The 144,179-nt window shown below is 44.3% G+C and overlaps 1 protein-coding gene across 4 annotated transcripts; it reads right to left on the bottom strand.

Moving 5' to 3' along the window:
- Nucleotides 1-12,687: 12,687 nt before the first annotated feature.
- C6H10orf143 (chromosome 6 C10orf143 homolog) lies at nt 12,688-96,953 on the bottom strand. Of its 4 annotated transcripts, none has more exons than XM_069239735.1 (6): nt 96,794-96,951; nt 84,758-84,834; nt 77,326-77,443; nt 47,194-47,361; nt 47,007-47,072; nt 12,688-13,616 (listed from the first exon to the last, which is right to left on the bottom strand). In XM_069239735.1, exons 3-6 carry the CDS (start codon nt 77,398-77,400, stop codon nt 13,587-13,589), a joined length of 339 nt encoding a protein of 112 aa, XP_069095836.1. In that variant the 5' UTR covers nt 77,401-77,443; nt 84,758-84,834; nt 96,794-96,951; the 3' UTR covers nt 12,688-13,586. The 4 variants fall into 4 exon arrangements, with proteins under 4 accessions (XP_069095836.1, XP_069095833.1, XP_069095834.1 ...); XM_069239732.1 differs by lacking the exon at nt 12,688-13,616 and adding an exon at nt 42,019-42,967 and having other exon boundaries at nt 96,794-96,952; XM_069239734.1 differs by lacking the exon at nt 12,688-13,616 and adding an exon at nt 46,770-46,859 and having other exon boundaries at nt 96,794-96,952.
- Between the last annotated feature and the right edge of the window lie 47,226 nt (nt 96,954-144,179).

Genomic DNA, 144,179 nt, shown 5'->3' on the forward strand with positions numbered 1-144,179 from the left:
CTGCGAGTATTAGAAAACAACAAAAGTAAGTAATAGAACCCACCCCAGAACCCAGCAAAGCAGGAGCATCTTTCCTAGAACACACAAGAACACGAGAAAGAAGATATTTCAAGAACCAGAAGAGACTGCAAAACACCATTGATGGATTCCTGCACCTGAATACGTGTGAAAGAAGGGGACCAAGTCCAAGAAGCACTGAAGAGTCCAGGGAGAACAGGAGCTCCTGCTAACCCAGATGAAGGTGCAAAAGAAGAACCACCGGTCAAGGACAGCAGTCAGTACTGCACCCAAGAAGATGGATGCGGGTTCCTGATTGGTGCAGCTGATGTCCCACGCCAGATGGATGAGTGCAGTCTGGTTTGTGTGGCAGGATTCCACCAACAAGCCTTGAAATACGCAAAGATTGCGGTTAGCGAAAATGGCGCTGCCCGGGACCAGGAGGGACCTGGTGGACCCTACTCAGGAGGAGGAGTCAGAGGGGGCTTTCAGCAACACAGAGAGCCCTCTGAAGAACCAGCAGCACGCACAGGAGTCCCACGGCAGGGGGACAAAGAAGGTGCAAAAGGAGGCCCATGCAGCACTACAACAAAAGGTCCCACGCCGCCGGAGAACCACACAGGGAGCTGTGCGTCGCAGGAAGGAATGCTGGGGGCCGAAGTTGCACGGTGCACAAAGAACTTCGTGGAAGGATGCCAACAAGCCTTGGCAACTGCAAAACACGCGGTGCACGGGCGTACTGTCTTGCGCGGGGAGGCAAGCTCATACCTCCACCAAAGTTGGACGTCAGGACCATCTGGACCACTTTAGTCCACCACCCTTGATGCTGGATCCACGCAACTCGTCAGGAGAGGGTACCCATGACACTAGTCATTGCTGCAGAGGGGTGCCTGCTGAAGCATAGGAGTGACTCCTTCGTTCTTTTGGTACAGGCTGAAGACAGGCTGTCCTCAGAGGATGCACGACCTAGAAACAGTTGCAGTTGCTGGTAGGCGCTGAAGATACAATGTTGCAGAAGTCGTCTTTGCTTCTTTGTTGCAGTTTGTAGAGTTCCAGGAGGGTCCAGATGCAGTTTCTTCAGCAAGAAGGTGAAGTAAAGGATGCAGAGGATTCCTGCTGGAGCCTTGCAATACGAATCTTAAGAACCACCTAAGAGAGAGACCGGAAATAGCCCTGAAAGGGGGATTGGTCAGCTACACAGGTAAGCACCTATCAGGGGAGGCCTCTAACGTCACCTGCTGGCACTGGCCACTCAGATGGCAAAACCCAGGGACCCTCTGGAGGAGCTCTGAGCACCACCCCTTGGGTGGTGATGGATAGGGGAGTGGTCACTCCCCTTTCCTTTGTCCAGTTTCATGCCAGAGCAGGAACTGGGAGTTCCTGAACCGGTGTAGACTGGAGTATGCAAGGAGGACACCAAATGTGCCCTTCAAAGCATTTCCAGTGGTTTGGGGGGGCTACCCCTCCCAAGCCTGTAACACCTATTTCCAAAGGGAGAGGGTGGAACACCCCTCTCCCAAAGGAAATCCTTTGTTTTGCCTTCCTGGGCTTGAGGTGCTCATGCAAAAGGACTGGGAGGGCAGAAACCTGTCAGAGATGGCAGCAGCTGGGGGTGCCTGGAAAACCTCAGAAGGCTGGAATTGCAATACTGAGGGTCCTCTGAGGAGCCCCCAGAGTGCATGGAATCATGCAACCAATGCTTGAAAAAGCATTGGGGTACGATTCCAACATGTTTGATACCAAACATGCCTGTGGTCGGAGTTACCATTATTTAGCTAGACATAGGTAGTGACCTATGTCCAGTACAAGTTTAAAATGGTGTCCCCGCAGTCACGAAGTCTGGGGAAATGGTCCTGGAGGCCATCACACACAGGTAGTCTGCACCCTGCCCTCAGGGCTGAAGGGTCTGCTAGAGGGGTGACTTATAAGTGACCTGGTGCAGTGTAAATGGCAGTGAAAGGGTGCATGCACCTTTTCACACAGGCTGCAATGGCAGTCCTGCAGAAGCCTTTGCATGGACTCCCTATGGGTGGCAAAAGAAATGCTGCAGCCAATAGGGATCCTCTAGAACCCCAATGCCCTGGGTACTTAGGTACCATATACTAGGGACTTATAAGGGGGCACCAGTATGCAAATTTTGGGTGAGATACTGGATTACCAGTATGCAGTTACAAAATTGAGAGCATAATCACTGGGGTCCTGGTTAGCAGGATCCCAGTGAACACAGTCAAGCACACTGACATCAGGCAGAAAATGGGGGTAACCATGGCAAAAAGAGGGTACTTTCCTACAAAAGTCTGATCACAAAGACCTCTGTTGTATTTGTCTTTCTCTAGATCTGGGAGCGAACGTCTATTCAAAATATATGCTTACTTGCAGACTTTTTTCACAAAGCTCTTTCCCAAGGAGTAAATGTGTCTTTTTTACTGAAATGTTATGCTTAGTTACCATTTAGGAATGAAATAAGACCAATGTAGTCACAAAAAAGCTGTAGGAGAAGATATGGGAGGATGCTGTGGTGGACAAGGTTAAAACATGGGCCACTTAGACAAATTAGGCATCCAGCACCTCTCTTATGGACAGAGAATGCTTGCTCCTAGGTGAAACCGAGGTTATGCTACCTAAGACTTGTAATTAATCGTCACAGTAACTAAAGTTCATCAGTACTGGCCCATTCTAGTGGCTTGCCAAGATATGAGATATTAAGTGAGTCAGCAGGGTCCAAGACAGGCTTAAGAAATGAGTGTGTCAATATGGTTGTTTAAATCAACAAGAGACTGTATCAGTAATTCATAACAGGTCTTCTAAAAATCCCTTTCACTTTAATGATTTTACCACAGTACAGAGGTTGACCCTTCAAGATGCTGCAGAGAACCAACAGAGGTTTTAGTAATAATAATGAGATTTACAGAGTGCCTGGTTACTCCATACGATGTGTCCCCACACTAGGAGATCAACCACCAGAGTCCAAACAGAGAAGAGCTAATTCATTTGTCTAAAAAGGCAGGTTTTTGCCAGGAAAAAAAAAAAACAGTTCTGAACATTATTGCCTCAGATCTAGTGGAAGAGTATTCCAGAGTTTTTAAGCCAAGAGGCTAAAAGAACCCATACAAGCTCTTTTCATGCTTGGGACTGCCGTGAGCCCAACTCAAGTGGATATGAGACACCTACTAGGTTGTTAAGGTTTAATCAAGACATGAAGGTAGCGAGGGCCTTTGTTGTTCAGGATCTTATGACGAAAGCAAAGAGGTTTAAAAGATACTGTCTTGCTAATTGGGAGCCAATGAAGCTTAGCAAGAGCTGTGCCCATAGAAGAGCATCTAGGGAAATTCGGCAGCAGAAGTACTGCCGCATTCTGTACCCTTTGGGGCATCCTTAGCCTACCTCGAGTGGCACCAAGATAAAGTACATTACAATAATCAAATTTAGAAACTAGTAGCGCCTGAATCACTGTCTTCCTAGTGGCTTCTGGAAGGAAGCCTACAACTCTGCACAACGTTTTCAAGATGCCAAAACAAACTGCCATGAGGTTTAATATCTGTCTCTCAAACATGAGATTGTTGTCAAACCAGATCCGAGGCTCTTGACTTTCTGATTTGGGATGGGTACTGGCCCTAAGGTATCCGGCCACCAGGCAGTGGACCAGATCAAAGGCTGTTTCTCGAAGATAAGAACCTCCATTTTCCCGGCATTCAGCTTCAGGCAACTGCGGTCCATCCATTCTGCTAAATCGAACAAGCAGGTTTGAAAGCAGACTGCTGAGGTGCCATCATCCTGTGTGAAGGTGACAATTTGAGTGTCACTGGCATAAGATACCATTTTTATGTCATCACGTTCAATCACATCAGCCAGGGGGTGCACATACAGACTAAATAGAGTTGAGCTCAATGCTGATCCCTTTGGTAGACCTCAGACAAGCAAGACTTCTGGACACCCTGGAAGGTACGATTTTGGAGGAAACAAGTCAGTAATTTTTGAGCTAGGTCAACAACACCTTAACACCATAATCGTTCAGCCAGAAGGCCATGGGATAGTGTTAAACGCTGCGGTCACATCTAGCATTATCAATACTGCGGTCTTACCGTGGGCAGCAATGAATCTAAGAGACTCAGTTGCTAGCAGCAGTGCATATTTGTTAATGTACTGGGGACAAAACCCTGATTGAGTCTCATGCAGAAGGTCATAAGGCTCAATATACCTCATGAGCTGCTGCGTTACATGTTTTTCTGTCACTTTGGAGAAAAATGGATGCAAAGTGATAGGCCTGAAATGTTCTGGTTTGGCTGGATTCAGAGTAGGTTTTTTCATTAGGAGTACTACTGTCATGTGTTCCCACTTCTAGGGAAGCAAGTCAGTCCTAAAAGATCACACAAACTAGGTAGCATCTCCTCCATTCAATGCTCCAACATCGAGGGCGAGACTGGATCAAGCGGCGAGCTCTCTAACTTTGGGTACTAGAGCATGCAGCTCTTTCATAGACTGTTAGTACTAAGCAACCCTTTTATTCAATTAAATGGCACAGGCCAAGTTTCAGGACAAAAGGTCGCTCTAGCTTCCTTGGGAAATGTTGAATAAATCTTAGCAACTTTTTCTGAAAAATATTGGGCGATCAAATCACAGTTTTTCACCGATTAAGTGATATGGGGGGGGGGAACATGCTCCAGAGAAGACAAATATTTCACTAAAAGGAAGAGTTTGCGGGAAGAATTTTGAGCATGACCACAGTACTGACTCTGCGTGAGCCTGATCTGTTTATGATATATCTTCTGCTCTCTATCATAGTTTTTCTTTTTTCTACAATGCTATAATTCCTACACCACTGGCAGTCTAGGCATTTGCAAGCCTTTAGTAGCAGAAGTTCATCATTAAACGATTCCGCAGATGGTTTGGAGCAGGTAGCTGTGCGAGTTGTCAAAGGTGTAATGCAGTTTAATGCTTCACTAATCCAATTTTCCACTTGCATGTTTGCTGTGTATATGCAGTCTCTGAGAATCGGACAGTTGGCACTCAAAGCTACCATATAGGCAGCTGGGGTAACTGTAGACCACTTTTGCACTTGGCAATGCCAGCCACCTGGTGGCATAGACGTTGGAGCAGCTATAGCAATCTGAAAAGGAAGAACAGAATGGTCTGATCATACCACATGTGTAGGAGGAGCCACACTCACACAAAAGGAATTGGCAAATATGGGGTCCAAGATATGCCCTTGCTTGTGTGTAGGAGCATAAATCAGTTGAGTAAAATGGAATGCTTCTAAGTTATCAATGAAAGAAATTACCGAGTGACATGTGGCATCCTCAAAATGAAGATTGTGGTTGCCCAAAAATCGTATTGCATAGGGAGGCAGAATACCAGCCAACGTGATGATAAACTGTGAGGCGGGACCAGGTGGGCGGTAAATCAAGAACCCAGCTAGCGTACAGTTACTAGACAAAGTCACCGAAAACACAGCCACCTCACAACCAGCAAATCTGAAGTTCAGAGAAGGAACAAGGTACAGTTTGTTTACAGATTAGTGCAATCCCACCTCCTCTTTGCGTTTGTCTATCCAACCCCATGATAGCATAGTATTGTGGGACAGTATCCAGGGGGCTGAATCCACTGTCAGCCAGGTTTCAGAGAGAAAGAGCACATCTGGCTGGTAGTCTGTCAGTAAATTATGAATCTCAACCCTATGTTTGGGTAAGGAGCGGCAGTTCAAATAATAACACTGCCGTTTGAGAGTTGAGACCAACTCTGTTTCCCTCAAGTGTCTCGGAAATACCATTTAAGAGGGTAAATTCACACTTGCCACAGCTAACTTCACTCCTGGAGACATCCGTTGAGTACCAGCATTCCCCAGAGATGACAGGGCATGTTGCAGAGTAAAAAAATGTCTAGCTTACGCTTCAAGAATTATCAATTCTATTAAGGACATGGAGGCGAGGATTATGCTATCTCTTTCTTTCCTGACCCAAAAAAGCAGCCAATCAAAATACATATAAACAAAAAACTATACATCCCATGATGCTTCACATATAGTCACATGGTCCAATCACCAACCATGACCTTAGTCCATAAATGTCTTGACCCTCGACGTCACTTCCTCTTTCTTTGGTCAACTCAGGTACAGTTCAAATTGAAATCGAAACTTCTTACATAAACTTGAAATCTGGAGTCAGGAACATCCACTCCCACCGAATACCAAGAACTCCAAGAGCCCAACTCGAAGGGTAAACCAGTCCCAGGAAAAATAACAGACAGGAGAAGCCTCATGAAGCAACGGAAATTAAAGAATTCTTCTGATCAGAACCTATAAGTAATAAAACAGATAGGTAATATCCAGAATACATTGACCAAAATTTTGATAAAGCTAATATTCATATAAATAACATTAAAATGGGTGGGTAATACATAACAAAGGACCATCATGTTCAACAGATAATTCTTTATTCATTAAACAATTGTTTCGAAGGGCGGGATAATCCTCGCCTCCGTGTCCTTAATAGAATTGAAAATTCTTGACACGTAAGCTAGAATTTTTTTTATTCTATGTCAGGACCGGAGGCTCCGATTGTGCTAGTTTAAAGCTTCTCCATTACTACGGTGGCTACATCCAACACAGGCTTGTGATAAAACTTACGAAAAAAGTATTTTCTGAAGACCAATCCACAGCCTTCATAATGTCTTCCAAGCGGGAACCCAAAGCATATGATTTGGAAGCCATAGGTCCTCTAGCAGAATGAGCTCCAAAATGTTTGGTATCAATACCCGCTTCATTCATTAACCATCTCATCCATCTAGCTATAGTGACTGAAGTAACTGGTTTAAAAGGCTTTTGCAAGGAAATTAACAATTGACCTTTAACATCATGTCTAAACTCTTCTGTAACAGCTTCATACTCCTTTAAAGATTGAACTACACATAACTTAGAATTGTCAGGATATACTGGATATGATACTGACCTGTAATTCGTTTTAGTCCTTCTTGACACCGTAAAGGTAACCCCATCCTGGGAGTATACCATACCAGCTAGGCCTAGTGCTCTGACATCAGACACTCTCATACAAGAAATGAGACATAATAACATGGTCAATTTTGCTGAAAGCTGTTTGCGGGACAAATATCTATTGGTAGGCCAGGAATCCAAGAATTTTAAAATAATATTAACTTCCCATAAAACTGAATATTTAGCTTGAGGCGGTTTAGAGAGACTGATACCCCTTTACAGTTTACAAATTAAAGGATGCTCTCCAACAGGTTTACCCTCAAAATGGAGATGTCCCGCTGAAATGGCTGATCTGAAATTATTGATAGTCCTATATGCTAAACCTGAACTTGCTAATTCCGCTAGAAAGTTAACGATCAACTCAATATGTGCTTCCACTGGATTGGCACCTCTTCTATCACTCCAACTACTCCATCTGCGCCAGGCTGAGGCATATCTTTTATGGGTACTACCGGCCCAAGCCTGTTTAATGTAGTCCGCAGCTTGTTGCGAAATGCCTGGGGTACTCAATCTTGACATGAAATCAACCAAACTAACAGAGTCAACTTCCCTGACGAGATCAGTGGATGTTGAAGGCCCTCCGGATTCAAAACAAGATTCCGACGGGGAGGGATGAGAAGAGGAGAGGCACAAGCTAATTGCAGAGCTATAGGGAACCAAGGTTGAGCTCTCCAGAAAGGTGTCACCAGAACAATCTCTGTCTTCTGTCTCAGTACCTGAGACAGCACCATGGCAATCATCAGAAAAGGAGGAAAGGCATATCCCCGAAACTGAGACCAATCTTGGAGAAATGCATCAGTCTTCATTGCACAAGGATCTGGGCGCCAACTGTAAAATTTTGGTATCTGAAAGTTGAGCCGAGAGGCAAACAAATCCACTTCGCAAAGTCCCCATTCCTTGATTATCTGAGAGAAAATCATTGGATCCAGTTTCCAGTCGCTGGAATCTGTCAGGAACCTGGAATTCCAGTCTGCTATAAGGTCCTGGTCTCCCCCAAGGTATTCCGCTATAACCACTAGACGCTGTGTCAGACAATAGTGCCAAAAATCCTTGGCAATCGCTGCCAAAATTTTGGATTTCGCCCCCCCCCCCCCAGTTTGTTGACATACTTCACTGGTGAGACATTGTCCATCCGCAATAGAATGCAACAATCTGTCTTCTGTGGGGAAAGACTCTTTATGGCAAAGGAACCCGCTAGACGTTCCAGGCAATTGATATGGAAGGTTTGTTCCCATTCCGACCATCTGCCTCCTGTCAGTAGAGAATTGCAATGGGCTCCCCATCACCAGTGGCTGGCATCGGATTCGATCACCACCTCTGGGTGAGACCCGAAAATCGATCTACCGTTCCAGGCTTCCATATGATGAAGCCACCATTGAATCTCTGATCTTACCTCGACAGTCCATGGAATCTGTTCCGAGTAACTCAGACCCTGTTGAAGATGTCTGATTTTGAGCCTCTGTAGAGCACGGTAATGTAAGGGGGCTGGGAAGATCGCCTGAATAGATGAGACTAACAATCCCACTACCCTGGCTATGTTCCTTAAAGAAACGGTCGGGCTGGCTAGGACAGACCTCAATTCCCTCTTGATGTTGCGAATTTTTTGAGAGGGAAGAATAAGTTGACATATGACTGAGTCTATCCGAAAACCCAGGAAATCTATCACTTGAGTCGGTTTCAACAATGACTTCTGCACATTGATAAGGAAACCTAAATCTTGCAGAAGACTGATGGTCCAGTTCAAATGAGACTTAAGGATCTGGGGAGACTGAGCCATCAGCAAAATATCGTCCAGGTAAATGATCAATCGGACTCCCTTCGCTCTTAGCCATTCCATCACAGGCCTCAGTAGCTTCGTGAAGCACCAAGGGGCTGATGAAAGCCCGAACAGGAGATCAAGAAACTCCAGGCATTGACCTTTCCACAGGAATTGAAGAAATCTCCTGTGAGGAGGGAAAATTGGAATCGACAGGAAAGCATCTTTTAGGTCCAGGCGGACCATCTAATCTCCTTCTAATAGAATCTCTCTCAACATGTGAATGCCCTCCATCTTGAAATGCCTGTACAGAATCCAATGATTGAAATCCTTTAGATTCAAGACTAGGCGGTGTCCTCCCCCTTTTTTGTCTACTACAAAAATAGGGCTGAGAAAACCGGAAGGGTGAGGAGAGGAAAACTGTACGGCACCTTTTTTCTAATAAGGCCTGAACCTCTTTGTCTAAAAAAATGTGATTTGCTAGGGGAAAACACATCTGGAGAGGAGGAGTGTGTTGCTTGGGAGTACTGATAAACTCCAGTTGATTACCCAGCTCTTCTGTGTAATATTCTTCTTCTTGGTCATCCCACTGAGCCATGATATAAAGTATCTATGGACAATATATCAATAATATATAGGTAATATAGAGAAACAAATAACTTTTTAAATATCTTTTAATATCTTTTTTAAAAGACAGGTGGGGGTGCAAAAACCCCAAATCAGGCAAAACAACTAATGCCCAATATAAAGTGTGGCGGGAGCTGCCTGATAGCACTCTAGGCAGAAGCCTTGCTAAGATTTTGCAACTCACGCTATTAACTTTATAGCGGGGCGTCTGAGAGCTCGGGGAATAAAAGGGTGGTGTGTCCTGGCACATGCGCGCTTTAAAACGACGAGCCGATCACTCAGAAATGAAAACTGAGGATCGGCTAGTCTCCGATGCACGCGCACGAGCACAATAAAACTGGAAAAGAGACTGCGTGGAGCACACGCATCCCGGCTCCCACTCCACCAAAAACAGGCATACAATAAGTTGGTAGAAAGCCGATAAAACAAAACACAGCGTGAGACGCGCTTAAATAAACAATGAAAGCACGCTAAATCGCAATGCTTGTATATAAAAATACAACATTTAAAGACATTGAAAACAATCAAAATATAATGAGGAGCTAAATTTGAAGTACTTACCTGCTGAGCAGTAGAATAGAAAAAAGGAAGTGACGTCGAAGGTCAAGACATTTATGGACTAAGGTCATGGTTGGTGATTGGACCATGTGACTATATGTGAAGCATCATGGGATGTATAGTTTTTTGTTTATATGTATTTTGATTGGCTGCTGTTTTGGGTCAGTAAAGAAAGAGATAGCATAATCAGAGCCTCTGGTCCTGACACAGAATCTCCTTATCCCTATCGCATTTAATGGCCAGCTTCTCACAGGTAGGGGTCCTGACCCCTGGCACCGCCCAGGGGCGGACAGGCACAGATGGGTTTGCTTTAGACAGGCCTGCTGCACGTCAGCGCAGCTATCATGTTTTAATTGCCCTCCTAGAAGATGGCAAGGAAGGCTTGTCAGATGCCAGAAACGAGGAGGTCAAAGTAAAACAAACTGGAGCCCAGCAGCTCTGCTCCTACCTGTCAGGCTGCCCTCCCAGATGGAGTTACTGAAAACAAACTATGCAGTTAAAATAAACACACAAAGAAATAGTGCAAAAGAAACAAACTGAATTTGAAAACCGGCCCCTGTGCCTAGTGCGCTACAAGAAAAACAAAAGCAAACTGCAGATGCAGAATAAAGGAATAGCAGTACACCTTGCGGGGTGAAATTCTAATGGCACTGGTTTTCCACCATTTTCCTAAAGCACAAAGCAATTTTTTTAAGGTAGGTAGATTCTAGAACTTATGTAACTAGACATGTTTCGACAAATCCAAGTCCGGGACCAGTTCAGTCTAAACTGATGAAGGCAGGTTTACTAACAAGACAGTTTGTATGAATTTATCACATACATCAAGGATTTGACAGTTATTTGGCTCAGCAAATTGTAAAATAAGCCACAGTTGGGGGGACTGAAATTGTTTTCAATAGCCAACTATCTAAGCTGAAGCCATTAAACTGAACTTTTATTGCACAATGTACTGGGAAAAGGGTCACAAATTGAGGTGGGTCATACAATGCGCACACATTATTTGTGACCTGTCTGCTTTTGTGATCTTATTTATGTACTATTAACTCAATCACAAAATCTCCAGGAGGGCTTAAAGGGGGTAGAAGGTTACAGAATTACCTGCCTTGTGAATATTATTTGTTATTCGTTTATTTTACACACTCTGTGATTTTCTATAAACACAGCAAAAGCGGCCTCCAAAGAAAAGCAGACCACCACTCCTGCGTTTGTACTGCCTAAAAGTAAAGCAGTCCGTGCTCCTTAAAGAAACCAGTGCTGCTTTATAAAAATACATAAATAGAAAGTTACTGTTTCAGAAAACATCAGGGGGAGAAGTCAAGGGTCCCATAGACCTCTGCAGACCTCCCATCTCTTGTGCTACTGATATGTTTCACAAAGGGGAAGGAGTACCAAGGGGATTGAGAACTAATTCATCGGTTGCAAAATTATACATATAATTCTATTAGAATCGGAATTATGAGGGGCACTCACCTTCCTATTTGTGATTTGCAAAGGATTGCAAAAAACATTTTACGAGTGTTAAGGAATTTTCAAACTCATAACAATGGCCTGAACATTACGCCACCACAGACAGGGACAGTCTTCATGTACCCACAATCCCACTCTTTTGCCTTGCGGCATCAGGGAAGGACAAGCCTACCCACATTTGACTGTGCTCAGCTCCTGGCTAGGAGCAAATGGGGCCACTCCACTTCACTGTTCGAGGGCCTCTGATGTCCGAGGAAAAAACAAGAGCAGGACATGGCAAACTGTGGTTCCCTCGCTCTAATTCAGTTTTACAAGGGAGCATATTACACAAGAATGCATAGTTCTCCAGAACAGTGTTCCCACTTACTTCTGAATCCTCCTATTTCTTAGATAGTCTTTCTTTCTTGGATTCTAAAGTCCGGTACATGTTTCACTATGGCATTTGTGCCCTCAGTTGAATTACTTTCCCGTCTTCATACCATTCATACTTCAAAATAGATCTAATCAGAACTTGCTGTATATCGCAGCATTGACTGAAGTCTCTTCAGTTCGTTGAACCTTCTGCACGCCATTGGCAGGTGCATGCTCTCTCTCTCTCCTCACTGTCTCTTTTCAAGATACTTTGATTTAACACAGACTTAACACTTGACTAGGGTTCTTTCAGATATGAACATTTTTGCTCTGGGAGGCACAACATTACTTTCTAGTAGTTGATTCACCTTTCTCACAGATGTTCCCTGTACCCATCTAGTACTTCAGGGTTGCAGAAGGCAACCTTAGTTTCAACATAAGATGACCCAGTGTGTGAGCACAGCATAATACACACAACACTCTGAGATCAGTAATTTATCATTTTAACTTAGCGACAAATTCCATAACAACTAATTTTGCTTCCTATCTGAATTGTCTAATATTTTGCATAGTAATTATATGCATGGCTTGAGAGAGTTAGTTTGCAGAGTAACCCCGCTCAGATAAAGGAATAAAGGATCGCAAGAAAAGCATTACTAAAGGACTGCTAGATAGATAATATTGTTGCAGTACAATACGCTGGTATATAAATATAATTTGGATCCCTTTCTCCCCGCCCAAAGAAGGACTTAACATTTCCCCTGCAGCTCCCTCAGACGCAGATTCCTGTCTGAGAAAGTCTATGAGGTGTGATGCGGCAAGGAGAATGCAAACTGTCATATTTAGTAGATTTCATGCTTTTAGAATACGCTGTGGTATTTATTCTCCAAATATATTTTAAAATATTCTTACAGTATCAGTCAGTAGTCCTATATAAACCAGCTGAATAAAAGTTGTTTTATTAAAATCGATATTGTGTAGCTCAGATTTGGGTTCAAAGGAAAGAGAAAGACAGACATGTAGTAGAAATCTTTATACTATATAACATGACGAAAGCATTTTCTATTTTTTTTTACATTATTTCACAATCCAACAAAAAAAATCAAGTAGGAATGTGCACAGTACAAAGCACACATCTAGGAACCGCCTTTTTTATCAGGTAAGAAAAGCTGCATACAAAAAACATACTTTAACTGGCCCGTTTTAGTCAAAACATGAGACTGAGTTCTGCAATACGTTTTAGAGTCTTCAAATAAAAACAACACGTAAACGATAAGATTTATTTTACACGTGCGTTAAAAACAGAATGTTAAACAATTTTAGAAATGTTTAGAAGAAATAGAACATAAAAATAGATACTTTAGTAAATGAAATATAAAAACGATTATGTGCAACAATGTAATCAAAAGTAAATAGGAGCATCCTTAGAAATTATATATACAGGTTTAGCAGTGCAGTATAAAACTATTATTTTAACATTCCATGTGTTTTAAGGCAGGTACTACTGAAGTAGCCCAAATGTGACTTCTTGGAATTATCCCTATACAGTAGGCTGCAAAGAAAGCATGTGCAGTGACCACTATGTAATCACTTCCATTTCTCAGCCTCAACACTTCCATTATAAGGCATTTTACTTGGATGGAGGTAGTATACCACTACTAACGCACCGGTAGAAATTTTTGTCTAATTGAGAAATGGTTAGGTAGCAGAAGCTTTAGTTCTGTCACGTAGACTTTACACAGACTACTTTAAATCAGGCTTCTTATAACTTAATTTCGTAATGCCAATAATCTGTGTGTCAAAGACACAATGCATGATGTTCCTGATGCCGATTCCAATGCTCTACAGCCCCAGGATGTGGTTAATGTGACCCTGAAAAGACAAAGTTTCACATGCTAAATTTATATAAAGACTAAACAGGTTCAACACAACTTCTGTTAACATACAGAACGGTCACATTTTAAACAGAGTTTCATTCACCAGTGTACTGTGCGGAGTATGCAATCTCCTTGGTAGCACGTAGATACAGGCACCCAAACTCAAACTAAAAACTGATTGGGCTCCTCCTATAGTCTTACACATCCCAAAATGGTGTAGTGCTGACTGGTCCATTTCTAGTGCCTACCACGTCTCAAAATAGTTTATTGAATCACGAACACAGACTTTCAGAAGTTTCGAATTAGCTCCATTTATTTAATATAAACATTTAGACTGCAGATTTAGTGTAAATTCATAGTAATAAACTTAATGAACCACAAAATGCTAACACAAAGGGGAAAAAATTAGAGGGAACACAATGCAGAAAGTGCCACTGTAACCGAGAAATGGGCTGGGGAAACATTTTCAGGGGTGTACTAATTTAAATTATGTAACCGCCCAATACACTGGGAATCTCCCTTTACTTATGTGCTATTGGACATACTTTGTGTATAATTTCCACACAGAGAACCGGACAAGCATAATTTAAAAATATTTTGGGGAGATGAGATGCCTGACGCGTGGAATAAAATTACACAAGTTTCAACCGTTCCTACCTAGAAACAACATGAGATAGTGAGCACAACGCAATGTGTATGAAGAATTTCGTGTCCCAACGGGAAGATTTCTCTTGCTCCCAAACAATGAAGGTATACCCACTAGTTGTGTAGAGTGGACAAAGGATGTCCCAAACGCCTTCCTATACATCACACCGGAGGAAAGGCACGTTTTGAGATATACAATCAGTGCTGCCAGACACTATACAGGAGAGTTTGCATGCTTCAAAAGTCCCACACACACAAAGCATACAGTTTGTATAATATTACACAATAATCTGGTAAATAATACACGCAGCAAAAATTTAGCAGTGATCATGAATATATCAGCAACACTGAGTACAGAATGAAGAACACAAGCATGCTATAAAAGCCTATATATATGTATGTTTTACACAGTGGTGGTTGCTACTGTGTAGTTCTAGTTGGGTCCGAGTTTCAATTGGAACAGCATTTTTTGTTTTGCTAATTTTCTAATTACATTGGCACCGTTTGATGACTCTTTCGCAAAAACGGTTCATCCACCTCAGCTCACTGTAAAGTTTTGGGTGATCCATCAAGTGGGAGCCCAGAAAAAGGGAGATCCCAGAATGTGTTTTTCTCAATTTCCCTCTGTAGGCCAAATGCGTTGTTAATTATACTTTCGAAGAAAACTGTGTCACTACTGTGAATCATGAGTGGACTTTTATTGGGATTTATTTGCAGGCTGACCCGCTCTGTCAGCTTCATGATCCACCTCCCTTCTGCCAGGGCCTTGTTTAGAGCGCTGTTGAGATGTTATTGGATTCACTGTGCTGGCCGCTGGACTGTCAATTCTCTCCACTGGATTTGAATAACCGATGCTGTAATGACACTACTGTCATATCGTCAGAGGCGGTGTGACCGACTGGAAGACAGAGTACAAGTCCGTCTGGACAGTCAGACGGTGAGCAGAGGTGAGGAGTGCCTGGATCTTGGCTTGCGTGCGTGGGTATGAAAGCAACAGAAGATTCGCAACACCATCTTGCTGAGGTGAGGGATTGGGTGGCCTCGAGTCCCTACAGCCCCACCAGGGCAACTCGGTTTTACTTGGACCTGATCTATAGACTGAACATGGACCTATGGATCTGGACCTGATCCATATGTTCTGGTGGCAATACATCTCCTGTTACTGGAAATATGGCAAGCAGCAGAGGGAACCTGGTATTAACCAGGTGGATCTGCAATGGTGGCCATAGTTACAAATTACTAACTGCAAGCAATTCTATGTGACTATAGAGTTTATTGGAGCTTGAAGTTTATATATATATATATATATATATATATATATATATATATATATATATATATGGAAATTGTCACTTACCCAGTGTACATCTGTTCATGGCATGTAGTGCTGCAGATTCACATGCTATGCATAGCTCTTCCAACATCTAGTGTTGGGCTCGGAGTGTTACAAGTAGTTTTTCTTCGAAGAAGTCTTTTCGGAGTCACAGGATCGAGTGACTCCTCCTCGGTTACAGTGCACATGGGCATCGACTTCATTGTTAGATTGTTTTACCGCAAAGGGTGAAGGAAGGAGTGATAGAGTATAAGATTATAAAGAGATGTCCATGTAAATGTATCTACATATGTACAAATGATAAACCTAAACGACTACAGGCTTTTGGAGAGGAGGGAGGGTGCATGTGAATCTGCAGCACTACATGCCACTAACAGATGTACACTGGGTAAGTGACATTTTACATTCAATGACATGTGAAGCTGCAGATACACATGCTATGCATAGACTACAAAGCAATTAGTCCTCCCAAAAAATTGAGGTGGCTAGCCTGTAGGAGTTGAAGTTGTTTGAAATAGTGATTTGAAGACAGCTTGGCCTACAGTGGCCTGTTGTTGTGAGAAAACATCAACATAATAGTGTTTTGTAAAGGTATGAGGAGTAGACCATGTGGCAGCTTTACATACATCAGCCATTGGTATGTTTCCTAAAAATGCCATTGACGCACCTTTCTTTCTTGTAGAATGTGCTCTTGGAGTGATCAAAAGTTGTCATTTTGCTTTGATGTAGCATGTTTGTATGCATCTAACAATCCATCTTGCTAAGCCTTGTTTAGATATAGGATTGCCTTTATGTAGTTGTTGAAAAGAAACAAAAAGTTGTTTTGTTTTCCTAAAATCTTTAGTTCTATCTATAAAGTACATAAGAGCTGTTTTGAGATCTAGAGTATGAAGAGCTCTTTCTGCAACTGAGTCTGGCTGTGGAAAGAATACTGGCAATTCAACTGTTTGGTTGATGTGAAAAGAAGATACTACTTTTGGTCCAAATATTGGATTTCTCCTAAGTACGACTTTATGTTTGTGTACTTGGAAAAAAGGTTCTTCAATAGTGAACGCATGTATTTCACTAACTCTTCGTAATGAAGTAATAGCTACAAGGAAGGCAACCGTTCATGTTAAAAATTGAATTTGACAAGAGTGTGTGGATTTAAAAGGTGGGCTCATGAGTCTGGTAAGTATCCAATAAGGAACAGGTGGTGTCCTAGGTGGAATAATGCGTTTTAATCCTTCCATGAAAGCTTTATTAACAGGGAATCTGAATACAGAAGTGTGTTGAATAGTTTGTAAGTATGCAGATATTGCAGTAAGGTGAATTTTGATGGATGAGAAAGCTAGATTTTATTTTTGCAAATGAAGTAGGTGGCATACATTATTCTTGTCTAGATGCTGTAAGTGGATCAGTATTTATAGATTGACAGTAGTAAACAAATCTTTTCCATTTGTTAGCATAACATTGTCTGCTAGTAGGTTTACATGCCTGTTTAAGCACTTCCATAACATTCTTATGGAAGTTTTAGGTAACCAAATTTTATGACTTCAGGAGCCAAATTGTTAAATTGAGAGGATTGTGGTTTTGGTGCCTGATTTGACCTTTGTTCTGTGTTAACAAATCTGGTCAGTTTGAGAGTTTGGAATGAGGTACTACAGACAGGTCTAAGAGTGTTGTGTACCAATGATGACGTGCCCATGTTGGGGCTATGAGTATCATGGTAAGAGATGTCTGACGTAGTTTACTTACCAAAAAGGGAAGGCGTGAGAGAGGGCAAAAAGAGTAAGCAAATATCCCTGACCAATTGATCCATAGAGAAGCCCTTGGATAGAGGATGTGGGTGTCTGGATGCGAAGTTTTGGCATTTCGCGTATTCGCTTGTTGCGAATAGGTCTATTTCTGGTGTTCCCCACTTTTGAAAGTACTTTTGAAGTACTTTGGTGTGAATCTCCCATTCATGAGTTTGTTGGTGATTCCTGCTTAGGAGATCCGCTAACTGATTGTCTATTCCTGGAATGTATTCTGCTAATAGATGAATGTGATTGTGAATTGCCCATTTCCATATTGTCTGGGCTAGCAGAGACAGTTGGGATGAATGTGTCCCTCCCTGTTTTTTGAGGTAATACATGGTGGTCATGTTGTCTGTTTTTATCAGACAGTCTTCTGTTTGAGAAGGGGTTGAAACACTTTTAGGGCAAGAAACACCGCTAATAATTCTAGGTGGCTTATGTGAAATTGTTTCTGTTTGGGATCCCATTTCCCTTGAATGCTATGATTGTTGAGATGAGCTCCCCAACCTATCATTGATGCATCTGTTATTATGGTCTGAGGTATAGGGTCTTGAAATGACCGCCCGTTCATTAGATTGCTGAAAATCTACCACTGAAAGGATGTGTCCGTTTGGCGGTCTATCAACACTAGAACTTGAAGCTGACCGTGTGCCTGAGACCATTGTTGTGAGAGGCATTGTTTAGTCTTGCATGTGGAACTAGGCTATGCAAGATGCCATCATCCCTAGAATTTTCCTGATAAATCCTACAGTGTATTGTTGATTTGGTTGGATCTGTGGGGTATGAGATTTTGGAAAGCCTGTATCCTTTGTGCATTTGAATATACTAGGGCTTTTTGAGTATTTAGAATAGCACCTAGGTAAGGTTGTATCTGTATTGGTTGAAGGTGTGATTTCTGATGATTTAGAGTGAACCCTAGTGTATGCAGGGTTTCTTTTACATATTGATTGTGTATAATTGCTTGATTTTATTACCTTCGGTAACGACTTTTCTGGTGGATACATTAGCTACCTGTGTATTCCTCACCTAATGAATACTCCCATGGTGCCAGCATTCGACGGAAATCTTCTTCCTAGTCTCCACGTCGACGAGGACGTCACTCTAGCCCACGCGACGCCGTCTGACGTCATACAGGCAATAAGAGGTCCTCGACGACGTGCCGACGTCAGTACCAACATTTTTTACGTGCATGAGAACAACCACCCAATGCAATGAAAGATCAAGGCAACATCCCATAACCTTGTAAAATACACAATATTGCAATGAATAGCTGTAAATTTAATATAACGAACAAATATATGCAAATCATGTATGTACACAAAGATATATATATATATATATATATATATATACAGATAAATATACACAAGTATCCATATATACAACGTCTATTGCAACCTTGAAGACCAAGAGGAGCGCACTCAAGGATTACTTGGTAAGACCAGAAAGGCAACGGGGAGGCGGTTGGGACTGTGAGGAATCCACAGGTAGCTAATGTATCCACCGGAAAAGTCGTTACCGAAGGTAAGTAACTCGTTCTTCTGATGGATACAACTACCTGTGGATTCCTCACCAAATGAATAGAGTCCCAAAGCAGTACCACGCCCGGTGGCGGGTGCCTAAATGGTCAAACCAAGAAATCCTGCAGCACTGACCGTGCAAAATGGCCGTCCCTTCTGACCTCAGAGTCCAAACAGTAATGTTTCGCAAAAGTGTGAAAGGACGACCAAGTTGCGGCCTTGCAGATGTCAACCACAGGAACACCTCTGGCCAAGGCCGAAGTGGCCGACTTAGCTCTGGTGGAATGAGCTCTAATGCCCTCAGGAGGGTCCTTCTTTGCCAAAGAGTAACAGATTTTAATGCAAAGAACCACCCACCTGGAGAGTGTTCTCTTGTGGACTGCCTTTCCTCTCCTCTTGCCCACGTACCCGATGAACAGCTGATCCTCCAGCCTGAAATCCTTTGTTCTATCAATAAAGAAGCTCAACTCTTTCGGTCCAGACGGTGCAGTCTTTCTTCCTCTTTAGAAGGATGAGGCGGAGGATAGAACGTGGACAAAGTAATTGTCTGAGCCAAATGGAAGGGTGAAACAACCTTCGGGAGGAAAGCAGCCTTGGTCCTCAACACCACCTTATCCCCATAAAAAGTTGTATAAGGGGGCTTTACCGATAAGGCCTGCAACTCACTCACTCTCCTTGCAGATGTTATAGCTACCAGGAAAACTGTTTTTATAACCAAATACCTTAAGGGGCAAGAATGCATAGGCTCAAAAGGGGACCCCATAAGGAAAGTCAGGACCAAGGACAAATCCCATTGCGGCATAACGAATGGTTTTGGAGGATATTTATTTAGAAGACCTTTCAAGAATCTGATAACAATAGGGGATTTAAATAACGATGGTTGGTCTGGAAGACAAATGAAGGCTGACAAGGCCGACAAATAACCCTTAATGGTAGCCACTGCACAACCTTTCTGCGCTAGAGACAGAGCAAAAGACAAAACGTCCGATAGATGAGCATGTAAGGGATCAATCTGCCTCTCTCCACACCACGCAACAAATTTAGACCACCTATTAGCGTAGATAGATTTAGTGGAGTGTCGCCTGGCCGCTAATATAACATCCACTACATCAGACGGGAGAGAGAAGGAACTCAGGTTGCCCCGTTCAATCTCCAGGCATGTAGGTGCAGACTCTGGAGGTTGGGGTGTAAAACCTGCCCCTGCGACTGCGAGAGGAGGTCTGCCCTGAAAGGGAGACGGAGCGGAGGGCACTTTGAGAGTTGGAGAAGGTCAGAGTACCACACCCTCCTTGGCCAATCCGGAGCTATTAAGATGACTAGCGCCCGGTCTTGGCGAATCTTCCTCAATACTCGAGGAATCAAGGGTATGGGAGGAAACGCGTAAAGCAACTGGCCGCACCAGGTTATTTGAAACGCGTCCCCCAACGCTCCCTGCATCGGATACTGGAGGCTGCAGAATAACGGACAATGCGCGTTCTCCAGAGTGGCAAACAGATCTACCCGAGGAAACCCCCACCTTTGGAAGATCAAACGGGCTTGATCTGGATGGAGACGCCACTCGTGGTCTGCCGAGAATTGGCGACTGAGACCGTCCGCACGTACACTCAAGACCCCAGCCAGATGATTTGCTACCAAGCAAATCTGATGGTCCTTTGCCCAGGACCATAGTCGAAGAGCTTCTCTGCAGAGAAGGTACAACCCTACTCCTCCCTGTTTGTTTATGTACCACATCGTGGTAGTATTGTCCCTCAGGACCTGTACCGACTGACCACGAAGGGAAGGGAGGAAGGCCTTGAGAGCCAGACGTACAGCCCGTAACTCTAACAGATTGATATGAAACATCTGCTCCTCTGGAGACCAAAGGCCTTTGATCTCCAGATCCCCCAGATGAGCTCCCCACCCTAGAGTGGAAGCATCCGTTATGACCGTGGCCACTGGTGGCGACTGTGCGAACAGCTTTCCTTGTGAAAGATTGTTGCTCGCAATCCACCACTTCAAGTCCACAGCAGCATCTCTGGAGATCTTGACAGCACCTTCTAGATCTCCTTTGTGTTGAGACCACTGCCTTCGGAGGCACCACTGAAGAGCCCTCATGTGCCAGCGAGCATGCGTGACCAACAGAATGCATGAGGCAAACAGACCGAGCAGACGAAGGACCTTGAGGACTGGAACTACCGCTCCATTTCGAAACATTGGAACCAATTCCTGAATATCTTGAATCCGCTGAGGCGGAGGAAAGGCTCGACTCAATGTTGTATCCAGTACTGCCCCTATGAACAGGAGGCGCTGAGAGGGCTCCAGGTGAGATTTGGGCTCGTTCACCGAAAAACCCAGGTCGAACAACAACAGAGTCGTTGACTGCAGATGATGCGACACAAGCTCCGGCGACTTTGCTTTGATCAACCAGTCGTCCAAGTAAGGGAATACTGCTATCCCTTTCCTTCTGAGCTCTGCCGCAACCACCGACATCACCTTCGTGAAGACTCGAGGTGCTGAAGTAAGACCAAACGGAAGGACCGCAAACTGATAGTGCTGCGATCCCACCATAAACCGGAGATACTTCCTGTGTGACTTGAGTATCGGGATATGAAAGTAAGCATCCTGCAAGTCGACAGACACCATCCAATCTTCCTTGTTCAACGCCAAAAGCACCTGAGCTAGGGTCAGCATCTTGAACTTTTCCTGTTTGAGGAACCAATTCAAGATCCTCAGGTCCAGGATTGGTCTCAACCGACCATCCTTCTTGGGAATCAGGAAATACATTGAGTAACAACCTCGACCCCTTTCCTGCTCTGGGACCAACTCTACCGCGCCCTTTGAAAGGAGGACTTGCACCTCCTGTTCTATCAACAGGAGGTGTTCTTCTGAACAATAAGATGGGCGGGGCGGGATGAGGGGCGGGAACTCCCGAAAAGGAAGGGTGTAGCCTTTTCCCACAATACTGAGAACCCAAGTGTCCGTTGTAATAGTCTTCCACTTGCGGAGAAAATGCTGTAATCTTCCCCCTACAGGAGAGGAGTGAGCGGGAAATGGTGGAAGCCTAAGGCTGCTTTCCCTGCTGCACCCCTCCAGAGGACGAGGAAGAGGCAGAGTGCTGCTGAGAGGCTCCTCTGGTGCGGGCCCTCCCTCTCCCTCTGAAAGATCTATAGGGATGGGAAGAGGCAGGTTGCTGGAATCTCCCCCGAAAGGAAGAGGAGGAAGAGCCACGCCCAAATCCCCGAAACCTCCTGAAAATCCTGGAAGAGGCAGAGGAAGAAGGAGCTTGGAGTCCTAGCGATTTGGCTGTGGCCCTGCTCTCCTTAAAACATTCCAAGGCCGAACCTGCCTTGGCGCCAAACAGCTTGTCCCCATCAAAAGGGAGATCCAATAGGGTTTACTGCACATCTGCAGAAAACCCCGAATTACGGAGCCTGGGGAAGCTCCGTAAATGATGAGAAAATGTCATCCATAAGAGCATGAATATATCTCCCCAGGATACAAGTTGCGTTGGTGGCCTTCAACGGCAGACTGCAGGACGAAAAGATTTTCTTGGACTGCGCATCCAGTTTCTTCGAGTCCCTGTCCCCAGGCACCGTCGGGAAAGAACCAGGCGCTGATTTGGATGAACAGGAGGCCTGCACCACCAAGCTCTCCGGTGTAGGGTGCCTAGAAAGAAAGCCAGGGTCAGTTGGTGCAGATCGATACCTCCTGGCTACGGCTCTATGAACCGCTGGGGAAGATACTGGTCTCTTCCACACCTCTAGCACCAGATCCAGCAAAGCGTCATGAAACGGCAATAGAGGCTCTGCCGCAGCTGAGGCCGGATGAAGCACCTCTGTCAGAAGGTTCTGTTTTGTCTCTGCCACCGGCAAAGGCAGGTCCAGAAAACTAGCTGCCTTCCGTACCACTGCGTGAAAGGAAGCAGCCTCCTCCGTGTATTCCCCTGGAGACGAAAGATCCCACTCAGGGGAAGTGTCCAGCCCACTGGCTGTATCTAGACCATGCAGTCCATCACCCGAGTCCTCTAGTTCTCCTTCTTCCAGGACTCGTTGGTACTCCTGCTCCTCTAATAAACGGAGAGCACGTCTCCTCGAATGAAGCCTCTGCTCGATACGCGGAGTCGACAAAGCCTCCGCCGAAGCCGAAGATCGGCGCCGATCTTCAGAAGCAACCGACGCCGCGTCCGGCGCCACAGGTAGCTTCGGCGCCGATGAAAGAGCACTTGGAGCGGATGGACCCACCGGAGTCAGGACGAAATCCGGACGACGGAATGGAAATCTCCGGGACCAATCCCTCCGAAGTCACCGGAGCGGCCACCGGCGCCGACACCGGCGCTGAGCCCACGTTCCCAAAAGGGAGAAAGGGCATAAAGGGTGCCGGCCGTAGAGGCGCAGGATCACCCAATGAAAAGGCCAAAGGGCCAGCCGGAGCACCCCCTGGAGCCATCTGTTGGAAGATGGTATACATCGCATTTAGGAATGCGGTACTATCGGCTCCAGGGGTGGGAAAAGCCGGATACTGGGGTGCCTGTATCGAAGGCGACCCCGACGCCGGCCTCGACGTCTGCGACGCCGGAGACAACACCAGAGGCTGCACCACTTCAATCACCGACGCCTGTCCAGGTGAAGTCGGTGACGCCGGAGAGGGCAACAGCGTCGATGGATGCGGCGTGACCGTGGGACTGACCTCCCAAGTCCTCCGGCGCCGATCCGAAGACCTGGAACGAGTCTCCTTGCTTGAATGGCGCCGTGCTTCTCTACGGCGCCGGGAGTCTCGATGACGCCAATGCCTTGGCGAAGAAGACTTCTTATGATGTTTTTCTTTCTTCGACTTCGCCATAAACAACTTCGCCTGACGTTCCTTGAGAGCCTTTGGATTCATGTGCTGGCATGAATCGCAAGTCGAGACGTCGTGGTCGGAGCTTAAACACCAAAGGCAGTCGGAGTGAGGATCCGTAACTGACATCTTGCCCCCACACTCACGACAAGGCTTAAAACCCGACTTTCTCTGCGACATTATTACTGCAGCGAAGGACTACGCAGCAAAAAATACACTGTAACCACGAAAGTAACAGTTGCTCCCTCGAAGATAACCGTTTCGAATGCACGGAAAAAAGGGAACTGACGTCGGCACGTCGTCGAGGACCTCTTATTGCCTGTATGACGTCAGACGGCATCGCGTGGGCTAGAGTGACGTCCTCGTCGACGTGCAGAGACTAGGAAGAAGATTTCTGTCGAATGCTGGCGCCATGGGAGTATTCATTAGGTGAGGAATCCACAGGTAGTTGTATCCATCAGAAATGGAAAGACGTGAATGTGTTGTCTTTTTAAATAGGCTGCTTCTACTGCTAGACATTTTGTGAACACTCTTGGAGTTGTTGTTATGCCGAATGGCAAAACTTTGAAATGGTAATGTTTTCCTGCTATGACAAACCTGAGGTATTTTCTGTGAGCTGGATGGATGGGTAAATGGCAATACGCATCTTTGAGGTCTAAAGCAGTCATGTAATCTTGTTTTTGTAGTAGTGGAATGACATCCTGCAGAGTTACCATGTGAAAATGTTCTGACAGGATGTATAGATTCAGAGGCTTGAGGTCTAGGATAGGCCTTAGAGTGCCATCTTTTTGGGGAATGAGGAAGCATAGTGAGTATACTCCTGTTTCAAATGTGGGACCAATTCTATTGCTTGTTTTAGTAGTAGGGATTGTACCTCCCTGTTGTAACAGAACATTGTGTTCTGGGGGCAATTTGTGTTAACGTAGTGGACTATTGTGTGGAGGTGAAAAAGAAAACTGTGGACAATAAGGAGGAGAAGTAGGGAGAGGTGCTGGTTTCTCCTTTTGTTTTTAAACCTTTGCTGGTGGTTGAGCAGAGTCTAATTCCTCTTGAAAGGCCAGCTTTCTTTTAGTCTTTCATCCATAATGTCCAATATTGGCTGAATCTCAGTGTCCTCATGAGAAGGATTGTTAGATTCTGGCATCGGCTTCGAGATTTGTTTAAGCTTACTCGAAAATCTTTGTTCCTCTGTGTATGAGGCTTTTTTCGGTTCTGAAGTCTGAATCTTTTTCGGTCCTGAAAATGAAGTCGGCTGTTTCGGCTCCAAAGCAGGGCGGCAAATCTTTGATTCCGAGGAGTGAGGACGCTTACCGGAGTCCGAGGTGGAACTTTTGACCGATTTGCTCAACTCCAAAGTGGACGGAGGAGTTGACTTTTTCAGCGCCGAACCCGAAGGTCGGTCGCCTACTGTCTTTTTTCGGCACAAACCATGGCCTTCTGGCAGTGGTGTACCCAGGGCCTAAGGTAATTTTTTATGTATGGGCGGAGGGGCAGACGTACTCACATGCTGGCCAGCCGTGATGGGTTTATCTTCTTCCGATTCTTGCTCGGAGTCGGTACCTCGGATGGAGACTGCTGTCTGCGCCTGCTCTTCTTCCATGACGTCGAGATGTTCTATACTTTGACGCCATTTCTAATCTTCGGGCTCTACGATCTCTTAATGTATTCTTAGATAGGAATGATAGACAGGCCTTGCAATCTTCTTCTCGATGGTCAGGAGAAAGGCACAAATTACAAACCAGATGTTGGTCTGTATATGAGAACTTATTGTGGCATGAGGGCAGAATCGAAATGGAGTCTGATCCATCAGGCTTCCACGTGGTAGGCCCGAACAGGCCTGAATCAGGCGCACACGCCCATAATGATGAAATTTAGATTCCGACGGTACTATCAGTTTGATGCTAGATGGAAACGATTGAAACAATACCAAAGATTAAAGAGGTTTTCAGATTCAAAATCTTGGAGTGAGAGGAAACACGTCTGAACTCAACAGCGGAAAGAAAACAATCTAACAATGGAGTCAATGCCCATGCACACTGTAACCAAGAGGAGGTGTCACTCGATCCAGTGACTCCAAAAAGACTTCTTTGAAGAAAACCAACTTCTAACACTCGAAGCCCAACACTAGATGTTGGAAGAACTATGCATAGCATGTGTATCTGCAGCTACACATGTCATTGAACATATATTATATATATATATATATATTTTTTTTTGTTTTGCACTTTGGTTCATTATTTCGTTTGGCTCCAGCAACCCACTTGGGGCAAAATGAAAAAATTGCAGGACTACCACAACCAGCATGCACTGCTCACTTGAGAGGCCCACTGGGGCGGACTGGTATTTAAAGAGACTAATCAGGTGCCTGTAATTAGACAAGCTGAAGCCATGCCGGTCTTTTCAGTAAGAAAAAATGCCTGGAACACTTCCAGCACTGGCTGCACCTATGAGGGTGAAACACTTTTATATTTTTCTCTGCTGAAGAAAGGATTGACCTAGAAACACGTGTCCAGAGATGATTTTATAACTTGAGGCCTGGAATAATGAAACTGCTTAAAGAATTCACTGTGAGTTGCTGGCTTTGCTTTTTTTTCCCGTTTATATAACCTGTTGGGAGTGCGCTTTAACATGAGGACAACTTTGTTTTTTGATATTTAACCGGCCTGTCGAGTCGGGAAAGCAGCACCACTGCACATCGTAGCAGGTCTGTGTGACTAAAAATGGATTGTCACATAAGAGCAGTCAGGTTGGGATACTCACAGCAAATCTGACAATTTTACTTTGGATTCGCCTACAAAGGTTTTGCACTTTGGTTCATTATTTCGTTTGGCTCCAGCAACCCACTTGGGGCAAAATGAAAAAATTGCAGGACCACCACAACCAGCATGCACTGCTCACTTGAGAGGCCCACTGGGGCGGACTGGTATTTAAAGAGACTAATCAGGTGCCTGTAATTAGACAAGCTGAAGCCATGCCGGTCATTTCAGTAAGAAAAAATGCCTGGAACACTTCCAGCACTGGCTGCACCTATGAGGGTGAAACACTTTTATATTTTTCTCTGCTGAAGAAAGGATTGACCTAGAAACACGTGTCCAGAGATGATTTTATAACTTAAGGCCTGGAATAATGAAACTGCTTAAAGAATTCACTGTGAGTTGCTGGCTTTGCTTTTTTTTTTCCCGTTTATATAACCTGTTGGGAGTGCGCTTTCACATGAGGACAACTTCGTTTTTTGATATTTAACCGGCCTGTCCAGTCAGGAAAGCAGCACCACTGCACATCGTAGCAGGTCTGTGTGACTAAAAATGGATTTTCACATAAGAGCAGTCAGGTTGGGATACTCACAGCAAATCTGACAATTTTACTTTGGATTCGCCTACAAAGGTTTTGCACTTTGGTTCATTATTTCGTTTGGCTCCAGCAACCCACTTGGGGCAAAATGAAAAAATTGCAGGACCACCACAACCAGCATGCACTGCTCACTTGAGAGGCCCACTGGGGCGGACTGGTATTTAAAGAGACTAATCAGGTGCCTGTAATTAGACAAGCTGAAGCCATGCCGGTCTTTTCAGTAAGAAAAAATGCCTGGAACACTTCCAGCACTGGCTGCACCTATGAGGGTGAAACACTTTTATATTTTTCTCTGCTGAAGAAAGGATTGACCTAGAAACACGTGTCCAGAGATGATTTTATAACTTAAGGCCTGGAATAATGAAACTGCTTAAAGAATTCACTGTGAGTTGCTGGCTTTGCTTTTTTTTTCCCGTTTATATAACCTGTTGGGAGTGCGCTTTCACATGAGGACAACTTTGTTTTTTGATATTTAACCGGCCTGTCCAGTCAGGAAAGCAGCACCACTGCACATCGTAGCAGGTCTGTGTGACTAAAAATGGATTGTCACATAAGAGCAGTCAGGTTGGGATACTCACAGCAAATCTGACAATTTTACTTTGGATTCGCCTACAAAGGTTTTGCACTTTGGTTCATTATTTCGTAGGCAGGTCAATTCACCCTCAACAGGCAGGGAGTGTGTGGACTCTCCCCACAGGCCTTTTCCAGGCCGCTGGTAACCCATTCCTTGGGGCCTTCCATTAAATTAAAACAGGGGGGCATGCATCCCTCCTCCCTAAGCCATTTCCATTTACAAGTCTCGGGACCCCATCTCTGGGGGATGGCTAAGTGACGCGTCCCTGGGTGCCCGGGGAACTGGTGTTCCAAGTTTTCAAGAGCGCAGGTGGGGGGCGGGGTCTTCTGTGCTTCCACCTGGCAGGAGCAGAAAGGTTTCCACCAGGTGAGAGCATGAAACACAGAATTGTTACCACCCAGCTAGAGCAGAAAGAAAAGCTGATCACAACGGGTGGGAGAAATGCTGGCTTCCCGTGCACCCAGGATGGGTGCTGGCAGGGGAGCCAGCGGGGCTGCTGAGGCTTTAATCGTGGCCCCTAACATGAGAAACGCTGTTGGGTGCCCCAGGAGCATTGTTAATTACCTCACTTATTACATCACTCATGACATGTTCTAGGACATCATTGATAACGTCATTGCAAAATCTGGCATCACCGCTGATGACCAGAATGCAAGGTGGGGTGTTATTTACTGTTAATTGAGATAACAATAACAGGTATTTTTGACTGACATTTTCATCCAATTATGACAACCCTTTACCTTTGGCTTTTATCAGTGTGTGTGTGTATGTATATGTATGTGTGTGTATGTATGTATATATATATATATACACACACACACACACACAAAATATAACTTCCATTGAAAAGCTGTTTTTTGTTTTGTTTGATGATCCATCACAAGAGGAGCACAAAAGTATTAAACACAATGAACACTGGCAAATACGTAATGTGTAACTGCAGATTATCACTCTAGAGTATTGTACTTTGTAAGTTAAGCAACTAGGAAACGGAGTGAGCACCTACCCAAGCAAGAGGAATCTGGCTACACAACTGTAGGAAGCTGGCTCTGTATATACTATATGAAAATGAGAGCTGGTGTGCACAGAGTCCAGGGGTTCCCCAAGAGCTTGACAGAGGCAATAATAAATAATACTAATGCTCTATTTCTGGTGGTGTGGTCGAGCAGTTAGGCTTATCAAAGGATAGTGTTAAGCATTTGTTACACACACACGCACACACACACAATGACTTAACTCCAGACCAATAGGTCTTTATATAGAAAAATATTATTTTGTTAATTTATTTTAGAACCACAAGACTCAGTTCAGAAATAATTACTGTTGCAGGTAAATACTCAACACAGATAACATGTAACTTTGTTTTACTTTAGCAAAGAAAACAGTTTTTAAGTAAACAGAGAATATCTATTTCAAAAGGGGACACAGTGCATTTTTCAGAACAGGTCCTGGGGGAAGAAAATAAAGTAGAGGTTTAGAGGTAAGTACACAACTTATCGTTCCCGTCTCTGGGTTATAGGTACTCCACCATTGGGGGTTGAAGTCAACCCCAAACGCCCACTGTAGGAAGTTGGCCCTCTTTATACTATCTCAAAATGAGAGAGAGTGTGCACAGAGTCCAAGGGTTCCCCTTAGAGGTTGATAGTGGCAAAATTAGATAATACTGATGCTCTAGTTAGTGGTAGCGTGGTCGAGCAGTAGGCTTATCAGAGGGTAGTGTTAAGCATTTGTTGTACACACAGAGGCAATAAATGAGAACACACACTCAAAGACTTAACTCCAGGCCAATAGGTTTTTATATAGAAAAATATGATTTTCTTAATTTATTTTAGAACCACAAGATTTAGAATTACGTAAATTGTAAGGTACTTGGCATAGATAAATATTGAACTTTGAATTAAAACAGTAATGTACACAGTTTTGGCAAAAATGGCAATAAGCTATTTTATAAGTGGACACTGAAAAAAATCAACAGTTCCTGGGGGAGGTAAGTATCTGTTAGTTTTTCAGGTAAGTAAAGCACTTACAAGTTCAGTCTCTGGGGCACAGGCAGCCCACCGTTGGGGATTCAAGCCAACCCCAAACACCCAGCACCAGCAACACAGGGCCGGTCAGGTGCAGAGGTCAAAGTAGGGCCCAAACAGCATAGGCGCCTATGGAAACAGGGGGTACTCCGGTTCCAGTCTGTTGGCAGGTAAGTACCTGCGTCCTCGGGGAGCAGACCAGGGGGTGTTTGTAGAGCACAGGGGGGGATCACAAACAGGCACACAAAATACACCCTCAGCAGCACAGGGGCGGCCGGGTGCAGTGTGTGAAGTAGGTGCCGGGTTTTAGGTAGAAATCAATGGAGGGACCCAGGGGTCACTCTGGCGATGCAGGCAGGGTACAGTGGGGCTTCTCGGGTCAGCCACAGATTGGGAAAGGATGAGGGCCGCCTGCTGGTCACTCCTGCACCGGTAATTTGTTTCTCTCGGGCCTGGGGCTGCGGGTGCAGTGCTTCTTCCAGGTGTCGGGTTCTTTGTTACCGGGCAGTCGCGGTCAGGGGGATTCTCTCTGCAGGCATCGGTGTGAGGCTGCAGGGATGTCGTCTTAGGGTGTCCACGTTGTAGGAGTCACCTGGGGGTCCCCTCTGCAGTGTTGGTTCTCCTGGACACAAGCCGAGGGCGTCGGGTGTAGAGTGGTTAGGACTCATGTTTCTGGAGCGAGGTGGGAGTCCTTTAGAAGAGGTTTCCTCTTCTGTTAGTCTTTGGACAGGGCTGCTGTCCACATTAGTTCTTGATCCTGTGTGATGCAGGCAGTCCTCTGGAGATTTTTCAGAGGTTGCTGGACCTGCAGGACGTGTCACCTTTCTTCTGCAGGTTCTTTGAAGCAGGAGACAGGCCGGTAGGGCTGGGGCCAGGTCAGTTGTTGTCTCCTTTCCTTCTCTCCTGGGGCTTCAGCTAAGCAGTCCTTCTTCTTCTTGTGAGGTGATCAGGAATATGATTATCTGGGTTCAGGGACACCCCTAAATACTAAATGTAGGGTTGTGTTAGGGTCAGGGGGCAGTAGCCAATGGCTCCTGTCCATGAGGGTGGCTACACCCTTCTTGTGCCCACTCCCTTTGGCAAGGGGGGCATATCCTTAACCCTATTGGTCCTAATCATCCAAAGCCAGATGGAGGATTTCTCAAGGAGGAGGTCCCTTCAGCTCTGGTCACCTTAGGGATGGACCTGGCTGGAGGGGTGACTCCTCCTTGTTTTTCTCATTATCCCTCAGGACTTGCCGCCAAAAGTGGGGGCTCCTTCGGGGGGGTGGTGGGCATCTCCACTGGCTGGAGTGCCCTGGGAGGCATTGTAACAGCAGGCCTAAGCCTTTGAGGCTCACCGCCAGGTGTTACAGGTCCTGCAGGGGGGAGGTGTGAAGCACCTCCACCCAGTGCAGGCTTTGTTTCTGGCCCCAGAGAGCACAAAGGCTCTCACCCTAGGAGGTCAGAAATTAGTCTCTCAGTAGTAGGCTGGCACAGACCAGTCAGTCCTGCACTGAAGAATTGAGTAAAATATAGGGGGCATTTCTAAGATGCCCTCTGTGTGTATTTTTTAATAAATCCAACACTGGCATCAGTGTGGGTTTATTATTCTGAGAAGTTTGATACCAAACATCCCAGTATTTAGTGTATCCATTATGGAACTGTGGAGTTCGTTTTGAAAAACTCCCAGACCATATACTTAATATGGCCACACTGTACTTACGATGTCTAAGAATGGACTTAGACACTGTAGGGGCATATTACTCATGCAGCTATGCCCTCACCTGTGGTATAGTGCACCCTGCCTCAGGGCTTTAAGGTCTGATAGAGTGGTGACTTACCTATCCTACAGGCAGTGTTTTGTGTGCATGGCACCCTTAGGGGGATGCCATGTCGACTTTGCCTTTTTCTCCCCACCAACACACTATCTGCAATGGCAGTGTGCATGTGTTAGGTGAGGGGTCCCTTTGGGTGGTACAACACATGCTGCAGCCCTTAGGGACCTTCCCTGGTCACAGGGCCCTTGGTACCACTGTTACCTTTTACAAGGGACTTATCTGTGTGCCAGGGGTGTGCCAATTGTGGAAACAATGGTAATTTTTTTGTAAAAGAACACTGGTGCTGGGGCCTGCTTAGCAGGGTCCCAGCACACTCTGTCAAGTCAGCATCAATATCAGGCAAAAAGAGGGGGTGGGGAGGTGGAGGGTAACTGCAACAAGGGTCATTTTCCTACAACAACTGAATTACAATGATGGCTATGTCTCCATGGCAATCGCTTCTGCTCCCACAAATGCTCCTGACTACTATGGAAACAGGTCTTGCTTCCAGAGAGAACAGAGCACATAAACAGATTTAAAAAAAATCTGAGAATACAAGGTTACAGGAGAGAAGTGCTGTTCTACTAGTGCTTTACAGTGCACCTTAGTTACCCGTGACATCCAGCTTGGCCTTGATTGTGATCCTTAAGTCCAAACGTTTTACTCAAAGAATCCCTAGCAGGACTACTGTTGTTTCTGAAATAACTTCCCTACTTTTTATATACTCTGTAGTAGACACTAAAACAGCTTCCACAGGTCAACCAAATTTGTAAAGCTGGCAGCAGGTTTAATAAAGGGGGAAATCATCTGCCAGTCTGTCAGCAGAACCTTTTACCTCATGTGGCGACTTCCCTTTTTCCACTCCCTCAGCGACATATTCAACAATTGTATGAAGGCAGCAACGGGTGAACAGTGAGCTACAAAAGGCACTGTCACCATCCGTCAGAACACAAAGTTGAAATCCCGCCAAGGCAAACGCAGCCTTCCATGCAAGTCGATATATTATGTAAAAAATAGCAGTAATAGCAATTTCTGATATTTGCAACCTACAGAAGCAGTCTATAAAGATGAAGGACCTGATTTAATGTTTAACTGATGGTACATTCTGTCAGGGTGGATGGGGGTTTAATGTGAGTGGGTGTGTGTGGTTTTGTTTGTCTCTCAATGGCAGGTTTTTCCTGGCAGTAACGGAGAGGGAAAAAAAAAGCAAAGCAAAAAAAAAAAGCATATCCACACTAAATAGGGTTGTTGGTCCAATGTGTTTTCTCCAGTAGCCTATCCACCAGCCGAGAATGTTTAACGTTGACAGAGACAACAGGGTCTGTCGACAAAAAACTTAAGGCAATTATGACTCTAAATGATGGCGGACCAAGGGTTTAACGGACAATGTACTCCATCAAGTTTGCGACAAGGTACACTGTCCATCAAACTCAGAATAGGTTTAGAAGTTATTTTAACTGCAATGTGTGAAAGGTAATGCACAATGAGCACATAAAAGTGGTATAAAGATATTGGACTGCCCCACTGTTCAAGTTAAAAGCCCTATTGAAAAAGTCCCTTTCAAAGTTAGCACAGTTGTGCACATTTTTTGCAGTTCTGAAGCTGCCAACTGAGGTGTCTTTGAAAGTGTCTTTTTCACGAATGCTGCAAATTACTCAAATTTACGCAAAGTTGTTCCTTAGTCTGGGTTCATGATTCTGGATGTGGTGGAAATGCCTGTACATAGACAGTTGTTCATATCTACAGATTGGGGTATCTTACAAGCTGAATCTCAGAAAGATTTACTGCGTTTATGCTCTTGGCGTTCCGTACCCAAACCATTTCTGTGGTATACTAGGGACTTATAAGTCAACTTTTGCCAATTGGGGGTAGCCAAGTCAACATACATTTTGTGATGGGTAGGAACACTGGTACCGAGGTCTGGTTGGCAGGCCCCCTTCCCTTTCTTTTACTTCCCAAGCTCTTTCCCTCCCACCCTTGCCATTCTTTGGCCACCCCCATACTTTGTATTGTTACAGCAGATAGGCAGTAGTGTCTGGAAATATGTCTGTTTAAGCATCATGCCGTCCCAAAGGATGTTGAAGCACCTGACAACTCCTTCCTCACACAAAAAACACAGATATATAGTTTTGTGTCGGGCACGGATGTCATTACAAGCTGATGCTGGTGCACACTAAGCAGTTGCTGGCTGAAAGCACTAAGTACCAGTTAACAGTTATCGGGCACTTAATGGTCACAAGAACGAAGCATAGATGTGGTCAATAAAACACCTATTAGTTTTGGTGATTATTATTAGGCGTACACATAGTTTGACTAGGCGCTTTATTGCTCCAAAGTATTTTATTAGTTGCATTGTATTATTGTGATAATATGGAAACAATAAACATAATTAAGACATATGGCCTTAAACCAGAAATGTCATTAGTAATGGTAGTTGGTGTGGCACTCTATCTTACACTGCAGGTAATCATGTGAAGAAATGAATTATGTAATAACGAAATCCCTAATGGTTTGGAAGAGGGGTGACAGCAGGCAATTGGGGACAGGTAGAAGGATACAAATGGCACTATAAGTGCCGATCCGTCATAGATTAGGAGGCTGGCTCAGTGATCTGAATGAACGGGATGACTAGATTCAGATGTATTAGGGCAACAACAATGGGATTCCCAGCAAGGGAGACTCACTGTTCCATGTACATCAGAAAACTGAGTATAAGTAACATCCATTAATGACACAACTGGGTACAAAGGAAAAGTGTTTCTGATTATATGCTTTCTCTCCCTTCCCCCTGTTCCCTAGATCTTCAGCAAATCGAAGAGGGGACCAGATAGCTTCAGTGTGGCTGAGACATTATTGCTCCACAATACTCAAGGTGTGTTCCTGTCTACAATTACCCTCCTGATCTGCCTGGCTCTTCTGCTGAAGCAACAAGTCCATGTTCTTCATCACAACTCTATGTTTTTGAAACTCTCAGTCTGGAAAAAGAAGGGAAGGGACACGCGAGACAGGATAACATGGGGTGGGGGTGTTGTGACGTTGGCTTAACATCTTACACACTACACAGTTAATATGTTCCAGTGCTCTTAAACAGCTGTTTCACGTTTGCTTCTATTTAACAACGTTAAGACTGACGGTTTGTCCCCAATTACCGGATTGCTGCTTCATTTATTAAGGAACGACACAGTCTTTTTCAAAAGGGATTTTGTATAGCAGTAGGACACTGCCTGAAAAGGTAGTTTGCTGACTCTATTGAAGTGTTAATACACATTGCACACACCTTTCTCAATTCGATTATGTGTCAAAGTAAATTAACATTGTACCTGCCTTCTTAATTGAAATATAAAATCAACTTTTTAGGGCATACCAATATGAATTTATTATCATCCACCCCATGTTTATGGGTTATACATATACCAATAACAGAGCCCTGAGCAGAATTATATTTTGCTGTCACCAGGTGCGTTTGAATGTTTACGCCCAAAGCCTGCGGTTATTGCTGTGCGTCATGTGAAAATGGCGCATGTGTACTTGTTCTAGTTTGTTTGAAGAAAGTGATGCTTTTTCCACAGAAAACATTACTGCACTTTTCCATGTTTGTAACATACTGGGTAGGTGGTTTGCATAGACTGCCCTGGTCTGTGCAAACAGCGTGATTCTTGCTAATTTGTTCTTTGTGCCTGTATGTGTACTTTTACCTTTAATAACATTTTGGGCCAGATCTACAAGAAAGTGGTGCATCAGTCCTGGTGCGCCTCTTTTCTTGTGCCATCCCTGTCCAACATAATGACACCATGTTTGCTTCATATTTACAATACGGCACACCGTTGCGCTCGTTTCCATAATAGCGTCATCATTTATGATGCTATTGTTACGTTTTGCTGGATTAGCACCATAAATTAGGACGCTAGTGCAGCAAAGCACTAGGGAGGCCCATAGGTTTCTATGGGCCCATCACTTTAACGCCTGTGTCGAGCAAGCATTAAAAATGACAGAAAAAAAATGTTGTAGTGAAATCTTGATTTCACTGCAACATTTTTTGCTGCCTCCCTGTGTGGGAACCCCCCCTCCCTGCACATATTATACCTGGCGTAGGTATAATGTGGGAAAAGGGCTTTGTAAATATGGTGCGGGGAAATGGCTTCCTTAACGCCACATTAGCATCCTCTGATTTGTCGTCAGTAATTCTTCAGTTTGACGTCTTCCAAAGTTTCAAATATAGGATTTATTCTAATAAAGAAGAAAGGACACAGCATGTGGTGATTTCTTACTTGAAATGTTTGTCTTGCTATGTTTTCCCTTCATATACCTTGAGTGTGAATTGGAAAAGCACTACTACAAATCAGCTCTGTCTTTATTAGTTATAAAGTGTGTACTGGAGTCACATAAAACTCTTTAACTTGCTTGAATTATTTGATAATATTAAGACAAACATGTCAATATGCTTGCCATATTGGTTTGTGAGAACATAAGATATATCAGAGGACACAGAAAAATGACAGTGTCTCAATACAACATGGCAATTTGACATACAACATTCACATAACTGACAAACTGGACACCATGTGTATAAGGAGACCTAGTATTAGGTAAGTACACTAAGAGCAACCAAAACATTTATGAGTTAGGATTTTCCATCAGACCTGGTTATTTGTCCATTTGTGCACATCTTTAAGCCAACCATTTTCTCTGGGTGCCCTAGGCACCATCGAGAAGATCACAACACGCCTCCTAGAGAGCAGATGAGTAAGTTGCAAAAAACACTTCTTCGTTTTGATTTAGATCTCTTAGAGCTGGTACCAAGTAGGCAGACCTCAGATGCATATATGAATGTCCATTCTAAACCATCCCTTATTGCAGTATTAACCTGTTGGGTGCGGGCGTCGGCACACACCCTCCCTGGTGCGGGTCACGACCAGTGGCCGACACCAGGAAGGGTATTAATAAATCCTCGGGTGCATTGCACCCGAGGCTTTTTTTTTTTTTTTTTAAAACCTTCCCCCGGGAGACACGGAAGCTTCCGTGTCTCCACCCCGCCCCCCACCCGCCCCTTTGTGACTGTTTTCCCCATCAAAGCAGGAAGCAGCCTTGCGGCCGCTTCCTGCTTTGATGGGTAAAACGGCCTTTCCCACGTTCGGGAAGGCCTCGTAAGAAAGGGGAGAGTCTCCCCTTTCTTACGAGGCCTTCCTGAAAGTGTTTCCTGGCCCCCGGTCGCGATCGGGGGCCAGGAAACACTTTCAGGTTTCCTGGCCCCCCGATCGCAGCACAGCTGCGATCGGGGGGCCAGGAAACACCACTAGACGCCAGGGATTTCACTTTGGGGGGGCGGCCCCCTCAGAAAACGGGCCGCCCCCCCCCGGCATAATTGTTATTTTAAAAAAAAAGGTAGGTGCGCCCTGGGGGTGGGGGGGGGGGGGGGGCGATCGCGCCCCCCCCCCCCAGGGGATATATATATATTTTTTTTAAATAAATAAATAAAATAAAATGACAGGGGGTCGCCCGTGGGCAGGGTGACCCCCTGTGGGGGCAATATTTTTTTTTAGATGTTGTAGGGTTTCCCTGGGGGCCATTTTGGCCCCCAAGGAAACCATACAACAACTAAAAAAAATATATATATATATAGATCTATATATATCTATGTAGAGATATATATATATATCTAGGTACATGGATATATCTATATATATATATATATATAGGTAGATCTATATCAATCAGAGAGATTTATAAAGCGGGCTACTCACCCGTGAGGGTCTCAAGGCGCTGGGGGGGCGGGGGAGGGAAAGGAGCTGGGAGGTTCACTGTTAGAAAAGCCAGGTTTTGAGGCTCTTCCTAAAAAGAAGTAGGCTTTGGGTCTTGCGAAGGTGGGTTGTGAGGGCGTTCCAGGTTTTGGGTGCAAGGTAGGAGAAGGATCTGCCCCCGGTGGTGGTGTGTTTGATGCGGGGGACAGAGGCGAGAGAGAGGTCAGCTGAGCGGACGTTTTGTGTGGGGGTGTGGAAGGTGACTCTCGTTGAGGTAGGCAGGGCCTGTGTTGTGGAGTGATTTGTGTGAGAGGATGAGGATCTTGAAGGTGATCCTTTTGTCAATGGGGAGCCAGTGAAGGGATTTGAGGTGTGGAGAGATGTGTTCGTGTCGGCGGAGGTCGAGGATGAGTCGTGCTGCTGAGTTCTGGATGCGTGTAGTTTGCGCTTGAGTTTTAGAGTGGTGCCAGCGTAGAGGGCATTTCCGTAATCAAGCCTGCTGCTGAGGAGTGTGTGAGTGACAGTTTTTCTGGTCTCTGTGGGGATCCATTTGAATGTTTTTCAGTATACGGAGTGTGTTGAAGCATGAGGAGGTGAGAGCGTTGATTTGTTGGGTCATCGAGAGGGAGGAGTCTAGGATGATGCTGAGGTTGCGTGCGTGGTTGGCGGGGGTGGGTGCAGGGCCTAACGTGGTGGTCCACCATGAGGGGTCCAAGGTGTTTTTGTGTGGGCCAAAGAGGATTATTTCGGTTTTGCTTGAGTTGAGTTTCAGGTGGTTGGCTGTCATATATATATCACTTTGTCAATATGTGTGTGGTTTCCCTGGGGGGAAAAGGGTCCGACTTGTTTAGTGGCAGTTTTAGTGCCATAAAGAAGCGCAGAAGGTTTATATGCCTACTGCAAAGAGCAAATCTGTATTTTATGTAAATAGCCGAGTACATTAGTAAAGTCTATGGAGAGATAAAGGGCACTTTTGCTGGGTGGTAATGAGGGAATCCGAGGAGGAGGGAGTGGGAGCACCAATAATGATTGTTGGACTGGGCGCAGGAGGTGCTAAAGACTGTGACGAATGGTATTTGACAAGGTGTTTTTTGAGTGTCTTGAAAGTACGTGCTGATTGAGGGAAGAAGCGCAGGTAAGGTGGCCTCTATTGTTGCACGTATCTCACACACCATCGATTTTGTGACTGTCTACGTAGGCTAGTGTTTTAGAGCAACAGTTTAGCCAATAGCAGAGATGGCATCTTGATGGATGACTGCTGCCTGCACTCGGGTTATAGAGGACCGCTCTGACATAGGATCAGAGACTGAGACATCAGATACTGAGACAGCATCTGAGGGATAGGACAATGGCGCAGACTCTGGGAGTGATTTTTCAGTCAGAGGAGTCCCATTCGATAACTCCTCTTCCAGTACATTATGAGGGAGGTGATGAGGACAGTCCTGCTGTCCCTTCGCAAGCTGTTTGTGCAACTGGGTAATAGTGGGTTAGGCCAACCCAGAGAGCAGGTGAATGCGGCGGCAAGCAGAGAGAGAGTGCTCTCTTGGTAGCTCCCCAATTTAGTTCAGCCCCAAATTCCACCACCCAAATCATATTGTGGAGACATCAAAATTATCTATGGCAAAACAAACTGGTTTTGTAAGGCAGGCACCTGTGTTTTTGGTCCTGGATTCGGCGGTCATATAGAGAAACACACTAAACCCAAACATTTCTGAAAACTAGACATTCGGGGGAGTCCACAGAGGTGTGACTTGTGTGGATTACCCAGAATACCCTGCAAAGCTGAAATGTTGAAAAAAAAACTTAATTTTTCTCGCATTTCTGTCACACAAACTACAGGAATATGCTGGGATCCACAACATTCCTACCACCCAGTGACTCCTCACCTGTCCTGATAAAAACACTACCCCACTTGAGTGCCTACACCTAGTGCCTGTGTCAGGAATGGATCACCCCAGGGTCAACAGCTGCCTCATGTAAGGACCAACATTGACCGTTGTGTGATCAATTCCTGTCGCAGGCACCAGGCCTCACCACACAAGTGAGGTATCATATTTATCGGGAGACTTGGGGGAACGCTGGGTGGAAGGAAATTTGTGGCTCCTCTCAGATTCCAGAACTTTCTGTCACCGAAATGTGAGGAAAACGTGTTATTTTAGCCACATTTTGAGGTTTGCAAAGGATTCTGGGTAACAGAACCTGGTCCGAGCCCCACAAGTCACCTCATCTTGGATTCCCCTGGGTTTCTAGTTTTCAAAAATGTGCTGGTTTGCTAGGTTTCCCCAGGTGCCGGCTGAGCAAGAGGCCAAAATCCACAGGTAGGCACTTTGGAAAAAACAGCTGAGTTTTCTATAAAAAAAATAGGATGTGTCCATGTTGTGTTTTGGGGCATTTCCTGTCGCGGGCACTAGGCCTACCCACACAAGTGAGGTATCATTTTTATCGGGAGACTTGGGGGAACATAGAATAGCAAAACAAGTGTTATTGCCCCTTATCTTTCTCCACATTTTTTCCTTCCAAATATAAGAGAGTGTGTAAAAAAGACGTCTATTTGAGAAATGCCCTGCAATTCGCATGCTAGTATGGGCACCTCGGAATTCAGCGATGTGCAAATAACCACTGCTCCTCAAAACCTTATCTTGATCACATTTTGGAAATGCAAAGGTTTTCTTGATACCTCTTTTTCACTCTTCATATTTCAGAAAATGAATTGCTGCATACCCAGTATAGAATGAAAACCAACTGCAGGGTGCAGCTCATTTATTGGCTCTGGGTACCTAGGGTTCTTGATGAACCTACAAGCCCTTTATATCCCCGCAACCAGAAGAGTCCAGCAGACAAAACGGTATATTGCTTTCAGAAATCTGACATCGCAGGAAAAAGTTACAGAGTAAAACATAAAGAAAAATGGCTGTTGTTTTCAGCTCAATTACAATATTTTTTTATTTCAGCTGTTATTTTCTGTAAGAAAACCTTGTAGGATCTACACAAATGACCCCTTGCTGAATTCAGAATTTTGTCTAGTTTTCAGAAATGTTTAGCATTCCGGGATCCAGCATTGGTTTCACACCCATTCCTGTCACTAACTGGAAGGAGGCTGAAAGCACCAAATATAGTAAAAATGGGGTATGTCCCAGTAAAATGCCAAATTTGTGTTGAAAAATGTGGTTTTCTGATTCAAGTCTGCCCGTTCCTGAAAGGTGGGAAGATAGTCATTTCAGCACCAGAAACCTTTTTTTCAGGGAAAAAACCACAAGCCTTCTTCGGCAGCCCTTTTTTCCCATTTTTTGGGAAAAAACTAAATTTTCACTGTATTTTGGCTATTTTCTTGGTCTCCTCCAGGGGAAACCACAAACTCTGGGTACCATTAGAATCCCTAGGATGTTGGAAAAAAAGGACGCAAATTTGGCGTGGTTAGCTTATGTGGACGAAAAGTTATGAAGCCCTAAGCGCGAACTAACCCAAATAGCCAAAAAAGGGCTCAGCACTGGGGGGGGGAAAAGGCCCAGCAGCTAAGGGGTTAATAAAAAAATATATATATTTTTTTTTTAAAAGGGCAGCGTGTTGACCCATCATTTTGTAAGCACACATGCATGCATCATGATGCGTGTGTGACGTAGCCATTTATTTTTTATTTTACTCAGATGGCGTAGGGGATCAGCAACAATTTACTGCCTGGCCCTCCCAAAAATGGTTAAAAGTTAAAAATAAAAATATGTAATTAGAGAACAGTACGGGGGGGAAACAACAAAGGAGCGGTGGGCAGGAAGCAACAGGGACTGGATGGAGAGAAAGAAACAGCACATGGGGAAGAGCAACAGTGTGAATGGGGAAACACTCAAGCGAGAGACAGCATCATGGAGCACACAGGGAAGAGAAGCACACAGGCGATCGAGAGAAACAATGGATGAGGGAGGGACAGGAGTGCCAGGAGTGGACAGAAGCACATGAGAGAGACAAATGGAAAAGACATGCACTCTTATGGAGTGCTTAAGCAAAAAGTACTTCCCTAAAAGTGAGCAGTAAAACAAAAGTAAAGAGGGTATGATCAAGGGGAGGGACAACGCAAGTAAGAAGCAGGTAATTGAGAGTGGCAATAAAGCCAACGAGTGTTAAGCAATAGGTTGGCTTTAAGTCATTAAAGCTCGCTGTGCAGTATGGTAGACTTGACCTAAAAAAGCAGCCCCTATGTTCACATTTTGGGAAAGTAGTTTTTGTAAAATCTAATTTGCCTAGGTGGCATATGTTTTATGCACCTCACTGAAGTGGTCAAGTTAGAATTTTACATTGCTCGATACCCGGTGTAACAACAACAGTACATCCCACCAGTTAGTTTCAGTAAACTCAGTTCCACAGCCTAGTTTCCATTTATGCTGCACCAACAGTTGGTGCTTGGGAGTGTTGAACCAGGTAGTTGCATAAAGCTTAGTGATTCCCCTTAATGACTGAATCCTGCAATAAAGTGAAACATATAGGTTCCTGTCCCGTTCTCCATACTTAACTAGTTGTTATGCACATGCCATAGTATTTTATAAACTGTAAGATGTTTACAGTTGAAAAGCCATATCTGCAATTTACCATGAATAAAGCTATCCTTGAGTAAGCCCAAGGTTTATAGTTAAACTGCCTTCTAATTTTCATCTGAACCAACTGCAGGTGCCCCAGCCTTTCTTTACAAATTTTTCTTCAATTGCAGAAATCACATTGAACATTCTAGATATGCACAAAAGTTTACAATTCTACCTTGACAGGACAAACAACTTTAAGACTTGTGGGCTTTATGCCAACAGAAAATGTAAAACATCTATCAGCTTATGTAGCTGAAATAAAACACCAACCAGTTTTATTGCACTTACATGTTACGTAAAAACATAATTCAAACAACATCGCAAAAGTGGAAAAAGTAATGTTATGGTGGCAGGTTTGCAAGTATTTAGCTGTTCTTGGACAGATTTTGGTTTCCACTATCTTTGTATATTTGCTATATTTACAGTCACCAGCCTACAAAATTAAAGGCACCAGGCATGATATTACAATGTATTAGGCATACTATGATGCATTTGGCAGTAATTCTAGTGTCCCCATCAGCCCTGGGTGTAAATGTGAGGGTAGGTGTATCACTCAGTGTGATCAGGTAATCAGCAAAACGACAACCACATAGATCAAAAAGCGCAAACATCTTTTAAACACTCCACCAAAGAGTGTAATGAGATTCCAAGCGCACAGATTACTTACTATTCGAGGGTGGTGAATAGCTGGTCCTACAGTTAAAGTTTCAGTGTCCATTAATGGAACCTCCAGGATCTGTGCCTTAGTGACTGGGGGTGGGGAGGTAGACTTAACAACCACTACCATAAAATAGTTTGAAATAAAGAAATAGTGTATCCCTCTTGAGCTTGATAAGTAACAATACATACACTTATTAGGGGTAGTACAGGAGGACCCAGGGTGATGTAGGCTCAACATAGACATTTTTAATCACCTCCTTGATAGCAAATGTCTTCAGTTCAATTCTGGTATTTTGGGTCTATGGCTTCCATATCGACTCATTTCTCTATTTTAGCACTATGCAGGCTTCAGTTTGTTAGTTCGTGTATCAGGGGTCAACTCCTGTTCCACATCCACGCTGTATTACATCCTCTTCTTCCACTGCAGCAGGGTTTTTGACGGAATGCTTGGGGAAACCCTTCAAGACATGTTCCTGGTCTTGCAGCATTTTGTATTGATGTAATATTCTCCTTGCCTCCTGGAATAAACCCTGCTCCAACTTCTGGAAGCACAATAAGAAGTAGATGACTTGTTCCTTATCGACAAATTTCAATCTTGTACCCAGTAACCTAATGTGGCAAACTAGGCAACTGAGAAGACATTCTGACTTACATGCATACATTTTAGGAATGCTTGCAAGAGGTTGCAACAGAGATTTTAACCACTGAATCAAAACTTGAAATACCAATCTCGTTGCCACTCAAATACTGTTGAGACGTGACAAAATTTGTATTGGTTTTTACATTGGACAATTGTAAAGAAGATCCAGTTTTCCTAACTGCAGACAATATCCCAGTCTTCATGGTGGACCCCGAGAGTACAATTCTATCGGTAATGGTTATGATGAAGGAATTGTGATGGCTTCTCTTTTAACTTTCACATTATCTGGAATAAGTCTGCCTTGTTTCAGATTCGATCCCCCACTTGTTGCAATAGCGAGATAGGCCCTCTGGGTCACATATACATTGCTTGAATACCTGTGCAATTCTCTTTAGAAACCAGGAATGGTTTGAAGAAATTAACTTTATGTACTCCTGGGTAGATCTAATGAAAATGCTCGCCATTGGGAAGTACTACCTTCATATTTGTTAAAAAGTACAACCTGTTTCAAGATGGCTTCTATTTCAAGATTTCTTCATATAGGTTTCTGGGCACATTTTGAGAAAAAATAAACCATTCTGTGTGCACATTTATGGGGTATAAATACTTCTAGAGTATTCCTATTCAAATTATTGCATGAAGGGGATATTGCAATGCCTTGAGGGGATATTTTTAGGTGAAATTTGCGATAATCCACAAAATTCATACCATCCAGAGTCCCCACATTTTTCTCAATTAAATCGGTACCCCAGTTGTGTGGCTAAACCCATCACCTGTGACAGGAATGGATGAAAACTATGACCATATGAATTCAATGGGGTCTTTGCATGTTCCCCGGTTTGGTATTTTCTTTTTTCTGGTAATTGACCCTAGACACACAAGTGAGAATGCTGGGTAGTAGAAATGTTGTGAATCCCCACACTTTCCCCTCAAGCAAATATGATGCTGATTTGTGCTTTCAGCCAACATTTGAGGTTTGCAGGGCATTGTAGGTAAACAAAAGTAACGGGAACCATGCAAGCTACACCACCATAGATACGCCTGGGTCTCTCAGTTCCATACCTGCCCATTGTTCATAGGTCCCCGAACAGCGCATCCATTTACTGCAGAAAGTGAGAGACTATTGGGTTTTACCCCCACTCTGATGGACCATGTGTCAAAGCTACATCCAAAAGTGTTTATATTTTCTCTCACTTGTCATGGAAGTGCTGCTCCAAACTTCCCTGGTGTTTTGGGGGTGTATCCCAGTTTAGGTACCACAGTTGTTGCGATCCCCAAGGAAGGGTCAACTGGGCAGAGTGGCCTTGTGAAAACGGGACACTGTCTCATTTCCAGGGGCACCACTTCCACTTGGACTGGTGGTGGGAGGGCTGAGATATGCCCCCGAACCACCGATCAAAAGCAATCAGTGTCAACTGGTTTTACTTTCAATCAGAGTGACAGAGTAAGGGGGGTGAGCAATCCTTTAGGGGACTCCCCACTCAGACCTAAGCCCCCAGATAATGTTGAGATGTAGTACTCTCGGAGGCCCTTCTTCATCTTCAGTAGGTGGAGGCCCATCACTTTGTGTTACGTCACTGGAACTAGCCTCTAGACCAAGCTGCATAACCCTTATGTACACCAGATCAAAAGTACAATTCTATAACAAGCCAGTCATCCTGTACAGTAAATTCTTTCTATTTTTATGGCTAGATTCCATTTTTACTGTGCCTCCCACTCATTTGGTTTTTAATGTTTCTAATGTAATAGCCACGCACGTTTTGAAAGCTGGAGAGAGAGACAGATTCAAAAACACAGTGTTCATTTAATTAAGCTTTCAACTTTGGCGAAAAGAGCCTCACAATAGATGGCAAAATACCAATGCATGTGAAAAAGAAAAAGCCAAAACATAAGAAAAAAAGGGGAGGTAAGTTAGAGGGATTTGTAAAGGGTGAAAACTCTCCTGGTATTATCATACAATTATGTCAAAAATAGATGCATGCACACCTATAAGAGGTAATCATATATATGGTGCATAGTAGGATTAAAGGAACTTTCTTTTTCCCAGCATGCATCTGAAATGCAGCAACAACACAGTTGGCTTATAAACCTGTGATTACAGTATTTCAGCACTAGAAATTAGGTGACGACATACCTTGGACCTAGACCCAGGAAACTGTTGTGGTCATATAGCCTATATCATAGACATTCATTTGGGGTGGTGGGCAATGCTCTCTGCATTATGAAAAGCGCTGGAGCGTGTTTGCTGGCCTTATCCTTGTGCCCAGTTTTTAGTGAAACACAGCATTTTTCTCATTTATCATTAGAGCCAAGGTTGCCGGTATTTACCGTTTCAGGCAATACAATAACAGAAAAGTAAGAAACCCTCACAAACGGCCTTTGTGCTGCTATAAGACTATTTTATAATTTTGTGTCAAAGGAATCAGCGAAAGAGCAGATTGATCAACTGGCCACATGTAAATAACAATGACATTTCAGAGCCTCTACCACAGTCTGAGTTTTTTTTTTATACGTGCTTCCACAGAGAACATTATGCGTTAATACTCATTTGTTTTTCTATAATACTCGACACTATTAAAAATTGAACAGGCCAAGACAGAATTTATCTTACAACTTGTGATTATTAGAAGCAAACAACCCTGGGGAGAAGAAATGTAATTTGATGGTATTTTATCATGCCTGCGTGATTAGTGGAAGCAACTGGTTCGACCTTTTGAAAGAAGGATAACGTATGTCAACAACATTAACTTTGTGAACCATCAACTCCTCCTTTTGTAACAAAAGAAACCTTTATTTTCAAATAATTGTACATTATTGGTCCAGTCCATGGTGGACTGCAGCTTGAGCTGTGGATGGGCAACTCTAACGTTTTTCCTGAACCACTGCGGGTTTGACTCCATGCTGCAGCATGAGGGATTACAGCTGCATCAACTCTCACTTGGTTTAAAGGGGCTTGCCTGAAAAGTTGTGGACAAGTCTATTCCTCATGTAAACAAAACTCTTGAAGTGCTGAGTGTCGTACTATTTCTAGGAGTGAAGCTTTCGAACTCGTGGGGATCCTAAGCTTTAAAGAAAACCAAATGAATAGGAAGACTTTTAGAGGCACGAAAAGATACATAACACTCTTCGTCGGTTAATATTCAAACAATTTCAGTTTTGCTATTTTTCCAGGAAAAAGCAGATAATATTCCAAAAATATCCGAGAACTTTTCAGTGCTCACGTTTAATAGTAGGGATAATATTCTTAGAGGACATGGAGTGGTATACATTTTTAGAGTCTAACATTTCTGACCCATATGTATGTTTCTTGGCCATTTACGGTCATTAAAAAAAACACTTTATGTTCAGACAATAGATGGCTTCACTCTATCCTTTAATAAAACTCTAAAAATAAAACGAAACCAAAATAGTCTGTTTTCGGTGGCTTGTTCTTTATTTTATTTTTTAATATCAGGGACCTACTTTGGGAACCCATAGCGATTTTCATATATTACTTCTAAATTTTACACTCACTATGCATCACTTAATTATACTGGCATACCGATGTAGATCTTTCACAGGGTAAGGCCCAGACGAGATCAGTTTTTCACTCCATACTGCTAGAACACACAGCGCACAAATTGCACATTTGCCATAAACAATAAGAATAGACTATCAGCACTTACTCCAAAAGATTAAAAAAATATGATGCGTTAAGCAAACATTACTGACATTTATTTTTAAACAAACCTTATTTCCAAATTATTTGTAAGCATAGAATCTGAGGGATCATTCTGCGCTCTGCTAGCATGCTTCTAAAAAGGCAAAATGAATCTTTTTTATTTACATGCCTTATTCTTGAGAAGTGTAATTGCAGTTTTTATTAAGTTTATGTTTTATGGATCTAATATTTAAGTACAAGTCTATATTCTCTGTCACAGTAAGAAGGTTAATATACTTACAGATTCTCCAGCAATACATCTTAGGCACGGCTGGACAGAACCGCTGCTTTCATGGTTTTGAAGAATCTAGTGAACAAATTAAAGATATAAAACTTCACCCGTGGAAGTCAAACTAATTTTTTATGTCATGATTGCCTTTGTTTTAAATATGTCCTTGAAAAGGATATCGTGGATGAAGTCAACATACCACTGAACTGTGTTGTTCCATTACGTTTCTAAGAAAATTGTCTTGCTCGGAGTTTTCTTGACTAGGCGAAAGCTGCATGTCCCAATAACCCAGCAGGCACTCCTTTAAAGGCTGGAAAAGGCCACCCTTTCCTCTTTGAACAGACTCTACTCCTTTGCAAACTCTTTTCTTAAAAGAAAAAACATGCTTTTAAAAGAGGGAAAAATCACAGAGGGTTAATAGTTCAATTTAGGAACTCATTGCACAAAACAGTAGAAGACAATACACTTTCAAGTGTTTGCGAATCCTTCTAGGCGCTAAAACATTGTATAAATGGGTCACTGTACATAAAAACAATAAAACTAAACAAATAAATGCAGTACTCCCTTTGTGCTATGGAGTCGTTCTAGAAACTGTGGTCGTGTTCTAAGGACGGCTCCAGGCTGTTCTGGAACCTACGGGTGTTGGGAGCACTGCTACTCCCCCACATGCCCCATGCAACATGTCTCCATTGTGGGGTGGCAGTGGAAGCGCTTCTGCTGCCACCCTTCACCCCTTTCCCATTGCGATCTGATGCCGTCAGTGCACACATGGCACACAGATGTCATCAAATGGCGCAGTGAACATGCTGGAAGCCATTTGCTTCCAGTGCATCCAGGAGACAGCCCACATTTTGCTAAGTCCTCCTCTGGGAAGTGGGGTTTAGGGGCCATACAGACACTGGAGGAAAGGAATGATTTCTTCCTTAACCCCTGTGTCGGTATGTAGTGGATTCCTGCTCAGCGGTGGCAGGTGGGGCCGTGATTGTGGAGCAGGAATTTATTCCCCTAGACCACCAGGGCTTTTTTTTGTTATTGGGGGGACAATTATAATCTGTTTCAGCCCCTTTTGGGGGCTAGTTCGGCAGTTTTATTTTCCAGCCGATCTGTTATATTTATTGCTGGGAGAGACTACTTGGGCAAGGATTTTTGTCGTATTCCGACATTTTTCTTTTTTTACTATTGTGCCCTGTCCGCTAAGGCAGATTGGACGTTTTAAGACCGATCTGCCCTCTTTGTGTGCTTTGTAAATTTGGACTTTTCACTCCAGATTACTATATGCCAGTAGTTTTACTTTGTTTGTAAAATAAGTAATAACCTTTGGTTTTATCAGACTGCTGGTTATTGTCCACGTATTTGTTGTATTACTTTTATTGGGAATGATTATGGGTAACTGCAGGTTAACCTGTCACCAAGTTGCTGGTTTGCTTTTCGAACCTTCCTTCAACTATGATTCTGAGACTGACTCTGCTTCTAAGGCAGAGGGCAAAGTCCAAGATTCTGGCAATTCATTTTCTGTGCAAGGGGAATCATCTGATGATGAAGCCACTCAGTACAGAGGAGGTGCCTCTTTTAGAGGAGGACACTGAGAGGATGATAGTGCAGCAAGAGGAATCTGGATTACAGCTTGAGGCTGAAAGGCTTCCCATTGGAAGGGCTGAACTCTGGGTTGCCCCAAACATGGTACAACTTGTGTTGCCCCCTTCCCAGCCCTCCCCCTTAGGGGTGTTTCAGGGTGTAGAGTCAATACTGAAAACCTTTTGCCTATCAATTTCTTTTAGTTGTTTATGGACAATGTATTTTTGGATAAGATTGCTGATGAGACAAATTTCTATGCTGAACAGTAATTGAGAGACAACAGTGATAGACCTAAGCCCCACTCTACAGCTAGTCGGTAGACTCCCACAAATCTGGATGAGCTGAAGAAGTTCAGGGGTTTAACTTTTGATGGGAATGACAAGGAAGTCATCGATGTCTTCATATTAGTTTACTAGTCCCTTGATGGCGACTGCTATATTTCATACAACCACGAGTCGTGATTGGGATTTGCTTCTGATGCTGCATTTTGTTGATAAAGCTTCAGCATTGCCACAGGATCACCCTGACTGTAACTGTCTCTTCAAGATTCAAGCTGTCCTTCATCATTTTGTAGATCGCTTTCCAGAGATCTATAGTCCAGGAAAATAAATAGCTGTGGATAAGTCTTTGGCCCCGCTCAAGGGTCATTTATTTTTTAGGAAACAGAGCGAGTTATGGAATTAACAATGTATATGCTGTTAGAGTAGTAACTGTTATTGTATTTATATGGTGTGTAATACCCCTGACAAGGCACTGAAGTGCTTTTTGGTAAGTAGCGCGCTGCTAAGGAACCAAAAAAGGATTAGGGGTGGATTAGTATAGAGAAATACAAGTTCATTTGAGCGTGGCCATGCATGTCTGTTAGCTGGATTGAATAGGATAATGGAGGGGAAGGAGGGAAGAGTCTCTAGAAATGGATTAGGGAGATCATAGTAGTAAAATGAGATTTGGGATGAGTCAACAGAGGGATACATGTGGGAAGAATTTACAAAGGGTTGTTTTGGAGATCATATAGTAAATGAGGTCTGGGGTGATCCAAGAATGGAAAGAGGAAGAAAGAATCTAGAAAGGGCTTCTTGGAAATCAAATTCTTAGAAAGAGGTTTGGGATGGGTCAGAGAGTGAAGGTAGAGGATATATTGAGAGCGGTATCGGGTGAGAGAGTACTGTATTGGGAGAGTTAAGTTTTTTTTTGTTTTTCCTTTCTTTTCTTCTACAGTAGGAGTAAAGTGATACATATATAGATACATAAGTACATTGAAAAGGTATACATATATAAAGAAAATAATATATTGAGATCTAAAGTTTTATTTTATCAATTTAGACTTTCAAGTGTTGTACTGGATAGATCTGTAGTCTCAGGGTGTACACTGGTAGGGATTCTTCTATTGACTCCCCTCCGGCTGTCAGTACGCTTTTGGAGTCTGTGACACTCTTGCATGTGGCACAATGCACTCTAATCATAAAGATTACCCTAAAGCACTTGTATGTAAAAAAAATAATAATAATAATTGAGGGGACAGTGCAGTGCCTTGCATGCTGATAAACTTCTAGCTGTGAAATCTTTAGACAGGAGAGATGTCCACATTCTGAGAACCATTCATTACAAATGTACTTCATCTGTGATTGTTTTGGATCAGGTTACTGAGGTGCTTAAACCTGTGCCAATTGTAGGCTACAATAAGTATATAGGTGGTGTAAATCGAGTAGATAAGTTGGAACCATACAGTGCTGTCCGTAAGGCTGACATTTGGTATAAGAAGTTGACTGTTCATTTGTTTTGACAACCTTCAATGCTTTTGTTGTATTCAAGGATTGTTCTCCAGATTCAAAGATGAACTTTGTTCAGTTTCAGCAGTCTGTAATAGGTTGCTTTGTTCTAGTTGAGCAGGCAAGTGTTCCTAGAGTTGGAGTGGTGGAGGATGTGGCTAGAGAAAAATATTACCACTTTCCCAATTACATTCCTCCCTTACCACAAAAAAAAAGACCCTTTCCCTGTAGGAGATGTAGAGTCCGTGTTTAAACAGGCATGTGATAGAGTGTTGTATATACTTCCCTGAGAGTCCTTCTAATCCTGGGCTATGTGTTTATCCATTAAAATCATACTACATGCATATCTAACATTGAGTTAACTGTGAGAGTAAAACGGAAATGACTGGTCTGTATCGCTTTCTAGTCTTTTGTTCAGTTTCACGGTTGTCGGTGGTTTGGTGTATTTATTTTGACCTGTTGTGTCTGCAGTCATAATTGTTTTTTTATTTCCTCCAAATTGGTTTGTTTTCTTGTTTGTTAAAAAAATGTGATGCCTGTGGGTGTTGTCTGGCATTCGCCTGGTTGTGTGTGTGTGTGTGTGGACTGGCAGTGTGCGTGGACTGGTGCTTGGCTGGCAGTGTGCAAAAACTGGTACATGGCTGTGGGGGTGTGCATGGACTGGCGTTTGGCTAGCAGTGTGCATAGACCAGTGTTTTGGCTTATGGTGTGGGTGGACTGGCACTTGGCTGGTAGGGTGAATGGACTGGTATTTGGCATTGTGTGTATTGACAAGCAGCAAGCCATTACACACAACCAATGAATTGTCAGCCCACACATTCCACCAGCTTCCAGACCGTCTGATTGTTGTGCATGATCGGTGGTGGTGTTACTATCCTTGTGGGGACTAGGTTGTGATAACACACTCACACTGTGGGGACTTGATTGCACTGTGGAGCCCTGAACCCAGGTCCCCACAAAAATGATTTAAAAAAAAAAAAAAGGGACTTCAGGAACACTTCTGCCAATTTGTACAACTTGGTTAAAAAAAATGCCTTGTGAAGACCTGTATTTCATTACGTGCGTCTATATTTATGCTCAGCTCTGCCACTGTAGACAGGAGGCGGTACTGCAGCCTTAAACACACTTGTGCACTTCTGGTGAGCAAAGTGTGTTTAAATGCAATTAGCAGCAGTAATGACATACATTTTAAAGGGAAGGTTACATAGCCCTATGTTTATCCAAATATTTTTCCATTCAAATTAACCTTTTCTCTGTGTATTAATATAAAACGCTATTGACATGAAGCTATTGAAATTAGACATTTCGGTTCTAAAATGTAGTGTTTTTATAACATTGCTAAAAGCAATTTCGGTCACTTTCAAATCCCAGAGTACTGCACTAATGCCTTTTGATCCTTAGCGGCAATTGAAGAATGATGGTGCAATACAATGCAATGCACTATAAACTAATTTCATCGTTTTTTGGCAAGTAACATAGAGGCTTCAGTGCCCATTGTTGCATTTAAATGCGTGTCGTAGAAATGCAGAGCCTTTATATTGCTTTGCCTTTCGTTAAATATTATTATGCACCATGGGATATGTTCCTTTAAATGATGGCCAGATGAGTGACACACTGGTGTTATTTTGCAATAAGGACTACATTTTCACAGGTAGCAAACTGAAGCAATATTATGCCCACAGCAGAAAAGGCATGTTCTTATATTGATAGTGATCTTCTTAGAAGATATAATCAAATATCACCATGATATGTAAGTACATATGAAACATTTGAACTGCTAATGTAAAAGCTGTTTCTTAAGCTTTTCAAATTAAAACAGTTTTGTGCCATCCCCAAAGGTGTGCAAATAATTATAACAAGCATTAGCAAAGCGAGTAGGTCCAATGGGTTTTATCATTTTGTACACCAGAGTGGCTGCTGTTCAGCATGGATAAAAGTTAGCAGCGTAGAGGAGAGTGAAGTGAAGTGTCACTCAGTGTCATACAGTGAAGTGAAGTGTGGTAGTGTGGAATGGCATAGAGCAACATGGAGTGGTGTAAAGTGAAGAAGGTGGCTGTGGAGTAGTGGAGAGGAGTGTTGTGGACTGGCACAGAGTGGACTGTTGTGGAGTACAGTGCAGAGTCATGGAGTGTAATGAAGCTTGTAGAGTATAGTGCAGTAGAATGGAGTAGAGTTGTGTATAGTGGTTTTGATTTGAGTGGTGTAGAGTTGAGGGGAAGAGTGGAAAGTTGTGGAGTGGCAGAAACTGGAGAGGAGTGCTGTGGAGTGTCCTTGAGTGACATGGAGTAGGGTGGAGTGTTGTAGAGTGGAAGGGCGTAGAGTGGAGAGTTCTGGAGTGGCATGGAGTGGAGTGGAGTGAAGTGGTGTAGAGTAGAGGGTTGTAGAGTAGAGTGGCATTGAGTGGCAGAGTGGGGTGGAATAGAGTTATGAAAAACAGAGTGGTGTGGAGTAGATTAATGGAGTAGACTGGAGTAGTGTGACAGAGTATAGTGGAGTAGAATGGAGTGGCGTAGAGTAAAGTGGCATAGAGTACACAAAGGCAGTTGCACAGAATGGAGTAAAGTGGAGAAAAGTGTTGTACAGTGCTGCAGAGTGGAGGGGCATAAAGTGGATTGTCAGAGTGGAGAATTGTAGAGTAGAGGAGCAAAGAGTGAAGGTACTTAGAGTGTTGTGGCATAGAGAGGAGCAGAGTAAAGTAGAGTTGAGTGGATGGTCGTAGAGTGCGATAGAATGGAGTGTTGTGGAGTGTTGTTGGGTGAAGTTTCATAGGGTACTGTTAGAGTGACGGGGAGTAGAATAAATTGTCGTAATGTATTAAAGTGGAGTAGAGTATAATAGTTGAGTGGAGTGGGAAGCAAGTGGTATTTAGTAGAGTGGCATAGAGTGGAGGGACATACAAAAGAGTGAAATAAAGAGTTGTAGAGTGGAGCGACAGAGTGGAGTAGATTGTTGGGGAATGCTGTAGAGTGGAGTATCGTAGAGTGTTCTGTGGTGTCAGAGTGGAATATCAGAGTGGAGGAAAGTGGAGTGGCATTGAGTGGAGTAGTGTAGCGTGAAGTAAAGTAGTATAGAGTGGAAAAAGTAGAGTGGTGTAGAGTGGGGTACAGCATAGGGTTGTAGAGTGGAGGGGCATAGAGTGTAATCGAGTAGAGTGGACTGGATTGTCATAGAAGAGATGCCATAGAGTGGAGTGAAGAGGGATAGGGTGAAGAGGGATAGGGTGGAGATGGATAGCGTGGAGTACCAATAGGAAGGAGTGTAGAGTATACGGTTATAGAGTGGAGTTAAGTGTCAGAGTAGAGTGACGAATAACTGAGTAGAGTGGCGAACAGCTTACTAGAGTGACGATCAGTTGAGAAGAGTGGCATAAAGTAGAGTGGCGTATAAGAGTAGAGTGTAGCGGAGCAGAGAGGCATAGAGTGGAGGGGTATAGAGTGGAGGTGAGCAGAAGGAAATAGAGTGGAGTATAGTGTTGTAGAGACAGGCGCATAGAGTGGAGTGGGGTGACAGAGTGGAGTGTTGTAGAGTGGAGTATTCTGGAATGGGATAAAGTGGAATGGGATAAAGTAGTGTCACTGAGTGTCAAAGTACAGTGGCATAGAGTGGACTGTCAGAGTGGAGTGGCTATGTAGCGGAGAGGCGTAGCATGGGGTACAGTGTTGTAGAGTGGAGTAGAGTATAGTAGTGTAGGGTGCCATAAAGTGGTGTAGAGTGGCATAGAGTGCAGGGAAATAGAGCGGAGGTGCATAGAGTGTATGGGAATAGAACGGATGGGCTTAGCGTGGAGTGTCGTAGTGTTGCAGAGTGGAATGCATAGAGGAGCATTGAGTGGAATGGCTTAGAGTGGAGGGCCATAAAGTGAATGGTTGTAGAACAGACGGGAGTACAGTGGCAGAGAGTGCCCAGGAGTGGCATGCAGCAGAGTATCATAGAGCGCAGGATATCGGGGGGGGGTCATAGAGCAGAGTAATGTAGAGTGAAGGGGCATAGAGTGGAGTGGCGTAGAGTAAAGTCAAAGAGCAGCATAGCATAGAGTGGAGTTGAGTGGCCTAAAGTTAAAGAAAATATATAAAGATTAGAACAGAGTGCTGCTGAGTGTTCTAAAGTGGAGTGGCATAGAACAGAGTTGGGTGCCACAGAGTGGAGTGGAATAGAGTGTCAGAGCGGAGAGGCTTAAACGGTCATTGAGTTTTGTGGCATAGAGTGGGGTTGCATTGACTGCTGTGGAGTGTCTTGGAGTGGAGATCGTGAAGTATCTCATGGAGTGGAGTGGGTTAGAATGGAGAGGGTTGGAGTGGAGTATTGTGGAGTGTAAAAGAGTGGAGTCTCAGTGGTGTGTCAGAGTGGCGTGGCGTAGAGTGAAGTGTTGTAGAGTGGAATGTCGTAGAGTGGAGTGCCATAGAATGGACTGTCATAGAATGGAGTGGATTAATATGTATAGTAATAAAAGTGTCATGGAGTAGAGATGACTAGAGTGGAGTAGAGTGGCATGGAGTAGAGCAATTCAGAGTGGCTTAGGCTGGCATAGAGAGGAGTGTCAGAGTACAGGGGTGTAGAGTGGAGGAACAAAGATTGGAGGGGCATCCAGAGCAGGAGTGTAGAGTGGCATAGTGATGCACAATAGTGTAGATTGTAGTGGCATGGAGTGTCAGAGAGAGTTGTAGAGTGTCAGGGAGTGGAGTGTCATCAAGGGCCATAGATGTAGGGTCGCAGAGTGGAGGGATGTAGAGCAGAAGGGCATAGAATGGAGGGGCAGAGAGTTGAGGGGCATAGAGTGTTGTAGAATGGAACAGAGTGTCGTAGAGTGAAGTGTGGCGGAGTGTAGGGGTATAGAGCGGAAGGTCAGAGTAGAGTGGAGCTCCTTAGAGTCAAGTAAAGGGACAGAGTATCGAAGAGAGGAGTGTCTTACAATGGAGTGCCAGAGAGTGAAGTAGAGACATACAGTGGGTTAAAGTCGAATGGAGTAGCGTGGAGTACAGTGGCCTAGGGTTAAGCGGTATAGAGTAAATCCTAACAGAGTTGAGTAAAGTGTCAGAGTGGAGTGGTGTAGAGTGGAGTGGAGTGGAGTGCCATGTAGTGGAGTGATGTACAGTGAAAGGATATAGAGGGGTGTCATACAGCGGCATAGCATAGTGTTGTAAAGTGCTGTATAGAGAAGTAACGTGTTCTAGAGTGAAGTAGTGTGCAGTGGAGTAGAGTAGAGTGTCAGAGTGGAGTGGCATAATATAGAGTTAAGTGGCATGGAGTCTTGTAGAGTGGAGTGGCATAGCGTGGTATACAGTGGCAGAAAATGTTGCTGAGTGAAGTGTCAGAGTGGCATAGAGTAGAAGGGTGTACAATGTTGTACAGGGGAGTGTTACAGAGTGTAGTGTAGTAGAGTGAAGTGTCATAGAATGGAGTGGCAGAGTGGAGTGACAGAGTGGAGTGGCATAAAGTGTTGTAGAGGGCCGTACATTGGAGTAAAGTGGCATGGAGTGCAGTAGAGGGGTGTGGCATAAAGTGTCATAAGGTGCCAGTGAGTGGCATAGAGTGGAGTGTCCTAGAATTACATTGTGTGTTGTAAAAATGAGTGCAGTAGCATAGAGTGGAGTAAAGTGTCAGAGAAGAGTGGTGTAGTATGGAATGTCAGAGTGGAGTAAAGTGGCATGGATTGTAAGAGTGGATTGGCATAGAGTGGAATGCTGTGGAGTGGAGTAAAGTGGCATGGAGTGTAATAGAATGGGGTGGTATATAGTGTCACAGGGTGCCCTAGAGTGTGGTAGGGATGCTTGGCGTAGGTGTGGACGGTGAGAGTGGAGTAAAGTGGTGTGGAGGGGCATGGAGTGGAATGGTGTGGAATGGTGTAGAGTGCTCTAAAGTGCAGTGATGTAGAGTGGTGTTTCATTGAGTGGAGTGAAGTAGAGTGGCGTGACATAGGTTGGAGTGACGAAGAGTCGAGTAAAGTGGCAATGAGTGTAGTAGAGTGGAGGGGAATAGTGTCAGAGTGCCACTCAGTGACGTAGAGTGGAGTGTCTTAGAGTGGCGTACTGTAGAGAGGCATACAGTGGCATAGAAAGGAGTGTTGTAGAGTGGAGTGTCAGAGTGGCATAAAGTGTTGTAGAGTGAAGTGGTGTAACGTAGAGGGGAGTAAAGTGTCATTGTAGTGGGTAGCATGGGGTGCTGTAGAGTGGAGTAAAGAGGCGTGGAGTGTAGCAGAATGGAGTAGGTTAGAGTGTGAGAGTGGCACAGAGTGTAGAGGAGTAGTTTGTAGAAATACGACTTGACTAGTCACAAGCAGGTTTTATTCTAATCATGTGGGGCATACACATTGTTTGGGACTTTGGGAAATGGGAAGCATTTTATTTGCTCACATAACAAGAAAGATAATCAGTTTTTACGATCCAGCTGGACTTAACACACATATTCTTCATATCAATTTAGTGGATGTGCAGAACTCATTTTCTTTCATAGGATTTAGTGTAAACTAGCTTGATTATCACGAAAATGCGGTTTTTGATTAAATGCATTCTCTGTACACACACTTTATGAAGAGTTCACGATACTTTAAAACGTTGTAGTATTTTAGCCCTACTGGCATATTCGAGCACACAATGAAATCATGCAATAGTTGAAGTATAGTTAACTAGTCAATAGGTGACATCTATACATATAGTTTTCACCAATATATACACATATGTGGAAATGTTTTTAGTGTTTGCTGGATAAGGTGCAAAATAATTAAGGGGATTCTCTGCACAATAATTAGCAAATTGTAATTTGTAAATTGTAGCACATTGTAACCTACTTTAGGATGTTCAGCTGAGACTTGCCGTAGCACGAGGATCTCTATGAAGTTTTCAATAGCAAGGAAACTCTCTCCAGGGCATGTTAATGAGCTTGGAGCTGTGAACTCGAGTCGCATCAGGTAACTGTGACCCATAACAAAGCTGTATTGTTTTCTTTGTACCTCTATGTAGTTGCATGAGACACCATTGCTCCTCCCCCCGTCAGCAGCAGGACCACCAAGTAAAGATTATCGCAAACTATGAACATGTGATCTTTGGACTTGACACAGGAAGACCATGAGAGAGAGTTTTTTTAATAACCTGAAGTGACAAAGGTTACGTCCCTGATGGAAAAACATGTTTGTCAGATACAAGGTGCCCACGCCATCATATGCTAATTCATAACACCAAGTAATGGCAGAGATGCCCCATGTGGTAATGGAATTGAGGGCAAGTGAGGGACAGTGCAAGGGCACTGGAGTCAGAGGAATCCATACATATATTACCATTTCAGCTGCAGGATTGAAAATGGAAAGTTGGGTGTGGGTAATTTATTTTCTTCTGTAGTGTATGCCAAACACCAAATGGTGGATCTTAGATTGGAGGTGTTGGACTTTTGCAGCTCCTGTATTTAGAATGGAGTTTAACCAGCAGTGGTGTAGTGCTCAAGTCTGGAGCCACAGGAGTGACTCCCACCTTGGCTGGCAACTGAGTAGGTTGTCACCAGAGAAGCCTGAGATGGACTGCCTTCACATCAACAGCAGTCAGACTGGTGTGACTTGCAAGAAATGTCTCATGGTTGTCATGTAGATGTAAGGGGGGTAGAGATGTAGCTCTATGTAAAGAAACTTCCACCACTTCACCAAACAATTAATTATAATATGGCTTTCAGTTTTCATACTTCTCTGACACCTTACTGCCTTTGAAACCCAGTAAATCTGTCTATTCTGCCTCATCCCATTTTTCCAAACCCATGACCCAGGCCAGCCTGGAGTGTCAGTTCTTGCAAGCCTCTGAACATGTGATACACCCACCATGAACTTTAAATGTTCTTGACCTCAGCAGTTCCAGGTGTACAGAATGGAAAGCTGGACACTTCGTGCAGACTACATATAGCTTTTTATCTCTAATGCTCTGTTGAAACCTTAATTCTGCAGTCCGTGTACCTGGTATTGACGAAAAGGCTCTGAAAGGCAAGGACACATTTAAAGCCAGACCTATGAACCCTTTCATTGCATGTTTGACTGAATATTGTGAGCCTCTAAAGTGGAAAAAGTTCAAGTTCGGGCAAAATGAGGGAAAGGTTTTTATTTACTTCTCAACCGCTCATGTGCCATTCTCTTCCCTCTCTACCTCTGAGGATCATAGGAAGGGCCCCTGGAATTATGTGAATATGTTGTAATGTGGTTCTGCCTTTTCATTACAGATTTGCTGCACTTGCCACATAATCCATCATCTTACGCACAACTTGAAAATGTTAACAAAAAAAATTGTTTCTGGAACAAACGTTAATAAACACACTGCCACACATTTTGCTCCGTAATTGCAAGCCCTTTATTTGAGGAGTGCTGTATTTAGGTGCTTAACTGACACTAAATAAAGTGAAACCTTTTCTCACAGTGTTACCCATGTGTGAAAATGATAACATGGTGACTTAATACTGCCACTAATTATGCAACATTATGTCATAATTTGCCCTTTTGTGCTGTATAATTTAGCCAACCTTGCTGCACAATTTCGTCCTCCCCTGCTGTATTCCGGTGGCCCTGGTCAGAGGCGGTGCAAAGGAAGGCAATCAGGTGCAAACAACGGCGATGATCAACTTTTGCGTGCAAAAGCTCTTCTGCTTGCCAAATCTACATGAGTTAAGCTCTAAAATCACACTTCTATGTTTCCACGTAAAGGCAGACCTACTAAACTAGCACGATCACGCTTTGTGTGAAATTGTAGCAGCAAATGAAACTCAAAACAATAGCCAAGCAGAATGTAGCGTGATACCTCCTAAACATAACATGTAATTTGCCCTTGCATGGCTGATTGCCATCACGTAGCCATTTGTATTTAATGGTGTACTTGGAGTATGATTTTTCATAGAAGGCACAGCTGTCTCTCACTTTTGTGCCTGGCAATTCTTAGTGTCCTTGGACGAGCAGGGCGGATTACAATTTTTTTTACAATTTGCACAATGTAGCGCTGCATATTTTCACGCAGTGCTGTGTAGTCCAACTTTGGAATTATTTGTTTTTATACCAATCACAAAAAGAGAACTTTTATAAAGCTTTAATAAATATGGTGCACCAGGCATTTCTCACAGCCTTGCCCAATGCTTCTTTGTGATTTCCAAGTACAACCGAAATGTGTTTGGGACAGCAGGGTGTGGGGAAAGGTGTTCGTCGGCAGCTTAGGATCTTGACTTTGACCTCTGTCTCCTATCCGGGAGTTAAACACAAAGGTCACATCTGCATTTATTAACACCTTTAAGTCCACGGCCTAGAAACTTTGTGTTGTTAATACAGGGAGGGCATCCCGTCTGCCTGAGAAGGGTGGAAGTTTTCATTTCTTTATTTTTCTAACAACTGCATCGCAGAGCCTAGGTTGTCAGTACCATCTTGCAGTAATAGTATTTTATAGGGTGCTTCATGGCACATTTTTGCATTTTTTTTTTTATTCTGTAAATAACAGGTTAGTGTTAATTTAATGCTGAGAGGAAAAAGAGGGAAACAACCTTTAGGGCCTTTCTTCATTTTTTTCAGACGGTTACCATCTAATGTCCCTGGTCTGTTATCGACTTAATGATGGAACATATTAGTCATAATTTTAAAACTGTTCAACTTTTAAAAGTCAGCCCGCTTTGGTGCACGCTCATGTCCTTGCTGTCCGTGTAACATTATAGAATGTGATGCTCGTAGTCATAGTATGTAAAAAATAAGAGAATGTAAAAATAAATTTGACACAGCGATTCTTAAGTGGAATAGGCAGTTTACCACATTTTTAATTTTTGGCTATTAGATGAGATTACTGGGCAGCTTTGTTTCCATTTTTTTTTGTTTGTCATTTGAAGTGAGGAGGACTGAATGCACTTACTGTGGAAGTCTGATTAAAAGAACCAGCAACCACTGATCTCTGTGATGGGGCCATGCTGTTTGTTCAAACTTCATACACAATGAACTGCGAGTTTCCCTTCTGGCCAAGGACAAGGCAGACTGGCATTAGAGTAATGGGTTTTGCATTCATCACTCATAGGTGAATCTTTCAACCAATGGCATTTTTTGTCTACTCTAGGATGCACAGAACATTCTGGAATGTCTACGGCATGCCTGGAGGTAAGGAATGGCTGGCATTACTTAGCAGCTCCATGGCAGCTCAAATCATGAATGGGAAAAAATATATATATATATATATATATATATATATATATATATATATATCCTGGGTTCACAGCTAAATAGTTCCCAGTTAGGACCATGCTTCCATAGAAAAAGCTTTTTTTGACTTGCCTATATCTTTGGCACCGTTTGATGAATCTTTACAAAATATATTCCAAAAGACGTGTGCCATCCATTCTTGTTATGCATGAGAAGTTTCAGGGTGATCCATCAAGTGGAAGCCAAGAAAAAAGGGGGGGGGGAGGGGGTGAACGTGCATTTCACGTGATAATTCCCATAGGAGTTTTGAACACAACTACAGCCCAATCTGCTGGACTGAATTACACCAAAAATGACAGAAAGCTAGATTTAGTTTCGCAGATTGTGCTTTTGGTATAAATCTGTTCAGTAGTTTTAGAGATATTAAAGGGAAAATAAATTTGTATATCTAGAGCAATGGATTGTCCCGGACAACTCAGCAGATAATAAGAGCTTATGCACTGAGCTGCAGAGCTGATTGGGTGAGAACACTTCCAACCAGGAAGTGCTGGCAGCCGTTCTGGGACTCGGCTTCAGCAGAGTCTCAGAAAAAAAAAAGGGGGGGGGGGGGAAAGGAAAGAGGCCAGGGTAGGGACAGCCTGACCCTTTAGCTCTGGAGCTGTGCTCCCAGAGGGTCAAATATAAAGCGGGTGAACTAAAATAATGAAGGGGGTCTGTTGTGAAGCCCGGCCCCGGGGACCACCACCTTCCTGGGGCCATTGTATTTTGGAGGGGGGCTGCGCGGCCCCCCTTCAAGAGCCAGTTATGGCCAGCTCCTGCCAAAAGTGGGTCCCGTGCTTGCTATGCCACCAGATTCAAGCTAGCCTGGCTGATGCAGGGTGATACCCTGAAACCGGTCCCAGGATGCTTGTTTCTGGTCCAGGGAGGACCTGGCCTGGCAGTTCGGACTGGACTGTTCCCATGGTGAACAGGGCAAGACTGATTTGCATATGGCTGGGTCCAAACTGGAATGGCATAGCAAGCACAAAAAGCGATGGATTAAACCCACATCTGTAACTGGGGGGTGAATGTTTGATTTGCTCTGGATTCCGTCCATCATCTGTTGTTTTTACACCAAAATGAAGGGCCCGATACGATCTTGGTGGATGGAATACAGTAATTCTGTCCACCGTATTTCAAGTTCCATAAGATATAATGGAATTGTAATTTGGCAGACAAGATATCCGTCACATTTGTGATGGTTCGCCATTTTCATAATCAGGCTCCAAGTCTTTTGCATCGAAACAAACCAACATGTGTGGAAAATGTTGTAATGTACCTGCAACTTTTTTCGAGTTCCATCTGATGATAACCTTTATTTAAATCTGAGCAAGAGAAACCCTTGGCACCATTTAATTGTATTATCATGTCCGTAATGTTTGGACCCAAGGGTCCTCCCTCAGCCCCGCCCTCTTCAACATTTACATGGCCCCCTCTCGCCAACATCCTCCGACAACACAGAATCACCATCATATCCTACGCAGACGACACCCAGCTCATCATCTCCCTCACACGAAACCCTACCGCCGCCAAAACCAACCTCCATGCTGGGTTCCTTGACACCGCCAAATGGATGACAGCAAACCACCTCAAGCTCACCTCCAACAAAACCAAAATCATCATCTTTGGCCCCAACAAAACCATATGGGACGACTCCTGGTGGCCCACCGTCCTAGGTTCCCCACCAACACCCTCAAACCACGCACGCAACCTCGGCATCATACTGGACCCTTCCCTCTCCATGACCCAGCAAATCAGCGCCATCACCTCCTCCTGTTTCAACACCCTCTGCATACTGCAAAAAACCTTCAAATGGATTCCCACAGAGACCAGAAAGACAGTCACCAATGTACTCATCAGCAGCAGGCTATACTACGGAAACGCCCTCTACGCCGGCACCACACTCAAAAGCTCAAACGCCGCCCCCCTCATCCTGGACCTCCCACGCCATGAACACATCTCCTCACACCTCAGATCCCTTCACTGGCTTCTGATCGACAAGAGGATCACCTTCAAAATCCTCATCCATGCACACAAATCCCTCCACAACACTGGACCAACCTACCTAAACGAAAGAGTGAACTTCCACACCCCCACTCGCCACCTCCGCTCCTCTGACCTTGCACTCGTCACTGTCCCCCGCATACAACGCGCCACCACCGGAGGCAGATCCTTCTCCTACCTCGCCCCCAAGGCCTGGAATTCCCTCCCCACCAACCTCCGCAAGACTCAGAACCTCCTGCTCTTCAGAAAAAACCTCAAGACGTGGCTTTTCGAACAGTAATCAGCCTCCCCTCCCCACCCTCCCAGCGCCTTGAGACCCTCACGGGTGAGTAGCGCGCTCTATAATTTTATTTTTTATTTGATTGATTGATTGATTGATTGATTGACCTGAATGTCGTTCTGATTAAATTACCTTGTTTGTCTGCCGCATGTCAATGCAGATGCATACAGCTCCTTCACTTTTGGGCACTACCACTATGGGAGAAACCCATAGTGTTGGACCAGTGGAACGTTGAATAATGTCATGTCATGTTTCAGTAACAATTCAAATTATTTTAGAGCAGCTTCTTGTAAACGAAAAGCAATTTGTCCATGTTTTGGAGCAGCAGCATGAACATCTTCATTAATATGCAGTTTTACTTTCATAATCTTAAACTTTCCTAAACCATGACCATTCATGTTGTAAATTTACAGAAACCAATCCCATAGCAGCAGCCTTATTGAAACTGAGCAAACAGGCACTTGATGCTGCTCCTTTAAGCACATGAATCGGTGCTTGCATCTTTGTTTTCTTATGTTTCACTGTTGCTACAAATGAACCTTGACTTTTCATGGGTGTCGATGTAACCCATGTATACACTTTGGTCTTCGATGCCTTGAGCCATGGCAATTGAGATAGTTTCTTGCATTTCTCTTCAGGCATTATGTTTATCGCTGCACCGCCGTCGGATAATGAAATGTATTGAACAACCATTTACATTCAATGTAATCTTTAGACAGTGCTTGTAAGATTTGTGGCTGTGAAATGTCCACTTTTCTTTGACTTACATTTTTCTCCGCGTTTGGCTAGTCCAACACGCGCACATTTCTCTGAGGTAGGCATCATCGTGGCACAATCATCTTCTTCATTTTAACTTGATAGTGAAACAGAAGAACTGTTTTACGATGATTAAGATGTTGCGGCTTGGCCTTGTGGCACATGCTGAACGTTGCTTCTGGAACATTCTGGTGGCCTTTTTGTCTTTGCACTGACACATGTATTTTTTCCTTCGCTCTACACTGTCACAAAATGGTTCTCTTACCCACAGCCTTACATATCAGTCCAATGGTTTGACACTTTCCTTTATGTGGAAATGAAAATCCACATATAAACACATCTTTTTACGTGTAGACATCAGTGTGTTTTTCAGTCTTTTGTTTTGGATTACTTTTTGCACTCATGACTGACTCTCTCTGGGCACCTCTGGCAACCTCAGGCCGCCATGTCAGTAGCTTGTCTCTCAGCACGTTCCTCAGCGCTGGCAGTCATCAGCACTTGCTCCAATAAAATCTGTTCTCAGCATTAGTCACCTGAATTAATCTGACAAGCATCCATCAATAATTCTAAGACACATAGCTTCTTCGTCATTAAATTAATTGAACTTGCAGTGTTTGAGGGTATAGAGTCTTTCCACAAATTCTTCAATAGTTTCACAACTCTGACATTCTTCACTGAAAACTTATCATTCACAATCAACGTTTGGTACTGGATAGAACTTAAGTTTCAAAGCAATTTTTAATCTGACGGTATGTGACTTCTTCGTCTCAGCATTTTCTTTATTACTTCTTTCACACCATCACCAGTAAGATTTTTGAGTTACTTGATAATCTTTCTGTTATCCGTCTCTTCAAGTGCATCAATGAAATCTTCAACTGTCTCTATTCAAGCAGTCCATCTATTGCTAGTATTTTACTTTGTGGCAGTATCAAAAGGTGCTTGTGGTTTCAGGAAGGTGGAAGTGTTATAAACTAGTATGGAACTTACTAACGTTGAAAGTAGCTAGCTCTCTGGCACTGTTACATGGTCATGTTTATGCAAACTTTCTCTAGAGTTCTTTGACGTGCGGGCCTCAGGATCATTTTTAACATTAATTGGTACAGTGTCTTCTCTCTTAGCTGCCATCCTCAGATTTCACAAATCCAACATTTGCTTCCAACTCTTTGCTCTTTGAAGACCTATGAAGTTGTTCTGAGCTTGGTGAGCAACTGCTTCAGGTATGGACAGCGCTGTAGGCACAACCCTGAGCACTTCTCCGTGAGCCATTCCAATTTTAGTGGGCTCAGTAAGCTATTTATTTCCTCCTTTTTAAGTATTAGTTTGTTGACCTCTGCCTTGCAGCAGTTTGTAAACCTGGTTGAGCAACAATGCATAGGCTTCTCAGTGAAGCTTTCTTTACATTCAAACACTTCATACCAGCTGAAATTGCGCTTGGGCTCCACATATGCCAACCATCTACTTGCCATTTCGAAGAAGGCACATGCAGCACATACAAGCAGCTTGCTTGGACCACATCAAAGACTCCATGAGAGCACTGTCCTTCTTCTGGTTACTTCTCCCACATCTCATTGCCAGCTGTAGTGTTGTTACCAGCCTGGGTGCCCACCAAAGGCTACGCCACACACAGAGCTATAAATCACAAGTTCTTATTCCTCTGTGTGTACCTGTGAACTCCAACATCCTCAACCAAACATTGATTACATTTTATTCTAGTGATTATGTCACAATGATACAGAGTCTGCTTGGAGCTAAAAAGGTTATGTTCTAAAACATGCAAGACACTACAGCTTGCTGTGTTCCTTCCTTGGTTGTTCTGCTGCAGTCGATAGGCAAGTTCGTGTCAGCTGGCTGAATGTCTGATGGACACTGCAGCATGGTCTGGTTTAACAGTTCTTCAAAGTGCTCCACCCAGCTTTATTGTTGGTCTTCGTTAAACATGATTGTATTCCCAGCTTTGACCTAAACAGCTTTTTCTGGCTTGGTGTAGCTGCTGAAGAGTTTCCATGTTATGTCCTAGAGTTCTTTCAGGGTTTCCATTATTTGCTGCTTACTGTACTTCTGTGGCAAGACCATTGATTAATCTTTACTTGTCTGCTCTTAAGCTTCTCTTTGCTTCCTTGTTAGTTTTGGTGTTTTTGCCTTGAGCTATTGCTTTTTATGCTCTTGTTTGGCTGGTGTTGACTGCAGCTTTCTTTTCCTTTCTCACTTGGATTTTGCAGAGAGCCTTGGTGGAGGCCCTTTCTTTATGCCGGTGTTTCTTAGGACCTAGTGCCTCCGGACAGGTTGATGATCTTCTTTCACTGGAATTCTAATTGGTCTCCCTCATCTTCTAGTTCTTACAGGACTTGAAACTTATTCCGGAGGGTGACTCATTATTGCCCCTGTTTCGGTGCATCTTTGAGGAGGGTGGTGTTACATTGCTGGCATTGGTTTGTTGGTTCCATCCATGCTTTCTTCAGCTTTAGCCTGCCCATCGCAAGGTGATGATTTGACATCATGTAGACTCTTTTCACCGCTCTCCCATTCTGCAGAGACCTTTCTGAACTTCTGGGCAATGCAGACATGGTCAATCTGATTCTCTTTTGAAAGAAGTGGTGACACCTATGTTGCCTTGTGTATTCTTTTGTGTGGGAGTACACTACCACCTATCACCGGACTGTTCAGGGCACAGGGATCTGTTAACCTCTCTCCATTTTAGTTCATGTTACCAAGGCCATAGTTGCCCAGGACTTCTTTGTACCCAGTGTCACTTCCAGTCTTGGCACGGAGGTCCCTCATTAGTATAGTGATGTCTCTCTCAAGTCATTGTTCTAGGATAGACTGGAGCTTGTTATAAAATTATTCTTTTTCCTTTTCCTTGCTGTCATTTGTAAGTGCAGAGTACTGGATACAATTCAGGTTGATCTGCTTTTTCTTTGTTTAGAAGGTCACTATAATGATTCCTGGACCATGGGCTTCCCATTCAATCATAGCTCTACTGGCTGCTGGCATTAGCATAGTGCTACTCCCAGAGAATGTGGGGTGTTCTCTTCCTCACAACCAGAATACAGCAGCATTCCAATTGGAGACCATCTTTTCTGTCTGGACTGTGTGCATCTGGCCTTGCTGATGCCAAGCAGGGCAAGATCGTATTTTTCATCTCCACTGTCACTTGGGCTCTCTTGCCTGTCTCATACATGATCCTCATGTTCCATGCCCCAATGGTGATGGTCATGGTCAAAATCAGGTATATCAGCTATATGGCTTCCAGGGATCTCTGGCTTTCACCACAAGGCACCATAGCTCTCAATGAAAGAGATTCCTTTCTCCCTAAAGCCAGGATGCCTCCATAGTTAGGATTGTTTTGCATGGCCGGGTAGCTAGCCCCACACATAACCATCCTCCTTTGGCAGCTGGCCTTGGGACCGGCCATGAAGGAGTTGCAATCTGTATTAGTTTTGCCTTTATTACTTCCAGGATCAAAGTTAGTGATGGCCTGGACAAGTGAGTTGCCAGTTTTCTGAAGTATGTTGAAAAGCTCCAATTCTGTTCATAATGTATTGTTTTTGGGGTTGAAAGGTGCCGCAGCTGTTTATCAGAAGTTTGTCACATCATCTTGAGTGATCACGACTGTCTAGCCTGATTCAACCTGTTCACTCCCTTTCTCTATTTTATAGTTGCTCTTTGGTTCTTTTATTATGATTGTTTTCTAGATCCTTCATCTTTGACACTGGTCATTTGTGGATATGAACTGTGTATTCCTTTTTTTTTTCTAGTTGCTAATTTACTGTTTTCTTATGTCTGTTTTCCTGAACGTGTTTTTCTCTATTGTAGAGCATTCTAATACCAAAGTGCTACAAAAAACACCAAATAAATAGTCCCAGTTTCATCTATGTGTACTGCGGCATTTGGTCTTGATTAGCAAGTGGGCAATAATGAATTACCTGAATATCGTAGCCAAAAATATTGAGAACCAAAATATTGAGTAGGTAACTACATATAAGTAAATATGAATTTACGATTCTTAAGAAGTATTGTCAAGGTACGTATCTGTGGAGTACGTATTTTTATCCGCTACTTACCTATATATCTTGCCTATCAATATTTTGGTCATAGATATTCTGGCTACAATATTCTGAAAAATTGATATCTGCACCTCCTTCCTTCCTGTGCACCTCATATTCCTCCACGAGAAACAACATCTCAGAAAGGGAAACAAACACTCAAGAGTTGTGGAACCAAGTCCATGGACAGAGGTCTAAAAGGAGAAGCAAACTGAAACTGATAACAAGAAAGTGGGCTCACAGATTTAAAATGCAGCTAAATACTGGTATTACAAATAACTGTATGCATTGGTAATTCAAATAATAACATCTAAACACTACTGCTATGTACACAACTGTCATTGGCCTAAGTATCTCCAATCACCCGACCAGCCCTGACTCTAAATTTAAATGTAGCCATGTCCCTCAATCCTCAAAATTATGCGAGATTATGCAAAAAGCAAACCTGGCATTTAGCACTACATTTTACTGCAAACTGCAATCTTGTGTCAGTTTTGGAAGTAAGGGTGCAGTTTGCATTAAAAAATAGAGAAAAAAAACACAACAAGTGGCAATCACATTCTGGTCATTCACATCTTTCCCATGCTTCAGTTATAGGATTTTGGTGCAAATGGGGCATAATTACGCAATGTGGCACAATGGTGTAATTTGAGGAATTTAACATAACAAATTTAACTGGAAATTCCCAAAGTGACATGAGATTACACCAGAGTATCAGAAATCTGCCGGGGCCTAATTCTAAATGGCAACATAAACTCACATCTCATTATTGAGATACTTATATGGCTCCAATCCATAATATTTAAAATTGGCACATATATCATTATTTATAGACTTTAAGATAAGTTCTCAATAACTCAGTGAACTGATCACATGTTAGATAGAACAGTGCAGCCTGCAGGTTACAGATATTACCTGTACTTGCTCTTCCTCATTGTCTAATGGGTTAGCCAGCCCTAACCACCTTACTTCCCCCTATTTGGTAGGAAGGCCATAAGGCAGCATTGGTCCCATCATTGGTCACATTTCCCACACTACTGTGGAGGTCCCAATTGCTTGTCCTATGGTAAAGCAGTTCACCCTCAGAGATGCGAATGTCATCAACCATGGGCAAGGTGGGTGTAATTTTTAGTACCAGTATTTGTATAGTTACAATTGCCTTTGACCTGTGAGAGACAGTTCAGTAGTCACAGATGCATTATGATGTGCCTTGTAAGCTGATTCCTCATCACATTCTCATCGCTTTTGGGCAGTGGAGCACCTAGCTGCAATCCCCTTCTTTTCCCACATTTAAGAAGAAGGATTAGATGAGATGAAATCATTATGAGCATTTCCTAGGTTCAAGACTACATTTCCCATGCAAGTGTACTCAGCAGCTGGTACTCTAGTTATGCAGAATAAAGGAAGTCAACTCCTTTAAACATGAGCAAAAGAAGAGGGCTGGCTGCAGCAGACATCAGGAGTAGAAAGTCTTCAGAGCGGTCAGCCTTTGGGAGGATTGACTTCCTCCTCCATTTTTTCTGATCTCAATTTTGCGCACTTTACCACTGAACCCAGTGATAAAGCATTCCACCACATGGTCGTGAGGATTTTCCATCCTTAAAAGAAATTCATTGGTGGCACGTGGAACATCAGGAGACAGCATGGAGTGGAGGGATGTAGGAAGGGAATTAGGGATAAGAGGAAAAGGCCAGCTGCAGAGATGCAATACACAGAGATTGTCAAGTGAAAACAATAGCAGCAAACTCTTTATACACCCTCCATATCCCACTGCACACATTCTCAGAATCCCTACCTGGTATTAAATGTATACAAGAGAAACGAACAGCAGTGTAATGACACTATCTCTGTGGGACTCAAATTCTACTACAATCACACACTAACTGCGTGGGCACTTGTAACACTCTTTCATTGTACACATTCCCTGTGGGGAATTGCACAGCACTGCAGTCAAACAGTAAATTTGTATGCTGTAATTGCACACCATCTCAGTGGGAACTTAACACTAAGTGCACACCTACTCTATGAGGACTTGGGCAACACTAATCACAAACATTCTCGTTGGGGACTTGAAAAACACGAAAATCACTATCTTTTTGGTTACTAGAAACCCACTACCATTTTACACTATGTGGGAACCTGAACAACACTGTGATCACACTGTCTCTTTGAACACTGTAATCACACACTGACTCTGTGGGGACTTAAACAGCAATGTAATGACACTATCTCTGTGGGAGGACTTGAACTCTCCTGTAATCACACACTATATATGAGGGCACTTGAAACTCTCTTTCAATGTACATGATCACTGTAGGCACTGGAACAGCACTGTAATCACACAGTATGTTTGTACGCTGTAATCATATCCCATCTCAGTGGGGACTTAAATCTGTCATCACACACCAACTTTCTGGGGACTTGGGCAAATTTAATTACACACTATCTCTGTGTGGATTGAAAAATAGTCTCTGAAATTCTGCTCCTTTAAGGAAAAACCTGGAGTCAATGTGGACCCAAGGGATGTCCAGATATAGAGGAGGTGGGGTTCTCAGAAGAACTTTGATCATAGAGCTTAGGTTCACCTAAAACCTTAAGTATATCAATTTCTGCGTCTAGGCCCATTCTACCTCTTTGTTTTAGGTATGTGTGAAATAGTGCCCACATTTTTTCAAATGGCTGGATGTGAGGTTTTAAAAAATGCTTTTGCAGCAGTTGTTTTTATTTACTGATCCATTTCGGATCGATGAAAAAAAAGAAAGAAAACACCGATGTCATTTTGTAGGCGCAGGCATGATGAATGCATACATGCACCAACAAAAAGACTTGGTGGACATGTCATTTTACATTTTTCCTAGAGATGGAGAGCTTGTCTGCAAGATAAACTGGGGTGATGGTCATGATGGCTTTTTAAATGATGCAGCGAGTTTTGAACATAGTGCTGCAAGGAGGACCAGTGGAGGTCATCAAGATTGAGTTGATGTGATTTGTTCAGGATGTTAGTGATACATGCAGCAGTCTGAAAAACAGTGTGAAATACACTATCTCTGTGGGAATTCGAACACTGTAATCCCACAATATCTCTCTGCCCTATAATCACCTACCATCCCAGTGGGCATTTAAATAACACTGAAATCACATTGTATTTGTGGTGACCTAACCATCACTAATCACATGCCAGCTCTGTGGGGACTTAAATAACATTACACACACACACACACACACACAATCACTGTGGAGACTTGAACAGCATTGTCTGAATGCACTATCAACTTGGTTTCTGAACAACACAGTAATCACACACTATGAGGGAAACTCAAATATCCTTATAATTGAACACCCTCCTTGTGGGCACATGAGCATTGCTAACACCAACTATCGCTGTGCTGTGAGTACAAAATCACAAATATCACGAAAACAACATTTACACAGACATCAGCATTGAATGGTCTTCTTAAGGAGGAGATATGATCACCCTTACCCCTAGAAATTTGGAGCACAATATATTTGTGGGGAATTGAATATCCCAGTAACCACATACTATCTCTGTGGGGAGTCGCACATCATTATCTTCACATGCTACCTCTGGTAGGACTTTCATCATAGTTGACGACAGCATCTATGAAGAAACTATGATACTACTATTATCACATTTCACATTTGTGGGCATCATCAGACACCATCTCTAGGCAGACATTACCCTTACATTCCATTCCTAGGGAGATGTGGTCCAATAGCTACTTAGATATAAAGGAAAGTAACTAATCACACAGAGTTCCACTTGACCACATTCCCCCATCACTTCATTTAATTTCTCCATGTGTTAGCCCCTTATCTCCTAAGACTGAGTACTAAGCAAAGGATTACAGTTTTAATCTCCCTCTGGTAATTGAGCACTAAGTAAAGGGTTACAGTTTTAATTTCCCTTCTGGTATATGATATTTTCTGACACATTTTTAACATAATCCATGTATTGTGTACCGCTAGGAAACATTCAACCATGCAATTATTATTAGATTATGATATTATTTGTGTTCATTGCTGATCATTCAGCCTGATGCCCACAAGTGTATTCAACTACAAATGATAATTATTGAATGAGTCCTCACAAGGATGGTAACACATGTTCAAGTCCCCACAAGGATGGTTCCGTGCGCGTAATTAAATGAATAACATATTTGCAATTTGAAGCAGGATCCTGTATTATGAATTTTTACTCATCATTTTTCTGTTATTGGTCTATTTTTAAAACATTGGGAAAGGCTAGTCCCCCACATAGTCCTCACAAGGATGGTAACACGTGTATTGGTGGGGGAAGAGAGAAGAGAGAAGAGAGAAGAGAGAAGAGAGAAGAGAGAAGAGAGAAGAGAGAAGAGAGAAGAGAGAAGAGAGAAGAGAGAAGAGAGAAGAGAGAAGAGAGAAGAGAGAAGAGAGAAGAGAGAAGAGAGAAGAGAGAAGAGAGAAGAGAGAAGAGAGAAGAGAGATAGTGTGCGCGTCTGTGTGTGTGTGTGTGTGTGTGTGTGTGTGTGTGTGTGCGCGTCTGTGTGTGTAGTGATTTGCTGCTGGTCACTACACAAACATTGCAAGCCAAATGCCAGTCAACACACTCCGTCAACTGTCAGGCGGTGTAATTGCTGTATCAGTGCTGTGATGGTATGTAACTAATGGGCCTGTGAATGGCGCTGTTTGATGATCTGCGTGAATGCCTGTAAAGCAGATGGTGCCTTGACGTGACTTTACAGCCCATGAGCTGAGTCACTGATTCAGCATTCTGAACTTTCAATTATTAACACTAAATTTCATTTTTGTGAAATCATTTGTTAATAAACTTTACATTTTTAACTTTTCACTCACCCTTGTGCCATATCAAACCAGTATGAGTGTGTTTTTGAGAAGTAGATGACCATGCAGTAACATTTGTCTGTCTCTGTACAATGTCTCTAGGAAAAATCTACCAACCCTATAGACATTTTTGTAAACTAGACACCAAGGAGACTCCAGGGTGGCTCGCGTGGATCCCTCAAAGTACTGGAATATGCATAGAGCCTCAAACTTCCTGACACCAAGAGTTCCCACATATCACCTGATAAAAATGGTAGCTTACCTGTATGTGTAGGCCTAGTGCCCATAAAAGGGCAGGGTCCAAGACGCTATGTGGTAAAATCAACAAAGGGAGTAGCTGCAGGTTTTGAGTCTGGGTTAGTCTGCCACACAGGAAGATCTACCAAAACCCAGGTATTTCTGAAAACTAGGCATACATGGGAGTACAGGGTGGTGTGCCTCTTGTGGATCCCACAATGTTTTCTTACCTACAATGGCCTACAAACCTCAAAATGTAACAAAAAAAACACACATTTTGTTTGCATTTCTGAGACGTATTGTTCTATAAAGGAATCCACAAAATTCTTACCACCCTTTTTTCCCCCCACTTTCCCATTAAAAATGCTGCCCCACTTGTGTGGCTGGGCTTAGTGCTTGCAACAGAAATGGATCAAAGTAATATCAATCAGAGTCCTCGCAAAGGGGGACTCTCACTGACATGGTGTGATCTGCTCTGGTCACAAGCACTACGCTCAGCAACACAAGTGGGGCAACATTTTTATTGGGATAAGAAGAATTGCTGGATGAAAAACATTTATGGATTCCAGAAGTTTACATCACAGAAAAGCAAGAGAAATGTGCAATATTAGGCAAGGTCTGAGGTTTGCAAGGTCTTCTGGGTAAGAAAACCTGATGAGAGCCTTGTAAGTCACCCCAACCTGGTTTTCCGCATGTGTCTAGTATGAAAAAATGTGCTGTTTCCTCTCGCGGCCACTAGCCCTACCAAAACAAGGGAGGTATAATTTTTATCAGGAGACTTAGGGGAACATAGAACAGTAGTGTTACTACCAACTGCGTGACTCTGCATTGTGCCTTTCAAATGTAAGCCAGTGTGTAAGAAAGAGGATATTTCGAGAAATGTCCTCTAATTCACGTTAGTACGAGTTCCCACACATTCAGAGATGTGCAAATAACCACTGCTTCTAAACTCCATATCTTGTGCCCATTTCGAAAATACTGAGGTTTCCTTGATACCTATTTTTCACTCTTTATATTTTACTGTATGAACTGCTCTATGCTAAGAAACTAGCAGAGAAGCGGTTAAATTAGCACCTTTCCCATTTTCGTCAAATGGGAACATTTTTATTTTCCACCCTTTGAAGAAATCAACCACTATAACGCAACATGTGCAACACCCAAATAAAAAAGAAAACATTTCTCATTTGAAATGAAGGGATTATTGTTTTACATCAACATACTGACTGAGTGTGGGTGAGCGGGGCATTCAAAACAAAATCATTCTGACATGCATATTACATTATGTTAAATGCCATTTTTGTCTTCGACAAAGGGGTTTTATTTTCAAATTGTGGAATGGAATTGGTTAGTAAACGGAGGTTTCAATGTGAATGATTAATCTATTTAAGACATAAATAATATTCAATCACATTAGGGAAACTACTCACAGCCGACAGGGTAATTTTCACAAGCTTTTCAGCATTGCACAAGTTAACTATATTGCAGACGTTTCTCGGAGTTGTCTAAATGTCACCAAAATCACTGAACACTAACATTCAAGTTAAAAAAAAAAAAAAACACCTGTTTGAACATATTATATATCTATCACTCCACAGTAGAAGGGGCAAGTTCATTATGCAACACTTTTAAAAATAAAATAGTAAAAAAAAAAAAAAAATTTTTAAACCTTTAGGTTTCTCCCTATCCCCGAGCACAGTTTCTGAAATCTAATATGGCATTAGGCTCTTCATTAGGGTAATGTGATTATCTTAGCAGTGCTTAGACACCATCTGAAACTGGAGTCCAGTCAGATTTGTACGTTTTTCATTTAGGAATTGGCTAATCACTGACTGGTGTATTTAACTTTCCTATCAGACCACTCCATTTTGTGTAGAAACTACATCCATGGCATAGAAAGATAAATGCCACCTATGTGGCACTCCCTGTGCCATTCACTAGTGTGAAAAGGAAACCATGGCTGCAAGCCTGCCACTGTAGCCTAAGTGCTGCTGGTTAAACCTACAACCCGACCTGTTGACCTGAAATAACCCTTTTAAAAGGGTAAAACCCTTCCTTTTTATAACAATAAGTCACCCCATGTAGGCACTGTAGCCCACAAGGTAGGGGGCATAGTCTTTAAAAATGGCATATGTAGTAATTTAATGTTACTATGAGCCTACTGGGAACCGCCACCAAAAGCTATTTATTTTCACTGTGGCAGGTCCTGGCTGTCCTCAGAGAAAACTATAGCATTCATAATTGCATTAATATAGCGCTTACTACCGCTGACGAGTCACTGAAGCAATTCAAATCTCAATTCAGTATATTGAGGTTAGGGCCAGTTAGAAAATTATTTCAATAGCTTATTAAGATTTATTGAAAGACCAATTTAATGGTAAGGGCTCGTTCATATTAGCTCTCCAGCAGCTGTCAATCAAGTGCTATGCCATAATGAAGTGTGGAAACTGTTCTCATAGTAGGGTCAGTATTCTGGCAGTAGGAACAAGTTTAACTTTTTCTGGCAGGAAAAACACAATTAACTTCAATTGGGCCTGCCCTGTCAAAAGTAAATTTTTAAGTTGACTCCTAGAAAGACCCCAGCCTTTGTTCACATACTTAGGCTGGTACCAAACCCAGTGGGAGGATAGCTACCAATTGTGATCGACCACAGAAGAGGGGACTGTTCATTACCCTGAACATGCCTCTGGGTGGGCTCATAGGCTGTGCACAAGGGAAGAAGAGCTCCCCCATCTTGGATTTTGGAAATAAGGTGCACTGTGATTATTTGCATTAGGGCAAACAGGAACTGTGACAAAGGTGGGTAGGGTTGCTCCTGGTAACTTTTACCCCGAGGGTCAGGGAAAAGCCAGGAGTCAAGTTCACCCACTAGTTGGTGCCAGGCATCAATAAGCAACCCATAGTGAGCTGGACTACCGACGACATCAGAGCCCTACTCAACCGAGGAGAGACGGCTCCGATTCTCCTTGATCTCTCGGCAGCCTGCGATACGGTCTCTCACCGCAAACACATTGCAAGGCTACACAACACAGGCATCCAAGGAACCACTCTCAGATGGATCGCATCTTTCTTCACTGGAAGAATGCACAAAGTTTGCATTCTCCCCTTCACCTTTGAACCCAAGGAAATCATCTGTGGATTACTACAAGGATACTTGCTTATTCCCACCCTCATGACACATCTGGCCAGCAGTCAAAACCTACAAACTCAATATCATACATTTACACTGACGATGCACAACTCATCCTCTCTCTGAAGACACCACCAACGTCAAGACCAACTTCCACAAATGCAAGACAGACCTCGCCAACTGGATAAAGTACAACTGCCTGATCTTCAGAAACAAAAGCTCCCACAGGACACAACGCTGCAGCAAGACTCATCCTGGATCTCCCTGGATGAACAAAAAATCACCCTCTTACTCAGGGAACTCCACTGGCTCCCTGTATAGAAAAGATCCCAGTTCAAGTTCCTGACCCACGCAAACAAGTCACTACCCAGCTGCAGACCCACCGACTTGAACCACCGCCTAAACTTCAATCACCCCACTAGACACCTTCACTAGGTTTCCTTTTCTCTAACCCTCACCCCCACATCTGATGTAGCAGATAGGGAGGGGTGAACGCTTTCAATTATTTTTTAATGAAACAGAATAAAGTACTGGATATCAACCTGAACAGTTTTTTTCAAATTCAGAGAAGGTACCAAAATTGGCAAACTGAACAGAATTAAATTAACAAAGCGGCTAGGAGGCAGCTGTCTTTTGAAACGTTTTAGTAAATAATAAAAAATAAAAAACTCCCTCCCATAAATCTAAAAATAGCTTCAAAAAGAAATTACATGTCTTCTTCACATGGGAAGACTGAAGATTCAGCAATGTAATGTTTCAGTCGCATGCCTGATGCCTTTTATGCAGAATAAAATAAGAATAAAAAGGCAGATGTGCATTTTGTGCTATTTTGACTTACAAAATAGAAGTTGTGCTCGACCAATAAAAAGACAATAGCCTATTTACTGATTTTAATATCGGGGTAAACGTGAAATACCGTTCATGTTAAGGTTTTCTGAAATCCTCAATTTAAACAAATATCAATACTTTCCCGAAACCTACACTGGGGTGGACTGGCCGACAGGGCTACTTGTAAAAGCACGAAGGGCTAGTGTGACAGGTCAGTGTGTGGGACTGTTTATGGTATGGTGGGCTGTTTTTGTAGTATGGCTTGAAAGCTCATCTGTCACCAGAAAATTATGTTAGATTAACTAGAGAAGGGTTGTGGCTTCACCCACACCGTGGGAGCTAGAAGCACATGTTTTGTTTGGGCAGAAGTTGTGTGCTTCCCAGGGGCGGCTCCTTCGCTATCGCACAGGAGCGTCGCCCACTGCCTGAGCCAGAAGCAGAAAAAGAAAACAATAGTTTTCTACCACTTTATTTTTCTGCTTCTAGCACAATAGTGCAGGGAGGGGCTTGGCCACAGAAGGTGGGAGGGGGATAGAGTAGTCCCAAGTGCATTTGTGTTTTGGCTGGCTGTCTGAGGTGAGGGTGAGGGGGTAAATACTGTGCCACACATTCTTAGAATTGCTATGATAACACAAAGACAGTGGAGTAGGTTCCTGTATAGGACACAGACCATTCTCAATATGCTTACATAACTGCTCTTACATGGTTGGAATGTCCCCCGGTTTCCTCCACAAGGCGGCGCTTCTGAGAGCACGTGAAATCCATCTGCACCGACATTCTGGGATTATTTAACGTCCGAGCAGCAGGAGTCCAGAAAACTCTGTACATGCAAAATAAAACATTGAGACTATATTTGCTGCGATAATTTTAGACTGTTCCCCCATACCTCCCTTCCTTGCTATTAATACAGTTACTTGTTTATTTTATTGTGTGCCATGTGCAAGCATGGAGAGATTGTCACTTGTTAACTCAATCCTCCTCAGCGCTGATTCATGTTGTTTTGACTATAAAAATTATTTCTCGATGTCCATTCTTTGAAATAAAGATTTTCTGTTAACAGTCTAGCTTTATCTACTCTTTGCAATAATTTGCTTAACTATTTTAGGAACCACTGCTTACAGATACGATTCGCATCCTTGGGTATATCATTGTTAGGGTGACCTGACCTTCCGAATTTGCCTGGACAGTCCCGGTTTTTGAAGGAGTGTCCCAGTGTTCAGACACTTTCTTCTAAAACCAAAACATGTCCCGTTTTTAAGGGTGGGTCGGGTGAACCTGCACAAGCAGCCCTCAGACACCGGGGACAGAAGTTCACTGGTTGAAACTCTCCTGCTCTGCTGCATCACCTCATTCGAGCAAGACAGCAGGATTTAATGAGGTGTGAATCAGAGCCAGCATATGTCAAGGCCAGAACAACCAGTCTGACATAGGCTCTACATAGAAAGTGAATGTTTATATAGATGATAGATAGATCGATCGATCTAGATGATGCCTTGTGACCTAATAGGACATTTAGACGTATTTCTATGTCTAGGTCTGTGCCCGTCCCATTTTTGTGGTCTGGTAACCCTAATAATTCTATTCAACATATACCAGGAGTTTAATTTCATTTAGCGATTCCCAATAGTTTGCAAACCGACCTACCACATTAATATTCATGAGTTAGGTCGTAATTTGCGAACCATTGTGAATGGCTATAATCACACAGAGATGGTGGCCTACTGGGCTTTTAATAAAGCAATCTTTTAAATAAACCATTTTTTTTTTTTTTTTTTTTTTTTTAAATACAGCCCATTTTCCTCAAAGGAAAAAAGAGGATGCGTTTAAAAAAGATAAAGAAAACATGTATTTTCATTTTTTAAGAGTAGGCAGTGGTCCGTGGGTCTCGTTTGCGAATGGGTTACTACCTACTTGAAGTAGGTGGTAAAATGTGAATGTTTTGTGACTACATTTCAGTCACAAAACATTCCTACATACCGCTGCGATTTGGTATTAGGAAGATACACCCTTGACAAGCCCCTTCCTAATAATGAATCGGTATGTAGTCACAATTCAAATTTGCGATTCAGTAACAAGTCACAGAATCACAAATTGGAATTCATACATACCAAAATGCATTTTTGTGATCGCAAACGACCCGATCGGGCCATTTGCAATCGCAAAAATGCATGATACATCTGGTCCCGAAAATTAGATTTTCTTTTTAGTTTCACAATTTCTTTTTCCAGTAGTTGCTTCTCACCAGAACAGACTAAAGCGATTTCATAATATTTTTATTGTGCGTTAGATACAAGGAAATTAGAAAAACATATTTAACATAGACGTTTGACTATGAAATGTCTCAGTGTATCTTATAAATTACCACATTCAAAAGGTAAAACGTTTTAAATTAACTGACATTGCAAAATGAGGCACCCATTTTAAAATACATTGAAAACTGCCACATATAACACTTTGCTGATAGCCACTAAATAAATAAGACAAGTAAATTGAAAGGGATTGTTGGAACTAATTTATTTCAGGTACTTGTAGCACCACGGATCAGCAAAGGACCATTAACAATTATAATGTGGTCATCTCCGGAATCATGTCTGCAAGAATATTCTGTGAGCAAGGCGTGAATACTCTAGTTGTTTATGAGAGCAGTTTGATGTACTCACACATCTGTTATGGAAAGAAGGCGTAGTGATATGTGGGTTGATGAGGGTTGTCTCGGGTACCAACTATGAATCTTCTGGGTACATATTGACAATTTAGGAGCCAAACAAAATGGAATATTTTGGTAGTGTGCATCTGTCCTATTGACAATTTGCATCCACCATCATTAGTAACCCAAATTTGGATTTGGCCTTCCTCTGGAGCCCAAGTAGGCATACTCATCTCCATTCTCAAAGTTTAATCAGAGACTCCTTGACACACAATTTGCAATTCCTTCAATTTGTGAAAACAAACTTAAAATGTGAAGTATGTTCTTACCCTCCTATGATGTGCAATGTTAGCAATTTGTAATTATGATGTTAGAAATGGGGTCTTTGGTTGGCAGTCAGGTTGCCCCCTGTCCAAGCAAGGGCCCTCACTCTAGTCAGGGTAAGCCACACACAATCCAAATTATCCTGTGCCCACCCTCTGGTAGCTTGGCACTGAACAGTCAGGCTTAACTTAGAAGGCAATGTGTAAAGTATTTGTGCAATAAAATCATGAAATAACACAGTATAGCACCAAAAAAATACACCACACAGTGTTTAGAAAAATATATAATATTTACCTGATAAGATGCAGGTCAAAACAATTAAAATGAAATAAGTATATGTTGAGATATCACTGTAAAAGTGATATAAAGTGTCTTTAGTCTTTTAAATGCAATTAATGCCTCTTTCAAGCACAAAGTACCTGGTTCGTGTTCCAAATCTCCGCAAAGAACCGGAGAGGAGGCGATGTGTGGAAAACAAGGAGGTGTGCGTTGATTTCTCAGCCCGCACACAGCGATGCGTCATTTAGTTTTCACGCACGGATGGAGGTGCGTCTATTTCCATCGCTCATCGTGGATCCTCTTCGGGTTGCAGGGCTTTCGTGCGCCCTAGGAAGATGCTTGGATTTCCGGCACTGACAGGACGAAGTAACAGGGGCTGCATTGATACAGTGGGCGTTGCGTGGAAAGTTCTACCACATGGCAGGCGCTGCGTCAATTACTCTGTGGAAGTCGGGCTGTGTCGTTCCGGCTCGGCTGTGCGTCGATCCAGTGCGTTGAATTTTCGGTCGCTACACTGGCGCTGCGTCGATCTTCTCATTGCAAAGTCGGGCTGCGTTATTCCAGTTCGGTGTGCCGTGAATCTTTTACCGCAGTGCAGGCTGTATGTCGTTTCTGGCAGGCTCTGCATCGATTTTCACCGCTCAAGGAGTCCTTCTTGTAGAGATGAAGTCTTTTTGGCCCTGAGACTTCAGGGAACAGGAGGCAAGCTCTATCCGAGCCCTTGGAGAGCACTTCTGACCACAGCCAGAGAGCAGGAAGGCAGGAGGGCAACAGAAGGCAACAGTCCTTCACAGAAAGCTGTCAGGTGAGTCCTTTGAGCAGCGCAGTTCTTCTTGGCAGGATGCAGTTTCTGGTTCAGGTTCTCTTCTCCAGAAATTGTCTTGTCAGGTAGAGTGTCTACCTCAGAAGTGCCTGAGTTGGTAGGGGCAGAGGCCCTGTTTAAATACCCAAATGTGCCTTTGAAGTGGGGGAGACTTCAAAGAGTGGCTTAGAAGTGCACAAGGCCCCTTTTTCAGATCAATCCTCTCTGCCAGGGTCCGATTAGGGGGTGTGGCAGGCCTTTGTGTGAGGGCAGGCTACTGTCCTTTGATATGTAAGTGGCAAGCCCTCCAACCTCCCAGCCCAGGAAAACCCATTAAAAATGCACATGTATGCAAGTGAGGCTGAGAATCCTGTTTGGAGTGTGTCTGAGTGAATGCACAAGGGAGCCGTCAACTAAACCTAACCAGACGTGGATTGGAAGGCACAGAAAGATTTAAGTGTAGAGAAATGCTCACTTTCTAAAAGTAGCGTTTGTAAAATAGCAATAGAAAAATCGAGCTTCACCATTAAGCAGGATTTTGTATCACCACTCTGGCCATACTAAATATGACCTGACTACTCCTTTCATATCATGATCTACCACTCAAACAGTATACGAGGGTAGCCCCACTGCTATCCTATGAAAAGAACAGGCTTCACAGCAGTGTAAGAACGAATTTAGGACTTTTACGCTACCAGGACATATAGAACACACATGTTCATGTCCTGCATTTTACCTACATAGCACCCTGCCCTATGGGCTACCTAGGGCCTACCTTAGCGGTGACATATGTAGAAAAAGGGGAGTTTAAGGCTTGGCAAGCACTTTTAAATGCCAAGTCGAAGTGGCAGTGAAACTGCACAAACAGGCACTGCAGAGGCAGGCCTGAAACATGGTTAGGGGGTTACTTGTGTGGGTGGCACAACCAGTGCAGCAGCCCACTAGTAGCATTTAATTTACAGGCCCTGGGCACATGTAGTGCACTTGACTAGGGACTTACAACTAAATTAAATAAGCCAATTGGGTATGAGCCTAAGTCACCATGTTTTACGGAGAGAGCATATGCACTTTAGCACCGATTAGCAGTGGTAAAGTGCACAGAGTCCTAAAGCCATCAAAAATGAGGTCAGAAAAAGAGAAGGAGGAAGGCAAAACGTTTGGGGGTGAACCTGCAGAAAAGGCCATATCCAACAACTATTTAATAAAATATCAATGAGACAGAAAAGGGGCATTTCTGGTGATCAACGGCGCAGCGTCACCTGGGCCCAACAGTACCTTTTTCTGTGATATGTTTAAAACTAACTGTACTTTAATTATTGTTTTAGTAACCATTTTGGCCTCCTTGCAAATTAGTGCTCAAAATATATTCATGATCCAGAATGGGCTTGGACTTCGTAAACAGTGTGCTAGTTGAGTTAGCCTTTTAGTAACTCACAATGACCTTCATTGATCAGAATTAGCTCTCAGTACCCAAAAGGGTTGAGACTCTTCTAGATAAAAAAAGCTCCACTTCTCCTCATCAGCAATATTTTTCATTAATCTCATATTTCCCCAAAAATGTCAACCTCCACAGTGCTAAATGTGGCCACTTTAGCATTACAGAAAGCAAAGTGCCCAAATCTGAACCACTGCACCTGCAAAACCTTTCTTACTGAATCCCCGAATATGATTTATTAAAGACCAGGATTAAATACACCCATTGTCTAAGTTTGAGCAAGAGTTTTATGAAGTTAATAACCAAAGAATCTGCCTATTATGGCTGGAGTTCTTACATGAGTTCCATGGTAAGATAACATACTGTTAGTCAAAGATGACAGAAGCCCATAAATCTACAATACCGATTACATGAGTTGAGTTTTATTTTAAAGGATCGTCTAAGCACAGAACAATCTTCCTAGGGGAGGACAATGGACAACACAAACACAGCAGCTATAGTTTTCTTAGGGTATACAAACCATTATGGATGGAATTCTTGAATTAATCTCAGCCACTGGTAATTACTTGGGCTGCATCCCAATCCATTGTTACTTCGCATACCATGGCACCTCAGACTGGACCCAGCTATATTCAAACCATCTTAACCCTCTTCCAATGGGAACAGTCCAGCCCGAACCGCCAAGCCAGATACAAATTTGTAATGATTTAAGGGTAAACAGAAAAAAGAAAAATAAAGTGCCTAATGTAGAATGGAACCTCAGTGCAATTTCAGGAATAGGACAATGAGGCCCGAGTCAGATACACCAAGTGGATTGGGCCTAGGGAAAATCTGGAAGTCCAAAAGCTGAAAACATTTTCAAGTTCCACTTTAAAAAAGGACTGTCAGTTTTTGAAGAAAAGGTTTGAAATGTCTTACAAGACACAACAGAGAATGGGACTTTGTCAATTTATGAAAGAAAACAAAATAAAACATCCTCCTTGCACGGTGATTACTTACATGGTACCCTTCACCATGGCTTCACCTAAATGGCGATACAAAACTTTGGTGAAATCACGCTGAAATATTTCTGAATCCCAACACAGAATGGCATTTGGTTGTTTTTAAATCGGGGGAGCTTTGAGGATTAAGTTAAAATCCAATTCAGTGTTGTATAACTGTCAATCGGATACCTCACTGAATTCTTCAAAAGTTTCCAACCTTTCTTCATGTGGTCGAAAAACCACAGGATGTCACAGGAGACACTTAGAGACTCTCAGGGTGTCAGACAGAAGGCATCGTCAGGGTCCAGTTCTGGTTTAGTTGCTACTATCAGCTGGGCATGTTATGAAAAAGGCCTCTTGCAGTTTCTTGTGTTCCTGTAGCCACACAGGAGATCAGCCAACTGAATCCTGGAGTTCACTTCTTTCTTCTGGGTACAAAGGAGAGCAGGTTCCGCCCTTCAGATCGCCTCACAGGTCTCAAACAGCAGATAAAAGGCCTTCTTCTGTTCTTCTACAGGTCCAAAAAGCATTCTGTGGAATGGTCACATTTACACCTGGCACCAGCTAGTGGGTGGGGTGACCACCTGGCCCTAACCAATAGGGTAAAAATTGGCCCAGGGGCCACCTTACCCACTTTTGCAGCAGTTCCTGATTGCCATGATGCAAACAAAACCACAGTGCACCTTACTCCACACATTCAAGGTGGGCAAACCTTTTGCACCTTGTACAGAAACTGCGGCCCACTCAGAAGTGTGGCCAGAGTTATACACATTCTCCTCCTCTGTGGTCACTCAAACCCTGTTCTGAGGTAGCTTTCCTCTCACTGGGTTTGGTTCCAGGTTAACCAATAAGACAAAGGCAGGAGCCTCCAGGGTCTTCAGGCAAGGAAAGAAAGCTAACTTTCTAAAAGTTACTTTTCCTATACATTTATTAAAACCTCAACTTCACCATTGAATTGGGCTTTTAATATATTAAAAAGAAAAAAGGTGCTTGAATTATTTTTCTAGCTGCTCCCAAAACCAGAAATACAGAATTAATATTGTGATTTGTATTCTAGTTTCTCAAAGGACAACCAGGGGCTTTAAACTACAGTGGTTAGGCTACAATGGTGGGCCTGCACCCATGTGTCCCTTTGTCACACTAGTCGAAGGCGTAATCAGTGCTGTAGTCCAACGGTGACTTACGTTTTCATACAATGGGTACAGTTTTACACCATATACCATATCTTAAAGGAGATTTAAATATGCTAATCAGGATTTACCCACTTTCTACTTGTGTCAGGGGTCAGAGCTCATGCACTGGGCACAGGACTGTAATTCCCAGTTTGCAGAGCCTAAACAAAGGCAATAAACTAGGAGCAACCATGTCATAAGGGACATTTTCTTCATAATGCTTAGTTATGTTTTCCTGGCATGAACACTCAATGAATACTTCTGAACCTGAAAAGTCCTTCGCTCAGTGTGGTCAACTGAAGCTGTATCATTTTCAAACATTTGCATTATTTGAGATTGACAAATGCTCAATTCTGTGCACAATTTTTCTATCCCCCATTACACGTACATACACATTTTATATAAAAGTATGAATTGGACTACAACTCTAACAGACTATTCTCAACTTTCACCAGGTCAGACACGGAGGATGGGACCAACAAAATAGCTCACCCGGTTTTGCACTGCAACACTTTAATTGTAATCAGCAGACCAGCTCATTCAGCCCAATGAGTGACTTCTCCGTTTCTCTAGAAAATATGCCGAATGTATTAGATTACAACGATTACACAATACTTCTCTACAGGGTGGACAAAGGGAAAAAAAAAAAAAGGGAAAAAGTGGGTCATGTAGGGAAGAGTTTTTTTTTTTTTTTTTTTTTAAAGCCGGAATAGACTACCAGAATGGTATTAGCCTTCACCAGTACGTTTGTAATTTCGTCAGCATCATCACTGAAATGTTTTTACTGTGTTCAGTAAAGAAATCAAGTTTAAAAAAATCATTGAGTTGAAGCAATTTTTTGTGTAAAACGCAACATCAAAAACATACATTCAGGAACCAAGGGACACTCACACAGCATCATGCAGATATTATAGGCAGTGAGAGAAATATTGAGTTGATAAGCCAAAAAACAAGTTGTCTTCTAGGATGCGTGAGGTGCCCTGATGTCGAGACTTACCAATCATTATTATAATTAGAGTCCAACAGCATGGAGCCAGTTTTCAAAAGCAAACATCAAATTTGGCTACTCGTTTTCAAAAACTAATTATTCTTACGTTTTATGTATTTATTATAAAGTTAATCTTTTTTTTTTTACTCTTCTGCACAGCAACTCTCGTCAATAAATAGTGAATCAAACGCTGACAAATCATCTTGACATTTTAAACCTCTTCACCCTATCACCTTTAAAAACCTTTCTGGTTTCTCAATACCCATCAGCTGGTTTGAATAGTCTCCAAAAATTAACTAATTTAAAAAACGTAACCTCACCTGGGAGGCATGACTTATTTAACCACTACAATCATATTTGTCTTATCGACCGATTGCACTAGTGATTACATAGTAAGTTCAGAGTTAATATGGGATTTACTTCTTACACTGACTGCCCTACATTGGTGTTGCAAAAAACGAAAAGAAAATATGAAAACTTAAGCGACTGCGGGAAATGTTCCCTTTTGACTGAGACCAGCACTTTTTACCCCCATACATCACACATTTCCATACTACCGAGTCCACAAATGTTTTTACATTCATCTTCAATTCGTCAACATTTTGCCACCTGAACTAAATGTAACAGCACCGTAGAATAGCAAAACATCACAGAGAGACTACAATCAAAATCCTACTACCCTGTTTGAAGGGTCACCACGGAAGACAATCCTCTTCGTACAGGCTTCTTATACTCCTGCAGTTCACACCTCAACCTAACTATTCATTTGCATAATCTATTTCTTACTGTTATCTGTACATGAGGGACTTGTTTTTTTCCTGTTCATAACAAAAGTAGTGTAGTCCGTTCCTTTTAGACAACACCAGAGTCTACCTTTATTTTTTTTTTAAATATAAAAAAGATAAAAAAGGAGGTAGTTCCAACCAATGCAATGGTGGCTACTGTCCCACCACCAAGAAGAGTGGTCAGTTGGCAAAAGTCAATTTTTCAGTTCACAGGGGTGTGTAGGCTTCAATAATGGGGAGATGTATGCTCACTTGGTCTGTGCAACTTGGCAAATCACAAGTGCAAAACAAACATTACAATGTAATCATTAACAGCTCACACCAAGTTTAAATAAATGATAAAGATTTTTTTTAAATGTCAAAGGTTCACACCTTGTAGCAAAAACAGGCAACGGAAAAGCCACAAGGCCTGTGGATGGTATCCATGAAATCCTCAAGTTTTATAGCCAATACACTCTTGGTTTTGAGGTCTGCTGGGGCACGACACTCTCGAGTCACACGCATTCAATAAATGTCTGTCCTCATTTGTTTGGAACTGCAATCTCCAATGGCAAACTTTTATTTTAAGGTCAGCAGCATGTGGATAGTTGGAATAAGGGGCTATGCAAAAGGGGCATGTGCCAGGTTCTAACATGAGTGTAAAGAAAGAGGATGAGTGAAGAATACTGCTTTCTGACAGCTGGACATCGGAGTACAGACTGCTCTGCGGCATACGAGGTCGTACTACATGGTTATAATTAGTTTGGATACAAAGAAGGAACCCACTTTTCCTCATGAGTCTACCATGTGCGCTGTCGTCACAACTGTGCACTTTAAATTAAATATAATATTTTTAAATTTTTGATGTCTGGATGTTAGAAGAGTTGTTGCTGGGTCTGGAGTTCATGTCCAAGTTCAGATGTGCCTTATATTAATCCATCCATACATTTGTGTACACGGTATAATTTCACAAGTCTGCCACTAAAAACACTTGCTTCGTTATTTGCTGAACTCATGTAGAAGTAAAAAGGCACTATTGAAAAGTAAGCCCATTCCAGAGGAAATTAGAGTCTGCTTCTTGATGAAGTGGCGTGGTGTGAATTTAAGGAGATGTAAGCAACAACTCTTTGTTAATTAAAGTATGAGAAACTCCTAGCCTGGATAAAGAAAGGCGGCCTTGCCTCTAGTCTTGTCCAGTAGGAATTTCCTTTGCTGTTTTAAAGGAAGAAGAAAGGCCTGTGTTGGGAGAGACAAACCAGAAGAGCTAATTTCGCCATTTAAGATCTTTTGCCACTTGTTTTGCAGGAGGTAGTATAGGCATATGTCGGTTTCCTGAATGTTAAGGTGCAGAGAGGATGCAGCATCTCTAGGTTAGGTAGGTGTCATGCCAATGTCGAAATTCTCTACCTCTTTGTTTAAACCCCTGTATAGGCAGGATGAGCAGAGGATTAGCCCTGAAGGAAGGGGGAAGGACCAGGAGCCTCGGAGTGCACAGATTAATGATTTGCTAGGACTTTACCACCAAGGCTGGTAGCACCAGATCCCTGGACCTTCTCCAGACATAGTGGGCCGTGGATCTGCTGTGGTGACCTGCTAGAGCATGCACTGGGGACTTTTGTTCTGACTTGACCTGCTGTACTGCCTTAACAGAATAGGCACTGTGGACTCTGGCTCCTGTGTACAATCTATGTGAAAGGTTTAAGACCAAGGATGCTGGATAGTGCACCTTTGAAGTCGGTCATTAACGGCTAGTTGAGTGCTGCTGTGGAGATTTAATGTCCACATCAAGAAATCACCAAAGATGGGGAGGAGGGCATGGCCAGGGCCCTTCTTGTGACGTTGCTGTTGTAAGTAGAGGGAACCTGTGGCGTAAAAGGTTAAAGAAAATCTTACCAAGTGTGGAAGCATGGCTAGCCACCTTTTTTCCTAATCCAGGGGAGCCCCTTATCTGCTATCACTGGTGCAGGCTTTTGGGAGCAAAACACTCCAAATCCGTATATAATCAGTCAAGGAGGGATCAACATTAATATTGTCCGATTGTGTGGGCATCTATTCAAACATTGCACAAGTTTTTTAAGGCGGGGCACAACTGTTGGTCTTGTAAATGTTCACATTTGACGGAGTCCTTAGGATATGGCTTTGGAAATAGGCCAACCACTAAAAAAATAATTAGTACGATTACAGCTCATTTAAACTGAAAAATCTGCAAATCACTCAACAAACCTTGAAGCTCAGCACATTCTCCCACCCCTTTCTCTCTGTAATCGATCAGCTCTCACTAATCACTCTATACAAAAATTTCACTGCTATACTCACTCTCTGCACTATAACCAGTTATCCCATATTCACCGACCCATGCTATTAATCACTAACACACATTAATTCTCACTCCTTATCCATTCGTCCCTAAAACTCCCATCATGATTGTATCTGTGAAAATAAAAGTAAAAAACTGAGCTGCTGTTTATCAAAAATATGAGCCTTTTAGAGCAAATACCTGTTAAAAGTAGTGATCTTTCCTTGTTTCAGTATGAACCTTTTGTAGGCGTTAATTTGCTACTTTTTGGCAATAGTTTTTCATTTGAGACTGTTATAATGTTACTGCTCAAGAGATTTATAATGTCTCATCCTTCCTTTCCTAATGCTTTAGTTCTTCATCTTTCCTGTAGCATATTCATGATCTAATATGCTTGGAGGTAGATACTGTAAAATTTGAAACAAAATATAAACGAAAATACTATAAATGGTTTGGAAAGAAATATTGAAATGGATTGTTGGCTCATATTAAGGAAAATCATTTCATCAAGAGAACTGCTGGAGGATAGTGAGGGGCCTGTTGCATTGTTACGTAGCCCAGTGTTGTGCTATCTGTTGGGCCAGTGTTTGTTGTCTTAACAGAGGGGACAACAACTTTGCAAGAACACACTGTCTGATGGACAGTTTGTAAGATAATTTATGTTGAGATTCTGGCATCCCACCACCCGGTGGAGCTCGCAAGGGCCCCCTGGGGTCCTGCCTTTAGACCAGTCTCCAGCACAGTGCATGCCTTGCTCCACTTTTGCACATTTTCATTCTCAAGTATTATGCTCCATGCATTTCTTTGTCACCAGACTTTGCTTAGATCACGTCCTGGAGGGAGCTCGTTTCAGTATCATGGGTCTTGGTTTCTATAGATATTTATTTCCTGTTTCATCTCCTGTGCCTTCTGGATTTCCTAACAGTTCCTTTTCCAAGTCCCTTCCTTGGTATTGCTCTTATTCACACCAACTGGTCAGTTACGCATGCCTGGTCCTTTCCCTGCACCTGTGGTCCTTCACTGAGCTTGCACCTAGTTCTGCCCTATGAGTCCAGTGCTCAGCATTCTCTCAAGCATCTTTTCTGTTGAGTGCTCAAACCAGAGCTGAACTGCTGCTATGCATTAAGGCTAGCTCCTGTTTACTGTTTTTTCCAGTACGTGTTTGCTATTAGAGCATCTTGGTTCCTTTCTTTGTGGTTACAGCACCTCTATCTCTGTTGTATTCCAGTGTTCCTTGTTCACTCTGCATACTTCCAGCCATGCCTTTGTTTGCATGCAGATTCCTTCATTGTGTTCCAGTGTTCTTAGTTCTGTGTGTATACTCTAGTTCTGTCTTTGTCCAGTCCTACAGATTATTTTGTCTTGTATCCCTGAGATACTGGGTGCGTCTTCATACTTCCAGCCCTGTCCTGGTCAGCATTTCTAATGTTTCTCAACTTGCAAAAATCCAGTCCTGTTCTTGCTTTTTAAACACTGGCCCTGCTTTCTCTGGGCCCTATTTCTGGATTCAATTCTCTTCCAACCGTCTCCGAACCCGCTCCTTCCTTGCAGTCCTCTTTTCATTTTAGTGTTTAGTTTTATTTTGAACTTCTGCACTAAAAATCATTTTTATTTACTTATCCAGTGGCTTATGCCATTTCTAATCAGTAAATAAATAAGCATTTGCAAATGCAGCAGGTCTTGCATTTGTGAGAGTTGGAAATATTGGTATTGTAAATGACAATGTTTTTTTTTTACCTGTGTTTTGTTTTGGAGTGTAGTGGATGTATGCCAGGTGCCAAAGCAATCCTACCAGGCCTGCCGCTGCAGGAGAGAGGACACAACAACGCTACTGAGAGAGCGTATCTTATATAATCCATATTAACATAAAATGTTTATGAATTAATGTGTGATACTGCTGCATAAAACTGTAATAGTAATTTTGCTTAAACATGTCCCCGAAATGTGACCACGGGGAGTGGCCGCCAATGTATACGTAGACTAATAATGATGACTAAAATGTTCATATTATGTTCAAATAAGTTTGTACTAATGATTGCGTTATTGAATCTGTGCTAAAATCCTTATAGGCCTTAAGTTAGCATGAGCCGGAGCTTAGCTGCTTGGCTTTCAGATTAAATTTATTTTTCTATCTTGCAGTGTGCTGACTCACAAAAGGACGTGCCCTGTATGTTTTTTTCTCCAAAATAGAAGACGAATGTAACCATGTTAGATCCGTTCCCATAGCTTTTCCTTGCTTGCAGAATAAATGTTAAAAACAAAATGAAACAGTGTAGATGAATGTAATGTACAAGGTCATTCAAACTGGTGAAGACAATTAAGTTACTGACCAAAAGATGTGCAAAGAATTACAGAAAGATGAAATCATACCGGACGTGCCACTTCTGAAGACGTCAATTATGGAGACCAATAAAATGTCTGTAAAATAATATGGGGTGAGTTAGGTGACCTAATGTGTTTTCTGATAGGTTAAAGATAGTGGGGTATAACAAATGTCCAATAGAATTTTGGGGGAAATGTACAACGAAAAATGGATAAAAACACATGTCACTGGGAGTCAATTAGAATTAGGTAGGGAATGCTATTGATTTTATCCAGAAACTTTGTCACTCTGCTTGGTGACTTGTTGCTTTACTTAAAGCCATCCTTGCCCTTAGATTTGTCTATGTTACACTTTACCTACTTATGAGGGAAGTGCCCTTTTGCCCCGGAGCTGAGTTCTGACTGATGGCGAATTGACTGATGTCCTGAAGACGAAGACTGAACCTGTGCGCTGACCTAAACTTTGGAGGGTAATTATAACAATGCAATTGTGATTTGTCTTTTTGCTTTTCCTTTCTAGGTACCAACTGCTTACTTTTGACAGAGACTTTAGTTAGATATTTTTCCAAATTAGTGTTCTAAATTGTTTTGCATGAAGCCCAACATGCGAATGCTAATCAGTGGTTAGGACAGGTGTTCAACAAAACTGACGCAAATAGACAAACGACCGAGACTATGCTTTGTTGAACTGACGCGTTATTGACACTCTGTTAAATTTGATCTATGTTCATGTCATGTTATGTTCTGATGTTTGTGATTCTCGCTTTAATGAAATCTTACCAAAGTTGCCATATCGTGACTATGCTATTATGTTTCTTGGTGTTGAGATTAACGCATCTGCTTTTAGATTGTAATTAATAGGGAATATAACTTATAAAATTCTATTAAACTGGTGTGGTTATTCATGGCTGCAAGGTCATGGTAGAGTCTTGAATTGATTAATGACTTTAACTAAAGTGAGGTGTATTGTTGTGATAAACATTGATGATAATATTGACGTATTGATTGACATATTGATAAGCTATCTCGTCCTAAGGTGTCTCTCAACTGGGTCAAAAGATTCATTGGCCTAAAAAGAGTCCTGATGTGTAATTAATTATCATAAAGAGACGCGTTATCACTACCTTCTTGGGAGTGTTTTGCCACAATCCTACAGACTGGCTGTGATACCTTAGAGAGACAGCCCTTTCTAGTGTAGTTACCTAAAGTTTTATAGCACCAAACAAGCCACATAGAGGCACCTTTGTGGTATTTAACCTGGAGAATGAGGGTGTCCAAAGAGTTAGGAGCAAGGAAAAGGGGGCAGCCATAAATTTTGTGTTAACCTTTTAAAGAAATTAATCCTCCTCTACATTGGCAATACCAGCCTAACTTTTAAAAACATTGACTGTATACAAAGAGAATAATAGATGAGGCATCTTAACTATACTGGAGGCTTCAAATGTATGCAGATTGGTTAAACAAAGCTTCAATGGTAGATGGGCCGACAGGTTAGGTTCCAGAGGTGCGACATCTGTGCCCTTGGGTCAGCGTTTGAAATAGAAATACAGAAGGGCTGGCACTCTGTATTCATTTAAAGTACTGCCTTGGTTTAGTAGTCTCATGACAGCCTTCAGCTCAGGACTGGATGCTGTAGAACAGATACGTATACCTGAATCTCCTGGGACTTGACGGTGCATGCATCTGTGCGCTGGCTGATGGATCTGAAGTCAGAATTATCTCCGTTGGGGTGGCTACTCAAAATTTGAAGTCTTGGCCTTGCCATCTGGACCACTCAGAGTAGAGCGGGAGTCTGGGTTTGGACGATAGAGTGTTTTTTCACCTAGACCAGTGGTGCCCAGTGAGGCTTCTACTGGGCTGGTTCATTGGCATTTTTTCGGGCTATGAAAAGGAATCAAATGTATGTTTTGCTTGGGATTCCAAGGTAGGTCCAGAACCATGTCAGAATTTGTTGACACCCACATAAGATAAATTACAATACAATAAGATAAATTACATAAAGATAATGTATATGTAACTTATTTACACAGTGGTTACACTGCAAGCCTGACATGGATCCTGCCCATTTGTTGTCTTATGCAAAAAAAAGACTTCAGTCACAATTACACATTTGGGTTACATAAGTACAAACAGTGGTTAGTCCTGGCTTCGCAGGTTTGTGAAACAACAGTTCTTCTGTTTAAAACATTTCCTGCCCATGGAATCTTTACTGTTAAGGATTGACTTTGAGATGTAGTCCTTAGGGTGTGTACCCATTTAAACAAACACGCGTATATTCCTATAGACACGGGGAGGCGTGGTGAAATACTGAGAAGAACACCAGTAGAAGGAGTGAGAAAAGGGCCACTTGATAGGGTCAGAAAGATATTTTCTTGACATTCATTCTTCATGTACTTGGTAACCACAGCATTCAGAAATAATGCATACAGTTTATATCAAATGATGCATGGGAACTTAGTGGAGAGGTTACATGGATGAAGCCAGGGGTTGAAAGAGAGGAGAGCAGGTTAAACATTACTGGAATGTGACAGACAATGCATGGATCATTATACACAAGAGTCCAGAGGGTGATAGGGAAGCGCTCTGCTCCTGTGACAGCAACTGTGGTGGGGGAAAAGGGGGTATTCGGGTGTGGGGCCTCTTCACACAGGAAGCAGTGCTCTTCGAGTGCTGTTTTAGACAGAGCTTCCAGAAGTGGCATCTGCAAGGTTGCAGTGGCTGTGAAGGTACTATCTTCAAATCATGACATTAGTGAATTCTAAGACGGGGAAGTGATGGGGTTTGTTCCATTTTTTGTGCCCTATGATACGTTGCTCCTTTCATTGTGGCACCGTTGTTTTAGCTTCTCTGCGCTACAGGGTTAGGAAAATGGCTGTCTCTACTAACTGAACTCTATTTGAAGAGGCTCAATTTACATCCATAAGCCAGATGTATTTTTGCTATCAAGCTTGAGGCTGTGAAGTGCTCGAGTCTGGAATCACAATTCCTTTTCCAATACTCACCCTGCACAGACAGCTAGCTAAGAATAGTTAAGCAACAGTAGGGTATAGTTCTACTAGTTTCCAAAGAGTGGCTCAGAGCAGCCATTATAAATGACGGTCTACACCAAAAAGGGAGAAAGTCTTGCAGCTGGTTGAATAGTTCACCAAACAGAAGCTAATATTCCTCCCTGTTTTTTGCTTTTAATAAAGTGCTCATGTTTCACAATTTCATGAACTTGAAAATTTGAATAGGGTGAATTAGAGGAAACAATTGTGCACTCTTTTAATTAGATTTTATTGAAAGAGGTAATCTTTCTGTATGATAAATATAATTTTTTCTGCGCAACAGTCACTTACCTTTCACCTACTCTCAGACACCACTCACCCTGCACACACACACCCACCATTTACTCTGCACAGTCACCCTGACACTGTGCTGGCAGTCAGATACTGCTTACCCACCACTCACCCAGTGCTGACTCAGCACTCACATACCATTGACATATCTCTCACCCAGCTCTCCTTCCTTTCACCCTTGTGAGAGTGTAGATCTTATAATGAAGTTTATGAACTAATGCCTAATAATGCAGCATAGAAAATGTATTAATGTGTTTTTACTAAAACGTGTGTTCGAAATGTGCCCACGGGGAGTGGCCACCAATATATACGATCATTAATTAAATTGACTGATAATGAAGAATTAATGTATTAATGTATGATTTTGAACTAGTATTATGAATTAAATATGTTAAGGTTTGCTAATTAATCATTAGGCCTTAGTTAGCATGAGTCGAGGCCTAGCTGTCCGGTTTCATATTAAATGTGTTTTTCTAACGTGCAGTGTGCTGACTTGCTGAAGGACATTTACTCGTACATTCCCAAAAGCTAGAGGATGTATGTAACCGTAGTGGATCCGTTCTCATGAAATTCGACTTGCTCAAGGAAACATTTTTGCCGAATGCAACAGTGCAGACTTGCAAAAGGTACAAGGTCGCCTAAACCGGTATAGGCAATTGAACTACTGACTATAGATGCGAGAGGACCACATGAACATGAAATCATACCGGACATTCTGCCTGTTGAAGACATCAATCACAAGAACCAATAAACTAAGTGAGAACTGTTATGAGGTGACAATTTTGATGGTCTGACTGGTAAACCATTGCATGGAGATAATAGTGCGCCAAACTCACCCAATTAGGAATTATGGGACTGTACAACAGAAAAGGGATAAAAACCTTTGACACAAGGAGAAGAGAGTTCCGAAGCAGCCATTCTTGCCGTTATCTAGACACTTTGTCACTATGCCTAAAAACTTTGCAGTATGATTCTTTGAATCATTCTTATCCTACTTACCTTGCCCGTTTATACTTTACCTCCTTATGAGGGAAGTACCCCTTTTACCCTGCCTCACCGAACTTTGCTGTGTTTCTTGGCTGATGGTGAATCAACTGATGTCCTGAGGACGAAGACTGACTCTGTATGCTGACCCATTACAGAGGGTAACTATATAATGCAAATGTAATTGTCTGTTTGCCTTTCCTTTCTAGGTACCAACTGCTTCTTTTGACAGAGACCTTAGTTAGAGGTTTTTCAAATTGATGTTGCTAAATTGTTTTGCATGAAGCCCAACATGCTGATGCTAAATCGAGGTTAGTTAAGGAGTTCACTGAATGACGCAAATAGACAAATGACTGAATCTATGCTTTGTTGAATAATGCACTAATGATACTCTGCTAAGATTGATCCATGTTGACGTCATGCTATATGCTAATGTTTATGATCTTTGCTTTGATGAAGTCTTATTCGAGTTGCCATATTGTGACAATGTTGATGTGTCTTCTGGTATTGAGACTAATAAACTTGATATTAGAGTTGTAATCAATAGGGAATAAATATCATAAATATTACTAAATTCTGTGTGGTTATTCATGGCTGAAAGGTCATGGTGGTTTCTGAGTCTTATTGATGCCATTGATTACTTTGATTGACTTGCTATTGTGATTATTGACGACGTTATTGATCTATTGATTAACATGTTGAATAACTATTTCGTTCTAAGGAGACTTCGAACAGGGTCAAAAGATCCATCGGCCTAAAGCGAGTCTCAGAGTGAGTAAAATATTGAGAGCGGGACGCGCCAGCACCCTCCTCCTACACCCTAAACTCAAACTGCTCATCCTGCACTTATACTATTGACATACCGCTCATGCACACCTCTCACCTTGCACAGGGTAACATCTCTGACCCTGTACACTCACACAATTCTCATTCTGCAATGAATACACATCAATCACCATGCGCTAAGGCACTTTCACCCTGCACACAGATACTTCTCAAATTTCTTCCATGCACCACTCACCATGTACAGAGAGCACTCATACCATTCTCCGAGCAGGATTACAATGTTCCCACACCTCTTATTACCCCACAGACTAATGCATTAACCACTGCTTTTTTTCATTCATTTTGAAGAGACCTCATTATATTTTAATACGTTATTTGAGGAATATTGTCAAGGCTCGGCTCGTGCACGGGCTCACAGCGCCAAGCCGCACGCTTGGTTCTGGATTTAAATGTCTGTTAATTGCTCGCCCAACTGTGTGTAAATGTCCGTTCCAAACCTTTCAATTGGTCGGCTCATACTTTGGCTTTACAGTCCCAGCACGGCAGTGTCTCCGCGTAGAATTTTCTAACTTTTCCACCGAGTAGCCCGGTTTGTAAAAGAGCAACAGTTGCTAGCAACATAAATATTGATCTTCTACAAGGATACTTTCAACGTACATTATCGGACTAGGGCAAACAGCAAGGACAGGTTAATTCATGATAACGTGGAGAACCCAAATAAGGTACATGTGGCTTGATTTCCGGTGCATTTCGCTCCCACCCAACTCAGGCATCCATGTCCGGGGGTGCAACCGGCGGCCCGCAGCCTAGAGCTCTACTACCTGCGGGTGCACAGCGGCGGATGCAAATGGTACGAAACGAAAAGCTGGACGTCAACTCCTCGCCTGTGCTGTGAAGGGCGATCTACGCGAGAGCCACGGAGCTTTAGCCAAGGACCGGGAGTGGCGCTGGACTGATGCGGAACAGATAAAGCCAGAGCGGCGGGTGTCAGGCTGATGGCGCAGCGGGACACTTTCGTGATCGTGTACTCAGAGCTCGCCCAGTTCTTACCTCACTCCTGATGAAGATTTAAGAGTCAAGCAGCCCGCCACTGACTGAAGGCGGCGACAGACAGCACCAGGCAAATATTTTGCCGGCGATCGAGCAAGCAACGGAAAACCATTGTAGCCAATGAACAACCGGCAAGCACTTTCTCAGCTAATCGGAAGCAAGTGTGCAGTAAATGAGGCACCTCAGCCACTACATATCTGAACACTGCTTTGCTGACCAATCCCTGACACATATTCCTCCAACCAATCCGAGGTCACCAGTCTTTCTATCCACAAACAGAATACGTTTCCTCACGATTAATTGGTTTCGAGTTAGCTGATCCCAAGGGCTGCTCTGTTCGCTTTAGGGACACAAACTAGGAGCAACGTATTTCAATCTGGAACAGCGAACTGTTCTGGAGTCTTTACACACACTCTAATGGTTAGTTTGACCTCTGCGGCGTTTAGAGGACCGTACCTTAGTACGTGCAGGTCCTTGCGGATGTTTTTTTTCCAGGCATGTAACTTGTAACCCGACTCAGGTTTTGAGTGGGTCTGTACAATTACAAATGCACGTACCTGCTGAGGTCGTGTATTATGATTCAAGCCGTAACGTAAAATTAAATAAATACAGCCTGCTGCCCCAGACACTTTACCCTTTTGGGTTATCTGAACCAGAGACCCCCTTAGCATGCTTGTATCTCTGCCTCAGGCGCCTCCTTTCACTGAGCTACGCTAGTTGATAAACTTGGCCAGCAGGCTATATATATATAATTAAGAGTACAACGTAAGTTAATGTTCTTAGTGTGGATAACTGTTGGCATTTTGTTTGTGACATTTAATCTTTGTAGCTGCTTGTTATTCACCCGTCTAATGTTATAAAATAAAAGTACTTCTGAGCAAGGCAATATTTATTATGTACAGTGCTACTAATGTTTTTATAATACGTGGCTGTTAAAAGTGAATTATTAGCTGGGGTGGAATTGAGTTCAACTCAAATTATAATGGCATTCTATTTTGTTAGTTCCAGTAAAGGTTTCAGTAATTTAAACCTGAGCTCAATCTCTGCAGCCTTAACAGGCAGGCAAAATGTAAGATTATGGGGGTCATTACAACATTGGCGGTAAAAGCCACTTACTGCCGTGCAGAAGACCGCCAACACACCGCCGTGACCGCGGAATTCCGCCACGGTCATTATGACCCAAAGCCCGGAATCTGCCAAAATCTAGACACCCACACAAGTCCGCCACACCCAAGGTCAGTGATAAACTGGCGATAAGAAATTCTTCACGTCACGCCAACAGGAATACGCCCACACTATCACGACCCACGAATCCACGCAGCGGTCTTTCAACTTCGGTATTCCATTGGCGGTACACACCGCCGCGCTCAAAATACACACACATTTACAAAACACTATCACATTTGACAATTCGAAACACACACACCTGATACACATACACACACCACTCTCACACACCCAATACAATATAAAACACCCACCCACATCAACCACAACCCCCTACGACAACAATTGCGTCTGAAGGCCAGAGAGAGACACCACCATCTACAAACGAGCATCTACAGGCACTCAACACCATCACCCACATAACATCCACGCACCTCACACAACACACCACTAAATATCACCCCTCACATCACAACACACACCACCCCACACATCACCCACTCCACCCCATGGTACCGCAAAGACACCCCAGGTTCTCTGAGGAGGAGCTCAGGGTCATGGTGGAGGAAATCATCCGTGTAGAGCCACAGCTATTCGGATCACAGGTGCAGCACACCACCCTAGCTAGGAAGATGGAGCTATGGCGAAGAATCGTGGACAGGGTCAACACAGTGGGACAGCACCCAAGAACACGGGATGACATCAGGAAGAGGTGGAATGACCTACGGGGGAAGGTGCGTTCCGTGATCTCCAGACACCACATTGTGGTACAGAGGACTTGCGGCGGACCCCCGCCTCCTCCCCCACAACTAACGACATGGGAGGACCAGGTCTTGGCTATTCTGCATCCTGAGGGCCCTCGCAGGAGTAGCTGGAGGAATGGACTCTGGTAAGTCAAATCTTTCACTACTTCATCCCCCACCCTACCTGCATGCTAAAACATACCCCCACCCTCGCCCTCACCCCCATCACTCCTACTCCTCACACATGTCCCAATATCACAAACCACCCATCCCAACGCCAAGCCCTGCATGCAACACTGAAGCATGGACACCCATCACCAAAGCATGGCCACTGCACATACCCATACACCCCCCTAAACCATCATCACACACAAGGTCCTACACAGGAATGCAAGCACTGGGGTACACGGTCACCCACCCATTGCAAACCATGGCATACACAGATGCACTAATCATGCTTTTACACTCCTGCAGGACCCCTTCCCAGGTCCAGACATGTCCACTCCACCCACAGAAGAGGCCCACAGTGATGACAGCAGCTCTGTCCAACTGGATCTAGACAGCCAGCCCGGCCCACCTGGGACCTCGGGACAGTCGGTTCCCCTCACACTGGCACAAGCCACTACAGGGCTTCCCCCCTCTGGAAGCACCAGCACAGCACCCACCCAGCGGGCCCATACCTCTCTCTCCAGGGCACGTCAAGCAGCAGTGTGTCCACCACTACAGGGAACCCAGGCTAACCCACCACCCCAACAACACCAGGGACCTGGGGGCAGTGGCAGTCGGCACACGGTTCAGGGGACAGAGGCCCAGGAACACAGGAGAACGGGGAGGGCTGCTGTGCGACAGGGGGAGGACAGGCCCAGGGAGCCCACTCTCCACGAGGCCCTCTCCAACATCATGGGAGCCTACCACCATTCCCAGGAGACAATGGCAACTGTACTGGCCAAGTTTCAGGAGACCCAGCGGCTGCAGGAGGAACAGTATTTGGGCTTCAGGGAGGAACTCAAATCCATCAATTCCACCCTGGGCACCATTGTAGGGGTGGTGAAGGAACTCATCAACACCAGGAGGGACACTGTGGCACAACAAGGGGCCCCTGACACTAGCCTGGACGATGAACTGCACACCACCTCCGCCGGCGCTAGTGGACAGGAGGCACCGCCACAGGACCACCACACCAGCACCCCACCCCCTGCAGAGGGAGAATCGCCCGCAAACGGTCCCTGAGATCCAGGACAAAGACATAGAACGATGCCAAGACCCCTGCCAAGAAATGAGACCACCCTGATTGTCATCCATTTGTCCCACCTTGTCACCCTGTCCATTCTTAAACTGCCCCAGCTCCACTTCCTATCCCCCTTTGGACAATGCACCTGTGAGACTAATAGACTGGACTCTGCCATGGACATTCCTCCACCATAACCCCTCACCATTTTACAACCCCCTCCAATATTGAGCACTTAAATAAACTCCCTTAGAGCACCAAACAATCTGGAGTCTGTGATTTCGAAATAGTGTATTAGCAATTACAGTGCCAAAATGCTCTTTCAAATGTAATGTCAACATACCTATGTCACACAGCTATAGTCCATGAGGAAACAAAGCAGATGTCACACAGTTGGACCCACATCTGTGAAATCGTAAGGGAAAGTGACAACTCACAGACCATACACTGGGTGAAAATGACAGACAGTAGAGAGGCATTAGATTTAAATTAGAAGTAGCAGGCAGTGTTGTCGTCTTACCTGTGTCTCACTGTAAGTATTGCAGGATCACAGTGTTCCTGTTGTCAATGTTTTCTTCTTCTGCTTCCTCGTCTTCACTGTCCACAGGCGCCACAGCTGCCACAACACCTCCATCTGGACCATCCTCCTGCAGAAAAGGCACCTGTCATCGCAAAGCCAAGTTGTGAAGCATACAGCAGGGCACGATGGTCTGGCATACCTTCTTTGGTGAGTAGAATAGGGAACCACCTGTCATATGTAGACACCGGAACCTGGCCTTCAGGAGGCCGAAGGTCCGCTCTATAATCCTCCTAGTTCGCCCATGGGCCTCATTGTAGTGTTCCTCTGCCCTTGTCCTGGGATTCCTCACTGGGGTCAGTAGCCATGACAGGTTGGGGTAACCATAGTCACTTGCAAATGGCGAAGGATAACTGTTAGACACACACTAACTCTTAGGGTCATCCCCAGACCCAGACACCTAGTCACACTGTATTGGGTCCATGTCCTCACCTAATAGCCACACCCGGTGCCTCTGTAGTTGCCCCATCACATAAGGGATGCTGCTATTCCGCAGGATGTAAGCGTCATGCACCGAGCCAGGGAATTTTGCATTAACATGGGAGATGTACTGGTCTGCCAAACACACCATCTGCACTTTTATGGAATGGTAACTCTTCCGGTTTCTGTACACCTGTTCACTCCTGCGGTGGGGGTACCAAGGCCACATGTGTCCCATCAATGGCACCTATGATGTTGGGGATATGTCCCAGGGCATAGAAGTCACCTTTCACTGTAGTCAAATCCTCCACCTGAGGGAAAACGATGTAGCTCCGCATGTGTTTCAGCAGGGCAGACAACACTCTGGACAACAAGTTGGAAAACATAGGCTGGGGCATCCTTGATGCTATGGCCACAGTTGTTTGAAAAGACCCACTTGCTAGGAAATGGAGTACCGACAGCACCTGCACTTGAGGGGGGATTCCTGTGGGATGGCGGATAGCTGACATCAGGTCTGGCTCCAACTGGGCCCACAGTTCCTGGATTGTGGCACGATCAAGCCTGTAGGTGATGATCACATGTCTTTCATCCATTGTCAACAGGTCCACCAGCGGTCTGTACACCGGAGGATGCCGCCATCTCCTCACATGCCCCAGCGGACGGTGCCTATGGAGGAGAATAGCGAGCACAGAGTCAACCAACTCTGAGGTACGTAAACACAGCTTACTCTGAAAATATTCATAAATCAAAATTTGCCTGTATTAGTGTTTAGACAAGGCCTAGGTATGTGTGACGCAGTAAAAAATTATGCCATCTGGGCCCCTGAAATGGCAGCTGCCTAACCTGTAAGGTGAAACAAGGGGATATGAGGTAACTGCGCTGGCGTTCTACACCGTCGCTGTAGTCGGTCGAAGACTGGGGCGCAATTCTGCATTGGTTAACATTGGACTCTATGGGTCCTAGGAGCCAATGACGATGTACGCCGGTGGTGAAGGTACGCACCGCCACAGACGTGACTGCCATTTTCTCTCTGTTCAATCACTCGATACCTGATCTTCGTCAGGAGAGGACCTACACTGCAAGTGCTGCTGTAACCTCAGTCTGGAAGAGACAATGGCTCGTGTGCCTGGGGAAAGGGCCCCTGCCTTCAGCACAGAGGAGTTGGAGAAACTCGTGGATGGGGTCCTCCACCAGTACACGCTACTTTACGGTCCTCCAGACAAACAGGTAAGTACACTGTGAGCATGTTGTATGGCCAATGCCTGTGTGGAGTGGGGTGGATGAAAGATAGGGGGAGTGAGAATGAGGCGTTCATGAAACAACGGTGAGTGCATGTGCGTCATGGCAAGGGTAGGGATGCAGGCCAATGACTGTGACGGTGCAGTTGGTAATTACTTCTCTTTTTCCCCTGTACAATTCCTGTAGGTCAGTGCCCACCAGAAGAAGGACATCTGGCGTTCCATCACCAAGGAAGTCCGGACCCTGGGGTCTACCACAGACGGAGCACCCACTGCCAGAAAAGATGGGAGGACATTCGCCGCTGGAGCAAGAAGATGGCGGAGGCCCAGTTGGGGATGGCCTCCCAATGTGGGAGGAGTGCCCGTCGCACCACGACCCCCCTGATGTTCAGGATCCTGGCGGTTGCATACCCGGAGTTGCATGGGCGCTTGAGGGCATCACAGCAGCAACAAGGGGGTGAGTACACTCTCATTCTGCTGATTCAGCGCGCATTGTAGGTGTCTGGGTGGGGGAGGTGGGCTGTGGGTTCCCCTAGGCCAGGGCGAGTTTGGTAGTTAAGTTCCCTTCTTCAGGCAGGCCCTGTGGCACCCCACCCCACCTGTGTACAGTGTCAACTACACCTAGTCAGGCTCCTGTGACATCCATGTGTGCAGAAATCAGCCATAGCCTTGTAAGCCATGCCCAGGGATTGAGTAGTGGACCCCAAGTGCGCAGCGTAGTGCAGGGGGCTTCTGTGTCTGTCGTGTCCGCCAACGGTAGCGGTATTGCATGCACTGAACATGTCTTTCTTCTGTCTTCCCCACCCCCCCTTTTTGTGGTCTCCCTTGTCTTGTGTGCATTAGCATCATCAGGCGGAGGAGCAGTGGCACCGGAGCAGGAGGGAGCTGCATCCCACATGGCCCTGGAGGGCGACACTACAGAGTGAATACACCAGTGGGACGGATGGCGAGGGGAGCTCCACGGCGGGGACAGGAGCTGACACCAGCGATACGGACTCCTCCTCTGATGGGAGCTCCCTTGCGGTGGCGGCTCCATCTGTGCCCCCTGCATCTACAGGTACAGCGCCACCCCCCCTACCAGCACCACCCTCCCAGCAGCCCCTCAGCTTTTGCCCCGTGCCCGCTCACCCAGGAGGGTGGGCATCACCTTTGCCCCAGGTACCTCAGCCCCTGCCCCAGTCATCCCTGCTGCCCTCAGTGAGGAGGCCATTGACCTCCTCAGGTCCCTCACTGTTGGGCAGTCTACCATTTTGAATGCCATCCAGGGTGTAGAGAGGCAGTTGCAACAAACCAATACATACCTGGAGGGCATTCACTGTGGTCAGGCAGCCCTTCAGTGAGCTTTTCAGACTCTGGCCTCAGCACTGATGGCAGCCATTGTCCCTGTCTCTAGCCTCCCCCCTCCAACTTCTTCCACCCAGACCCACACCCCTGTACCTCAGCCTATCCCAAGCACACCATCAGACCAGCATGCACACACCTCAACACAAAAGGGAAGCTTTGGCAAACATAAGCACCACACATCCCACAGGCACTCACGCAAGCATCACACACATGCAGACACAACAACATCCACTGCCTCCACTGTGTCTTCCTCGTCTCCCTCCTCCCTCCCAGTCTCGTCTCCACTCACACCTGCATGCACTACATCCTCAGCCACTACGTCCATCACCAGCACAAACACCACCACACCCCGCTCATGTGCAGTCACCACCCCCACTACCATTCACACATCCCCTGTGTCCTCTCCCAGTGTGTCTGTGAGGCCACCTCCCAAGGTACACAAACACAGCCACACACCCACCCAACAGCCATCCACCTCACGACAGCCTCCAGCCCATGCACCTTCACCCAAAGTCAGCAAACGTACACCTCCTACAACCACAACCTCTTCCTCCACTCCCAAACCCCCTCCAGCTACCCATCCCAGTGTTCCTAAGAAACATTTCCTGTCCAACCTTGACCTCTTTTCCTCACCTCCCCCACCCCTTCAGTCTCCTAGGGCCCGACTCTCCAGGTCCCCACCTTGCACCTCAGCCACAACATCGGCGGGACCAGTGGTGCCAGTGGTCACCGGATTATGGAGTGCACCAGGCAGCAGGGCAGCCAGTGTGGCAAGGAGCCACAGCACGGACAGTCCCCCACCTGTCAAGCATAAAAAGTTGGACAGTGCCCGGTGGGAGAGGGGAAAGAAATCAGCCACCAAAGCTGCTCCCAGGGGTACAGTTGGGAGTGTGGAGACAGCTGCGACACCATCCAAGGTGGGGAAGGGGCACAGTAAAACCGGCTAGTCTGGGAAGATCAGCACGGCGGACAAGACCGCCAGCAGCCCCGCTGCCCAGGAGACGACTGCCAGCAGCCCCGCTGCCAAAGACAGGACCGCCAGCAGCAGCCTCGCTGCCCAGGAGACGACCGCCAGTAGCCCCGCTGCCAAAGACAGGACCGCCAGCAGCAGCCCCGCTGCCCAGGAGACGACCGCCAGCAGCCCTCTGCCAAAGACAAGACAGCCAGCAGCTGAACCACTGCCCAAGACAGGACCGCCAGCAGCTGAACCACTGCCCAGGACACCGCCACCAGCTGAACCGCTGCCCAGGACACCACCGCCAGCAGCACCGCAGGCCAGTGAGCGCCAACGATACCGACGCTACTGAGTCTGCCACGGGCAGGATGAAGCAAGCTGGGCACAAAGCCCCCTCCAGAACCAGTGGAGTATCACATCCACTACCTCTGTCCTTGGCAGGATGAAGCACTCTGGCCACAAAGCCTCCTCCAGAACCAGTGGAGTATCACATCCACTACCTCTGTCCTTGGCAGGATGAAGCACTGTGGGCACAAAGCCCCCTCCAGAACCAGTGGAGAAAGGCATCCACTACCTCTGTCCTTGGCAGGATGAAGCCCTCTGGGCACAAAGCCCCCTCCAGAGCCAGTGGAGAAAGGCATCCACTACCTCTGTCCTTGGCAGGATGAAGCACTCTGGGCACAAAGCTCCCTCCAGAACCAGTGGAGACTATTATCCACTTGTGAGACTGTGGCTTTGCACTCCCCAGGATAAAGAGGTGGGCAAACCACCCACTGTAGAGACTTGTGAGACTGTGGCTTTGCACTCTCCAGGATTGAACGGTGGGCAAACCACCCACTGTAGAGACTTGTGAGACTGTCGCTTTGCACTCCCCAGGATTGAACAGTGGGCAAACCACCCACTGTAGAGACTTGTGAGACTGTTGCTTTGCACTCCCCAGGATTGAACAGTGGACAAACCACCGACTGTAGAGACGTGTGAGACTGTGGCTTTGCACTCCCCAGGATTGAACTGTGGGCATGGAACCCCTCGTGGATCTGGCGTCGTGCACTCAACTGGCTGAGGTGCCCCTCCTTCCCTTCCCCCTGAGGTGCCTGTTTTATTTCTAGCTGATGCTCCTGCAGTGTTCTCTCAGTCTTGTTCGGGTATTGAGTGTGTGCCTCGCCCATGCCTTTTGGGCCCAGTGATCCACGGACTACGATGGTGGAATCCTTTGGACTTGTGTTCTTGGTGTATATAATTGTACATGGTATAAATGTATATATTTGTAAATATTTTTGATGTATATAATTGAATATGTCACAATTATTCGACTCATTTCCTTTTGTCCTTGCATTCTTTTTCTAGGGGAGTTTGGGGGGTGTAACTGTTATGTATCAATATGTATTAGCGTGTGTGTTGTAGTGGGTGAGGGTGGGAGTGGGGGTGTTGCGTGTGTGTGTCACTGTTTTGTCCCTCCCCCCTCCCCTGTGTCAAAGGTGCAGTACTCACCGTGGTCTTTGCCGCTGGCGTTCGTGCTCCTGGTAGAGGAGCAGGAAGATAAAGGCTGGCAGAATCTGGAGCTCGGGTTCCATGGCGTCCTGATTCCTCGTGGGGTGTGTAGAGGTGAGCATTTTCCCTTCGAAGTCCTGTTTCTGCCATGTTTTTGTTTGCGGTGAATCCGCCCCGGAAAAGGTGGCGGATTGGTGGGTTGTAATAGTGTGGGCGGTACATTGTCCTCTGCCTGTCTGTTGGCGGTAACCGCTGCTGTGTTTGTTTGTACCTCTGTGGCGGTCGGAGTGTTAAAGTGGCTGTCTATGTTGGCGGTTTCCGCCACGGTCGTGATTCCATTTTTTTTTCCGCCGGCCTGTTTGCGGTTTTACCGCCACTTTAACACCGGCTGCCAGGGTTGTAATGACCACCTATGTGTTAAACATTTAGAATTACCCACAATGATAAGACCATAAAAATTAAAAATTACACTCCAGTATATATAATAGTTTAGTGAACAAAATGACACCAAAACATCAAAATTCAATAAGGAAACCAAAGATATGAAAAAAATAATAATATATATATATATATATATGGATATAGATAGATATAGTTTTGAATAAAAATACTGTTAAAACTGTTAAGTGCCAACCGCAGAGTCATCTGGTTGCACTTGACTGGGCCTAGGTATGATTAAAGGCCAACTCCGATGGGACACAGGTCAAATATAGAAATCCTGTTTGTTCCGGTCGAAAGCTTTACCTTCTGACTTTGTCTGTGAAATAGAAGTCAAAAATCAACAGTGGGGCAAGGCACCAGGAAGGTTTCACGAAGTTGGATAACCGTTGGACGATGCCCTGCTCAAGCCACTGACGCTTGGGGGGGAAAGCTCTGAGTGGGAGAAATTCAAAATTCATGGGCAAGGAAGGGCCTTGCCCATGTCACCTCCAGCCAGAGATCTGGGTTTAATCCATCGTTCTTTTGCTCACCATGCCACCCCAGTTTGGACCCAGCCATATGCCAATCAGTCTTGACCCTGTTCCTCATGGGAACAGTCCTGCGTGAACTGCCAGGCCAGGTCCTCCCTGGACCGGAAACAAGCATCCTAGGACCGGTTTCAGGGTATCACCCTTCATCAGCCAGGCTAGCTTGAATCCAGTGGCACAGTGAGCAAGGGACCCACGTCTGGGCATACCATTCCCACTTAGGGCAACTTTATCAACACAAAAGAATGATGGACGGAATGCTGAACATTGCAAACACTCACCCCCAGTCACAGATCTGGGTTTAATCCATTGTTCTTTTGCTCACCATGACACCCCAGTTTGGGCCCAGCCATATGCAAATCAGTCTTGACCCTGTTCCTCATGGGATCAGTCCAGCCCGAACTGCCAGGCCAGGTCCTCCCTGGAACGGAAACAAGCATCCTAGGAACGGTTTCAGGGTCTCACCCTTCATCAGCCAGGCTATCTTGAATCCAGTGGCATAGTGAGCAAGGGACCCATGTCTGGGCATACCCTTCCCACTTAGGGCAACACAAAAGGATGGAGTATTCCCATAGGGAACATGATCAAGACTAATTTGCATATGTCTGGGTTCAAACTGGGGTGGCAAGGTGAGCAAAAGAACGATGGATTAAACCCAGATCTGCGACTGGGGGTGAGTGTTTGCATTATTCAGCACTCCGTTCATCATCCTTTTCTGTTGCTATTGATGTTGGAGGCCTCTGGTTTCAACTGACTCCATCACTCACACCTTCTGGCCAGCCTGAAACTCTACCAGGATGGCCTTCTGATCATATTGCCATTTTATTACCTCCTAGATAGCTTCTAAGTTCTCGGAAGCCTTATTCCAGAAAGTCTGCATTTGGTTACTGAGGGCTAGCATGTAGCTAACCACATCCTGAGGGGGTTTCTTGGGTCTTGCTCCCACCCCTCCTTCATTAAACTGAGAGGTCCTCTGACAGGAAGATCATAGAGAAGTTCAAAAAACGCTGTTAGTAACTGGGTTTCTATTTGGGAGAGGTAGGCACCTTGTTATACAGGAACCACAGTCCTAGTCAGGGTAATTCATATACACACTAATAGTTTACTAGTGTTTACCCCCTGGTAGCTTGGCACAGAGCAGTCAGGCTTAACTCTGGAAACAATGTGTAAAGTATTTGTGCAACACTTCAAACAGTGAAAACACCACACCAAAAAAGATACTGCACAGAACAATAGTTCTTAATTTAATGAACAAGACAAGAGCAAAACAACAGAAATCCAATTAGTAGAAGTTGAGATATGAATTTTTAAAGAGTAAACTTAGTTATATTGCCTAAGAGCATACAGAGCCAACTGGGGCTGTCTGGTAAAACGTTCAGCCCGACCGCCATGGAGCGTAGGTCGGATACAGTCCCAACAAGTACCGCTGAAGTTTCACATTCTTAAGAATTGAGACAAGAGTCCAGTTCAGGGGGAATACGTTTGCCTAGAGCAAGGAGAACATCATTGACAGTGGTCCGCAGGAATGAGGAGTAAACTCAGCATTGTAGATGGGCAGGCTGGAGCCTCATGGTCACGTGCGGCGAGACTTGCTGTGCAAGGGGAGGAATTTGCGGCCGCCCATGCTGTTTCTTCAGGCAAGCGGCACGGTTCTAGTGTGAGCTGGCCCCTCGCAGTCACAAAGGCCCCAAAACTTGATTTCAGGAGCCACAAACCCACTTCCAAGGGCCCAGGACTTGACAAGCACCTCTTGGAGTGTCAGGAGTGTATTGAAGATGGGTCCAGGAGCTGTTGGGAGCCTTTATGTCCCTGAGGTTCAGATCAGGAGGCCAGCAGACTAGTCCTTTGAGTCACTCTGGGGTCCTGGGTTCAAGATGAAGGGTTGGAGGTCAAATTCTCCTTCAACAGGCAAGAGGGAAGCTCAGCAAACCAGAAGTCTAGCAGAGTGGCAGTTCTTGTAACAGTCCTTCTTCCTTGCAGAGTATCCACAGGTCTAGAAGTGCACTGAACTGGTGGTGTTTGAGGTCCAGTATTTATACTTTAGTGCCCTGGTTCTGGAAGGTGGGAGGAGCTTCCAGACAGTGGCTTTGAAGTGCAAGGAATCCCATTTCTCGCCTGCCCTGGCTCCAAGCTGATTGGAGTGACAATACAGGGTTATTAGGCCTATTGTGTGTGTGGACAGAGCACAGTCCATTCAGGTGCAACTTGGACTGTGCTTAGCTCTGCCCCCCATTAAGCCAGTTAATGGTCCATCAGGGCCCATCAAGTCACACCTAAGCTCCCATTGTGTGTGGCTGTCTAGAGGGAATGCACAAAGCCCAGCAGTCACCCCACCCCAGATGTGTATTGGAGACAGGCTGCTGGCACACAGGGCTAAGAGCAGATAAGTGTCAGCTTTCTAAAAGTGGCATTTTCAAAATTGTAATAATAAATCCGACTTTACCAATAAAGAGAATTTATTATTACAATTCCATTGGTAATACACATGACACATGTGCTCCTTCCCTGTCAGGATTTACAGCTTCATAAAGGTAATAAGGAATCCTCAATGTTATCCTATGAGATGGGTAGGCCTCACAGTAGTGAAAAATGATTTTGGGAGTTTTTCACTGCCGGGACATGTAAAACATATTAGTACATGTCCTTCCTTTTTATTACACAGCACCCTGCCCTATGGGCTACCTAGGGCCTACCTTAGGGGTATTAAAGAGGGAGTTTAAGGATTGGCAAGGGATTTTAAATGCCAATTCAACATGGCAGTGTACACTGCATTGAGGCTGCAGTGGCAGGCCTGGAACATGTTTTAAAGTGCTACTCTGCGCCTTGTAGGACTCTTTCCCGAAGGAGCCACTGTCAAATTGCCATCTGGCAAGCTCTAGCAGGTCTCCAAGGGAAGCAGTGTCCTCCCTGGTAGGATCTGGAGCATGCTCCTCTGGCACCTCATCCACCAGTACCACAGAGTTTCACTGGGTGATTTCCCTTGCTTCTGTCCTTCCCCCTTCTTTTCAACTGTCTGGGTCATTCTTCCAGGCTGTCCTGATTACCTTCATGGGCAGCAATGAACCAAGTGGTTACACAGACCAATTCGGGCTACCCCACCATTTCCAGGTGTGACTTGAGGTCCTCTTCTTTCCAGGTAGGGTGTTCCTAGTCATTCCCTAGCAAGGCATGGCAGGGCTCACACCGACCTTAAGGTAACTGAGACCATATCCCCAACTCAAAGGGAATCAGTGCGACCAGGTAACACCTCTCACAGTTGTCTGCTACCACAACCTGGTGAAATGTATTGAGTATCACCTGCTTTGCGGACACCAAATGACACCTGACAGTAAACATATTGACTCATATGTCTCTCAGAGCCTCCATCCTCTGCCCATTAATGATGACCCGTTGCCGATACTTGGAAGTATTATGAAGCATGTGGACTTTCAATACTTTCTCTCTGTCTCCCAGAGACACTAAGGAAATCTCAGCTGCCCACCCAGGTACTGACTGGGACCACTTCTTCCCCAAGGTGCTACTCTGGTCAACCCTTGGGACTGCCCACCACTGGGGGGGCTATGCTCTTTTAGGCCATTTGGCATCTCATTTGGTATACCCATACTGTTGGCACTCAGAGCACCTAGGGACAATATTACATGTATTTTTATCCACAAGACTTTTCTTATAGTGTCCAGATTAGGAATGAGCCCCTTCTCCCTGTGAACTCATTTAGAGGCCTCGGAGGAACTCTTGTTGTTTTTATCTCTCTCCTTCTTCTTCTGGCCACTCTTTTCGGAGTCCTCCCAGATACCTTTTTGTGGACCCTGGTGCTGATCCAGTAGTCAGCCTCCCTAGCAAACTCCCTGGGATCAGTGAGCTTACTATCCTCAAGGTGTTGATGCAGATCTGTAAAACAAAGATGGAACATCTGCTGTGTAGGAGTCAGATTATACAGCCCTTGGTAATCCTTCAATTTACTGCCCTTCACCCAACCATTCAGTGCCTTGTAAAAGTGATATAGACACAATCCACCCAGGTCTGCCTGGTCAGCTTCTGGCTGCCCCTAAACCTCTGCCTATACTTTTCTGCGGGCAGCCAATACCTCCTGGTCATTGCCTCCTTCATAAAGTATACTTCATCCTGGCACTTTTCCCAAGGTCTCACAGAGCATCCCTCCCTTTATTGGGAAAATGCTTCTAGAGACTACCCCCCTTCCCAATCCTCCTCTGGGACCTGGTCTATCTCATAGGTCTCAAACCAGTTATCTATGTCATGTCCACAACAAAGTTATGCACCCGTTGGGATGTGGACCCTCTTTCATCCAGTGAACACTGGGGTAAGGCAGTCACCATTGTTGCTTGGCTCTGAGGCATGTCTAGCTTTGAGATCTAGCTCCTGTTGGCTTATCTCATGCCCCAGCAGCATTTTCTTTTCCACCATGGCCCTCTCAGCTTTAGCCTTCCTCGTTTGCGCCTCCAGTTTCATTTTGGGCAATTGCAGCTTCAGCTCCCTTTCTGCTTTCTTGTTCCCCAACTTCTCTGGGGACATACTCTGTGAAGACACACTGCTTCCTGCACACACACCGAGCTCTCTGTCAGTTGGACAGGGATGGTTTCTCTCCTTTGGGACCTCCCGCTGAGCACCCACAGCCAGGCCACCCTCAACTTCTAAATCCAGTGCCTCCTCATCACAATTCTCCTCCTCTGACCCCTCAGGATTAGATTGCATCATTGTGACATCCTCATAGCCACAGAAGGCTATCTGAAGGTCCAGCTTCTGTGCCCTTCTTCCGTGCAACCAGCCCTCTTTCCTTGCAGAGTTTCTGCAGCTCAGCCCTGCTAAGTCTGTCAACATTGAGCATCTCCATCTCCATGGTACAAAACAAAGAGGTAGTGAACTTATTTTTAGAAAAAGGAAAAACAGCCAGTCAGAAAACCAGGGAGAATTTTAAGTCTTGAATTGATCTCAGATTACTTATTTTCAACGCCACACAAGCAGTCTATGCTACTGCACAAAACAAAGTCATAATCTTCACTGCTGAGCACCAGTGCAAGAAATTGGGTTACTGGCTAGGGGGTGGGGTGGCCTACTCAAGTAGCAACAACAATCCTGGTCAGGGAGAAGTCACAAATTAACCAGTGCTCAGCCCTTTGGTAGCTTGGCACAGAGCAGTCAGGCTTGCTTTGCAGGCAATAGGTAAAGTATTTATGCAGCACTTCAAACAGTAATAAAGTGAAACACACACAAGAAAACTCCTCCCACACCAATGTAGAAAAATAGAGTAATTTTTAAATAAATAATATAAAGCCCAAACTTCTGTCAGTAGAAAAGGAGATATGCAATCGCAAACATTTATGTGGAAAGAGCAAACGCCAACCCATCATTCTTTTGTTCACAATGCCACCTCAGTTTGGACCCAGCCATATGCAAATCAGCCTTAGGTCTGCTCCTTATGGGAACAGTCCAGCTCGACGAACAGTCCAGCTCGAGCTGCCAGGCCATGTCCTTACTGAAAAGGAACACACGCAACCTAAGATTGCTTTTGCCCTAATAAGGGCTCATCAGCTAGGTATATCTTGGTTCCAGTGGCACAGTGAGCACATAATCCACATCTAGGCACACTCTTCCCTCTTAGTCGGTACATCAAACACATAAAAGGTGATGGGGAGGAATGCTTGCACTTTCTCTAACTAGTGCCAGTTGGGTGGGGTAGCATCCCAAGTAGAACGTGGACCAGCAACAGGGACCAAGTTAGGCCTGTTGAACAGAGTGCATTAAATTTTGGTTGCAGAGCATCGTGGAGTATGGTGTTGAGGGTGTGTCATGCAGCAGTGGCGATACAAGATGTCATGTTGTGGAGATGCAACACACAGTAGTGGTTGTGGGGCTTGCAAAGCAAAGTTCTGTGTCACCATCTAGCCTGCCATTGGTGATGAGATGGCCTGCAACGAGGATGCCTTGTGCAGCAGTGGTTACAGTGAACTGTAGGGCTGTGATGTGAAGTCTTGCATTGGGGATGCATCACACATTGGTTTTGATGCAGCATTTTCTGGGGCAATAAGCCATGCTGGATTGATTCGGCTGAGACCACAGATGGGCTGGCAGAATGCCTTTAAACTGGGGTGGCACCTTAAGACTGGGGTGGTACCACTTGGGAGGGCAAGACACACAGTTGGCAGTGTCCAGGTGCTGGGTTCAAAGAAGATGGAGCCTGTTCTGCATCTGAGGCTCTGATCAGGAGGCCAGCCAACTAGCCCTTGGAGTCACTGAGGAACCAGGAAAGATAGAATCCCCACCTGGGGTCTCCTTCCCAACGGTGGAGGGACACCCTAGTCCTCAGGGTCAGTTTAGCAGAGAGTACACAAATCAAGCGGAATCACCAACTGGAGGAGTAAAGAGAAGTTTATTACATGGATTATAGCTCGAGCTAATACTGAGTCCAAGGACAGTCAAATGACTATCCTATGGAGGCTGCCCCTTAACTCTATGGCACCCAACCTTATATACACACAAAACTGCTTAGTCAGAGGACAACTCCACCCCTAGCGTATTCAAGGTCCTCTGCGCCCTTCAGAATATTTCAGGGTTATACGTGTGGTGGGAGAAGGTACAGATGCTACTGGCAGGAGGTGGCAACGACCTGTACAAACCTGTTCTGGCAGTTACTGATTAAGCACAAAAAGTCTCGGATCTACGGTTAGAACAAGTAAATTACAGCGATAAGCAGATTGCAGCCCAAGGCTGCGAGCACAAGGTCAGTCATCAAAGTTCAGGAGGTTTGTCGAGCACATGGCAACATAATAAAGATAAACAGATGCCTAGCAGCTATGGTGTATGATTAAGTTTATGTACATTTTCTCAATCCCTCTTTTTGCCATTGTGAGGCAAGTTTGAACATCATTCAGTGTCTCTGTTAATGGACATAAGGTCTTTTATCTCCTGCTCAAGGGACAGCATAGCCGTGTGTTGAGGAGGGCGAACAGGCCAGGGGGCAAGGGATGCCATACAGCAACCGCACAAAGCAGGTAGGCACTGTACACAAAGACAACAGGTGAGGAATACAGCAGCGAGCACAAAAAGGAATATTAGTATCTTCCAGCCCCATTGGGAAATCAAGCCCCAAAACCAGTCGGTTAAGGACCATGTTCCTTCGTCTTGGTGTATTGTGGAAGCTATCGTATGCAACCTTTAAATAGCTTTATACACTGAAGGGGCATTGTCTGGTATATAAACGCAGCAGCTCGATCCAATCAAAGTACAAACTCCACCACGGTCCGCCAAGATGATGTCAAGAACCATTCTGTTTTGAAGAATAACAAGGCGGTCAGCAGCGAGCTCTGCAGTGATGTTACTCAGAGCTCCTGCTGTTTCATTTATTGTTGCTTCCACGACTCGTGTGAGATGTCTGATATCCCTACTGTTCATCATAGGGCCCCAAAATGGAAGGACTCCTTTAAAGTAGTCCAATGCTTCTTGTGCTGAGGTATCTTCTGCAGATATTACCCCTCTCCGAGTCCTGTGGTGTTGAAGGCCAGCTGTGTAAGTTGGTGGTAGTAACCAAGCAATGTAACACATGCCGGTCCAGGTGGGTACCAAGGAGGTGTAGGCATTATTACCACAAACAAAATACGAGTTTTGTGATGGTATCATGGTAGGCCAATTAGTTCCATTCAATATTACTGTAGCATTACAGTTACTGGCACCTACACTTCTATTACCACTTTTCTGAAAAGAAAGTGGAGCCTTGACCTGTGTTACAAAAAATCTTCAGCCAATCCGGGGTGTGGCATTAAAGGATGAAAAAATATATGTCAGTAGACCTATTTCGTCGGTTAGCATATTCTGACTTTTCTTCCTTTGTTCCATAAACTCTTGTTCCAGTGGGCCAGCACAACCGGTATAGGTGGGTGACCAATAGTCCGGAATTAGTAGCATCCATTGAGGTAGCCCAAATGGCTGATAGTTCATACCAGGCGCTGCAGGAGCCATCAAAAGAAAAAGGGAATTAAATATATGGCAACCTTCTTTGCACGGAACTCGGTAGCAAGCCACATATCCAACAATTTGTTCTATTTACAGCCAGCTGATGTTGATGTAACATATATATGAAGGTATTGTTTTCATATTCCTTACGTCGTCCTTCCTCATGGGGTGGTAAGGAAACATGGCTGTGTTCTGAAGGTGGTGGCGTAGTTGGGGAGAACTCTGAATCAGAATCATGTATTACCCACCCAATGCAGGACAGAAGTACCAAAAATAGTTTTGTTATGGTGAGACAAGCGATACGTGGGCCTAATAGTCTTTTTAAATTACTTATTTTCTTCTTTTTCCTCTTGTCTTCTTGTATAACACCCATTTCTCTTTATTGCTTGTCCCACTAGCAGTTCAGTCCGACCTAAGTGCTGCCTGTGACTGGTGGTTGCTTCATTGTGGGGTGATACCAGCAGTCCTATTGACACACTCTGGTCCGCCCGACAGACAAAATCACGGCCCTGCAGCTATCGTCAGACTTAATACATGGGACAAGCAATCAGTTCATTGTTCTTTTTCTTATTTTCGTGGGCGGAAATCGTATCTTGTGGACTTTGTTATGGTATGGTCAGGAAACAATTGTTCAGTGTGACCTAAATCTGAGGGAACCTCCTGCAGCACACTGTCGTTCTGTTTTTTATCACTCCGCGTAGTGTTGCTGAAATGGTCCTCAGTCATCGGGTGGTCACCACTTTTTATTTCATCAGAGGGTACGAATAGGGGTAGTTTCTTACAGTGGGATGCATGTATCCAATTCTTAGCTCCCTCGACTTTAACTGCTGTTCGAGTAGCAAGAAGGACCTGTCGCAGACCTTTCCATCGGGGGTCGAGACTCTTTTTCCGCTGGAAATTCTTTGTGAGAACCCAGTCACCCGGTAGTATCTTGTGACCTGGATCAGTGGATACAGATGGGAGTGCTTCACGCACCTGTTGGTGAATAGAACGCAAAGAATTAGTGAGTTCATTTAAATAGTCCATCAAAACATGATGTTCTAGTTCTGAGTACTTGTGAGGTCGAGGGACCCCTCAGACATTAGCTGGCCTTCCCATCACTATCTCATGGGGTGACAACCCTGATCTAGAGTGAGGCGTAATCCTGACAGACATTAAAGCCAGGGGCAACGCGTCCGGCCACCGTATACCGCGTTCTGCGCATATCTTTGACATCTTCAATTTAAGTGTGCCATTATATTTTTCAACTAGTCCTGCTGACTGGGGGTGGTTAGCTGCATGAAACCTCTGGCGGAGGCCCAACCCTTTACACACCCTTTTCATCACCTGCCCTACAAAAATGACTCCCATTATCTGACCAGACACACATTGGGACCCCAAACCGTGGGAAGAACTCCTTCAGAAGTACCTTTGGGGTAGTAAGGGCAGTATTATCTTTAGTAGGGTAAGCTTCTACCCACTTACTAAACATACAGACCACAACTAGGACATATTTCAAGTTGTTACACCTTTCATCTCAATATAATCCATTTGTAGTACTTCAAAGGGATACGTTGGTTGTGAAAAATGCCCAGCGGGGACTTAGGCACCCTTCCCTATGTTATGTTGTAAACAAATCATGCAGGATTGAACCAGTTGGTCAGCTACTCTTCTGATATTTTTATTAGACCAAACCGGATCAAGCAAATTACAGATGCTTTTCACACTAACGTGTGCAGGACCATGGGCCATAGTCACTACTGGCAGAACGAAAGCATTGGGTAACATCCATCTTTCCCTCTGTGACAGATCTGTCCAGCACAGCATATTTTCATCTGACTTGGCCTTCCCTTCTTCCCATTCCTTTTTCTCCTGTTCAGTTGCCTCATCCTGTATCTTCCTGACACTCTCTACCGTGTTCCCAAATATTTCATGAGGACGAACCTTCTCTGTACTATCTACCACATACATGTGTCCTGTCTTTGCATACGCTGTATCTTTTGCTGTCTGATCGGCTAGGTCGTTGCCCCGTCCAGTTTCATCTGTCAACTTTTTGTGTGCACTACACTTCATGATAGCCATTGTTTTGGGCAATGCCAGGGCAGAAAGTAAGTTAGTTATAAGGGTCCCATGTTGAATACGTGTCCCATATGAGGTGAGGAATCCTCGTTCTGCCCACAAGCGACCAAAATTGTGTGCTACGCCAAATGCATACTGACTGTCCGTGTAAACATTCACATTAAGTCCTTTACTTAACTCACAGGCTCGTGTTAGAGCTATTAATTCTGCGGCCTGAGCAGAGTTATGTGGTATTCTAGCTGTTTCAACTACAGTGGTAGCTGTTGTAACTGCATAGGCAGCAGAGGTAGTGCCATCGGGTAGCTTGATGCATGAGCCATCTACGTATAATATGCCATCAGGGTCTTTCAGTGGAGTGTCCTGTAAGTCCACTCTCCCTTTTGTTTCATCCTCCGTCCGGAGAATGCAGTCAAGTATGTCATCATAAGAATCTTCAGTTTTTTTCAGTAATTGGCAATAAAGTGGCAGGATTGAGCGTGTTGCACCTTTTTAATGTTATATGACTAGCTAAAAGTGTTGGTTCATAAGTAGTTAAATTAATCGTGCATTAGTAAGATGCTGTGTTTTTGTTTTGTTTAATAGTGCATCAACAGTGTGTGGGACCAACAGGGTGAGGGGTGAATCCATGACTATCCCGGCCGACTGGCGCACTGCGACCGCTGCAGCGGCTACTGCCCGTAGACAACTCAGGAGTGCACGGGCCACTGGATCCAGTAGGGCCGAAAAATAAGCACAGGGGCGTTGTTTGCCGCCATGCTCTTGGGTTAACACTGATAGTGAACATCCATTTCTCTCACTCACATATAACTGAAAATCTTTACGATAATCAGGCGTACCCAGTACAGGTGCTGTGCAGAGTGTATTTTTCAATTCATCAAAACCAAACTGAAAATCGTCATTCCATTCAATTGTTTCAGGACAATCTTTGTGGGTGAGATGCAAAAACGGTTTTATCAAAAGAGAATAATTAGGAATTCATTGACGACAGAAGGAGGTAATACCTATAAAGGCCCTAACCTCTCTCTGTGTCCTTGGAACCGGTATATCTCGTATAGCTTGTATTCTCTCAGCTGTCAACGTACGTCCCTCCTTAGACAGGAGGTGTCCTAGGTATATAACCTCCTGTCTACAATATTGCAATTTGGAGAGGGAGACCTTATGGTGATGGTGTGCAAGATGTTTTAATAAGGCTACAGTATCTGTTTTACAATTTTGTTCTGAAGTGGATGCTATTAAAAGGTCATCCACATATTGAACCAGCGTCGAGGAGCAAGGAAAAACAAGGGTATCTAATTGACCCTTGAGGGCCTGGCTAAAAATGCTAGGCGATTCAGTATAGCCTTGTGGAGCGCGACAGAACCGGAAACTGCGACCTCCCAGTGAAAACCCAAAGATGTGTCTGCTATCTGGATGAATGGGAATGCTAAAGAATACATTCTTAAAATCGATAACAGAGAACCAAGTAGCGGAGGCAGGTATCATTGTTAATAATGTCGTAATGTCAGGAACAACAGGGAACTGGGGTATTACAATCTTATTGACTGCCCGTAAATCAATAACAAATCAGAGTCCTGGAGACGCGGTGCCATCAGATAATTTTTTATGAACAGGAAGGACAGGACTGTTACAATCATTACCACACGTTTCTTCAATGACACCCAAATCAATCAACTGGGTCACAATATTTTTGAGTTGTTGTTCAATGTGTTGGGATAATTTGTATTGGGGAAGACAAGGTAATTTGGCATTGGCTTTCAAGCGTATGACATACGGTGGTATGTCCAGACATCCAAACCTCCTTATGTGTGGCCCATAAAATGTCTGGCAAATCTCGAAGTTCGGGTGGAAGTGGTTTTGACAAAAATTGTGACGGGGAAATATTTGGACCTAAAGTGACATGAACTCCATCCGGAGAGCAATAAATGGTGGCATACAATTTCTTTAATAGGTCCAAACCCAATAAATTCTCACTACAGGCCGAAGCAAGAATGAGAGGGGAGCTAATGGTGTAAGGACCTATAGCAACATGCAGCGGCTGGGAGACGGGGTTAGCCACCGGAACACCAGAAAAACCCATAGAGACGTTAATTTTGCCAGACAGAGGGACCCCTTGGACCTCTTCCTGTTTAACAGAACTTTTGGTGGCCCCAATATCTACCAAAAAATCATGTGGAGTACCGTCTAATTGTACCTCAGCGTAAGGGCCATTCTGCCTAACAGGAATAGAAACTGGTCCCACCCCCCTCTGTCGAAGGCTGTCCTAGTCAAAGGAGGACCCCTGACCTTCATACGCATCATAGTCGTCATTAAAATATTGACGCTGGGACGAAGCATCAAAATAATTCGGGCGGGGGTACTGTGGGACCGTGAAGGGGCCTGCTGGCGGGGTCTGTCTGCAGGACCAGACCTACCGCGTGGTCTGTAGTCCTGTTGCGGTGGGGGCATGGGGCGGCCTGTGGAGTTGTCCTTATTGGGGCAGTCATTCTTCCAGTGGCCCTCCTGCTTGCAATAGGCGCACTGATTGTAGGAGGGGGAAGAATGTGGAGGGCGTTGGGACTGCCTTCTGTCATTGGGAGGTCCTTGTGACCTTGATCTGGATTACTGTTGACGGGGCTGAGGGTAGGCCTGCTGAAATAACACCTTCGTTTTCAACTCCTTCGTTTTTTTCTGGTTCTTTTCTTGTTCTTCTATCTCCCTGTTCTCATAATATTGGGCCATTGTCAGTATTCCAGTGGCAGTAGAGACTGGCCACGTACTTTCACACAATTTCAATTTTCCCTTTATGTCTGGTAATAAATTGTCCACGAATTTGTCAACAAAAAGTCTTATCCCCCCTTAAGTAGTCATGTCTTGGCCGCTGTAATCAGAAAAGACACCCTCAAACCTTGTATAAAAGTCCAAAACACCCTCGTCCTTTTTCTGTTTACAGGCGGCCAATTTATCCCAATTTTATCCTGTGTGGTGCAAGTATGGTCTTCATTAAATCCAAAATACGCAGTGGAAGAGCCAATATAAGTGGGTCTGGTTTTGCTCCCCCAACCCTGTCCCTTTCTGCTGCTTGCAATTGGTCCCACATGCCCCCTAGTTCAGCATGGTCGTGCCTCCATACTTTTGACCATACTTCCTGCGGGACTACTGCTGCCATTAACATGTCAATATCGGACAACGTCATAGTACAGAATTCAAGAATTTATTGCAGTTCTTTATAATATCCTGCAGGATTCTTACGGGGGTCAGGTAAGGCGGCTTTTAGGGTATGTGTTTCAGATCTTTTCCATGGGGTGTGTACCCACATTTGTTGAAAATGCCCTGCGGTAATAACTTGGCCAGCGTTATCCATCACCGGCTCTCGACAAACTGGCAGAACCTCTCTCATGGGAAACATGGATGCCCTTATAGAAGGGCTACATGTCCACAGGCGGTCCCTATATACGAGAAGAGTAACAATATAATCATGTAGACCAGATCCAAACAGCAGTCCAGTAGAGGCGCGTTTTCGGAGGTCCACCAGTCCCGCGGGAGCTGAGGAACCATCATCCTCATATTCTTGTATTATAATGTTGCACATAAGGGTAGCTGTATGTAACTGAACTAAACTATCCCATTGTTTCATAGTGTGGACAATGTCCCTGACCCCATAGTCATTCCAATTAGTCATCCACCTTCGTGTCATTTCTTCAATAACATCTTCTTCTTGTGACTCAGAGAACAAGTGTCCGCAGAGGGTGCGCTTTCGTGAGGTCATGGGACCGGGGGTATGTGTGGTGTCTAAACAGGAGTCAGGGGTGGGCCAAACGGGGGCCAGTCGAGGGGTGGGTACCGTCGGGCGGGGTATATCCTCTATAGGTCTGGTGACAGTAGGGGTGGTGGTGGGTGGCGGAGCACTCGCCTGAGATCCAACCGGGGGTGGCACAATAGGGTCACCTGGTGCAGGTTGAGGATGTAGTGTAGGATATATTGGTGGAGTATATAACAGGGGTTTACCTAACATATCGTTTAAAAGGGGGTCTTCCTCTTGTGGCTTATCCACTACTGTCCTGGAAGGGTAACACTTATCAGTTTGTAAGTGAAGCCTTCGGTCATGTTCTAAAAATTTCTGTTGATGTTCAGCTACATCAGAGTCATATACCTTTTCAGTCACCGTCCTGGTCTTATGTCTCTGTAATTGTTTCTCTGCCTTCCTATGTCTTTGGTCTGCTTCTTTCTGCCAAGTCCGTAGTGAATCAAACATCCCTGGTCTACGTTTTGTCACAAACAAACATTCCTGTAAATAGTCTAATTTATCTTTATCAAATGTCCCGTGAATAGGCCATTGTAAATCAGAACTACCTTTGGTTCTTTTTCTCCATATATTAGACCAGATAATCGGACCTATGCCATATTTAACATATATATCATGATTCGGAGTCCCGGCCGGATGAGCGGGGCATGTTTCCTCCAGGCGGGAGTCCGTACTGCAAAGACAACAACACAATTTCCTAAAACAACTGAACGCTGGCATTCTTCCAGTATTTTTTTTAAAAAAAATTCTTACACCAGTGATTTGAATACACCAAATGAGTGGCAAATATGCCCTTTGCTTCCTATATACTTAAATGACAACTGAGGTCAGTCTTACCACTGACATCGATCTTTGCAAAGAGCGATAGAAACGGTACAATACTCACAGACCTATTTTTAGACAGGAATCTTTCAACTCCCGTCCTTACCTGACACTTCTGTTATAGTCTGACAGTTGGGGACTCCAGTAGTTCACGGAAAACAGAGACCCAAATTCAGACAGCGCCAGGAGAAGTCGAGCTGGCTGGAAGACACACAGTGGAGATCCGCAGGTTCACGACAGAGAACGAAGCTCAGAATCTGGTGTGGGGCGCCTCCCTTGGAAGTCCAATCGTGAGTCCTCTGTCACCTGGTCGTTCCCCTGGATGCCTGACTCGGGTCCCTGTTCGGGCGCCAACTGAGGAACCAGGAAAGATAGAATCCCCACCCGGGGTCTCCTTCCCAGCGGTGGAGGGACACCCTAGTCCTCAGGGTCATTTTAGCAGAGAGTACACAAATCAAGCGGAGTCACCAACTGGAGGAATAAAGAGAAGTTTATTACATGGATTATAGCTCGAGCTAATACAGAGTCCCAGGACAGTCAAGTGACTATCCTACGGAGGCTGCCCCTTCACTCTGGGGTACCCAACCTTATATACACACAAAACTGCTTAGTCAGAGGACAACTCCACCCCTAGCGTATTCAAGGTCCTCTGCGGCCTTCAGAATATTTCAGGGATACACGTGTAGTGGGAGAAGGTACAGATGCAGCTGGCAGGAGGTGGCAATGACCTGTACAAACCTGTTCTGGCAGTTACTGATTAAGCACAAAAATTCTCTGAACTACGGTTAGAACAAGTAAATTACAGAGATAAGCAGATTTCAGCCCAAGGCTGCGAGCACAAGGTCAATCATCAAATGTTCAGGAGGTTTGTCGAGCACATGGCAACATAATAAAGCTAAACAGATGCCTAGCAGCTATGGTGTATGATTAAGTTTATGTACATTTTCTCATCACTTTGGTGGTCCTGGGTTCAAGATGCAGATTCAGCCCGTCTCACTCAGGCAGGAGGGCAGGAGAGTGTCAGTCCTTCTTGCACAAAAGCAGCACAAACGTCCTTCTTCTGAGTCTTCCACGGGTCCAGCTGTGTACTAAACAGTTGGGTCATAGTGTCCATTATTTATACCTGGTTCCCACTTTGTAGTAGGAGAAGGTTCTGGAGGTTTCCACCCCTTTGAGTCTTCAGACACTCCCTTCCTCCGTGCCTAGCTCCAGCCTGTCTGGGGACACAAAAGACTAGTGACAAAACTTTTGTGAGTGTGTTCAGTTATGGCCTTTGTGATGTGTAAACGTGGTAGGTTGCAGCTTCACTCCCTCATTAGTCAGAGTGGCCCATCCTGCCAACACCTATCTTCCCTTTGCCTCACACTCTGGGAACAATGTACAAAGTACAGCTGCCAGCTACACCTCATCTTATGACCCAGGGACAGGGTGGAGGCACCAAGTGGAGAAGACAAGAAAATGTAAACTTTCTAAAAGTGGCACTTTCAGAATTGTGATTTAAAATCCAATGTTGCAATTAAAGAAGTCTTTAAATTACAGTCCTTTAAACACCAAACTCGACATGTCTACCTACTCCCAACTGAAAATTTTAATTTATTAAAAGGAAACTAGTGTTATCCCATGCGAAAGGTTGGCCTTGCGGTAGTGGAAAACAAATGTGTTTCTCAATTAACCAGACAAATAAAACTTAAAAGTACATGTCTGACTTTTAAAATACATTGCACCCTGCCCACTTGGCTGTTCATGGCCTAACATAGGGGTGAGTTATATGTATTAAAAAGGAAGGTTTAGGCCTGGCAAAAGGTTTATTTTGCCAGGTGGAAATGGCAGTTTAAAACTGCACCACAGGCTGCAAAGGGAGGCATGAAGCATGTTATACAGGGTTACTTATCAGTGATGTAGGTCCACTAGTAGTATTTCATTTACAGGCCCTGGGTACATGGAATACCACTTTACTGTGGACATACATGTAAATTAAATGTGCCAATTTGGTATACGCCAATTCTACTATGCTTAAAGGAGAGAGCACAATCACTTTAGAAATGGTTAGCAGTGGTAAAGTGCACAGGGTCCCAAGGCCAATAGAAATGAGATCAGCAAAAATAGGAGAGGTGAACGCAAAACGTTTGGCGGAAGACTGCAGTAAGGCTGACAGATCTAACAGTGACAGTCTCTCTGCTACTGCTCTTTTAGTATAGGGGAGAGTACTAATCCCTCCACGTAACCATCTTTGGCATTGTGGGTAGGAGGTGTGGGAGAGGCTCACTTTCCTCTTCCTCTCCTTCATCAGTCACTGGGAGCATGTTCATATCTGTCCTGTCAGGCGGCTCACATGGATCATCCTGTGGGGATGTCTGGGGTACTATGGTCCATCAGGTAGGTGACCATGGCCATCTTGTCCAGTACCATGTAAGGCCCTGTCCATTTGCCCTAAAGGGCCCTGTGAGACACAGACTCCACAATCCATACTTTTTGACCTGGCTGGTATTCCGCCAAGTTTGCTTTTTAGTCATACTAGTGCTTGATCAGCTTCTGGCTGGCCTCCAAGTTCTTATTAGCCCTTTTCATCAGCCACATGGGAAATAGGTTCAGCACATAGTTCACAATGTCATGCTTGGGTTCCCTGAGAGGTTTCTCCCAGCTATCATGGACAAGATTTAAGGGATCTCTGACAGGGTGCCCATTCACAAAGCTCAAAGGGGCTGCAGTTTACTCCCTTTTGTGGTACCTCACTATAGGCAAATAAAAGGTATGGAGTAGTAAATCCAACTTCTTATGGAGTTTTTCAAACAACCCTCTACTCATACATTATAGGTTCTTGTAGAATCTTCCCACAAGCCCATTGGTTTGGCAGTGATAAGGAGTGGTGAGCTTGTAACCCCACACATCCGACATAGCCTTCAAGTACGCAGACATGAAGTTTGTCCTTGCATCTGAGATTACCTCTTTGGGGTACTCTACTCGGGTAAAGATACCAAGCCAGGCCCTGGGTACCATGGGTGCAGTTACCACCGTCAAAGGAATGACCTCAGAGTACTAAGTGACATGGGCACCACTACCAAGATTAACCTGTTCCCTGAAGCTATTTTAGAATCAAGGGGCCCAGAAATGTCAATCTGCACCCTCTTAAAAGGCATCCCCACCATAGGTAATGGGATCAGGGAGCCTCAAGTTCACCTCTTGTCTTGACACTTGCTTGACAGGTGGTGCAAAGGCGATAGAACTCATTCACCTTCTCAGACATCTGGGGTCAGTAAAGGTGGTTGACCAACCTGTCCCAGGTTTTAGTCTGCCCAAAATGCCCAACTATAGGGATATCTTTGGCTCAATTCATGAGAAATGTCCTGTACTGCTGGAGGATCACCAATCTCCTAGTTGCTCTAGGTTTTGAGTCCCTAGCCATGCTGCATAAGACAGTTATTTCTCAGTATATACTGTGGGTTCTTCTGATATCCCCCCTGCTCCTGGACTTCAGCCTGGCACTGAAGCCTTTAAGAGTTTAGCACTCTATCTGTACTTGGCAGAATTCCTTCCAGGAGGATCCTCATACCCCATGCAACTCATAGTTCTGGCTGGTCTCTCAAGGTAGGCTCTTCTTTTCCTTTAGGCTACAGATCCTCCCAATGGGCTTCAGATTCCTTCTGAGCTGTAAGAAGTGTTTTCCCACGTCTCTTGCCCTTCCTCTTGGTTGTGGTAAGCTGGGCCATATTCCAGATTCCAGGCTCCCTTAACTTCCCTAACGACTCATCAGGGTCCCTGTAGCCACACACACCCACTCAGGAAGACCCAGCATTTCTGCATGAGTCTTCCTTTTCACCTTAGCCCAAGCAGGGGTGTCCTAGGTCTTTTTGCAATATACACTCCACTGGAGTGGCAGGGCTCACAGGTACCTTTTTCAGGCCTATAACCCCTTCCCACTCAAAGGTGACCTTTGCTAATGGATGAAATGTCACCTCATTTCTCAGTATTGATTACCCTTTGGAGAAGCTCTGGGATAATCTTGTCTAGGTCCACCACTGTGGTCATGCTGGCCTTTATTCAGCAGAGGTTTCAACTTGGTCTTGTTGATGATTGGCCATTCCCTGTACTTCCGGAGGCTGGGAGGTAAGGAGGCAGAGCTTCAATATCCTCCCCACCCACGGAGACTTAAGGTGGCTTCAGTTTAAACCCAAGCGTCCCCTGAGCAAACTTCTACCCCAATTTCTACACTTTCAATCCCTTGGGACTGCCACCTGTGGTGTGCTTCTTTGAACAGACCTAGCTTGCAACAGTACAGGCACACCTCAGCCTTCATGGGGTCAATAGGTGTCTTCCCCTTGAACTCTATCCACTTAGATTTAGAAAAAACACATATGTTCCCTTTCATTGCCACACAAGGGGAATGGGCGAAACTACTTTACACGGTCCGGCACACACTTTCCCCAGTCTAAAAATATTTATCAAAAATTGATGCTCTTTCGCTTTGTGACCCTAAGATAAATTTAAGTCATGATCTAATATAATTGAGGGGGCGATAAACCCTGTTTCTTGGAATTACCCTCCTGGGATTTTCTAGAAACCCTAGTGTTCACCCACATGGCAGCTCTTTTACCAAGTTGCCTCGGGTCACAGAACTTGTAGCCCACTAGATGCTGATGTAACTGTGAAGGACAACTACTCAATATGTGCTACTTCATGATTAGATTATATAGCCCATCATCAATAGTGACTGTATTGTCTTTTACCTAGCCTTCTAATGCTTTTATTGAGACATCTAAAAAGCCAGCCCAGGACTGCGTGTTTCCTTGTCTGTGTCCCAGAACGTCTTCCGGGACTTTTTAGGTCTGAGACCAAATCTCTGCATGAGGACTTCCTTCCTGTGAATGTAGGAGTCAGCTACCCACTCTTTTAGAGTCAGTAGTGTACCCCTTACCTATGTTGGTACGAACCCCCATAGCAAGGCTCATCAGTGCTGTTGACCCACCCTGTGCATTCTTAATGCTTTTTCATAGGAAGCAAACCATTTGTCACTGTCGTCCCTGGCAGCCACAGCACTGGAGGAAAATAAATTTGCACCTGCCTTGGAGGATTAAAATGCCACCGTAGGACTCTTGAGGTCCAAAGAAGATGGTGGCAGAAATGGTGAAGTGTCTACTGGGGGGGCACACATTTTTCACTTGCCAGATGGTAATTTCCCTAGTTTTGTGGTGAGGGAAGACTATAATTTGTTGCCTCCATCCATGTTTGTGAGAAAACACCTCTTTTTGACATGGTTAGACCTCACATTTTGCCTGGTGTGTGATGTAGACTAGAAGTTGTTAGTGCCCAGCACCCCTCTTAACCAGGTTCCCTGGGTCAGAGCTCTTGCCCAAAACTGTTGTGATACATTGGCACAATTGGAGACACCTTTAGCGGTCCCCGTAAGTCCCTAATAAATGGTACTTAGGTACCTAGGGCAGGAGGTACTAAGGATAGGCCCCTGAGGGCAGCAGCACTGGTTGTGCCACCCCTAGGGCCTTGCATTCAGGTGCACCCAGCACTGCCATTGCAGGCTGAGTGTCCTGATGCAAACCTAAAATGCGAACTCGACATGGCACACTGCCCGTGTGCCCTGTCCACTTCACACTGCATGCAATATAGGTAAGTCACCCCTCTGGCAGACTTTTCAGCCCTAAGGCAAGGTGCACTCTACTGTATGTGAGGGCATAGCCGCATGAGCAATATGCCCCCACATGTCCTTGCCAAACCTGGGACATAGTGAGTGAACAGAGCAGCCATTTTATTACATTTAATGGACACTGGTCATTACGAGTTTCACAGCTACATGATGGCCACTCTGAACCCTGGGTTGTTTGGTATCAAACAACTCAGAATGATAAATCCCAACTGGTAACATTGTTGGATTTATTATAAAATGTACCCAGGGGTCACCTTAGAGGTGCCCCCTGCAAAAGCTTACTACCCTGGCATGGTTGCTGACCTGCCTCCTCCAGACACAAATCTGTACCCCTGGGGTGAGGGCCTCTGCCCTCTGGGATGTAGAACAAAGCCCTTCCTAGGTGGCAGTGCTAACGCCTCCCCCCCTTTAGAAATGTGCACTGCCCTGTTGGCAAGCTTTAAATGGCTTACCACCTTTGAAACTTGACCTCCAGACCTGCTGCTAGCAGCAGATGGCCGCCCCCATTGCAAACCCCACTTTTGGCGGGAGCAACGGTAGGAAACTCAAACAGAGGACAGGAAGGTCCTGCATGCGAGTTGAACCCTCCATTTGATTTTCCTCCATCTTGGATGGAAGGAAAATAGCCAATCAGGTGTAGGGAAGTGACTTATACCCACCAGAAGTGGTCACTTAGTGGGTGTTGCAACCCTAAGGTAGATGACCCAGTGGTCACTACCAGCTTCTCCCTAAAACACTCACTAAATACAGCATTTAGTGGGCATCCCTAGACCAAGAAATTAGATTTGATGGATAGAAGAATACCAGCACCAAGAAGATCCAATTCATGAGAACTTTGGATCTTCTGCACAAAGAAAAGGCGCCAAACCCTGCCTGCTGCACCCAGGACCCGACAATCGCCACTGAGGTGCTGCTGAAGAGCTGGAAAAACTTCAAGAGAACTCCAGAGGACTTTCTGGCTTTGCAAATTGACAGAGAACTCCCTCCAGAGTGGAGGTACCACCCTAAATCTACAAGGAACTAACAAGCCAGTGAGGTCCACTTCACTGACTGGACATTAACTCAGAAATCCGAAGCCGGAGCCAGACCAAACTTCACACCAACAACCGCGAGGACAAAACTTGCCAGTGTGCCAAGTTTGGTGGCACTGCGCCCGCCACCAGTTGAACCATAGCAATACCATGGTATTGTTCACCTGACTTTGCACACCATAAAAAACAGCCCACCCGGGACTGTAAAAGGACCAGGAGGAAGCCTCAGTCCAAGGACTTTAGAAACAACCCAGAGCTCCCACCAGAGTGCCCCCATTGACCTTCAATCGACCCTTGAACCGGCCTACCTCCTGCTTCTAAGGGCATTCTTGCGCACAGCTACTGGCTCACCGATTCACTCTGCACCCGGCCGCACTGTGCCCTGCATCGAAGAATAGGATGTGCTGTAATGGTCCCTCACCCCTTGCAACCTCGACACTCCAAAGGGACCCCCAGGATTCACCTTTAAACTTACCTGTCCAGTTCTTTTCCAAGTGGTCCCCCACAGAGGCCCTGGACCAGCTCCAGAGAACTTTGCCCGCTGGAGCCACCCAAACTTCTCCAGCTGGCACACTGTGGCCACTGACAACCTCGACAACCTGCAAAAGAAGAACTTGGTAAATATACAGTGTGATTTTTATATGTATTTTTAAAGGTTATCCTCCATTGATTCATGTGGTGTGTAATTATGCACAAAAAGACTATTTTTATTAAACTACAAAAATTCATATCTCGAAAAGTCCTTAACCAATATTTATGATCTTGGTCTTAAAATTTATATACAAATCTGAAGTAGTTTTATAAATTGGTCTCAAGTTATTCCTTTGACTATGTGAGTTGCAGGATTGATGCTGGAAGTACAACAAATGCCCTGCACTTCCCCAAGATTGGCCCACGCTACCACAAAATTTAGAGCGTTAGGTGGTCTAGTTTTTACCTCTGTAAAGTAACGTGTGGTTGCCTGGACCCCCTGCACAGTGTCCCTAGCTTTGAACACTACATAGAGGACCAGCCTCTTTCAATGTTGCCTACATTTTTCCTACACAGGTTACCACTTTAGCTCCAGCTGATGTCTTGCCCGTCCTACATAGAATCACGTTTGCAGCTCCCACCACCTCTAGCACACCCTTTCATATTCAGCAATTTTTTTAATGGTGTAACCTGAAACACATTTGTCTAGTTTCAGGATCACCGATTATTACTATCGCTTTACCATACCACTCATATTCATGCCACATGGAAAAGCATCCCTCGCTACATGTTAAAGTTATTATATAGAAGTGATCCGCATGGGAATCAACAAAAAAGATTGCCTTTTATGTCTCATTTCAAAAAAATTGTGGTCCCAAGGTTTAATTTTAACTTCAGTTCTAATCATTTGGTCACACCATTCTAACAATCTTTAGGATGGATCCACTTCCCACTACACTTCAGATTTTTGGATAGGTTGACACACTCAATATCACTTTCCTTGAGACCCCTATGAAGTGCTAACACAAACCCACAAATATTAATGTGGGCCCACCACTACAATTTGAAAAGAGAACCTTAAATCCTTTCCTAATGAACCATGAAGATATTGCATTATATCAGCATTTTGACTCTAGAAGCGTGATATCTACACGTTTGTGAATTTATTCCCACCACAGAACATTTTTTCACTTCTTGCTTTATTTGCCACGTTGCCTGTTAACATGTGCAGTTGCACTAGCACTATATCACAAGACTTTTCAAACTTTTCACAATCTCCTGTTTCCTCACTTTTGCAGGTTTTCAGAGGTTTTTTTCGAACAGATATGGCACCCGTGTGCAGTTCCCACTTTAATTTCCTGTTGTATTTCATACAGTCTTATAAGATGGACTGAGCTGACTTACTAATGCTAGTTTCTCCTGTCTTCCCTCTTTGTTTGTTAAATATTATCTTTTTTGGTTTCCTTCTATCATCTCTGTATTTATGTATTTCGTGAAATTGTACAGCCTTGAAAAATGCCCCGGGCCTGCAAGCCTTAGGGATCGAAACATGAGTTGGCTGTTCTTGTGAAAACATTCCGTAATGGAAAAAGGGAAGAAAGGAAAAATATAAAGAAACCAACTCAACTTTGTTTTGTATATATTCCTTCTTTCCATCTGTGATAAATTACTGACAACTCTATGATATGAAAATGTATTGACTTTACCTGTATTTTCACTTAATTATCATCTGTTTCAAAAGGGCAATCTGGCGACAGTTGTGTTCTTGTAAAGTAGTGGCATTCTATGGGATGTTGTCGGTCTCATTTGTTGGAGGCTGGCCTGGCTTGTAGTGGGTACCTAAGCTACGTACACCTTATACCAGGTCCAGTTATCCTTTATTAGTGAAATGTAGCCAGTTTCTAGAAGCTAGGCTGTCTAGAGGTAGCTGTAGGCAGACCAGCCAAGCTGAACTAGGAGACATGCAACGCTCTTGCAATACCACTGTAGTCATGCAATGCCCACACACAGTACTCAGTGTTACCAAAAATAAAGGTACTTTATGTTAGTGACACAAGGCCAAAACTATCTTAGAGGCTATACTCCCTTAGGAGGTAAGTATTATACACAAAATATACATTAGTAACCAAAATCAGGTAAGTAAATAGTCATAAAATAGTGCAAACAGTGAAAATCACCATAGGCTATAATGGGCCTAGGGGGAACAGGAACCATATACTAAAATAATGGAATGCGAATGTCTGTTTACTTCCTAGGCAAGAGTAGTGTGTAGAGGGGTACTTGGAGTGTATGAAAACACCAAAGGTAAATAAGGTACCCCACCCCAGAGCCCAGCAAAGCAGGAGTAAAGTACAGCAAGTTTCCTCAGAACACACTAGGAGTCGTTATAAAGGATTATGCTAAAAACAAGCAAGACACCAACAATGGATTCCTGGATCTGAACACCTGGGAGAGAGGAGACCAAGTCCAAGAACAGCTGAAGAGTCCAGGAGTAATAGGAGCCCCTGCCAACCTGGATAAAGGTGCAAAAGTGGATTCTCCAGTTAGAAGAACAAGCCAGCAATGCACCAAAAAAGACAGCTGCGGGTTCCTGCTTGGTGCAAGAGATGTCCCACGTTGAGTAGATGGATGAAGGCTGGTTTTCGTCATTAAATTCTGCCAACAAGCCTTGGCTCACACAAAAGACGCTTGTGGCAGGAAAAGGCAGTACCTGGACCCAGGAGGGACATGGGGTCTCAACTCGGACTGAGGAGACAGAGGTGGCTGTAAGCACTTCAGAGAGCCATCAGACGATGATGCAGCACCCACAGGAATCCCAGGACACAGGGACAAAGGAGTTGCAAATCACGGTCGTCGCTGCAGTGCACAAAGGGATCCCACGATCCTGGAGAACAACTCACGAAGCTGAGCGTCGCAGGATAGAGTGCTGGGGACCTGGGCTACGCTGTGCATGAAGGATTTCTTGGAGAAGTGCACAGAAGCCCTAAGAGCTGGAAAACATGCAGTGCACAGGGGTACTGTCTGGCACGGGGAGGCAAGCCCTTACCTCCACCAAATTTAACAGCTGGACCTTTGGACAGTCAGGATCACTTTGGCCTTGTGTTCCAGGATTCACGCTTGTCGACAGGAGAGGAGTCCCAGAGTACCAATTGTCACTGCAGAGTGGTGCCTGTTGAGGCAGGGAAGTGACTCCGTCACTCCATGCGAGATTCCTTTGATTCTCCTGATGCAGGATGAAGACAGGCAGTCCTCAGAGCATGCACGACCTGGAAACTGTTGGAGTTGTGGGCAGGAGCTGAAGTTACAGAGTTACAGTAGCCTTCTTGGATACTTTGTTTCAGTTGTAGAGTTCCTGGAGCAGTTCTGTGGTTGATCCGACAGTAGAAGGTGAAGCAAAGGTTGCAGAGGAGTCCTGCTGGAATCTTGCAAACTGAATCTGAGGAAACACCCTAATAGCCCTGAGCAGGGGATTGGTCACCTAACCAGGTATGCACCTATCAGGAGGATCCAAGATGGCTAACACCAGGGAGACTCTGGAGGAGCTCTGGGCACCACCCCTGAGGTGGTGATTGACAGGGGAGTGATCACTCCCCTTTCCTAAGTCCAGTTTCACACCAGAGCAGGGACTGGGGGTCCCTGAACCGGTATAGACTGGATTATGCATCTGTGCCCTTCAAAGCATTTCCAGAGGCCCTGGGAGGAAACCTCTCCTATGCCTGTAAAACCTGTTTCCAAAGGGAGAGGGTGTAACACTCCCCTCCTAAAGGAAATGCATTGTTCTGCCTTCCTGGGATTGAGCTGCTCAAGCCCCAGGAGGGCAGAAGCCTGTCTGTGAGGTGGCAGCAGCTGGGGCTGCATTGGAAACTTCAGAGAGCTGGTTTGGCAGTACGGGGTGTAGCCCCCTGGGTGCATGGAATTGCCTCCCAATACCAGAATCAAATTGGGGTACACTTTCTGAACCCTAGACACCTTACATGGCCATATTCAGGGTTACCACTATGAAGCTACATATATGTATTGACCTATGTAGTGCACATTTATAATGGTGTCCCTGTACTCACAAAGTCTGAGAAATTGGTCCTGGCCAACGTGGTGGCACCTCTGCTAGTGCAGGGGTGCCCTCACACACAGTAACTTTGCACCTAGCCTTCAGGAACTGAAGGTTAGACATATAGGTTACTTATAAGTTACCTGGTGCAGTGAAAATGGCTGTGAGATAGTGCTTGCACTATTTCACTCAGGCTGCAATGGTAGTCCTGAAGAAGTGTTTGTATGAGCTCCTTATGGGTGGCAAAAGAAATGCTGCAGCCCATAAGAATCTTTTGGAGCCCTAACACCCTGGGTACATAGGTACCATATACTAGGGACTTATAAGGGGGAGGGGGTCCAGTATACCGATTAGGAGTGAAATATGGAGTCACTAGACTATAGTGACAAATTTAAAAAGAGAGAGAGCATGAGCACTGGAGTTCTGGTTAGCAGGACTCCAGTGACACCGTCAAGCATACTGACAAAACAGTAAAACATACTGACATATAGGCCACAAACTATGAGCACTGGGGTCCTGACTAGCAGGATCCCAGTGACACAGTAAAAACACACTGACAAACAGGCCAAAATTGGGGTAACATGCCAAGAAAGTTGGTACTTTCCTACAACATTGAGCAACTGCAGGAGTCCTGCCGGCACTTCCCAAGTGCTCTGTTAAAACAATTCAGCTACTTTGGAAATTCAAAAGTCGATAACTCATAGACTCCACATGGGAGGAGAAGGGTATGATGTAAAGTGACTTTCTGTGAAGTTTCAGCTGGTGGTAGCCAGACCCGAGATCAGTCTTGGAGAACCACTTGACTCCATTGACTTGGGCAATAATGTCATTGACTGTTGTTGTTAAATGTCACTCTCTTTTGCTGAATTTATTGTGTAGCCTCATGTCCACTCATATTCATACTTCTCCATGCTGGTTTGGTATTCTGGCAGTGACAATTAGGTGGTCCATGGGGTGGGATGTTTTGCCTTGTCAGTGATCCCTGATTCTTCCAGGGCATCAAGCTCCTGTTCCTTTTGTGCTCACACATTGGTTGGTGGTAAACACTACTGGTTTTACTGAGTGGTTAATGTATAGTTTTATACTCATCCCCTTCATGTACCCAATGTCTTTGAAAACTGGCAAATTCTTGTAGCATATTGTTTTATTGTTTTGGTTTGTATGACAAAAGCAAATATCATTTATTGTTTTGGCTTGTATGACAAAAACAAACATGATGCAATGCTGTTTGGTACCCAATTAGGGTGGCCCCTCTTGTGCCTATCACAAAGAATTGGATTGCGATGGAGCAAATGTTGCGCAGTACTTTGATGCAGAAGGTACCAGCAACAGCTTTGCAGTGCCTTCTGCATGAACCTTGGCATTCATGTCTATGAGAGTGGGTTGAGGTTGTAGTGTTTTACTTGGTCTAATTTAGATTTTGACAGAGAGGGTATTTCTCTGTAAGGGCAATGGAGTGTCCTCTTCCAAACTGAAGGTTCGCCCAACCGATTTACAATTGATCAGACCTTAATTATGTCAGCTACGAAAACTCCTCTTTTTTTGTCGTTGACATACCCCTCTGATAGACCGATGGAAGGAGACCTGTCAGAGGTTTAGCCACTCAACCGCCTACCCAAATTAGAGCGATCAGTCGATTGGACTGTTTTTACTCTCCTTTACTGCTTTGAAATACATTGTGGTAAGACACATTAAAAACGTTTAAATGACTCCTACTCCATCGGAGAAAACACCCATGGTTTAGAGGCCATTAGTTTTATTTTTTTCAAAAATAAAATACTGATTTGGCTTTTTGTTTTAGGGAAAAACAAAAACAAGTTACAAGTTTGACAGATGGTACCGTCATTTGTTGAGTGTGCCATGAGTGCGCAGAGGTCATGCTGGCTCTCGTGACCGTCCTGTAAGATCAGAAAAACATTAATAAAAGTGGGGGACTTGAGCGTCTGTCATGGGTTTACTGCGTATGGGAGGTTGGCTCTGCACCTAACCCACCCTGCGCATTGCCAGAGGCCAAATGGAAGTCTGGGTGCAGGACTTGGCCGCAGGCCATGCACTGCAAGGTTGGCATAGTTACGTAGAGCAATAAAACATTAATGTTTATTCAATAACACTAGAAATGAACTGAAAAATCAAAAGTTAAAGTGACATTATAGTTAGGTGAAAATGTATGTTTAAATGTAACATTTTAAAGTAAAAACTCCTCAAGGAGAACAAAGCCAAAGGCACTTCTGGTTCCTTATTGTAGGACAGTTCTTGCATTAATAGCATTTTGGGTTTGGATAAGTCCAGGCTTGATGCACAGCTGAGGCTGGGTTAAGACCAAGACTGTAGCAAAGATGGAGTTGGAAGGCCTGCGGCAACGCTGGAGTAAGACCAAGACCGGAGGAAAGCACTAGCGAATGAACTAAAAGCAGAAGCAAGCCATAGGTGTTGCAACATACTGGTACACTGATGTAAAGCTTTTTATATTCTGGTAGAACAGAAAGGGGCTGAGCTTTGAACAGCAGCCACCTCACAGGAAGGGTCTTGGATCAGAAAGAGACATGCCCGAACCATATTGATGTTTGGTAGCCATCTTCAAATGGAATCTCACTGAAAGAGAGTTGGTCAGTAGCTCCCCGCCTACAGCCATGCCTTTGTCGGCATGGAACCATAACTGAATAAATAGAGAAGCAAATGTGGAGAGAGTGTGAGAGAATAGAGAAGAAAGGGCACAAAAGAGAGGTGAGATCCTGGGCACCTAACCTACCACTTGCCTGTGGCCTTCAGTTGCTGCTTGTTCCAGCCTGATCCATTTGCTGCTGTTTGACCAAGTGACACTGCTGCTGCCCAGGCCTTATGGCCCTGGTATTCCCACTCAACATTCTTCCCGCCAACAGAAGCCCCACCCACCCAACCCAGGACCTACTTAATGAAGGGCATAGCACAACAACACTAGTAGGCGCCTGGTTACTTAGCCAAATTCTGCAACCACAACCACTTGCCTGTGGGCTCCAGTTCCTGCTTGTTCCAGCCTGATCCATTTGTCGCAATTTGACCAAGCGACACCGCTGTTGCCTGGGTTTTACTGCCAGGGTTTTCACGCTCACTGCTCTTCCTGCCAAAAGAAGCCCTGCCCACCTCAGAACATACTTGATGCAGGCAGCAGAGTAACCGTAAGCTGACGCGTACAGTGGGCACACCAAAGGCATGCCCATCTGCTCCCTTCCATGCTTGCACCATGCCCAGCACCAGGAACCCTGGACCCACAACCATCGAGCACAGCAACACAGCTGCAGCCACCAAGAGAGGCAAGCAACACCACCACTATTTGTCCACCATCCTCTGTGACCTCAAGAACACACACCAGCAAACACACTGCTGCCACGCATCTCCCACCACCACAGTAGGGCCTTTCTCTCCCACCTATTGCAATTTCACCTGCAACACCTCAGATGCCGACACCACTGCCTCCAAACAAACGATGCATGCCAACATCACCACCACACAGCACTTGTCTGCCATCCTCCTCAATGGCCGATCCCTTGGGAAACCTCCTTAAAAGCAACACACCTGACATTCCGTTAATGTTTGAGACATGGCTGAATTTAGCCTCCAACCCAGACATTGCTGCAGCCATACCATCTGCCTACAGAATCACAGACCAGGACCAAACCCACAAATCAGGTGGATTATGATCATCTACAAAAACATGATTGACTGCACTACTTCCACTGACTCATACACCACCCTCATGGAACATCTCTACTTGAAAATACAAACAAATTACATCATCCCCCAGAAGGGAACCCTCGATTACCGTCCCCTGGGACTGCTAGCGTAATTCTGCAACCACATTACAGACTTCATAGTTCCCCTCTCCTTGAGGTCAATAAACTATAGCCTCCTTGGGGACCTCAATTTCCACCTGGAAGACACCACAGAGCCCAACTTCACAGCCTTCTTAACAGCCTCAGCAATCTCTGACTCAACCAGCTTAGCAGGCCACACCCTCATCTTCATTTTCTCTTCCAACAACAGGATCACCTCCACCCACACAACCCTGCTGACATGGTCTGACCACTACATCAAACATTTCAAGATACCCGGCCACCAAGCTACCCCAACAGAAAATTTCCCCTCAGACCCATGGTCCCACTTCATGTACAACCTTCATCTACACCTCCATAATCACCACCACCATTCCGTATTGCTGGAAAATTCAGAAGTCAGCGCCCTATTGGTGAAACCAACAGCAAACTCCACACCCTACAGACCCATCTCGCTCCTACCTTTTCAATCTCAAGTCATGGAGAAAGCCATCAATACCCAATTCCCAGACAACCTAGAACTCCATCAACCCCTAGACTGCTCTCAATCTGGCTTTCACACCAACCATAGCACAGAAACAGCCCTGACTGCAGCCACCGATTACATTAGAAACATCCTCAACCGAGGCGAAACGACCATACTCATTCTTCTCATCCTCTCCACAGCTTTCGATACGGTCTCCCACAACACACTCATCTGAAAGATTCAGTACTTGGGTATCTGCAGACTGGCCTTCAACTTGAGGTCCTTCTTCCTCACGAACTGAACTCAACAAGTTAGACTACCCTCCCCTCCTCACTACATGCACCTCAGAATCCACAAAACTAATTACAGAATCCTTCAAGGATTTTCGCTCAGCCCAGCACACTTGAATATATACATGAGGCCCCTCACAGATATCGTCAGAGCACACAGCATCAACATAGTATCCTACGCCGATGACACCCATCTCATCCTCTCCCTTACCGACTCAAGCAGCACTGCCAAAGCAAACTTTAACACCTCCATGAGCAACTTTGCTGCTTGGACGAAAAAGAACTGCCTCCAGCTCAACACACTCAAAACTGAAGTATTTATGTTTTGCAGCAGCCACTCCCCCTGGGCTCCTCTTGGTGGCCCTCAGAACTTGGTCACCCACTCACCCCTACGAATCAAGCTAAGAACCTCGGGATCATCTGGAAACCAACCTCTCCATGAGCAGACAGATCAACCCCGTTGCCTCATCATGCTTCCACACCCTGGGAATGCTATGCAAGATTTTCAAGTGAATGCTACATAACACCAGATAAACAATCACCCACGCTCATATCACATGAAGACTTGACTATGGAAATGCCCCCTATTTCGGACTTCCAGCTCAAGTTCTACACCAACTCCAAACCACCCTGAACTCCACTCATGCTGAACATCCCACAAAATAACCACATCTCTTGACCCCTCAACAGTCTTCACTGTCTCCCAGTCAGGAAAGATGTAAGTTCAAGCTACTCACCCACACCTACAAAGCTCTCCACAACACCGGCCTAGGGTACCTCAACCACTGCCTTAACTTCTATCAACTCACCAGACACCTTTGATCTGCGTCTCAGGTAGGGGCACACCTCCCTCGCATCAAAAAAGCTAAAAGTGGAGGACGCTCCTTCTCATACCTTGCAGCCACGACCTGGCACAGCCTTCTGCAACACATCAGAACCTCCTTCTCCCTCATGGACTTCCAAAGGAACCTCAAGACATGGCTCTTCCAGATGAAACAGAAATAATTCCCTCCTCCTCCTTCAGGTCTTCAATACTCAGTGCCTGGATAACCTCACAGGTGTTTAGCTGTACTTTACAAATCCACATAACGTAAAGTACCTCTCAGTCATTTGAGTTTGCATGGAGGTCGAGACTGAGTGGTCGACTCAAATCAATGGTGATGAAACATTTTTAGATGATGACAGAGGTTGTTGAGAGCAATGATCCTATTGAAGATTCCGCAGGACAATCCACTTACTTGGAGGGTGAGGAAGAGTCTAGGAAGCATTAATTCACTATTAGCAAGGGTGAGTTGAGAGGCATGGTGATGTGAATTGAGGAGGAAGGCATTAAGAGGAATGTAAAGAGAACGGGAAGAAAAGAGAGACTTAAGAGGAGAGGAAGAAGGAGTTAAGTGTGGATGAGAAGAGTGCATCCTTGCTGCAGATAACTCTGTCTAAATAGAAGGGACAGTTTGAAGACTCAGCAGAAGAAAACCTTTAATACTGGGCATCTTTGTTCAACAAGTTTAACATATGCTCCTGAGATCTGTCTCTGCCCTGCATGATACAGCTTTTTAGTGAAACCTGTCATACTAAGTACTAAAGCTCAGCAGGTTCACTGTATGCTGAAAACATTTGCCTGAATAGTGACATTTATGCCTTCCAGGCACTGCAGAACTGAGCATTTCTGCTGCAGCCATCTGTCTGTATATTGCAGGATAAGGCTTCATGTCTCTGCAGAGATGACTCTACTGTACCAGTCTTACACACAAAAGGTGATGGGAGGAATTCTTGCAATAAGTCCAATCACTGGCAATCGCTCAGGGTAGCATTCCAACCCATCATTCTTATGCCCACCATGCCACCTGAATTTGGACCCAGCCATATGCGAGTCAGTCTTTCCTCCTCTCCAGTAGGAACAGTCCAACCTGAACGGCCACTTAACTGAACCACTGAACCTTAACTGGAACACAAGTAGCCCAAGACCTGTTTCATGTGTTTGATCTGACATACCAGCCAGCACACAGTAGTGTCCACACATGAGGCAAATATATTGACTAAGGACACATTCTGCCCATGATCATACTACTCCTTGTTAGATCAGTCAATAAATGTGTCAATTTTGTAATCCAATAAAGTTCATGTCATAATACCTTTATGAATATATAATAATTACTTTTGCAACTGGAATGTCCTTTGCATGGTATACAGGCATGTTCCCTGCCCTGAGTGCCAAACTGCCTTTATATCTGGCTTCCTGACTTTTATTTTGGCTCTTGGGTTACGCTGATCTAAGGTGCGTGCAGAGGCCTGGGCCTGTCCTTGACAGTGAGGTCAAGGACCTGCCCTGTGACCATGATGGGTGCAACAAGCGTACCCTCATTGTGGGCAGTGAACAACTCACCATGTCCTAAGTATCACATGTAAAATGACAACATACCTTGTTTTCAGAGAAATTATTAGTGAGACCATGCCTTTTTACCTGTATGATTGGGGTGGAGGCATACCAACCAGACATTTAAACGCCTGCTGTTATGAGTATGCTAATCATGTTATGTGTATGCTCCTCATAATCTTGGACTTACATTGTGTGTGTGTGTGTCAAGTGCATCTGCATGTGTAGTGTGTGTAAAAAATGCATGGATATCATTTGTCTTATATGAGTGAACTTGAGTATTGGAGGCCAGTGGAATGAATTGTAGGAGGTCTTGGCCTGACTTAGCACAAAAATGGAATGAGAGGACCATGCTCCCAGACAATATTGCCTGCATTTGTGTAGCTGGAAGGAGGAAATCATGAAACTGAAGTGAGAAATATGTAGACAGGGCCACCTTCATAAATTTCACCAGGCCTTTTGTTAGCAAGCAGATGCTGATTCGTCATCCTGAGCCCTGTGTTTAGTAGAGGGTAAAGGTAAGGAACGGGACCCAAACTCTGTCGTAAGAGGTGAGGGCATTTCTAGGTAAGTCCTACCCTTTTGCCTATCTCTGATTACTCTTTCAGTTGAGCTGATGACAGCCGGGGAAACAAACATTACACCTCCTTGAGCCACTGCTGTAGGTTTTTCAGATTAGAGAGAGCCCCAGGTCTACCTGCTGTAAGAAGCATCACTATACACAAAGTCTGTGTCTGGGGAGCAGCAACAAACACATTTGTCTTTGTTTTTCAGACTATATGCCACCTTAGGTAGGGTGGAAGTTCATGTCCTGGGAATCAGCCCATTCACAAAAAGTGTGACTTAATTCTTTTAAATAATTCAAGACAGCTTTTAAGCAGCAGGAGATTAGGACATAAAGCGGACAGAATATTCCTCACATTTGTGATGGAGTACCTGTCTGTCAAACTCTGTCAGGCCATTAGTTTCTTATCATCTGGCTCAAACTCTATTTTCCTTCTCGAGGTGCCTCCCTTTGTCTGCTCGCTTCTCTCTGTTTGTCAGTCCCATTAATCACATTGAGATGCCTGACCAAGACACCATATCCAGAATTGTTTTATGAGAAGCTGCTGAGTAAGTACTCTTATCCATGGTGACATCATTATTTATACTTGCAGAGCCACAAGATATTGCAGCATGAATTTGAAATTTGTATGACACAAAACTAGAACATGTGCCACATACTTTTGTATTTTGCGGCATTATTGTGGCCCTTTGTTGACCCATACCTGGTTGTCCCCTTCCGAAAAACACAGAGGATCCAGCTAACACAATTATCAGCTCTAATCCATCACCCCATTTTTAAATATCTAGCAGGGGACTCAAACGGGGAGGGGGTCTGAAAGCACTTCAGAGCCTATGTGAACAGAAGAGGCTAGTGAGTAAGAGGAGATGTTCATGACATTAGTGCTCAACGCAGCTTCCTTAGTGTTTCTCCTCCCTACCCACCATGAATAAGCTTGTACTGCTGAGTTATGAATTAGTGGGCTGCTTTGGCCTTTCCCTAGGCAGGCTTCATTTGAGCTCCACAAACCATCTTTTAGCTGCAGTCGCCACCCTTTGACCCAGTTCCTAATCACCATCATTATCATCATGTAAATCTTTATTCAGCATATTTGCCATACAAGCACATAAAATACAATGAAAACAATTAACATAAGTGATAAAATAGATAAATAAGATTTGAATTAAATTAATTTAGGAACAATCCAATAAACATGGTCCTGACATCAGTAAAAAAAAAGAAGGAAGAACAATCGGGCCTTTTTACTATATTTACTACCCCATCAGCTCCCATCACAACTGGCTTATAATTATAGAGGCAGGAGCCAACAAGCAGAAGTGCCCTTCGGCAGGCTAACCTTTTCTGCCTAAGCCTCCACATGTTTACCGAGAAATGAGAAATAGCAAATACAGTTGGCTGGCTGATGTCATGCTGATTGCTGATCTTCAATCCCTGATCCCTAGGTTACGGCAGAGTGTCAGGATCCCCTTCTTTCTGTGTCCATGATAAGTCAGACAAAAGATTATAACATGGTTAATTGACTGTCACCTGGGACAGAAGGGACAATGTGCATCTAACTCTTTGAATGCACTCTGCCACTTTGCTGTGACTGAAGAGAGTGGCAAAGTCCCAAACCGTAATTTTATATGCAGTGCTTTTACAAGAAGGGGTTCAATCTCATCCACATATCCTTCCATAATAAAATCCTCTTTGAATTAAAGAAAGGCAGCAGTGAGAGGACCCATCCTTCCATTCCCTAGGATCATACCGTCACAAATGGAAACCCTTAAGGGTAGATTTCTAAATCCCTCGGGCAAGTTCGAGAGTAGACCAAAGGTTCTCACATTCCATCTCAGTCAGTCTGTGTTTAACAAAGCTGATCCCCGGAATTCTTGAATCCCTGGATAACTTCAAAACATCCTCCAAACTCTGCTGATAAGGCAACAGTTCTGGGGTCGCCCGATCTGACTCCAATACAATATTGGTCTGAGGCTTACTTTTTTGGTGAGAGATCTGAGGCCCAGTTCTAGCCAGAGGGGAATCACCAGGGTGCTAACAGGGAGGTTAGTGAGGAGTCGCAAAAAGTGTTTTTCCACTAGACCCAGACTGCTTACGTTCTACTGACTCCAGATTTCCTCACCATAAAAGGAGAGCTGGGGATACTGGGTGAAATGTTGAACTTTAATATGACCTTACAAAACCCCCTGTATATTGCCCCAACTTTAATCTACATTTTTATATATGGTGGAACCAGACAGACTGGTCTATGAGCGTCACCCCTAAGCAATCGAATATTTGGACTCTCTCCAGGGGCATGCTATTAAAAATCGGGTGGGAGCCAGCCAACAGGCAGGGATTAAAAACCATGTACTTGATTTGGGTAAGATTGATATCCAGCCCCCTCTATTTGCAAAAGACACCAAATTGATCGAGGGGTTTTTGTATCCCCATTGGAGATTTGAGATCAAAATAGTATTGTCTGCATATAGGAGAGCCCTTCCTGTTGGCAAGGCTTGGGCATCATTATCCCACAACCCAAGCTGGAGCTTTAAATCACTGACATACAGAAGACAAATAGTCGAGGCTAATACACACCCTTGCCTCACACCCCTAGCCACAGGAATGTGGGGGAGTAAATTCACCCTGAGGACCACATATGACCTGGATGGAATTATTAGAGTGAGGCCTAATGATGAAATCAGCAAGATATATCGGGGACCAAAGGTCCACAAAAACTACACTGTGCCTAATTTGTGCCTGTTGTTTCTGGTGCGGAGCACTGGCATTAATTTTTGAGGGCTGGCATTTATTTTTCTGCTGCAAGCATTTATTGCGAGCAAAAGACACATATGGGAAAGACGGAGGAAGAGAAAAACAAAAAAAGCGTCACAATGGGAGAAAGCAGAAAGCTGCAAGAGTGAGCTGAAGGGGCAGAGAGTGGCTTTGAATGGATTTAATATGTTTGAGATGGCTTCAGGATTACGCTGCCTCAGTATTCTGTGTTCGCACATTTAATTGCAGCAGCCGTGTGTTTAAAAGGAGGGCTTTGGGCACCGGCACATTTTTATTTACAAATTAAGCACTGAAACTACATACGATGGCCACCCCCTAGGAGTGACATGCTTCCAGTGAATTAGCTGAAGGCGAAACACCGGAGAGTTGTCAAATGAGCGTTGATCATATCAATAAGAGATAGCTCAGCTCTGCTACCCTCTTGCATACAGTAGACATCATAATCACAATAAGAAGTACCAGAAGGGAACTTCAGAGTGGCCCACAAGACAGCAGGGAAATGCAAATCAATAACTTTAAATGAACATAGCAAAGTAGATTTGATTCAGTGCAAACGCACCAGATAGGTGACCTTTCCCCGAGGTGACTGCAGCCCGATCAAAATTAATAAATCCAATACGTCAATAATGTAATCAGTATTTATCACAACAATGCATTTCACTTTAGTCAAAGACGTTAATCAACTGTTGGACAACACCATGACCTTTCAGTCACGAATAACCACGCCAGTTTAGTAGAATTTTATGAGATTTTATTCTCTATTGGTTACAATTCCCAAAGCAGATTTATTAATCTCAAAATCAAGAAACACAATAGCATAGTCACGATATGGCAACTCTGATAAGACTTCATCAAAGCAAGAATCATAAACATCAGAACATAGCACGGCGTGAACACAAACTATCTTTAGCAGAGTATCGTCAACACAGCATTGATTCAGTTGTTTGTCTATTTGTGTCAGTTTAGTGAATCCCTCTGAACTAACTTCTAATTAGCATTCACATGTTGGGCTTCATGCAAAACAATTGAGAACACCAATTTGGAAAACATCTAGCTATGGACTCTGTCAAAAGTAAGCAGTTGGTACCTAGAAAGGAAAAGCAAACAGATAAATCACAATTTCATTGTCATAGTTACCCTGCAA

Source organism: Pleurodeles waltl, chromosome 6 (assembly GCF_031143425.1).
Source record: "Pleurodeles waltl isolate 20211129_DDA chromosome 6, aPleWal1.hap1.20221129, whole genome shotgun sequence".
Taxonomy (NCBI): domain Eukaryota; kingdom Metazoa; phylum Chordata; class Amphibia; order Caudata; family Salamandridae; genus Pleurodeles; species Pleurodeles waltl.

Coding starts and splice junctions, on each gene's coding strand:
- C6H10orf143 (XM_069239733.1), bottom strand. CDS start 77,400: ATGTCGGTGCAGATGGATTTCACGTGCTCTCAGAAGCGCCGCCTTGTG. Junction 47,362..77,325: donor CCGGGGGACATTCCAACCAT/GTAAGAGCAGTT, acceptor TTTTCTTTTAAG/AAAAGAGTTTGCAAAGGAGT. Junction 42,968..47,006: donor GATGTATTGCTGGAGAATCT/GTAAGTATATTA, acceptor TTGTGCTTCCAG/AAGTTGGAGCAGGGTTTATT.